The 123,358-nt window shown below is 33.1% G+C and overlaps 11 protein-coding genes and 1 long non-coding RNA gene across 22 annotated transcripts; 11 read left to right on the top strand and 1 right to left on the bottom strand.

The window, feature by feature from the left end:
• Nucleotides 1-1,599: 1,599 nt before the first annotated feature.
• LOC101254075 (uncharacterized) lies at nucleotides 1,600-4,161 on the top strand. Its single transcript, XM_004235756.5, has 8 exons — nucleotides 1,600-1,808; nucleotides 1,889-2,075; nucleotides 2,174-2,366; nucleotides 3,099-3,169; nucleotides 3,251-3,328; nucleotides 3,496-3,583; nucleotides 3,674-3,729; nucleotides 3,837-4,161. The coding sequence occupies exons 1-8, from the start codon at nucleotides 1,743-1,745 to the stop codon at nucleotides 3,905-3,907; spliced, it is 810 nt and encodes a 269-aa protein (XP_004235804.1). The 5' UTR covers nucleotides 1,600-1,742; the 3' UTR covers nucleotides 3,908-4,161.
• A 748-nt stretch (nucleotides 4,162-4,909) lies between these two features.
• Nucleotides 4,910-7,035, top strand: LOC101245748 (uncharacterized). 2 transcript variants are annotated; one of them, XM_010320356.4, is made up of 8 exons: nucleotides 4,910-5,069; nucleotides 5,146-5,293; nucleotides 5,381-5,474; nucleotides 6,012-6,082; nucleotides 6,160-6,237; nucleotides 6,416-6,503; nucleotides 6,629-6,680; nucleotides 6,797-7,035. In XM_010320356.4, exons 1-8 carry the CDS (start codon nucleotides 5,004-5,006, stop codon nucleotides 6,857-6,859), a joined length of 660 nt encoding a protein of 219 aa, XP_010318658.1. In that variant the 5' UTR covers nucleotides 4,910-5,003; the 3' UTR covers nucleotides 6,860-7,035. The 2 variants fall into 2 exon arrangements, with proteins under 2 accessions (XP_010318658.1, XP_069151478.1); XM_069295377.1 differs by having other exon boundaries at nucleotides 6,629-7,035.
• Nucleotides 7,036-7,474: 439 nt separating this feature from the next.
• Nucleotides 7,475-13,787, top strand: LOC101268084 (uncharacterized). The gene is made up of 11 exons (XM_004235717.5): nucleotides 7,475-7,962; nucleotides 8,086-8,154; nucleotides 8,340-8,435; nucleotides 8,540-8,664; nucleotides 9,122-9,317; nucleotides 10,186-10,361; nucleotides 11,060-11,189; nucleotides 11,511-11,671; nucleotides 12,348-12,424; nucleotides 13,139-13,190; nucleotides 13,492-13,787. Exons 1-11 carry the CDS (start codon nucleotides 7,672-7,674, stop codon nucleotides 13,715-13,717), a joined length of 1,599 nt encoding a protein of 532 aa, XP_004235765.1. The 5' UTR covers nucleotides 7,475-7,671; the 3' UTR covers nucleotides 13,718-13,787.
• A 2,344-nt stretch (nucleotides 13,788-16,131) lies between these two features.
• LOC101268851 (probable inactive receptor kinase At1g48480) lies at nucleotides 16,132-21,819 on the top strand. The gene is made up of 2 exons (XM_004235720.5): nucleotides 16,132-20,353; nucleotides 20,803-21,819. The coding sequence occupies exons 1-2, from the start codon at nucleotides 18,976-18,978 to the stop codon at nucleotides 21,408-21,410; spliced, it is 1,986 nt and encodes a 661-aa protein (XP_004235768.1). The 5' UTR covers nucleotides 16,132-18,975; the 3' UTR covers nucleotides 21,411-21,819.
• Nucleotides 21,820-29,751: 7,932 nt separating this feature from the next.
• LOC101249903 (uncharacterized) lies at nucleotides 29,752-57,677 on the top strand. The gene is made up of 10 exons (XM_004235742.5): nucleotides 29,752-30,117; nucleotides 35,294-35,452; nucleotides 35,529-35,591; nucleotides 35,716-35,771; nucleotides 47,760-47,853; nucleotides 48,004-48,064; nucleotides 50,102-50,183; nucleotides 55,464-55,519; nucleotides 57,225-57,288; nucleotides 57,394-57,677. The coding sequence occupies exons 2-10, from the start codon at nucleotides 35,327-35,329 to the stop codon at nucleotides 57,455-57,457; spliced, it is 666 nt and encodes a 221-aa protein (XP_004235790.1). The 5' UTR covers nucleotides 29,752-30,117; nucleotides 35,294-35,326; the 3' UTR covers nucleotides 57,458-57,677.
• On the top strand, nucleotides 42,890-46,028 carry LOC138347318 (uncharacterized). The gene is made up of 2 exons (XR_011220174.1): nucleotides 42,890-42,952; nucleotides 43,049-46,028. It is a non-coding gene; the product is annotated as an uncharacterized lncRNA (long non-coding RNA).
• A 9,069-nt stretch (nucleotides 57,678-66,746) lies between the features above and the next one.
• Nucleotides 66,747-84,505, bottom strand: LOC101262500 (probable serine/threonine protein kinase IREH1). 3 transcript variants are annotated; one of them, XR_011220175.1, is made up of 17 exons: nucleotides 83,532-84,497; nucleotides 78,274-78,344; nucleotides 78,000-78,182; nucleotides 76,532-77,908; nucleotides 75,787-75,959; nucleotides 75,417-75,660; nucleotides 74,216-74,308; nucleotides 74,002-74,142; nucleotides 73,831-73,923; nucleotides 72,057-72,261; nucleotides 71,545-71,645; nucleotides 69,781-69,869; nucleotides 68,158-68,209; nucleotides 67,993-68,049; nucleotides 67,708-67,881; nucleotides 67,545-67,622; nucleotides 66,747-67,225 (listed from the first exon to the last, which is right to left on the bottom strand). XR_011220175.1 is itself a non-coding variant. In XM_010320355.3 (17 exons), exons 1-17 carry the CDS (start codon nucleotides 84,214-84,216, stop codon nucleotides 67,142-67,144), a joined length of 3,885 nt encoding a protein of 1,294 aa, XP_010318657.1. In that variant the 5' UTR covers nucleotides 84,217-84,505; the 3' UTR covers nucleotides 66,747-67,141. The 3 variants fall into 3 exon arrangements, 2 of the variants coding, with proteins under 2 accessions (XP_010318657.1, XP_010318656.1); XM_010320355.3 differs by having other exon boundaries at nucleotides 71,545-71,630; nucleotides 83,532-84,505; XM_010320354.4 differs by having other exon boundaries at nucleotides 67,545-67,597; nucleotides 71,545-71,630.
• Nucleotides 84,506-94,742: 10,237 nt separating this feature from the next.
• LOC101244360 (protein TIFY 6B) lies at nucleotides 94,743-98,391 on the top strand. 4 transcript variants are annotated; one of them, XM_004235723.5, is made up of 7 exons: nucleotides 94,743-95,079; nucleotides 96,534-96,730; nucleotides 96,838-97,136; nucleotides 97,227-97,317; nucleotides 97,409-97,736; nucleotides 97,845-97,902; nucleotides 97,992-98,391. In XM_004235723.5, the coding sequence occupies exons 1-7, from the start codon at nucleotides 95,016-95,018 to the stop codon at nucleotides 98,125-98,127; spliced, it is 1,173 nt and encodes a 390-aa protein (XP_004235771.1). In that variant the 5' UTR covers nucleotides 94,743-95,015; the 3' UTR covers nucleotides 98,128-98,391. The 4 variants fall into 4 exon arrangements, with proteins under 4 accessions (XP_004235771.1, XP_010318655.1, XP_069151730.1 ...); XM_010320353.4 differs by having other exon boundaries at nucleotides 94,800-95,079; nucleotides 97,030-97,136; XM_069295629.1 differs by lacking the exon at nucleotides 94,743-95,079 and adding an exon at nucleotides 96,048-96,223 and having other exon boundaries at nucleotides 97,030-97,136.
• A 434-nt stretch (nucleotides 98,392-98,825) lies between these two features.
• On the top strand, nucleotides 98,826-103,241 carry LOC101266708 (TPR repeat-containing thioredoxin TDX). 2 transcript variants are annotated; one of them, XM_004235712.5, is made up of 11 exons: nucleotides 98,826-99,186; nucleotides 99,284-99,317; nucleotides 99,631-99,741; nucleotides 99,823-99,910; nucleotides 100,006-100,086; nucleotides 100,183-100,247; nucleotides 100,370-100,510; nucleotides 100,700-100,816; nucleotides 100,895-100,948; nucleotides 101,627-101,657; nucleotides 102,686-103,241. In XM_004235712.5, the coding sequence occupies exons 1-11, from the start codon at nucleotides 99,074-99,076 to the stop codon at nucleotides 103,012-103,014; spliced, it is 1,164 nt and encodes a 387-aa protein (XP_004235760.1). In that variant the 5' UTR covers nucleotides 98,826-99,073; the 3' UTR covers nucleotides 103,015-103,241. The 2 variants fall into 2 exon arrangements, with proteins under 2 accessions (XP_004235760.1, XP_004235761.1); XM_004235713.5 differs by lacking the exon at nucleotides 100,895-100,948.
• A 15-nt stretch (nucleotides 103,242-103,256) lies between these two features.
• On the top strand, nucleotides 103,257-105,141 carry LOC104646564 (uncharacterized). Its single transcript, XM_010320351.4, has 3 exons — nucleotides 103,257-104,283; nucleotides 104,414-104,444; nucleotides 104,557-105,141. The coding sequence occupies exons 1-3, from the start codon at nucleotides 103,609-103,611 to the stop codon at nucleotides 104,883-104,885; spliced, it is 1,035 nt and encodes a 344-aa protein (XP_010318653.1). The 5' UTR covers nucleotides 103,257-103,608; the 3' UTR covers nucleotides 104,886-105,141.
• Nucleotides 105,142-112,765: 7,624 nt separating this feature from the next.
• Nucleotides 112,766-116,770, top strand: LOC101247306 (geranylgeranyl transferase type-2 subunit beta 1-like). Of its 4 annotated transcripts, none has more exons than XM_069295378.1 (11): nucleotides 112,766-112,903; nucleotides 113,026-113,119; nucleotides 113,195-113,249; nucleotides 114,079-114,229; nucleotides 114,432-114,548; nucleotides 114,813-114,883; nucleotides 115,097-115,245; nucleotides 115,460-115,593; nucleotides 115,675-115,773; nucleotides 115,892-115,967; nucleotides 116,303-116,770. In XM_069295378.1, exons 4-11 carry the CDS (start codon nucleotides 114,188-114,190, stop codon nucleotides 116,395-116,397), a joined length of 783 nt encoding a protein of 260 aa, XP_069151479.1. In that variant the 5' UTR covers nucleotides 112,766-112,903; nucleotides 113,026-113,119; nucleotides 113,195-113,249; nucleotides 114,079-114,187; the 3' UTR covers nucleotides 116,398-116,770. The 4 variants fall into 4 exon arrangements, with proteins under 4 accessions (XP_069151479.1, XP_010318652.1, XP_025885965.1 ...); XM_010320350.4 differs by having other exon boundaries at nucleotides 114,817-114,883; XM_026030180.1 differs by lacking the exon at nucleotides 113,026-113,119 and having other exon boundaries at nucleotides 112,779-112,903; nucleotides 114,817-114,883.
• Nucleotides 116,771-117,130: 360 nt separating this feature from the next.
• LOC101258842 (non-specific lipid transfer protein GPI-anchored 3) lies at nucleotides 117,131-118,630 on the top strand. Its single transcript, XM_004235773.4, has 3 exons — nucleotides 117,131-117,540; nucleotides 117,919-117,966; nucleotides 118,304-118,630. The coding sequence occupies exons 1-3, from the start codon at nucleotides 117,165-117,167 to the stop codon at nucleotides 118,414-118,416; spliced, it is 537 nt and encodes a 178-aa protein (XP_004235821.3). The 5' UTR covers nucleotides 117,131-117,164; the 3' UTR covers nucleotides 118,417-118,630.
• Nucleotides 118,631-123,358: the final 4,728 nt, after the last annotated feature.

The following is a 123,358-nucleotide window of genomic DNA, read 5'->3' on the forward strand; positions in this document are numbered from 1 at the left end:
CTTGTGGGTGCGTGACATGTTATAATCAAGTGGACAGATACGGAAAATGATAAATAAATTTCTAAACTATCGTAAATAGTCTGTAATATTATTTATTATGTTTTTGAAATATTGGTGTTTTTGCCGTTAAAAAAACTAAAGAATATACGCCCTTTATACTAACGGACATGCACATGTTATAATCTTAACCATCGAACCAACATTTATTGAGTATCAAATCGACGTATTGAATTTCATTACGTGTCTCTATCTAGTCTTTTGTTAGAAATAAAGAGTATATATGTTTTAGTTTTTAACGGCAGGGACACCAAAATCCAGTTGACGGAGGGTATCTGCATACATTGGTGATTGTTCATGGGTATATTTGTCAATTTTCCATTTTAATAGTTTCACTCTTTATAAAGTTTAATAAATTATATTACTTATTAAGAAAAAAGTAACATAAATCCAATTCTATTCATGAAAATTCTATTTATGTATGTTGTTGTTTGTAAAGTAAGAGCCTAAATTTCAAATTCTATTTATGAAATTATATTTAGGTATATTGTTATTTGTGAAGTAGAAACATAAAATATTTTTTCAAGAGTGTATTTATTTTCATCAGAAGTCTCAAGTTCGATCTTGAATAAACAACAATAACATATTTAGGGGTCGTTTGGTACAAAGATGCATAATGCAGGAATTACTAATGCATGGATTAGTAATGCAGAGATTATTTTTTAGCAAGTATTTGGTTCATTATTTCCTACCTAGTCTTATGTTTGGTTTAAAACTTTAGAAAAAGTTTATTTCCTATTATACCCTTCAGTTATTGTGAGATTATGTTTCATTTAACTAGTCAAGTTAAATATTAAAAATAATATATAAAAATATTATTAATTTTGAGGTGTGATATGTCACATGGTATATTTCTAATTTTTTGTTGGTCAAATATACCTTGAACTTAACATGAATTTAAGGCTACTTAAATTGTTCAAATACGTTTAGCTTATTTAAAAAAAAAAAAAAGTTCACGTGGTCAATTGACGAACTACATTTAAAAACAAAAAATCAATCCAATATAACAACTCAAACATGGAGAAAAAAATATTAGTTTGTGAAATCATCAAATTACACGGAATAAATTTGGAGAATTAAACGAACATTTATAAATATTCTCATATAAATAAAAAAAAAAGAACATGAATTACAAAAAAAAAATAGGATAAAAAATTTGGGGATAATTTAGTCATTAGGGGTCTTATCCAAGGATTGCTAAACCTTGAATTAGCTATCCCTCCCTTTCCTAGGGATAAAATAAGACCTTGTATGAGGTATTAGTAATCCATGGATTAGGTTAAATAAAGTAACCAAACAATGTTATTGTTGAACTATATTTTAATCCATGGATTATTTTGATTAATACTTCCTACCAAACGGGTCCTTAGTGATCAGTATATACTCATACAGTAATATTTAAAAAGAATAATGCGTATATAAATTTTACCGACTTTAACTATGGAGTTATTTAAAATGATCCACTCTCAAATTTCTTTATTATTTCCAATAATCCCAAAGTGACCAATTTGTTATTTATTCTATGCATTAAATAATAATTGTGGATTCATTTGTTGGTTTATATATATCTAATATCAACGGTCGACTTGGGCATTTGAAATTCAAAATCCAAAATCTCAGCTTTCTATCAAAAGGGCCTTCAAGAAGAAGAAAACGAAGAAGCAAATCGCCATTGAAACGCCAGAATGGGAAGACTTGGAGTGAAAACTGACTATGAAGAACTCCGAAACGCTCAAATCATGGAAAACAAGGTCCTCTTCTCTCTCAATTTGAGTGTATCTAATTTCTGTCAATGTTAATTTGTTATAAAGCTGAATATCTTGGATTACAGGCGCGATTAGCCAGTCTTGGACTTCAAAAGGCTGTGGCAGAGCTCCGATCGATCAGATCTAAACCACAATCTGAGAAGAGAAAACACAACAAAGTTGACTACTTCTCAACCCCTTTGCGCCGATCTAGTCGATTGAAAGGAAACTCTTCTGAATCGAATTCAAGCGGCACTACGCCGCTAGCGAAAAGTTTGTATCTATGTCTCTTTTCTCCTTTTTTTTGTTTTGGCCCTATAAGTGTGGATTTTGAAATTAGAAATGTTTTCTTTATGGATTGTTGCTTTTAGGGAAATTGGGGCTTTTTGATGATGAAGATGATGAAGATGATATTGAGAAGAGACCAGCTAATGCACCTCTGTTGAGAGTGAAAGATGGCTTAACGCTGCGTCTTACTCCAGAAGCTTTAGCTCGGCGTTGCACAAGCAAGGACAGGGGAACGTTATATGACCCTTATTTGGGTATTTGCTGTCACTTTTGCAGGTTTTGAACACGTTCTTGAATACCCTTTTGCTTAGCATTTTTTTTTGCCTTTTATTGTGATAAATATTTTTTATAATCAAGTCACTGTTATAATCAATAGCCAGATAACCTTGTAAAAATTGTTAAGTAACCTGCTATAACAAGTTAAATATATAGACAGTATGAACAATCGATGACGCGTTAAGTATATAGCTTAAATCCTTTTGTAACTCCCAGTTTTTGATCACTTACTGTCATTTCAATAATCAAGTCACCGCTATAACCTTGAGAAAGGCTGATCTAGGGTGGACGTAGGGGTTCATCTGAACCCCTGGATTGAAAAATTACACTCTATAAATAAGGTCAAATCCAATGTTTATGGTGGTTACATAGACTGAAATGAACCCCCTCAGCATAACTAGGATTCCAAGGTTGCAAGTTCGACACTTACTCTCTGCAGTCGCGTGCCTACACTTACTTAATATCTATATATGTAATGATAGTGTAGAGAATCCTTACCTTGTTAGGTATATAGAATTAAACCTTTTGTAAATCCCAGTTTCTGGTCACTCACTGTGCAGTGAATTGAGGGACTTCCTTCAAGGCGGCTTCTTTGTTTTGTTTTGCTAGGAAGTGTGATTTTGCGCTTGAATTTACATCTGTGCCAGCTTAACTTGTCCTTACATATCATAAAAATGCAAAGGTGTCACACGAGGATCAATTAAAAATGATAATATGTGAATGTTAATGCAGGCAAAAGAAATTATGTGGTGAGGAAGACTGTAAGCGATGTGGTGATTCAGACATGGATCAACCTTGCATAGGTTAGTCTTACAAATTGTTTATTGTTTTGTGGTACTTACTAGTCTGTAAACAGAGTGATGAATATAAAATTTCATATACAGGCAAGACAGATTGTTCAAGTTGTCATTCTAGCCAAGGTGTTCTTTGCCGAGGCTGTCTTAAGGTTCGATATGGTGAAGGTGAGACAATAACTATGCATTTTAGATACTGAAGGTTATATGAAGTTACATGGTTTTGATCTTTAAGTCACTTATGTTGTACGCACTACTCTTCACTTAATGAAATTGATTTCTTCCTTTTCACTTATGAATGTCGATTAGTACTAAATATGTTCAAATTGTGCTAGAAATGGAGGATGTGAGAGCAAACAAAGAATGGATATGTCCTCATTGTACTGAAGAAAAAGGCATCAATCCATATTGGATATGTAATAGGTACGTACTGGTTTATAAAACATGACTAGCAGCTAGGTTAGTTAAGTTCATGGATTGATTTCTTGATCATGCTTATTTACATTTTTCTAGCTCATTGTGCCTAAAGAAGCGAAAGATGGCTCCAACGGGGATCGCCATATTCAGAGGTTTGTATGTTTGTCACTAGTTTACTTGAAGTTCTGTTTGCTCATATCTGTTGTTATATAGTGTTCTAATTTCTTGTCTTTTTGTTTTCCCTTGTTGGACAAAACAGCTAGAGAGATGGGATACAAATCAGTGGCACATCTGTTAATGGATCAGCTTCAGGGAGCAGTGAGGGGTTGATGATAAACAAAATTTAGTGCATTGTTAACTTCTTGTTGGTGAAGTAAAATTAGCTTCAGAATGTAAAAATGAATGTTATGAAGACCAATCACTGGTTGTGTAATGGCAAGGATCCTCATTTTGAAATTTATGCCACCCTTTCGTTTGAGGTTATAACGGAGCAAACACTTGTGAAATTACATTGAGTATGTTGTTGTCCACAACAACTTTATCCGTTTTAAAGCCTGATTCTTGTTCAGGAAATTTGTTCAAAAGTAGCCTTGGCTCTTCTTATACATCTGCAATGACCTGCTTTTTCTTCTTCGCCGCCTCCGTTTTCATCTGTTTCTTCTTCTTGCAATGTAAGTTTTAAAAAAGAATGAGATACATGTTAAAATGGAAACGGTATTGCCCAGTTTGTGATTGGGGAATTGAATGATAACATTCCTTTGAATTTATATTGTCTATCCTAATAATTTAGAAACAATTTGTTCCTTCTACATATGTTTACTCATTTCATCAAATCATTGATGAAATGAGCGTTGCGGAGATGTGGATGCTAAGATCAATATATGATCATACCAAATTAGATGATTAGAATTGACCACTTACGTAATAAGATGCAAGTAGCTCCACACATTGAGAATTAAATATGAGAAGATGGCTTGAGGTGGTTTGGACATGTTTTTGTTTTTTTTTCACCCAATATCCGAAGTCCATATTGGAAATCCGACTAAATCTGGATCGTGCACTGCATGATAACCTTTTCAACATAATTTTCTCCACACTCAAAATTCGAACCCGAGACCTTAGTTTAGGACATGCTATGTGTGGTAGAACAACAAACATCCGTGTTTTGGCATTTCAAAATAATAACTAAAAAAATCAGCCTTTATCTCCTAAGTATATATGTATAATAGAAGTATGGAGGGAAAATCACTATTGAAAACGTAATAGAAGTTCGAACCCGGAACCTCTGGTTAGGTAACAACATGCGTGTTTTGGCAATTGAAAATTTTAAAAAAGAAATAAAAAAATTCATCTTTGTCCAGGGTATATATATATAATAGAAGAAAAAGGAGGGAAAAACAGAATTGAAAAACCTAATAGGCCATCGATGGGAAGGGTAAGAGTAAAACCTAACTATGAAGAACTGCGAAAAGCTCAAATCATGGAAAATCAGGTTTCTCTTCTCTCTCCATTTTGTCTCAATGTTAAATTGCATATAGTAGCTGATTTTTCATGGGGGTATTGTACAGGCTAGGTTTGCCAGTCTTGGACTTCAAAATATCTTGGGAGTGCTTCGAACTAAACCAGAGAAGAGAAAACATAACAAAGTGGACTACTCCTCCGCCCCTTTGCGTCGTTCCAATCGATCGAAAGGAGACTCTGCACCATTATCAAAAAGTTTGTGTTTTTATGTGTATTTTGCTGTATGAAAATGTCTGTGTTTCTTTATGTATTGATTTTTGATGGAGATTGTGCCTTTTGAAGAGGAGTCTGATGACATAAAGGAGCGCCTTTATCAGGAAGCTTTGGGTCAGCGTTCCAATCGATTGAAAGTGGCAGTTTCCTGTCACTCCTGCAGGTATTACACTCCTTCTCTATTTTGCAAAACTTTTTGCCATTGATGTTGCAACTTACAGTTTTTTTATAGCTCACTGTTTGATGAATTGACTGACTGAGGTCTGAGAAAGTAAACTTTTGATATTCTGATGGCCCCTTGGCTTGCTGTTTGCTATGATCCTTTTGAGTTTGAGATTAAATGGGTTGGTTGTCTTGACCTAACGGAATGAACTTGATTACCCATCAAACTATTAGATCAAAAGGGGTCATACAATACATGTACATACAAAATCAAATTTGGAGAGTGGAATGGATGGACTCAAGCTAATAGTTTAAGAAGAATATATTAGTTTTCACATTTTTCAATAATCAAAACACAAAAGGAGAGTAGATTAGGTTGTGTTTTGCGGTTGGGTTATTTGAACCAAGTAAACTTTAGGCGGGTTTGTTTTTGACCTGCCCAAGTTTGGCCTAACTCACACATCTCTCACCATTCACCTCTAAGCTTGTGCTTGTGTGTCAATCAGTTGAAAATGATAAATTGTGAATGCTAATGCAGGCAAAAGAATTATTGTGATGAAGAAGATTGTAAACGCTGTGGTGATCTCAACATGGATCAACCTTGTTTAGGTTGGTCATACAAAGCACTTTTCCTTTCCGTACACTAATTTGCTGGCATACTGATGAGTCTAAAATTTGCCATACAGGCATGTCGGATTGTTCAATTTGTCATTCTAGCAATGGTCTTCTTTGCCGAGAATGTCTTAAGAATCGATATGGTGAAGGTTAGGCAATAGATATGCATTTTAAAGTCAAAGCATAAAGCAGTTGCCATGACTCACTAACCGTTACTCTTTTGTTCTGTTTAATTTGAGGCCTAACAATGGGAACTCTGAGAAATTGATCTTTGCTTTCTCAGTAATGAATGTCGATAAGAACTAATACCATGCAAATATGTGATAGAACTGGAGGAGGTGAGAGCTAACAAAGAATGGATATGTCCTCATTGCACTGAAGAAAAAGGCATCAAGCCGTATTGGTTCTGTAACCGGTACGTAGTGGTTATATAAAACAGGTTTAGGTGATTGTGAAGTCAACTTCTTTTGATATTGATACTGGCAAACTTCATTTGGCTTTTTCTTGCTCATGGATCAATATCTTTTCGTGTTTTTCTAGGTCATTATGCCTAAAGAAGCGAAATATAGCTCTAACTGGGAACACATTAAAGGTTTGCATGTCGTCACTAGTTTCACTTGAGGTTTTGTTCGTTCGTGTGTATCTGCTGTTTTATTAGTTTGCTCTGAGAATTTGTCTCATTTCTTGTTGGATCTTTGAACAAAATAGCTAGAAGGATGGGGTACAGATCAGTGGCACATATGTTTATGGATCAGCTTCAGGGAGCAGTGAAGGGTGGAGATGATAAGCTTTTTGGTTAATTCCAAACTTTCTGTGCGATGATAAGAGTAGAATTTGCTTTTGAATGTAAAAATGGAATGTGTTGTAATGGCATGGATCCTTGTGTCTAAACATGTTTTGTAAAAATGGAATGTGTTGCTTTTTTGATTCGATATTGAATTTTATAATTTACTTTGTTTGGTTTGATTTGGATTTTGAAAAATAATAATAATAAAAAACGAATTATATATATAAACCACTTTTGTCACTTTTTAGTTATTATCATTCATTATGTTTTGATATCTATAATTGATATACTTTTAAGTATTCATTCTATCCACTTTTATTTGTTATGTTATGTTTTTCGAAAGTCAATTAGATTAATTTTTAAAATTAAATTATATTATATTAATTTAATATTTTAAACAAAAAAATTAGATATTCAAAATTGCTTTTTACATTTTACTTGTAATTTTTAAAAAGTATATGTAAGAGATTTAATATTAATACTTCTCATATCTTTAATTATGTTTTTAATTATTTACGCAACTAAATAACCAAATATTTTTTAAAAAATCAAATCAAATTATATTTATTGTGATTCAGATTGAATTACACTGTATCAAAATCAAAAATCAAAAAACTAAATCCAAAGCTAAAGATAGGTATTATTTATTACAAGCTTGGTGGATAAAATAAAAAAGGAAAAAGAAAAAAAGTAAACCATCTTTGTCCCTTGGAGAGGGGTTCCTTTTACTACCTTGCTTCTGTTGTTCCTTCTCGGAACCAAATACCGGTCATTAACCTCTAGATTCCGGCCGGCGATGCCGGCTATCCATAACCCTAACTGGCTCTACACTGCTTCGAATATCAATACAAATTGTTCTTTCTCGACCTTCAGCTTCCCTAAAACCCTCACATTTTCAAACTCCTTATCTCATTCTCTCAAATTCGTCTCTCCTAACCCGTACTTCGTTAACCGGAAACGACGCGGCTTTGTGACTGTTAATGCAGCTGCAAAGTCTTCCAGCTCCGACCTATATTCAGTTCTTAATGTCAGTAGAAATGCAACGCTCCAAGAGATCAAAACATCTTATCGCAAGCTTGCTCGCAAGGTATACTCATCTATTTGCTTAGTTTTTTTGCCTTTGTCATTTGTAAGTTGTTATTATTGTATTATTTCTGTCTAGCGGCAACTGCTTTTTTGCTTCATAATCATTGTATTTACTTGAAAATAGTATCATCCTGATATGAACAAAGGGCCTGGAGCTGAAGAAAAATTTAAGGAGATCAGTGCTGCATATGAGGTAACTTCCACCTTCCTTTCCCTCCAAAACCTTCCTTTGGTATTTTTTTTTTGTTGGGGAATTTTATGTCGAATTGGTAACATCATGAAATTTTGCATTACACTTAGCATCCTTAGTTTGGTAAAAATTAGTTTTTGGTCTTTTTCTTTCATTGTTTTCAATTTGACTACAAAGTGTATTTTTAGGTATTATCAGATGATGAGAAAAGGTCTTCATATGACCGTTTTGGTGAGGCAGGGTTGCGAGGAGAATATGATGTGCCGGGTGGCGGTCCACAGGGGGTAAGTACTGACCTTTGTTTAATTTTTCATAATTTTTCATATATATTTCAATGTCTCTTCATGGTGACTGGTATCTGTCCTCACATGATTATCTGATCTCTTAGGTGGACCCCTTTGAAGTGTTTTCTGAGTATTTTGGCCAATCAAGTGCCTTTTTTGGAGGAAGCGGTGGATTGGGAGGCTTCAACTTTGATTTCAAGAATACTGGAAGGCAGAATCTTGATATTCGGTGAGTATCGAAGCCCATTTGCTTCTGAAACTATGTATATCTGTATATCTGATCTTGGTGATATTAGGATATGTTTCATGTAGAAAACATACTGTTTTGGGGTGATGATTGCCCATTGAGTTGTATCTTTCTCTGGGCAGTTTCTTCTTACACTCCCCCACCCAAATTGAGTATCTACCACTTCCTTGTATGTAGTAATGTCCGTTGCTGAGGAGAGTTGTAGCTCTTATATACCACCGGGTGAAGATTTGTATAAGCTTCCATGGCTTCACCTGCATCAATGAAATTTAAGCAAGAAAATTGAGGAGAAGAAAATAGAATAACTTCTCCATCAGATTTGGTTTGTTTTATGCGTGAAGTAATTAAGGCCGAGAGGAAAGAGTTTAATTTTATCTTCCTTCGTAGTCCGTCTTTTCCATTAGCTGAATATATATTGATGATTTTTCTTGTGTTTCAGTTATGACCTTGATTTGAGTTTTGAAGAGTCTATATTTGGAGGGCAGCGAGACATCGAAGTACCTTGTCTGGATGAATGTGATAGTTGTGACGGGACTGGTGCTAAATCTAGCAGTTGTGTTAAAGTCTGTTCTGACTGTGGCGGAAGAGGAGGAGTGGTGAAAACACAGAAAACGCCTTTTGGAATCATGTCTCAGGTATTTTCACATACTTGCATGAGAAATTAGTAATTGTCGAATGCCATTGTAGTCACTTCTTTTATTATTCATCTTCTTTTTATCTTACAATCTAAACAGATTTCTTGTTTGAAATGCTATTTTGTATGTGTTCTTTCCCCCAATTTTTACCTCAAAATTTGCAAGCTTGTATCTTTTGTTGATGAATGGACATGATCACATGGGTGTTTTCGCTGAGGGGATTCACTGTATGAAGACTTTTAGACTTTGTTCTATATACAGATTATTTGTTCTCTATCATTCCCTTTGTCTTAAAAGATAGTCCTACTTCCTTTTTAGCTCATTCCAAAATAGTGTCCACTTATCAAGGGACGAAAAATCCAAAATTTCCCTTTGTCCACTTATCCGAAATTCATTTGCTTTCAAGGGTATTATGATGATGCTTGAACCTAGCCTTCTTTTGGACACAAGCATCAATACCTGTCAATGCTTGTGCCCCATATTAAGATGATGTTTTCTTACTTGGCACAAAAGAGGGCTACTTTTTTGAACTTTATCACCACTGGTTTGTCAATTGTCATGACAAGTTTAGTATGACCTTTGTATTATTTCTGGATTAACGCATATCATATGAGGTTACTGTCATTCACCTATGGCAAGTAATGCACACTACTGTTTCATGATACTGGAACTTTCAAAGAAATAATTTTTCTATGATCACTAAATGGCTTATTTATTCTGCTCAATGTTTTATTTTGTTTAAGCACAAAATAAAAGTTCTCTCTGCACATCCAACCTCTGTGTTATTTTGAACAACTTGCTGCTATCTACTATTTTGGTCTTCTGGTGCTTCTTAACTTGCTTTCTAGATGCTGATTCATGTTTTCAGGTATCTACATGCTTGAAATGTGGAGGTAATGGAAAGATAATTACTGATCATTGTCGAAAATGTGGTGGCCGTGGTCAAGTACAATCAAAACGAAGTATCAAAGTGGTTGTTCCACCTGGAGTTCATGATGGAGCCACGATGCAAGTTCGAGGAGAGGGTAACATTGACAAGAAAAGGTCACAGTTAATTAATATTCCTAGTTCATGTGATTTTATGTAGAAACTTAATGCTTTGAACAAAGGTAGTCAATCCACAGTGCAGCATATGCAATTTGAATTTTTAGTTTCATTGAACAAATACATAGTATTATGACTGTAAGTAACATGCTCCTCTGAGTCTAAGTACATGTTTGATTTGCCTGCTCTGCTCAAAATGTTGCCTCTGCTGCTTGTTATTAGTTATAGATATTGGTGTTATGTGGATACTTTCTAGGCTGGGTATTCTCTTCTTTCTGATTTGCTGTTAGTGTTTTCTGCTTGATTCTGTGTTGTGAAACAAGTGCATCAGATCATGATAATGCAGCAGATATTGGTCCGAGTCACAAAATGAAGCATGTCATTGTTGCAGGTATGTAATTATTTAAGAAAAAGTAAGAAGAAGTTCAAAGGAACATGCGCTAAGGAGCTAGTTTAGTTGTTTTGTTTGCTAATATGCCCAAACTTCTTAAGGTTTTACCTCTCACCTAGGTTAGAAAGTGTGTGCAACTCAACCTTTTCTGTTCTTTCTCTTATTCTGTTCTCTTTGCAACTTTTATGATTCTTTTGGGGGGTGAGTTGGGTATTCAAATGACCTCAGAGAGATAGATGGCGAATTGCGGATATGTTTTTCTCCTTTTCACTATTATCTTCATATCTTGGCTTGGTCTTCTTTGCAGTAGTTTATCTGGTGACCTCTATTTGGTCATCCATGTTGAAGAAAAACGTGGTATTTGGAGGGATGGTCTCAACCTGTACTCAAAGTTAGATGTTGATTTTACTGAGGCCATTCTGGGGACAGTTAAGAAGGTAATAAAAGCATTGCAAAAAGAGAATTGGTTTTATCTTTCAAAAAGGCACAATTTAAAGACAATTAAATTTGAATTAATTGCTAGCAATTTTATAATTCTCCTTTCAGTCGTTCCCTATATTTGTTTCCCTGCCCCCCCCCCCCCTCCCTTTACTTCCCCCAAACAACTCCCATTAATGACATTGTATGTTTCTGGCATTTTAATTTAACTTTGAAGTGCTTGTAGATAGTTCCATGCAGGTATAATACCGACATTAGTTCTTAAAAGAATCACATCACCTCAATTATGACTTTTGGTGGTTTTTGTCGGACTCCTGCAGGTGACAACTGTAGATGGTACAAAAAATCTTCAGATTCCTCCTGGATCTCAACCTGGAGAGAAGATTAAAATGTCAAAAATGGGAGTGCCAGACATGAATAGATCTTCAGTGAGAGGAGATCATGTTTTCCTGATAACTGTTCAGATCCCGAAGAATCTCAGGTTTGAATTTGTTGGTATAAGCTTTCGGATACATCCGGATTTCAATTTGATCAGTTTCGATTGGATAAGCTGCCACTTCTGTTCCTATGTACAAGTTAAATGAGTTTTCTTTAGTGGTCTCATTGTCTTCTCCTAAAGTTATTTGCGAAAATCTCATCAACACGAGGTCTTATATGAGCCATCAATTCTTTTAAGTGATTAATCAACATAAGAACAACAATTTCGAGGTTGGCATGAAACTGCAATGTTCCCTGTGGTAAATGTGAAAAGTGGTTTAGCTTATGATACAAAATATATACCTTAGCTTCTTCCTTAAAGGATTACATTGACTAAATTTGTTTAATCTAATCAATCAGGATTTATCTTATCTGAACAAATAGGTATGAAGATGTTTTAATTTGTCAACATTCATGTTCAAAGTCTTGAATTATCAACCTTATTTTATGAAGTAACAAGGTAGTAGGGGTAAGGTCTGTGTACACCCCGACCTCTCTGGGCCCACTTGTGGAATCACAGTGGGGTATGTTGTTTTTGTAAAATACTCTGAATTTGTTAATTTTCTTGAGCAGGAGTAACATAGTTTCTCACTGAGCATCTTCACTATTTTTTGCTTTCATCTAAAATACTTTGCTGATGTATGTCTGTTCAATAATGTCTGTTCCTTCTTCTATGTCAGTGATACAGAGCGCACCTTAGTTGAGAAGTTGGCTTCACTTAGAGCAACATCCAAACATCATTCAGTCTCATCTGGCGGTATGTCTTATTCTTTCTTTCTTGTAAAGAGTCCGAAATCTTTGTTTGATTAGAGGAATAATTTCAGTCAGATAACCATATCACAAAACAGAAGAAATTTTTTTCATTCAGAGAGTGTCGAAGGCATGACAAAAGTGAATGTTACGTGAGAAACAATTATGAATACTGGTGTAAGGAGGTATGCAAAAAAGTGAACATACTAAACGTATTTTAGTACTAACAACTTCTGGTTCTAGCAAAGCCTTTAGCTCTCTCTCTCATGTAATTTACTTACACCCTCATCCAATCTTGAAAGGTAGACCGTTCTCTAAAACCCTCCCCTTAATCTTGTAGATTATTATTCTCTTCAACGAACAATCTTGTAGATAAACAGTGATGAATTATCAGAAGGAATTATGACTGGCAAGCTTGAGTCAGTGTGGTCAACCATTTGAATCTGAAAATATGGAACCATGCTAGATTGAATCCTCTAGAAATATGTCAAATGTGCCATCGAGAAGTAAACTAGCCTCATTTTTTTAACACTCATGCAATGTGCCCAAGCATGCCATCAACCCTTACCTTTTATGTCGTTAGATGCATTTAAGTTGCCAAAGTAATTTATTCCTAGTATGTCACATTACACCATGTTCATTAGGTTTTTCAGTTTTTACCTTTTAATTTTATCAAAAGGGATACCAAGAAATAATCTGGATGGGAATGTTGCTTCTGCAGGTGAAAGGGGAGGTGTTGCACGTTTGTGGAAACCGATCAAAGACTTCCTGAGGTGCATTATGTGCCGCAATCATCTCAGTTTTTAAGATTATACCAACTTATTTTTGAAAACTTAATTAGTTTCTCCTTATTACTCTGCTGATCTCATATTTATGAATCGACATACATGAAAAGAAAGAAGAAAACATAAAAGCAACTAGATGAGAATCAAGTCCAGTTGAAGCTATCGAAACTTAAGAAGGAATGTCAAAACCTATTCCACTCAAGAGTTTTATAGAACATTTTGCATACCGAAAATTTACCCTTGTCTGTATTTTTATTTGTTTGCTTATGTTCATTTGTCCACTTTGTAGGAGTGGACGATCTGGTAGAAAATTTGCATCAATTAGCACAGAGACGACAGCTTTACAGAGTTTAAACAGACGGTTACCGAGTTTTCCTCTAATTACATCACTTTCCGCTGTTTTACTTGGAATATGTATTTTAGCCTTTGTGAAAGTTTGCTACAGTAAAATTTTACTGCAGAAACGATCAGTAAAACCAAATTTTGTTCTTCACAGGGAAATTAAAGAGCAATAGTTGCGATATCGTGCTGCTTGACTCATGCAGTACATGAATTTTATAACATGTATGTTTGCTTATCCCTGTATCACTATCTCCTGTCCATTTCTTACCCCTTTTTTTTTCTTTTATACTAATCAAGGATTATGATATGTTTAACCAGTAACTAATTAATTAGTTTTTCTGATCTAGGATTTTTTTTTTCTAGTAAAAAGGGATTCCATGTATTATGTGCACTGGATGAATGTGGCCGACAGTGAATTGAAACAAAAGCTGAAGTTCCAACTAAAAAATATAAATAGTATAACCTTACTGTAAAGTTTAATCTTAACAGGTTATCCATATGATTAAAGTAAAAGTAACACAAGAAGTAATGATAATGAGAAGTGAAGAAAGGCACACACACTAGAAAAGTAACAGCTTGATACAGTTGTCTGTACAAAGGTGAGATAGTCATCTAAGGTTTGACTAATTGGAGACGGAGAACGATGATGTGTATGTTGTTTTATTCCTATTACGTAAAGATAGGATAAACTGTTTTCGATAGATCTTTAGCTCATATAAAACATGTCAAAATCAATAGGAAAGGTTTGGCTAATTTATTCCCATAATATACATTTACTTCCTTGATTAAGTGTCTTATCCTAAATTATTATCACCTAAGTCCTAAACTTCTGTTCCTCATTATTAGGTTTATTAATATCCACCTCTATCTTTGGTTGGTAACTAAGATACTTTCATCTAATCCAATAAATTTCTTTTTCCTTTTGTTACCTAAGAATTCAATTAAGTGGGATTCTTCCCATTAATATAAAAACAGTAAGTGACTCAAAAATTTTAATATTTTCAAATTTTCATTTGTAACAACTCTTTAGAAAATGTTTTATCTATTTGGTACCATATTTTCCAATTTATTCATATTTGATTGATCAAAATTTTAAAAATACTTATTTCATCTAAAAAAAAAAAAGATACTTCTCATAGAAGTACTTTCTCTACAAGTGTATTTGTTGATGCCACAGAGCTATTAATATAATTACACTTTAGTTTGTGTCAACTTTATTCACCTGCATCATGCAATTATGAAAATTTAATGTACATGGTTCATTTCTCTAATCTCTAACTATAATATAAATCATGCTGCCATCCCACCCCATCCCAAAAAAATGACATGGCCCCACCCCACCCCACCTCACTCCAACCCAAAAACAGGCCTAGAAACAAACAAAAGGTGTGCTGTTATAAGAGAGAGAGAAAAAAAAAGGGAAATGATGGATAGATACTGTCTAGCTACTACATTAATATTCTTCATTAATGTCATCAATAACAGTTGTATTCCCGGAGAGGGAAAATATACTCGCTCTATTTCATATTAATTAAATTTTTGAAATATTTTACATATTTTAAAAAAAGTTAATTAAAATTAAATTAAACATAATTTTTTTATTTTTATTCTTATTAATACTATATATAACCATTTATCAGTAAAGGCTAGTTTTGTTACAGCTGAAGATATACTTTAAAATTTTCATATTTGATTTAACTTTCTTAGTTAAGGTGAAAACTATAGTCAAATTACATAATTAGCAATCCTGATTATGTCAAAATTACAATTATATTTTGAGGCGAACAAAAAAATATAAATATAGTCTTGAATAATAGGTAATACTTCTCATTATTTATTTATTTATTTAACTTTGACTTTTTACTTGTTCATTTTTATCTATTATTTTTGATAAACTAAAAAAACAATATTTTTTTTCTTATTATATTCTTGATTTATTTAAAATCTCTTTAATAAGTAAATTAATTTTAAAATTTCATCAATTAATAGAAATAAAATAGTAAACTCACTATATGAATTATTATTATCATAATAAATGCTTCAAATAAAAGATAAACAAATAAATAATAACATAGTATTATCCTAATAGATGTTCAAGTCCAAAATAAACAATAAATAAAATAGAGAGAGTAAATAAATATAATAAATAATTTGAGACTTATTAAATATAGATGGAAATTCAATGTTTTAAAAAAATGACATGAGCAGGGTCAAGTCAACTATCCTCAAATTTTTCTTCTGTACTATATACATAAAGTTCGACACAATAATAATATAAATAATTAATCTATTTGTATAAAATAATAGAAGTAAGTAATATTTAAATATTTTCGTTATTGAATAATTAGTTTATTATCCTGCTGAGATAAGTTAGTAAAAGATGAGACAGTTGAAGAATAATGTCTCAGTTAGGTGAAGTCTTCATTAATTGCTCCCGCTAACTAACTTATTTCTATTCATTGATGACTTTTTTTAGTTCAGTATTAAAAATTTCAATATAATATGATAATTTGGTGTATATTATGTCCATTCCTAATTCAATGGACAAAGAAATTATTGTTTCTTGATTTGAAATTTAACTATATTTGAAATAATAATTAAGTTTTTATCGTTTGGGAATACTATTATTGCTATTTGATGTTGAGACAATAGAAAAAAAATAAAGTTAAGGAAAGAGAGTTTTGGATTTGGTTGGTCCTTATAATAATAAAAATGAAAATTGTGAAAGGGATTAAATATGTCACATAAAGGACTCTGATTAGAAAAAAATTAGGCATATCAGGTGTTTATGTTTAATTAATGTAATTTTTATTATCATGTGATTTAATAAGGTAAAATATATATTAATTGATTGAGATTAAGTAAAATAAATTATAAATATAAACACATAACATGCATGTATTGATTTGGTGTAAATATCAAAGTATGAATAAGTTTTACTTCATCTCTTTCCTAGCATGTCAAAGTTATTTTTCTTGCGTTATCGAATCGATTTGTTGGATGATCAATGATAATGATATGTATAATAGTTATGTCTTTTATTTTGTTAAAAAGGTTTATAGTCCTTCACTTTACAAAAGTTTAAAAAAAAAATTCTCAAATTATATTTAAAGAATCAAGATGAATCTAGTCTCATGGACAAAGAATATTTTTAATCCAAAACTCTATTTTAATAATGAAGTTATTTTCATTGTTATTTAAATTATAATATAGCGTAAGTTGAAATTGAACAAATTATGCAACGATATAGTATTTCAAAAATTCAAACTAAACATATTGAACTAGAATTTTCAAAATCTTATTGTTGTTTATATAGTGTTTTTGACATTTGATTTTCTTTAGTAATATTTTTATAGTTTTATATAATAATTTCCGTATTTTTTTTAATACCAGATTGAACATAAAATAATTAATTTATACATAATACTATATAAAAAGAATTACACATGAGAGATTAAAAAAATTATTTTTATTTTCTAATTTAGTTTAAAATTAAGGACAATTCTATTTTATATAATACATTGAATATCCCATTTTTTAAAAGAATAACTTATTTTTAAAAAAAGAACACCACAAAAAACACATGAATTTATTCTTTTTTCCTTCCACAATATTTTCTTCTATCATTTAAATAATTTATTGGCAAACAACCTTAAAAAAAGTGAGGAGAAATTAATACAAGAGAACCCCAGATCAAGAAATTCAAAGAACAGATAGTCCAAAGTTGCAGAAGCTGCTTTTTTTAATTAAAAAAATAAAATAAAGTCTTTAAAGCTTTTTATCCAATCAAGAAATTCCATGACAAAGCTGAACAACATAAAAGAAAAAAGGAAAGCTCCATAAATTATACTCGTATCGATTCATATTATATGATATACTTTTTAGTAAAATCATACCCTTTAAAAAATATTTAGGCAATTTATAAAAATAATCATGATAAAAGTGTTAGGATCGAATCCACACACTTGATAAATAAAGAACACAAGAACTCTCTAGTGAGAAATGAGAGACCTAGAGAGAGAAAGAGAGAAACCAATATTTCGTGATAATATCTTGTGAGTAAACTTCTATGGCGATTGGGTATATATATTAATTATTCAGAATATTTTTGGCTTAAACATTTTATATATGATTATACATCAAAAATTAATCAGGTTCCACAACCTAACAATAAGTGGTTTGAATATAGATCAACAAAACTTCAAATTTAACAAATTTTATTTAATAAATAATAATTTTATCTTTCGCATGATTATAGATTTTGAAGTTGAAAATTTAAAAATTTAAATTATTGAAGTTGTGAATTTTTTAAAATACTTGAATTTCTTTTTATGTTATGTGAGTGAATTTTAAAAATAGTTGTTTCTTTTTTAAATGTGGTCAAACAAATATTTAGAAATAGAATCTCGAATTTGCTCCTCAAAGATGAAACGTTAGCTTTGACTCTTAAAGATTTTTCAAAAGGTAAAAGATTCAAAGTACTCATTTTTATAGGATGTAATTTCCTTCACCCGCTCCGAAAAAGTCATTAACAAGATTTTTCTAATTATAAAAACACCACCATATATCACTATTTTAAATTTTACATGTTTTAATAAACTATGCAACTTTTGTGTTTATAGTTTTATTTAGTATTCTCTTAAAATTAAGTTTTTTAATAAATAAATAAATAAAAATTAACTTGTTTTAATTAATTAAAAATTGATCAACGAATATGAATAAACCATTTAGTTTTTCTTATGTAAATTAAATTTATACTTTCAAAGCTAATAACTTTCAAGTATAAAATAGAAAGAATAGTGTCATTTATACATTGATTTTGGTAAGTAACAATATTACTCCTTCCGTCCACTTTTAATCGTCATATTGCGCTTTCTGAAATTCAAATTGACTAATTTTCAAAGTTAAATTAGATTACATTAACTTGACATATAAACATGAAATTTAGATATTAAAATAAAATTATAATTTTTTACCATTAATGTTAGTCAAAAATTTTATAATTTGACTCTAGAAAAAGGAATATTATAATAATTAAAAATGAATAGAAAATAAAAACCATTTAATTTTTTTAGTAAGGATGATATTGGACTCCTCACTTTTTTTTTTTTTAGTAAGCATAAAACAGTCTACTTTCTTTATACTTGATTATACCTATCAACTCTGCTAGCTGTTGACCAAAATTAGAAAAATAAAAATTAAAAAATAAAAAACAGCTAGGGTTTCTTTTTTATTTATTACATTTTACACCCTGTATTTTTAATTTTATCTACTTTTTCCCCCACAATAATAAAAAAACAAACAAGAAACCAGTGTCACTTCATCCCCTTCCTAATATCAGCCAACAACAAAAGCAAAACGCTTACTACAGCAGCTTTCTTGATTTTTTTTTGTCTTTTCTTCTTTTCAATTCTTCGTTTTTCTAGTATGAATGTATAAGTTTTCAGGCAGAATGTTGGGTTTTTATCGAGCTTTTATGATGCAGAAGTTGTCAATGTTGCTGTTTTTTGTTCTTTTTTACAGTATAACGAGTTCTGCAGATCTGAACTCCGACCGGGATGCTTTACTGGCGTTACGAGCCGCTGTGGGTGGTCGGACTATGTTATGGAATGCTTCTAACACAACCCCATGTAATTGGGCTGGTGTTTTATGTGAGGATAACCGTGTTACTGTTCTACGGTTACCGGCGGCGTCACTTACCGGTGAGATTCCGGTGAATACCATTTCGAATCTTACTAAGGTTAAGACGATTAGTCTACGTTTTAACCGGCTTTCGGGTTCTCTTCCTTCTGATATTTCTAAACTTGTTGAGCTTCGTAATCTTTACCTTCAGGATAACGAATTTGTTGGTTCTGTTCCTTCTTCCTTTTTCACGCTTCATTTAATGGTTCGTCTAGATCTTTCTAATAACAATTTTTCTGGAGAAATACCATCTGGGTTTAACAATTTGACTCGTTTGAGAACACTTTTGCTTGAAAACAACCAGTTTTCTGGGTCTATTCCGGAGTTAAAGCTTTCGAAGCTTGAACAATTTGATGTCTCTGGTAATAGCTTAAACGGGTCTATTCCGAAGAGTCTCGAAGGAATGCCGGCTGGTGCTTTTGGTGGGAATTCACTTTGTGGGAAGCCGCTTGAGGTTTGTCCCGGGGAGGAGACTCAGCCTGCTATAGCTACTGGTGGGATTGAAATTGGGAATGCGCATAAGAAAAAGAAGTTGTCTGGTGGTGCGATTGCTGGCATTGTTGTTGGATCTGTACTGGGATTCGTTCTGCTGTTGTTGATTTTGTTCGTGTTGTGTAGAAAGAGGTCTGGTAACAACGCGAGGTCTGTTGATGTAGCTGCATTTAAGCATCCGGAAACAGAACTTTCTGCGGAGAAGTCCAATGTGGACGCTGAAAATGGTGGTGGTGGAAATAGTGGGTATTCAGTGGCGGCAGCTGCTGCGGCTGCAATGACGGCTACTGGAAAGGGAGGAGAGATCGGCGGAAATGGTATTAAAAAGCTGATCTTTTTCGGGTCTGATAGACCATTTGATTTGGAGGATTTGTTGAGAGCTTCAGCTGAGGTTTTAGGGAAGGGAACGTTTGGAACAGCTTACAAGGCGGTGTTGGAGATGGGCACAGTTGTAGCTGTTAAGAGATTGAAGGATGTGACCATATCTGATATGGAGTTCCGGGAGAAAATCGATCAAGTTGGACAAATGAATCATGAGAATTTGGTGCCTCTTAGGGCATATTATTACAGCAGGGAGGAAAAGCTTCTTGTCTATGACTACATGCCAATGGGTAGCTTGTCTGCACTGCTTCATGGTGAGTCAAAGTTGTACTCTTTCCTTTTAAATTGATAATTTTTTTGTTGTTGTAGGCACATATGGTACCTGAGGGCAATCTCTATTGCTTTTTCTTGTTTTAGTCTGTGGATTGGTTAGTTGGACTTGTTGCTTACTGTAGTACTGCATGCAATGCATCTTTTTGTGGGAGAACATCTAGCTGAATGAAAGATGAATGTCTTGTTTTAGTATGCCTAGTGTGACTCTTCGTATATGTGTTGCATTTTGTATGAATTTGAACGTTTCTTTTCGATGAATTCTAAAAGCACGAGTTCAATTATTGATAATTTCTTCTCATTTCTCTAGATTTGGTAAATGTTGCTTTTATAGCCTGTGAAGCTCAGAAACTTATTAAATTGCTAATAGATTGTAAGATGATTACTATAATTTTATTCGTGATATTCACTAGTAAGCTCTGTTATTTTCCAGGAAATAAGGGGGCTAGCAAGACACCACTGGATTGGAAAGTCAGGTCAGGCATTGCCCTTGGTACGGCTCGGGGCATTGAATACCTACACTCTCAAGGTTCAACTGTCCATGGGAACATTAAATCATCCAATGTTCTTCTCACCAAATCATATGATGCACGAGTGTCAGATTTTGGCCTAGCCCAGCTGGTTGGACCTCCAACTTCCCCAACTCGAGTTGCTGGATATCGTGCTCCAGAGGTAACTGACCCACGCAGAGTAACCCAAAAGGCAGATGTATATAGCTTTGGTGTATTGCTTCTTGAGCTTCTTACTGGGAAGGCACCCACTCATGCCCTCCTGAACGAGGAAGGTGTTGACTTGCCAAGATGGGTGCAGTCTATCGTTCAAGACCAATGGACTTCACAAGTTTTTGATATTGAGCTCCTCAGGTACCAAAGCGTTGAGGAAGAAATGGTGCAACTCTTGCAGCTCGCAATAGATTGCTCGACTCAATATCCCGACAACAGACCTTCTATGTCTGATGTCGTTGAGCGAATTCAAGAGCTGCGTCTCTCAAGCTTGCGGGTTACTCAAGAACAGTCTGATTCTGTCAATGAATCTGATTGAGGTGGTCCTTAGTCCTTTTACATGTGCAGCAGTACTTGAACTAAAGAAGCACCATCACCAATTTACAGAATCCCATTTAAGCATATTTAACTTTATTAATGCTTTCTGTTGGTTAGTAGGGCCTATCTTCTTTCATTTAAATTTTAACAATTTTATGCCCTTTCCTTTTTCTCAGTTCTCCATTGTAGTTGAGCTAGAGCCCTTTTCATTTTCCTTTGTGTGGGGGGGCCATTCTCTGTACCATTTGTTCTTGTTGGTTGGATAATGGTTGCTGTAATTATTACTTTCAGCCTTTACTTTGCTTTCACTTTAACCAACTTCCTTGAGAACTTAATACCTACCCTTTACATTTAGGAGGTTTGTTGTTTGCTAGTAGTAAATTAATGAAGTTCTTTTCTTTTTTGGTTTCCCACCTGGTGTTCTGTTACTGTATTGGAGCACGACTATTTAGGGGAAGCGCTCTCTACCAAGAATTGTCGTGCTTTGTTGGTGGATTAGGACCGTTTCTTTGGTTTCACGGATTGTGTACCCTCGTTTACTTCGTTTTTGATGATCTCTTGTCACTTTATCCAAGTCTTAATTTAAGTTATTAGTTGTCTTTCTTGGAAGTTGCATAATGGCATAAAGAAATAAGCCTCTTGGGGTTTAGGTACCTTTTTCTTTTATTTTGCCTCGTACTATGCATCAGTTGTTTGCATCAATTCGATAAATACATGAAATATGTCTTCACAATCATGTGCGGATAAATTTTTACCACCACCTATGTGTGCTTCTTTTGATCCTGGATTTTACCGAAGCTAGTGAGTATTTAAGGTTTCAAAGATAATTTTGTTAGTACAAAAGGTGGCAAGACTGATTTAAACTCTGATGGTACTTGAGTGATTGTGAGAGTGAAAGCGGAAGATACATGAAAAGAGGTGTCAATTAGTGACATACCTCTTCATGATTTACGAATTCGACAGAACTCAATATTTGACATCACTCTATATATATATATATTTCAAAATCTATGTTAAATTCTGAATTCGTCCCTATTTTTTATTAATGAAAAAGTGTAATAACTAGTAATTATGAAAACCCAAAAAGTTGTTTCCTCTAGTGGTCCACATATATTTTGAAGACAAAATTATTGGTAACACATTAGTAGAGTGAGCAGACACTGGAAATTTTAGTGGTCCAATCAAAATTTGTTAGCATCCAAAGCATTGAAAGGATTTTACCATATCTCTCAAAGGTCTCATCAACCTTGGATCTATTTGACATTGGGCCAATGACAAGCTCATATAACAGCCAAAAATAAAAAATAGTCAAGTAAATATATAAGAAACAAAATTGTAAAGCTAACTCATTTTAATTTATGTGACCCTCTTTTTGGTGATATTTCTATAATGTATTTGCTTGCTTTGTCCTCACTGGCATTTTGAATTGAAATTGTTGTGGAGCTGTTCTTTACCCCAGTGTGTTCATACAATTGAATGCCTAAGCATGTGCTATAACAAATAAGGTTTCTTCCCTTGAGGTGGACCACCTAACCACTTTTGAACATGTCTTTGCTCCAATCACTATTATTATACTTACTATTATCCTCGAAGGTATGGTCTACTCGTCAATAATTTAGTAAGAAATCGAAGGAAATACAATAATAATAACAAACGCAATGTAATTTCACAAGAAAAGTCCAGGGGAGGGGGGGAGGGTCTATTAGCTTTACTTGTATCTTGAGAGGGTAAATATATTGCTTCTGATAGACCCTAGACATAGTTTGAGCATTAGGCAAGAATAAAGACAGAGACCATTAGCAAAATAACTAATACGATAAGTCTAAGCAAGGGATATAAGAAGTAATACTAGAATCGAAGAACTAAATAGATAAGAGTAATACTAAACAAAATTGAGAAGGGAACTAGACACACTCAAGTAAATGTTAACTTTCTATCCTCAATTTTCGACCTCAATTATCATACTATTATTATCAAAGTTAAAACGATCTAAATTAATCAATTCTCGATTTCCATTATCATGCTATTATTATCAAAGGTACAAATACATAAATTTCAATTAAATGGGTAAGAATCAAAGAAAATTAGGTAGCAACTTTCAACAAAAATAAATTAAAAAAATAATGGATGATTTCTTTCTATGTATTTAATTCTTGATAGATAGAATCCCTTAATATATGTATAAGTGAAATGTAAAATGTATCCGACGAAATAGTCGAAATGTGCAAAGAGACACTCCCTCACCATTTCACCAGAGAATAAAAAAATGATTTCCAAATACAAACACCATACAAAGTATAAGCTATACAGCAAGATGAAATTTTTTTAGTGTAGATAGACATAAGAAAATTTTCATCCACCCTATCCTGCTTCATGTGGAATGTCACTTTAAAAGTCAATAGTGTTTATCTTTTAGTTGATTTTTCAAATGCTATTATATTTTCTTTTTCCAATTCTTAAAGTAAAAAAATTGAGGTCCAAGAAAGTACAAAGTACCAAATGATCATAATATATATGATTTTAAAAAAGATTTATCAATATGATTATAATGCTTAGGTTTTAGGTACAATGGAGCATATAATGTGATTCTATTTATTAGTATTATAACAACCTAAGCCACCTAATTAAAGGCTGTAACAAATAAAAGTTGTTAGTTAGGTTGAATCATCAGAAAAATATAACTATATATATATATGTATAAAAGCTAGATTAAATATACCATTTGTCTCATTGGCATACACACGGCGACCTTAAGTAGGACCCTAAGAGATATGTATATTACAGAGTACGATAAAAGGTTAGTAGGTAGTTGAATATTATATTTTTTGGCGATGTAGGCGTGGTGATAACTATATTAGTCATATTCATGCGGTTTATCATCTATCGTAATTATTTTTTTTGATATTTGTTACATCGCTTTGATAATTTTATGTTGTTTATCAGTTATTATTGTTTATCCTTTTTAATGTCCTACAATTCTTTTCTTATACACTTGAACTAGAAATTTTCAAGAACTGTTTATGTACTTTCATAAAGTAACAATAAAATATATCTACATTTAATTCTTTTCAAATTACATATGTTGAATAAAATCGAGTATATTATCATCGTATAAAATACATGTTATCACCACTTTTTTTTCTTTCTAATTTATGATTATTATAAGAAATCAACCTTGGCCTTTTTCTTTTTTTATTGATTCTCGGACTGCTATTAAATACTATTATTTGTTGTGATTAAAAGGTACCTAATTTTAAGTAACAAATAATATAGAGGCATGCCATCTATTTTTTATTTTATTTTGTTGGCTCTGCTCCACTTGTGATTTCAGGTTATTAGAACTAAAATCAATTACCTATAGGACAAACTCGAAGGCAACTATTTAATTGAAGAAATTTTTTTTCTGGGGTGACTAAACTATCAAATTCTATCAATTTCGAAGAAAATAAACTGTACATAAATATTCTATACTATTTGAAGATTAATATTGCCGGTTAGAAATAGCGAAGTTTAAGCATGTGGATGCTTTTTAGACTCTTACAATTCTTACTAATACTAATCTAATATTAATTTGTTTAGTACAAAATTAGAAACTTTTAAGTTTTAAGATGTTTGGGTAAACACCAAAATGCTTATGAGCATCATCAGCTTATCAAGACATTTTGTTAAAACGAAAAAGTGCATAAAAATCACTCAGACATATCATAGGCATTTTTGTATAGTTGAAGATTTTTATTCATAATTTTTTAGGTACTTTCCAATCACAATCCTTAGTCTATCTTTATCTCATATTTGTCATTGACCCTTTTAATCATCTTTTATACTTTAAAACTTATTTTGTAAACTTCGAAAAACTTTGTTTATGGCTATTGAGTGGTTAGTATTTAAAACTCAAACGATAATAAATGGACACTTTGGCTTATAGGACCCTTATCTAAAGGAAAAATAATTATCAATTTTAAATATATTTTTATTTTGTTATCATTTTTGTCAACTTTTAGAAATACTTAAAACAATTTTGTATAAAGAACTTTCAACTTAACAAAAGTGTTGTATCCAATTGAGAACTAATCAGGAATATTTATTCGCTCATTCGTTCATTACTTCTTTCGCTTTTCTTTCTGGTCCTCTCTGAAAATTTTAGGATTTTGCCGTTATTTCTTCACTACTAAAAAAAATAGTGAATACCAATCTAAAAATTATCGACCTCAAATGATGTCGGTAATTTCTGACCTCCGGAGGTCAGTATTGTTAAAAATAATAAAACTAGTTGGTTTTTAGGCAAAATAAAGAGGGAAAAAAATTCCGACCTCAAACAGTCGATATTTTTTGTGGAAAAAATTAATTACAATAAAAACCGACTTCTTTATGTCGGTATTAAATAAAGTAAATGAATAAACATATTTTATTTTCGATATTTTTATTTCATCAATATTCAAATATCAACATCATAAGGTCGATATTTTTATTTCATTCAAATACTGATATCATGAGGTCGGTATTTTTGTTTTATCCAAATACTAACATCGTGAAGTTGGTACTTTTATTTCATCCAAATTGAGGTCGGTATATTTTCTTCATCCAAATATCGACCTCATGTGGTCGGTATTTTTACTTCATTTAAATACCGACTTCATGAGATCGGTATTTATCTTTCATCTAATATTAGGTCGGTATTTTTATTTCATTCATATCCGAATACCGACATCATGAGGTCAGTATTTTTATTTCATCCAAATACTGACATCATGAAGTCGGTATTTTAATTTCATCCAATTACCGACCTCATGAAGTTGGTATTTTTCTTCATCCAAATATCGACCTCATGAGGTCGGTATTTTTACTTCATCTAAATACCGACTTCATGAGATCGGTATTTATCTTTCATCTAAATACCGACCTAATAAGGTTGGTATTTTTATTTCATCCATATCCAAATACGACATCATGAGGTCGGTATTTTTATTTCATCCATATACTAACATCATGAAGTCGGTATTTTTATTTCATTCAAATACCGACCTCATGAAGTCGGTATTTTTCTTCATCCTAATATTGGCCTCATGTGGTTGATATTTTTACTTCATCTAAATACCGACTTCATGAGATTGGTATTTATCTTTAATCTAAATACCGACCTAATGAGGTCGGTATTTTTATTTCATCCATAACCAAATACCGACATCATGAGATTGGTATTTTTATTTTATCCAAATACTTACATCATGAAGCGGTACTTTTATTTCATCCAAGTACCGACCTCATGAAGTCGGTACATTTTCTTCTTCCAAATATCAACCTCATATGGTTGGTATTTTTACTTCATCTAAATACCGATTATGAGATTGGTATTTATTTTTCATCTAAATATCGATCTAATGAGGTCGATATTTTTATTTCATCCATATCAGAATACCGACATCATGAGGTTGATATTTTTATTTCATCCAAATACTGACATCATGAAGTCGGTGTTTTTATTTCATCCAAATAACGACCTCATGAAGTCGGTATCTTTTCTTCGTCTAATTATCGCCGTCATGAGGTCGGTGATGTTATTTCAGTTAAATACCGACCTCATGAGGACGATTTTGCGTAAATTAAAAAACAAAAAATATTATAATACCGACTTCCAAAAATCGGCAAAATTAAATATCATGTAACTCAATTAGTTTTAATTTAAATATTTATATCGTGCAATTAACTTTAAATAAATCGTACTCTGATAACGGTTTTATATAAGTTAAAAAATAAACTAATATAAAATACCGACCACTCGATGTCAATATTATTTATTTAATATGATTCCTTTTATTTTTCTTAAAATTTTAATGTGATACCGACCTAATGAGATCGGTATTTTTTTATGGAAAAATAACTTATATACACACATTAACTTAACTTAATATCCATTTATCCCTACATTTTTAAAAAATTTCAAAAATCCCTTAATTCCTTCAATACATAAAATCTTTCACATACATAAATATTTCACTCCTATTTTCAATCTATATTCACGTTTCTCACGCCCCATTCTATTCCTTCATTTTATCCCTAAATTCTCTCCACTTCTTTAGCATTTACAAATTTTAAATTTATTTTGATTTTCAGTAGGTATTACTTATTATTTAACAATAATTAATATAATATTTGTAGAAGTTCACCTTTTCTATTGTTATTGTTTTTTTATTCGTCTTTTTCCTTCTTTGGTTTAATACTTGTTTTATTTTTCTTTTATTTTCAAATCACTATTGGGTTTGATATTTGCATTTGATTTCTTTATTTTTATTAATAAAACTCACCTCGTGTGTATAATTAAAATATATATATATAATACTTGTAAATTGTTCATAATTTGAGTTGGTTATGGATTCTAACAACTAATCATAATTAAAATTGATTATGATTCTTATATTACTACTAATCTTCTAATTATCTCATAATAATATTAGTTTAAATTTCACCAAAATTTCATACGGTTTAATATTTTTCTCCTTATTCTAGTGTTTTTCATAAACAAATTTCTTTCATGAATTGTGTTTGTTCATATATCTAATTGATAACTTAATTCTTTGTTATTGTGATACATTTATAGATACATATTATTTCAGATTAGGTACATCCTTTTTTTGACAACCTTATTGTATCAGATACATTAATATCAACTACAAAATCATACATTATATAAGCATACATATCTTTCAAGGCAAACAGTATGATACTCATCAATATAAATGAAATACATAGATAGTATTGTATCATGCACTATTTTTTTTAGATATGATACGTAAATTCAAATTTATACTAAATGTATCAATTACATAGCAACTATTACACTGTAATGTATCGATCTCTAATCTAACATCTTATGGGAAACAATTACTTATTTAATGTATCTAGCATAAACAATAATGATACATACATAGTAATGTATCATGCACTAACTTTTAGATATGATCGTAAATTCGAATTTATACTAAATGTATCAATTGCATAGCAATTACCACGCAATAATGTATCGATCTCAAATCTAACATTGTATGGGCAACATTTAGAGGATTTATTTAATGTATCTAATATAAATATAATACTTATAAATTTAAACAAGATACATAAATAGTAAAATGCTAAATAACAAAAATATTCATGATGTATCTTCTTGGATCTTCAATAAACTAGGAGAAGAATTTTGAATCTCAAAATTTTCAATAATTTTGAATCAAAATAGAAAGGATATTAGTTGAACTTGAAGATTCGCAAAAGAAATCGTTTGTCCAACAACAATTCCATACAATCCTTCATAACTCACCTCTTTCAAAAATTTTGACAATTTTTTTTATGAAACAGAGAGAACGACGATCAAGAAGAAGAAATTTAATCTTTTGTTTTTTTTTGGTTTGTTGCACTATAGGATTTTGAATTATTGACAATGATTTGAATGGAATAACGTAATTTATGGGATATTAATTTAATTTTCAGCCTTTTTATCCTTAATTAGTGCAACAAATAGATACTATGAAATTTTAAATTGATTTTAAACTTTTTTTTTCCTTAATAAATGCAACAGATTGATACATAATGTATCAACAATGATGTATCCGGATCCTTAATTATGTATTTGTAATGTCTAAAAATATGGTATTAATGTAATTATAAATATAATAGGGATATAAGGTAATTAAAATTTTACATTATGATATTTATGTAAGTTATACTTTTTTTATTATATCTAATTCATTTTAATAAAAGCGTCATTCGGAGGTTGGTTTCTTTAAAATATTTTTAATAATCATAATTTTTATTATTTAGCACAATACTTTGTTCAAAAGTGTAATAATTTTGTATACTTTATCATAAAAAGTTAAACTTCGTGAAAAAATTTAAAAAATAATATATAATCCATATTTAGAGAATGAAACTACGTTAATGTGAATTAGGATATAATTATACTTATATTTCTATAGTAATTTACAAATTTATTAGTCCGTACAAATCTTTCATACGTTGAGTAATTATGTATGAAATACATCATCAACGAAAGAAATATCAATGATCAATTTAAGGCGAGATTTATATATTATATTTGAAATTATATAATTAGGAGGAATATAATTTAAATTTATAAAATTAACTTGATCGACAAATTAAATTTATTAAATTAAACTTCTATTGATTTTATATATATATACTGACCTATTTAAATTATTATTTTATTTAAATAATATTGACTTTACAATGTTAATTTTTATTAAATATAAATAATTATTTTAATAAATACCAACATTTCGTCATCAATAAATTAATTATTCTATTAAATACTTTCTCTAAAAAAAAAAAAGAATAATATAAAACCCTAAGTCAAATTTTCTCTCTCATACTCACCCCCTTCACCCGCCTCTCTCTCTTTCCCTCATCTCTTCTCCCCTCGCCCCGCTTTCCTCTTCTCCTCCTCCGAACGGATCACCGGCGAGCAGCAGCCCCGGCGACTCCTCTCTCTCCCTCTCGTCTTCCTCTTCTCCTCTTCCCTAGACCCCTCTCTCTTTTCCCATCCTCTCTTCTTTCAGCGAACTCCAGGCTGCCAGCAGCTCCAACCAGCGACAGCAAGCCTGCAGCTCGGCTAGAGGGCGATAGCAACAACACCAACTGCTCAAGCTGAGGCTCAAAATCCTGTGATTTCGTACCAAACGGATCTCCTCAGATCCGTCCAGGTTTGTTTTCCCTTTTTGTTATTACCTCATAATTTTCTTAATGATGTTCATAATTTATCAACAGCTTGTTATCCCTTTTTTATTATTACCTCATAATTTTTTTTATTGATGTTCATTAGTCTTTAGGACCACCTAAAGGAACTAGTTTTCTGACTTTCTGCTTTCTGCAATGCCAATAATCCCTCAGTAAAGGAGGAAAGTGATGCATTATTTGGTTGCACTAATGGTTAGGTATCACTTAATAAATATAATTGCAGCAGCCTTTACTAAGAGTAAAAACTCCATACTATGTAATTAAAATCACGCTGAGGTGTTATTATTTCTATAGTTTTTGAGAAAATAAAGTAGATGGAAGATGTAACACTATTACTAGGAAAATATTCAAAAGCATTAATGAAGAAAAATAATAGAATGTAGGTAGGTGGTTTTACAATTTAATGTGATAGTTAAGTTCAATTGGTTAAGCATTTGTGGACATTAGAGGAAGGGGAAGCTTTAGTACTTGAGATGAGAGAGAGTGTCTGCAATGCAAGTAGAGATTCACATGACATTGCGAAATCAATGATTACTTAATGCAACAGTTCAAAAAGGTTGCGGTAGAGTGGTAAATACTATTCACTTCATTAGTAATTAGAGGCTCAAATTCGAGTACTTGGAATAAAGTTGTTACTGATAAAGAGTATTTTACCACCTAAACCAATATTGACATCCATGGAGTGGATCTTGCTATTAAAGAGTATTTTAATCCAAATTAGCCAGATAGGAAAACTAGTACCATACATGGAGTTTAGGTTAACATAATAATCTGAAAGATTCAAAAGCTTGAAATGGTATGAAATTTGCACTTTTGTACTGTTCTATCATGTTGGGCTCCATTAACAACAAAATTTCAATCTCTGAAGCCACTGATCAGTTCAGTTGTACACTTGGTACTGTTTTTTGCTCAAAATATGGACCCTTTTGTTATCACTTGACCATCCAAATTCAAATCTTAATGTATATAGTAATAAATCTTCTATATTGATCATCGTTAAATATATAATGTGAGAATTATTTCCTTGCATGTGTTATACTTTTATTATGAAAAATTGATTTTGTTTACCTTAATTAAATTGATTCTGTTTACCAATCGTTTTTGTTTTCATTTAGTTGAAGTGTCTCAATATTAGCTAATCTAGTAAATTGCAACTACTTGATAAAAAAATGAGAATCAAGATTTTTTGATTCAAAAAGTCGAAAAAATGAGAATCAAGATTTTTTGATTCAAAAAGTCGAAAAAAGTAAGTAATAAGCTAATAAAAAACGGAATTAAGTTGGTTAATAAGTTAAATTGGTGAATATATTATTGAATTAAGTTAAAACTAAACTAATTAGACTTAGAAAGTTGTTAAGTTGTTTAATAAGTTAAATTGGTGAATAAAGTGTTGGAATTAAGTTAAAACTAAACTAATTAAACCTAAAAAGTTGGTTAAGTTCTTCAAATAAGCTAATGTGATTTAGTTGGTTACGATAGTGTTGGAAATTAAGTTAAAACTAAACTAATTACACTTAGAAAGTGTTAAGTTCTTCAAATAAGCTAATGTGATTTAGTTGGTTAATATAGTGTTGAAATTAAGTTAAAACTAAACTAATTAGACTTAGAAAGTTGTTAAGTTAGTTAAAAGTTAAACTGGTAAATATAGTGTTGGAATTAAGTTAAAACTAAACTAATTAGACTTAGAAAGTTGTTGAGTTGGTTAATAAGTTAAATTGGTGAACATATTATTGGAATTAAGTTACAACTAAACTAATTAGACTTAGAAAGTTGTTAAGTTGGTTAATAAGTTAAATTGGTGAATATAGTGTTGGAATTAAGTTACAACTAAACTAATTAGACATAGAAAGTTGTTAAGTTATGTTGGTTAATAAGTTAAATTGGTGAATATAGTGTTAGAATTAAGTTAAAACTATACTAATTAGACTTAGAATGTTGTTAAGTTGTTTATAAGTTAAATTGGTGAATATAGTGTTAGAATTAAGTTAAAACTAAACTAATTAGACTTAGAAAGTTGTTATGTTGTTTAATAAGTTATATTGGTGATTATAATGTTGGAATTAAGTTAAAACTAAACTAATTAGACTTAGAAAGTTGTTAAGTTGGTTAATAAGTTAAATTGGTGAACATATTACTGGAATTAAGTTACAACTAAACTAATTAGACTTAGAAAGTCCTTAAGTTGTTTAATAAGTTAAATTGGTGAATATAGGGTTGGAATTAAGTAAAAACTAAACTAATTAGACTTAGAAAGTTGTTAAGTTGGTTAATAAGTTAAATTGGTGAATATATTATTGGAATTAAGTTAAAACTAAATTAATTAGACTTAGAAAGTTGTAAAGTTGTATAATAAGTTAAATTAGTCAATAAAGTTTTGTAATTAAGTTTAAACTAAACTAATTAGACTTAGAAAGTTGTTAAGTTCTTCAAATAAGCTAATGTGTTTTAGTTGGTTAATATAATGTTGGTATTAAGTTAAACTAAACTAATTAGACTTAGAAAGCTGTTAAGTTCTTCAAATAATTTAATGTGATTTCATTTTCTAATATAGTGTTGGAATTAAGTTAAAACTAAACTAATTAGACTTAGAAAGTTGTTAGGTTCTTCAAATAAGTTAATGTGATTTAGTTGGTTAATATAGTGTTGTAATACTAAGTTGCAACTTACTAATAAATTGTGTCAATTATAATCCAATAAATTGTAATACAACTTGATTGATTTGGAAAAAGATAATGTGAATACATATATACAAATTAACTACTTATATTAAAAAATAATAGATGTATATTGAGATTCACTATTTGTGTGTACAAACAATAATGTGACTCATACAAAAGATTGATCATTCGTTTTCAAAAAATAATAAAGGCTATTACATTTTACTGTGAACAGAAAACCATATACAGAAGTGCATTGGCATACCAAAAGTGACCACATAGTTCAAAATTATAAATAGTTGATTTTTCAATCTTTCATTAGTTAGTTCATCCCTCCAAGTAGCCCATTCATCAAATGCTTCAATTGTATTAATATATTCATGTTGATTCTCCATGTGGAATTTCATTTCCACATCTAAGGGATCAACTTCCATCTCTCTTCAAATGAAATTGTGCATCAAAAGACATGTACTAATAATTCTATCGTGAACCTTAATCGAGTACTATGAATGACTTCTAAGAATTTTTCAATGTCGTTTTAATAGTCCAAATGTTCTTTCAATAACATTACGCGCCTTAATATGCTTCATATTAAAGAGATCTTCTTGACATCGAAGTGATAAATTGTCACCCGGCCAATCCTTTAGCCAATATCTATATCCTTGATAGGAAGACACAAAACCATTTACATTTGTATATCTTCCATCACACAAATAGTAATTGCCTAAAATTGTAATCAATAATATTATTACTTTAACTATTATTCTATTTTGATGTGGTAGAAATAAAATAAGGACTTGCCTATTATTAGCTTTTAACCCATTTCTTCGTACAACATCTCGCAACGACCATGTATACATAAATAAATTTTTTGAAATTTCTATCACAAACCCCCCCAAAAATCCCAGCGAATACCCTATTCAAAGCCCAACCCCATCAAAAAAATTTCCAACGAATACAACCTTATTTACCCCAACAACATCAAACTCCATTGAAGAAACAAATTATTTTTTTAAAACTTTCCTCGAAATGAATTACGCTCACAACAATTAATAAAACCTAATTAGAAAATAGTAGCAACTACCTTAACAAATCATCAAAATCCCCCTTTTAACTAACCCCTCTTTGTAAATTAAGGTTAGAGTATAAATAGAAAGAGAGGAAATTGGGGACTGACAAAGTCTTTTAGTATTGACGAAAAGACTGAGAATTAAAAGCAAGATTCTTGTCTTGATTAATCCAAGTGAGTTTCTAAAATTTTTTCATTTTGCAATTGTTGAAACCTCAAACAATTTCGTAAAGAAGCTGAAAAGTTCATGGGTAAAGAAAGGTCATTGGCACCAGATGATAATTTGAAGACTCTTGTCATGGTAGTAGCAACCATGGCTGCTGAAGCAAGATTAAGAGTTTCAATCTTTCAATATCCCCTCCAAAGTTTGCTTTTTATGGAGCTTCTATTTATATAATAAGGTTGGACTTTGGGTCGGATATCAAATAAAATAGCAAGTGAAGCAGATCAAAAAATTAGAGATGAGTTTTTTAAAAGTTGTGCAGCGACATGGCATTCCGTCATATATATATATATATATATATTTCGATGATGAAAAGTTGGATTACCATTTAACCCCTAGACTAAATTAAACATCTTATTAATTCTATAATATTATTTTATTTTTAAAAAAATTAAGTTATTTATTAGGAAGAGAATGTGAAAGAACAAGAGTCAATTAGGATTTCTTATATTAATATAAATATCATGTGATGTTAGAAATCTACTCTTTTTTTTAATGAAAGAATAATAATAATAATAATAATAATTATTATTATTATTATTATTATTATTATTAAAAAAAAGTGAGAAGAAATTTAGGAAAAAGTTAAATTGTTGTTTTCCCAATATTAAATTAAAATGTTATAAAATATCTAATTTATTATATTAAGTTTTACAATAATATAATTGATATGTATTTGAGTATGCAGATGGATTAATTCCGTGGTACTGCCACTTATTTCAATACTCTAAAATGACTTGTCATTTTCCCACACCAATTCAATGTTTTAAAGTTCTTTTCAACTTCTAACTGTTAACTTTGTGGATTTATAAATAGTCAAATTAGTGAATCATGCTAGACTAGATCCATTAATGTTCTCCCCCTCCCCTTCTTCTAAAATCATCTTCAATGTGATTGGTAGGGTTTCATTGATATTTCTCATATGTCGATTATGAATCATTAACTTATTATTATGCTTGATTATGAATTATTTTTGGGGTGCTAATAATTTTATCACGATATACATAGTTTCTTCCTTTATAAATTGAACATAAAATGTTAGTCCACTGGACTTTCTTATGAACATTTTAATTTATTTATTGTTCTTTCTTATTTAGACTAATATATTGATTTGTTTAATCTTTTTCATTTTGTATGCATATGATGATATATATATATATATTAATTATATTTTTTAAGTTTCATAATCTCAGGGAAGAGTCCATATATCTTGTTGTAGTTACAACATGGGGATTGGCCATGGTGTTGACTCCCTCATTGTTGTATTGCTGCTGAGTTCAATGGTTTCCACTTGTGTTGCTTACCGCCCCGGTGACATCGTTCCAATGAGCAAAATGGGTCAATACCACTCTGTACGTATAACCCGTTTACTATTTCAATTTACAAGCTTTTATGTTTGATTTTTTTCTGTGGTTGATTTACTTGCAGTCGAGGACTGTTTGGCATGATATGATTGGAAAACATTGTCCCATTTTCGGGGTTAATCGGGAGGTAATTTCATTTCCTTATACATTTCTTGAGTTTGTGCTTCTGGGGTTGTAACTTTTTAGGGATTTTGCTGTTGATCTCTTTCATTTTTGTGTTATTTCATGGGGTTGAAATTTAATTGGTGTAGGTGTTGATACCGATTCCAAAACCAACTGGTTTTACTGGAGCTGATCCTTACAAGATGTGAGTTTCATGAAAGACAAAACTTCCCGCTTTTTCTTATTTTCTTGGAAATTCAATCTACTTGTTTTGCCTTAGATTTATTATGGTGGGATTCAACTTGCACATTCATGATAGTGCATCTGATATTGGAGTTTTGGTATGGGAGTGGGTTCATTTTAGTCCTTCAAATATAACTTGAGCATTTTTTATCCCTTAGCTTTTTGGTCTCCCGAACATAATCCACTTAAAAGTAATGGTGTTAAACCCATGTGACATCCACACGGCTTGTAATATATGAAACCCATCGCACAAACTCATTTTCCTATTCTAAGGGAGAGTTGTCGCACTTTACGACCATTTTGTTGTTGCCTTTAAGGGAAAATGGTTATTGTTTTCGAGTAGGACTGATAATTGTGTTCTTAGGTATTGTCTTCTGATATAAGTAGCTACTACTATATTAATCCTAATAAATGAAGAGCGCAAGAAGAAATAAAATGTGCATCAATCAAGAAAGAGGGTCCCTTATTTCTTTCCCTCATTCAAAGCCGTCCATGAGACTTTCATCTCACACGTCTCCTAAGTGATAAAAGAAATATTTTCTTCCTGTTTTGATTGCCTTCCTTGTGTATGTATAAGACCTAATTTGTTCAGTTTCTTAAAAGGATTATGTTGAGCTGCTTTAGAATTTTTCTGTTTTGGGTTAACCAAAGATGCATAGAAGATACTGCTTCAATGATAGACACCCTTGTTTTTTGTTAGGCTGATGAAGCAGTTTGTTCTTCTTTTTCACTTGTAAATATGGTTTCAGCCCAACCAAGGTGTTCTATTGATAAATATATACACATATATTTGGTCTTCATGTCAACTGGAGAAGAAGTCTTACTCTTTCCCATCAATGTACCTCAGGTACACATTTAAGCAGACAATCTTGCTTTTGGGGCAAAAACCTTATAAAGATATGGAAGGTCAGCCTTTATCTTAGCAAGTAAATTGAGATACTTGATAGGTAAACTCAAAGTCCTCGGAAGACCAACCACTAAGTCCAAGTCCGAACCTCAATAATCTGAGTCAGACCACCAGGCTTAAGATGCTTTGCCTTAACCTGCTGACAATTAGGACACTTAGCCACATATTCTGCAATGTCCTTCATGCCATCCCACCAATAAATCTGCTTAAGATCATGATACATTTTGGTGGACCCTCAATGTATGGAATATCTGGAACCATGGGCCTCTGCCACAATCCTGGTCCACAAATCATCCACATCTGGTACACACAGCCTGTCCTGGTATCTAAGTATGCCATCACCTCCCAAAGCGAAGAAATCATTCATTTTTAACAATATCGAGTCCTTCAACTCTATCAACACATGATCAAGATGCTGACCCTTCTTGACTTCAACTACCAAGGATGATTCAGAACTAGGATGAACTGAAACACCCCCACTAGTAGAGTCAACCAATCGCACACCCGGTCTGGCAGTCTGTGTACCTCTTTCACAAGCTCTTTCTTCTCATCCTCAACGTGGGCTGTACTTTCCATGCTCGTCCTGCTCAAAGCATCATCTACAACATTAGCCTTACCTGGATGTAGTGCACATTCATGTCATAATCCTTCAACAACTCCAACTATCTCCGCTGACGTAGATTCAACTCCCTCTATGTGAACACGTACTGGAGACTCTTATGGTCTGTGAACACATCAACGTGCACTCCATACAGATAATGCCTCCACAGCTTCAGTTGCAAACACCACAGCTGCCAACTCCAGGTCATGAGTGAGATAATTCTTCTCATGAACCTTGAGCTGTCTGAAAGCAAAGGGTATCAACTTACCAGCCTGCATGAGAACACAACCCAAACCAACCCTAGATGCATCACAATAAACCGTGTAACTCTCACCACACTTGGGTAGAGTAAGCACCGGGGCTGAAGTGAGTCTGTCCTTGAGCTCCTGGAAACTCTTCTCACAAGTCTCCGTCCATTCAAACTTAGCGTTCTTCATCAAAGCTGTAAGTGGGGCAACAATGGAAGAGAAGTCCTCCACGAACCTGCAATAGTAACCAACCAATCCCAGAAAGCTACGGATATCGGTGGGAGTAAGAGGTTTTGGCCAGTTCTTAACAGCTTCAGTCTTTCTAGGGCCCACCTCTACACCTTGACCGGACACAACATGACCCAGGAAGGTCATTGATCTCAACCAGAATTCACACTTGCTGAATTTGGCATACAACTGATGCTGTCTAAGTACCTGCAAGGTTAGTCTAAAATGCTGTTCATGCTCTTCCTTGGTCTTAGAGTAGATGAGAATGTCATCAATGAATACTATGACGAAAGAGTCAAGGTATTCACGGAAAACTCGGTTCATGAGATCCATAAATGCAGCAGGTGCATTCGTGAGACCAAATGACATAACCAAGAACTCATAATGACCATAACGGGTACGAAAGGCTGTCTTTGGGACATCTCCATCCCTAACCCTAAGTTGATGATACCCTGAACGAAGATTAATCTTAGAGAAAAATTTAGACCCTTGGAGCTGATCGAACAAATCATCGATTCTGGAAAGTGGATACTTATTCTTTATAGTGACTTTGTTGACAAACAACACTGGAGCACCCCAAGGGGATATGCTCGGCTGAATGAAACCCTTATCAGTGAGATCTTTTAACTGCAACTTAAACTCTTTGAGTTTTGCTGGAGCCATTCTATAAGGAGGAATCGAGATTGGTTTAGTATTAGGTTATAAGTCAATACCAAAGTCAATCTCTCGAAGGGGAGGGACTTCGGGCAAATCTTTAGGAAACACATCTAGGAATTCATTCACTACGGGCACAGAGTCTATGAAGGAATGTCATGATCTAAATCATTAACACTCACAAAATGACATAGTAACCCCTTGGACATCATTGTACCCCTCCCAGACTAACTCTTCTTCATTAGGGAAGTGAAATCTCACCACTCTACTACGACGGTCCAAGCAAGCATAATAGATGTGAAGCCAGTCCATGCCAAAAATAATATCAAGATCATGCATGGGTAACTCAATGAAGTTTGCACACAATCTTATCACTTACAACTATTGGGCAATCCTTGTATAACCTATCAATTCTTTACATTTTCTCCGAAAGGCGTACTAACCGCTATAGGATCATGCAGAACTCAGGTAGTATTTCAAAAGTAAGGGCAAGCAGAGGAGTCAAAGGAAAGCGTAGACCCTGAATCAAGTAGATCATTAATAGAAGTTGAGAATACTTGCAGCATACCAGTGACCACATCAGCAGACTTCTCCTGCTCATCCCTCTACCCTTCAGGGCATAGAATCTGTTCCTCTTGGGAGGCTCGACTGCAGCTGCACTCTGAGGGTTAGGCCTAGGCTAAGCATTACCTCCAGCCTAACCTTTGTTTTGTGGACAGTCTCTGACCATGTGTCCACTCTTACCACAACCATAGCAGGCAATAGTGCCCTGTCTGCACTCTCCACTGTGAGCTCGGCCACACTTAACACAGTTCTTCTTAGGACGCTACATCTCACCTCCGTTGCCCCTCTTAGGTTCAGGTCTGCCACCTCTCGGTGTTGTACTCCTCTGAGAGTTAGAATTCCCAGAACTCTATTGCCCCTTCTTGAATTTGGGCTGCTCACGGACGCCAAAATTATTTCTGTGGCCTCCATGGCTGGGAGCTGCCTGATCTTAAGGCCTAGGCCTCGTAACATCACGAACACCTCTCTTCTTGCGGTTGTCCTCTACCTGCGGACATGCACAATTAACCTGGAAAGGTCCATATTATTATGGAACATGCAGACCGACACTCCTCCTCCAGGTCTCCATTGATTCCCGTGAGGAACCTGCCCATCTCATCCCTGCTGTTCTAAACCAGGAAGGTAGCATACCTGAATAATTTCAACAAAGCTAAGTACTCTCCTCATTCTTGCTATTAAATATTAAGGGAAGTAATATACCTTGATAGCTTAACAAACCTTAGGGAATACTCCCTGACCGTCATAGAGCCTTGTTTAAGGTTGATGAACTCCTCAACCTTGGCCTCCCTCAACTCTCTTAGAAAGAATCTCTCCAGAAATGTTGTCTTGATAAGCTCCCATGTGACTGACACTCCACCTAAGATACGACTATCTTTCCACATCTTGCACCAAGTCTATGCAACATCCTTGAGCTGGTAGGAAGCCAGCTCAGCCTTCTCAATATCAGTGGCCCCCATAGCCACCGGGATCTTATGCATCTCGTCTACAAACTCTTGAGGATCTCTAATTTCTTAGCCCCTGTGAATATGGGAGGATTCATCCTCGTGAAATCTCGCAGTCTGTCAGTCATGCTGCGAACTGGTGGGTTCTCCCTCTGAACATCCTGCCGGTTGACTTGGGTAGTCATAGCCTGAACCTGCATCGTGATGGCCTGTGCCATCTGGGTTAGAGATGCTCTCACCTCAAATCAGAATAATAAGTCCACATCAACCATATTAAGGGCATCTCTAGCCCAGATGGCACATGCCATCACGATGTAGGCTCAGGCTATGACTGCCCAAGTAAACCGACAGGATGTTCAGAGGGAGAACCCACCTGTTTGCAGCATGGCTGACAGACTGCGTGATTTCACGAGGATGAATCCTTCTATATTCACAGGGGCTAAGACACCAGAGGATCCTCAAGAGTTTGTAGACGAGGTGCATAAGATCCCGGTGGCTATGGGGGCCACTGAATTGAGAAGGCTGAGCTGGCTTCCTACCAGCTCAAGGATGTTGCATAGACTTGGTGCAAGATGTGGAAAGAAAGCCGTATCTTAGGTGGAGTGTCAGTCACATGGGAGCTTATCAAGACAACATTTCTGGAGAGATTCTTTCCAAGAGAGTTGAGGGAGGCCAAGGTTGAGGAGTTCATCAACCTTAAACAAGGCTCTATGACGGTCAGGGAGTATTCCCTAAGGTTTGTTAAGCTATCAAGGTATGTTACTTCCCTTAATATTTAATAGCAAGAATGAGGAGAGTACTTAGCTTTGTTGAAATTATTCAGGTATGCTACCTTCCTGGTTTAGAACAACAGGGATGAGATGGGCAGGTTCTCACGGGAATCAATGGAGACCTGGAGGAGGAGTGTCGGTCTGCATGCTCCATGTTAATATGGACCTTTCCAGGTTAATTGTGCATGTCCAGCAGGTAGAGGACATTCGCAAGAAGAGAGGTGTTCGTGATGTTAGGAGGCCTAGGTCTCAAGATTAGGCAGGTTTTAGCCATGGAGGCCACAGAAACAATTTTGGCGTCCGTGAGCAGCCCAAATTCAAGAAGGGGCAACAGAGTTCTGGGAATTCTAACTCTCAGAGGAGTACAACACCGAGAGGTGGCAGACCTGAACCTAAAAGGGGCAACGGAGGTGAGATGTAGCGTCCTAAGAAGAACTGTGTTAAGTGTGGCCGAGCTCACAGTGGAGAGTGCAGACAGGGCACTATTGCCTGCTACGGTTGTAGTAAGAGTGGACACATGGTCAGAGACTGTCCACAAAACAGAGGTCAGGCTGGAGGTAATGCTTCGCCTAGGCCTAACCCTCAGACTGCAGCAGCAGTCGAGCCTCCCAAGAGGAACAGATTCTATGCCCTGAAGGGTAGAGGGATGAGCAGGAGAAGTCTGCTGATGTGGTCACTGGTATGCTGCAAGTATTCTCAACTTCTATTTATGATCTACTTGATTTGGGGTCTAGGCTTTCCTTTGTGACTCCTCTGCTTGCCCTTACTTTTGAAATATTACCTGAAGTTCTGCATGATCCTATAGTGGTTAGTACGACTTTAGGAGAAAATGTAAGAATTGATAGGTTGTACAAGGATTGCCCAATAGTTGTAAGTGGTAAGATTGTGTGCAAACTTGATTGAGTTACCCATGCATGATTTTGATATTATTCTTGGCATGGACTGGCTTCACATCTATTATGCTTGCTTGGACTGTCGTAGTAGAGTGGTGGGATTTCACTTTCCTGATGAAGAAGAGTTAGTATGGGAGGGGTACAATTCGAGTCGTCCTAATCCTTTGATTTCAAATCTTAAGGCTAATAAAATGATGTCCAAGGGGTTACTACGTCATCTTGCGAGTGTTAATGATTTAGATCATGACATTCCTTCATAGACTCCGTGCCCGTAGTGAATGTGTTCCTAGATATGTTTCCTAAAGATTTGCCTGGAGTCCCTCCCTTTCGAGAGATTGACTTTGGTATTGACTTGAACCCGATACTAAACCAATCTCGATTCTTTCTTATAGAATGGCTCCAGCAGAACTCAAAGAGTTGAAGCTGCAGCTAAAAGATCTCACTGACCCTTTTCATTCAGCCGAGCATATCCCCTTGGGGTGCTCCTGTGTTGCTAGGATGGAACCCTTAGAATGTGTATCGATTATCGGCAGCTTAACAAAGTCACTATAAAGAATAAGTATCCACTTTCCAGATTCGATGATTTGTTCGATCAGCTCCAAGGGTCTAGTTTCTTCTCTAAGATTGATTTTCGTTCAGGCCTCAGGGTATCATCAACTTAGGGTTAGGGATGGAGATGTCCCAAAGACAGCCTTTCATACCCGTTATGGTCATTATGAGTTCTTGGTTATGTCATTTGGTTTCACGAATGCACCTGCTGCATTTATGGATTTCATGAACAGAGTTTTCCGTGAATACCTCGACTCTTCCTGGGAAAGGAACCAAAAGGAAAGAAACCCATACCTTTTGATGTTGTTCAAGTGTGCAGCTGCTGCCCAGAAACTCCTCCAAACCATGCCCAAATTCTCCTCAAAGTACACGCCACTCGACGAACAACCTCCTTTTGCCTTGACGTTTTTGATTACCTTGCTTTTCTTAAAACTTTTTGTGCGTTTTTCAAGTGTGAAGGACAATTGTTATTAAACTGTTCTTAAGCTTTCTTGTTAGTCAGAGCGTGAGAGTTGAGAGACGTGGAAGAGAGTTGAGAAACGTGAGGGAGAGAGTTATTAGGATTAGGAGACTAAATTCAAGACTTAGTCAAAATAGGATTTAATTAAATTAATACAAAATCTCATTTATTTTAATCAATACGTGAAAGGACCATTATGCCCTTAAAATTTTAGATTTTTAAATAATAATTAAATCACCTTAAGTATTTATCTATTATATTTTAGGGTTGTTACAACTACACTCTCCAAGGACAACCTTATGAAAAGAGGTCGTCAAATTTGTTCCAGGTGCTCTTGTTATGAATGTGAGATTGAGAGAATAAATCATCTCTTTCTACATTGTTGAGCGACTGTGAAGTTATGACAATTTTTCATTAATTTAAGAGGTATAAGCTGGACAATGCCAAGGAGCATCAAAGAGGCTCTAGCTTGGTGGAACAGACATGGGAATCAATCGGGACTCGGGACCCGACTCGGGACACTGGGAGAGATGCATTTGGTGGACTATATGGATGGAAAGGAACCAGAGATGTTTTGAAAACAAGAGTTACTCTCTGCAAAATCTCAAGATAAGCTGTCTAGTCCTTTTCCTTTTTTGGTGTACGCACGAAATCCTCAAGAAGAAGAGGATATTCCTAGTATTTTAGATTATTTATTAAGCTTTAGGGCCCGTTTGGATGAGCTTAATAAAAGCAGCTTTTAAAAAGTACTTTTGAAAGTGCTGAAACTTATTTTTAAAATAAGCAGTTATGCGTTTGGATAAAAGTGCTGAAGTTAAAAAAAAGAGTTGTTGATGTGTTTGAAATACCCTTAAAAGCTGTTAACATAATAAAAGTTAATTAATTTATATTTTACAGCCATAAATAATTATATTTTGCTATCATTCACATATTTCTTTCTCATTACAAATTATTTATAAGAGGAATATAAACTTATTATAGATTTTAAAGATATATAATTTGAATAGATTAAAGAACGATTTAAAATTTTATTTTAGTTTCATCCATAGGTAATAATAATTGTTTATCATTCACATATTTCTTTATTATTACAAATTATTTATAAGAGGAATATAAATTTTTATTTAAGTTATATGTGCAACTTATTTTACATTTTAATAATATATAATTTGAATAGATCACTTGAAAGATTTAAGATTTATTTTGTTTTCATTCATTAGTAATAGTAATTGTCTATCATCCACACGTGAAAAGGGAAAAATAGAAGAAATAGATGTTAGGGTTATGTGGGTAATTTAGAGATTGTATAAAAATATTAAGGGCAAAAAGGTAAAAATGTGGTCAACTTAAAACAACTTATAAGCTTGAAAAAAAAAGCACCCCTACCCCAGCTTTGAACTTTTGGCTTAAAATAAGTTTTTTTTTAACTTAAAATAAGTTATTTTGAGTATTGCCAAACAGCTAAATAAGTCAAAAATCAGCTTTTAAGTCAGTTTGACCAGCTTTTAAGATGAGCCAAACAGGCTCTTAGTAGGGTCAGCTCTCCCTCGGTAATTTTATTAAAAGTATTACTCGAATACTTCTTTGAGTATCATTTTTGTTCATAATAGTTAATTCATGTTACCTTTATTAAAAAAAAAGATATAGGAAGGGATGCTAGAGTGGGAAGAGATTGACCAAGTAGAAAATTCAATATCTCCCTTGGGAGGCAGAGTAGTTTTAGTAGTGTGGTGGATTTGTTACCAACATATGTGATAGGGATATCTCTCTCATCAGTTAAGGTGGAAAGTAGGATGGATACTCTCATAAAAGAACTTTATTTGGCAAGAAACAGGAAAAAATGCATTCCACCTGGTGAATGAAAGACTATCATTATTTGGAGATAGGAAATCAGAAACTTCAGGTAGGATGTCAGAAGTCCTTTATTCAAATAGTTCAGGAGATACAATAATGACAACAAGATCTTTTAAGGAAGGTAATTACTGGTGTTGTGAGGGATCTCAATAATGTACCTAGAAGATTAATTCTCCGTATGGGGTACACCGAAATGCAGGTGGGAATGTAGAAGAGCTGTCTTCTGGGATGATACTAGATTGGACATGGTCCTCTAGAAGACCAATTTCCGGTTTTTTCCCCTAGTTGAAACAAATCCCCAGGCTAAATTAGAATTAGTGAGGGGACAACAATATTGAAATTCAAGTTTCAGAAGATTAATATATGATTGAGAAGTGGGTAGCATTGCTGAACTATCGAACTAACTTGATTAGATGCAAATCTAACTGACTGTGAAGACTCTTTGGTATGGGATGGGGGATTAGCACAAGGAATTTATTTAGTCAAATCAGCTTATCAAATTCTCGTGGGAATAGCCAGGTTGGCTGGAGATGGCTTTGGAAGCAAATTTGAATGATAGATGCACCGTCTTAGATAATATGGTTATGATCAGTGGCTGGAAAGGCTTGTCGTACGTATGAAAACCTAAGAAAGAGGGGTTATCAACTGAGTTCCAAATGTTATTAATGTACAACGGTGGCTGAAGATAATTTCCGTTTGTTCTTACACTCTGTTGTCATATCGCAACTCTGGAAAATATTCCAAGTATGGTTGAAATGAGCTGGGTGCCAAATATAACAATTGATCTTTTCAGATGTTGGTGTGGTGTAGGTAGGGGATGCTAGTGAGAAGAAATGGTATAGAATTATTCCAACATGCATTTGGTGAGTGGTTTAGAAGGAAAAAAGTTCTAGATTTTTGAGAATCAAGAAATTCCATCGAGAGAATAAACTTGAACATTTTACTCCCGCCATCCCAATTTATGTGACACTCTTTCTTTTTGATCCATTCCAAAAAAAATGTCACCTTAAGTTACCATTTTCAAAAAAAATGTCACCTTCCCTTACTTGACAACTATTTAATGGCACCATCTCCATTTTACCCTTATTGGTCCCGTTAAAGTCTTTAGTGTGATGAAAAGTCAACTAAAAGTAAGCACTATAATAACTTTAAGGGAAATCTAGTAGACATAACAAAGTTTTATCTTATTTCTTGAATTCCGTGCCCAGTTAAATTGTGACCAGTTAAATTGTGTCACATAAACTTGAATGGAAGGAGCATTACTTTTTAAATTTTGGCGTAAAAGTAACCCTGTAAATGATTTGAAACTATACTTGATATTGTTGTCCCTGTAAGTTTTGTTTAGGGGATCTCTTATAATTAACCAATCTAGGGATGCATTTTGTTTATCAATACAAACTTTATGCTGATGTTTATGTGAAAATGTTACTAATCTTAGTGTCTGGTTTAAGTTAGCTCTTTTGGAAACATAAAGGGTTGCTGCAAAGGACAATGCACCAAGAAAATAAGGCTACAACTTGGGTTTCAACAGAGGTTGAATTAAAAGATAAGTGGAGGATTGGTATTTTGTATAGTTATATGTTGGAACTTTTAGTATTTTGAGGTGAGATGTGCACTACATGGACATAAGAAAAATGGTCTAAACTGAAATTTAAGAGGGTGAGGTTACTGGTTGATTTTGTTAAGAGCTAAACTGGGAAACTACACTCTGTTAATCAAGAAGTCAATTAGGGTTTTGTAAAACAAGTCTTAGTCTTATTATGATGAAATTCCGTTAAGTTCATAATTAGATTTCGGTTAGTGTTTTTTTGCTTGCACTAGCTGGGTGATTTGCAAGATTGACCCCAAAAGGGGTGGTCATGAATTTTTGCCCTACATAATTTTATTAAAAGAAATGTTCTGCACTTAAGAAAATTTGCTTGACAGAACTTTTTTGCCATTGGACATAAGTTGCGGGATGAATTAGTTTTGCCTTTTAGACACATTTTTACAAGTCAGAGATAAGGAATCTAACCTGCTTAATTGATCACAGGTAGGGCTGGGCATGGTATGGTACATACCGAAGTATATAGTTACATAAATAACATATGCATATTATTTAAAATACTAACAATTATGCAACCTAGTATAAATATGCAAATGTTTAGAAGTTAAAACTTTGACTACTCTATTTTGATTGAAATGTAATTGATTAATAAAAGGAGTTGTTTCTACTTTATTTTGCATATATATTTCTATATGTGTAATGTGTTAATGAGCCAAGATTTCTTTACGAAGCTATGTGTCATACACTTTCCTGTATGAACTTCATCAATGTCCTTTATTGGTGCTTCCAAAAAGACAGGTTTGTGTTGGCTTTAGTGTGAGTTAGTATTTGAGCTCTATGGCTGAGTTGCGGATTCTTCACTTTCGATGCCACACCTGTGTCAGATTCTCTAACAATTCACTACCTTTGGAGAATTCAACATGCACCTGCTGACATTATTGAAGAGTCCGAGCAACATAGCTCCTTCGTTGATCATACAATCAACAAATATGACGTTTGTGCTATCTTTACATGGTTTCGGTTAGTGCTAAAAGGTTAACTGTTATGGTCCCCTGTCGTGGATCTATGTATGGGTCGCTACAAGATAAATTGTGATGTTTTCTTCCTACGACCTATGGTGCTGGTTCATTAAGATAGAATCTGCAATCTCGAGTTAATGTACTCAAAAACTTTAGAATTATTTTATGCTTAGATTTTCTTGAATTAACAACGTTTAAACATAGAACTTATAAGATAACTACCCCTAAAAACTAGGACATGACTTCCTAACATTACCTGAATAAAAAACTGCACTTCTACAACGAAATAACTACTACTAGAAGGAACAACAAATAACTTCAGTAGAAAGACATACCTACTGCTTTAAGCTGTTGGAGGACTAAGGAGTGATAACATTAACCGCTTCCTATCTTATCCACACTTGACGCCTCTGACAGTACTAAATTGTAGAGGTTATTAACTTTTTCGTAGCTCTAATAGAAGCACTTAATGATATTTCATTTTCTTTATCTACTAACATAGTCAGTTGTATTACTAATTTATTATTCCAGTGAATGTGGTGTGAGTCGACTTTGTGTGGTCTAATGTCACTTACTATCTATTTTGTAATTTGGTGATGTTACATCTCCTGTTTAATTATGCATTTATGCATTACACATTCTCATTGGTATTCTGACCATTAAAGACTCTGGAAGTGTGTGACTAATTACTACTATTATCAATAATTCATGTGCAGATCATTCCAAGTTGGAAGAGAAAAATATCACGTGCCATGGTTGTTTGTGATTAATCGGAAGAGTTCTGAGGTTCCAATGATTGATGTGCATTTGGTAAGGCCTTTATTTGAGTAGAAAGTACGTCTTAGCTCATAGATGTTTTCTCGCAATCATCTTGACCATTTATCTACCCCTTTAGCCCCTTATTTACTTCCATGTTCCCCTAGTATTGTCTGCACTGAATGGATTTTTCATTTATTACAGAGGTATTCTGGAGGTGATTTGCTTGGTGTTACTGCTAAGGTCATTGATATGCCTCATCACTGTATGTGTTCTTTCCTCTCAAGTTCGTTGTAGCATGCCAATAGTAAAGTGCAATACAATTTGCCAGTAATATAAGTAAATGCGGTCTCTTCTCTCCCCAGCTCCATCCCAAAGTACAATGATGTGTATTGAACACGTGGAAGATAATTATTAGAATGGGATGAAAAAGACCGACTTCTTTGATATGCTTGATGAAAATGCCTTACATAATATAGTATTTGGTAGATTATTTTCACTCTTATCTGATCATCTGGTTTCTTAACACGTGTCTTATTCTTGTTTATAGCAAAAATACCATATATTCTAGATAAAGTTGTTTTTTGTTTAACAAATAAGCAAAACTGAAAAGTCAAAAAAAAAGTTTGCTTCTATAACACTAGAGTACATATGGTGCACAATTTAAGTTGCTCAACTTTTGTTGACAATGCAAATGCTATCATTATAGTATTTTGACAATGCAAATGTTACCCTTCTTTTCATACCCCCAACATAGTAACTAAACTTTTCCATCTTAGTATTTGGTGGCTCCACAAGTGAGCAGAAATTTGACCTTAAGGTGCTACTCTATAGTGTGAATGTTTTTGCTTGTATCTCCTACTTACGAAAGGCTGAGTTCTTTAAGATTTAAGAAATTATTAATACAACATATATGTATGTGTGTGTGTGTGTGTGTGTATATATATATATATATATATATATATATTAAAAAGGTTTATAGCATGTTTGACCAAGCTTCTAACATCGACTTATTTTGGTAACTGTTTTCTTTGAAAAGTTCTTTTGGTGAAAAACAGTTTCTGTTGGCTAATCGATCATTCAATTTAGGAAACACTTTCGAGCAACAAGTGGTGTTGGCCAAACTTTTAAATAGTGTTTTTATGTCTATTTTTTCAAAAGTGCCTTTTCAAAAGTACTTTTGTGGAGAAACCACTTTTTTAAGTTTCTCAAAAACACCTTTTTCTTATCATAAAAGCTTGCCCAACATCTCAACTCTGAAAAAAAAGCATGTTTGGCTTTGAAGAAGCTTGGTCCAGCCGACTATCAGGATCCTTCTGGTTGTGTAATTAGAAATATGAATTAGTTTCCTTTCCTTGTTAAGATTACTTGGGGATACTTTTTAAACCCCAACATGTTTGAGGGAATAATCAAGTAATTCATTCTCGACATCTCTTATTTTCTTCATTCTTTTACATGGTGTCAGAGCTGCAAAATGTATTGCTTCAAATCCTTGTTTTATTAAAGAACGAAGATTGTTTTTTTATAAAACAAAGATCAAATAGAGGTGCACTGTGACAGGTTTCGTTAACTCAAATGACGAGTTAGCAGAGACAACAACAATTATTAGATATCTTACAAAATTACTTCATGGTTCCAGAATTGAGTATGTTTTTGGCAAACTAGGAGCATACGATATGTAAGCTCTAACTTTCAGGAGTGTTAATAATGAGCGAATTATTCATATGATATGAATAGGCAAGTTTTAGAATCGTTATCATTGTGTATATAAACATCGGAATTATTAGGAAGTACTGTCTTTCCTTTTCTGGAGTACTTGCACACTTCTTTTTCTTTTTTGGGATTACTCGTAAATAATATATAAACACCAACATATTTGGTTGGGGGAATAATCAAGTAATTTATTCTCACATCACTATCTTTTCACTTTTGTTTTGTCCTAGTCATGAGCCATTTAATCGAGAATCTTGGGTTGACGAAAATGGAAACCTTTTCCTTAAATAAGAACATATCAACTTTGTTTGTCCAAGAGAACTAAAAAGTTGCTTGTCCCCCCCCCCCCCCCCCCAATTTCTCACATAAAGATACTGAATGCAAGATGAAGAACTCCTCCAGTGGTCAACTAGTTAATAGGTTGAGGACACGCTAAAGAACTTCCATCTTCACTTCCTCATATTCTCTTTTATTGGTTGATTGCTTTATCATGATGTTCTAGCAAACTTGGTGTGCTAAACATTCTATTTTTTCCTCTCAATGATTTAGTTTTTACTGATATAATAAGATTTGATGTATTTGTGGACAGATATTGAACTTCATCCTGATATAGGCGAACACTTTTGGGATCCTCAACACTGGCCAAAGCACGTGCTTGCTAGATATACATGGTAACTTTCTCTTAAATTAATCTTCCTAGCATAGCTTGTCTTTTTGGCAACAAGTGTGAATAGCCTCTTGATAAGCTGGATGATTCTACCCTGTGATTGTTTGACAAGTATTGGAGGAATTTCTTACATCCTATTATTACTCAACAATAAGTACTATAAATGTTTAGTAGGTAAATTAACACCCAAAGAATCGTCATGTCCTGGAAGATAGGTTGTTGCAAGCTATACTTGGTATTTAGATGTCTACTTTAAAGAGGAGCACTAAGTAAGGTATTAAAATCCCTATTAAACTATAGCTTTTTTATGTACTTGTATACAATATCCAACTAGATACAATATTTGATAAAACTATCTCCTCAATTTTGGAGTATAGATGTTACTCGTGCCCAACTTGATATAAAGATATTCAACTCCATTCCCATTTAAGGCCTTAGTAAATATATCACTCAATTGTTCTCCTGTCTTAACTTAGCCAGTGGAGACCAGATTCTCCTGAATTTTCTCGCGGATTAAGTAACACACAACTTCAATATATTTAGTTCTTGCGTGATACACTAAATTATGTATAGAGCAGTCTGGTTATTACACCAATTTTTTTTCGTGATAAATGTTTCAGACTAACTTCATCTATAAGGTGATAGATCCACATTTTTCACATGTGGACTTAGCCATAGCTTTGTACTTGGATTTCACACTTGATTGAAGTACAACACTTTGCTTCTTACTCCTCCATAATACCAAGTTCCTTCCAACAAAGACACAATAGTCTGTAGTGGGTCTTCTATCAATTCTGGCTCCAGCCCAATCGAAATCTGCAAAACAAACACGAGTATTGACTAACAACACTTGCTACAAAAGTAATATTAGCTCGATTCATAGTTGAGATTATCCACCCCATAAGGCTTAGCAGATCTTTTAGCCATAGGTCTTCCCTTGCCATTAAGCCATCCAGATTAACTTTGATTGCAAAAACCCACTTGTACATCCCATTGCATTTCTCCTTTGGGTAAATGCACCAAATTCTATGTGGGATTTTCATCTAAAGCAATGTAGCCCAAGCATAGCATTATACCATCAAAAATGTTTCAAGGCTTCCTTCATTGTTTTGGACTTTAAGGTGCAAAGATAGAATCTAGAGAGGCATCACAGAACTAAATGTAGGAGATAAGTGGTCCTAAGAATACAATCAATAATAGAATTTGTGGATTTGCACTAACTTGTACTTTGCGAAGAGAAAGAGAGAGGTAAAGATTTTCTTAAGGAGGATTCAATGATGAACGGGTTGATGTAGGACATGTATCAATAGTCGGTTCTTGATCAATAGTCAATAGGAGATGTAAATACCACATAAGTTGACACCAAATATCTGTCAAGTGATAGAAAGTAACAATGGTGTCCCTTCTAAAGACAAGAATAGCCCAAGAAAACACACTTCAAGGCCTTCAGGTCCAACTTGGTAATAGATAGTCAGTCATCTCGAACATAACATGTGACTCCCTTGGCTCCACAACAAATAATGACTTGTTTGAAAGGAGAACATTGTAAGAGATTCCAAAGCAATCATGCTTAATGGCATGCAATTATTTAGAAAACAAATTGTAGAAACTATGTCAGCCCGAAAGTGTTTAGGTGCTTTTGTTTGGAACAATATTGCCTGCGTTGTCTCAAATAGATGACTATTTTTCCTCTCTATAACTCCATTTTCATAACACTCCATTTTGAGAGGCTATATCAACAACAGACGGTGGATAATCCCATTCTTAGTGGCTTGTAGCCTTGTACTCATTAGTGTTATCACTTCTTAGTAGGCGTTTGGACATGCAATATCATTATATGATTTCAAATCATGAGATGAAATCCCGATTTTCCTAAAAGCTTGATTTGAGAATTTCATATCCTGATTTCACATTTTTCAAATATAATAATTGAACCACAATTTTATATTTTGTCAAAAAAAATCCACTATTTTATATCTACATAATTTCTTGCAAGAATACCAAAAGAGTGATGAAATATTCACGAATATTAACATGAAGATCTAGTTATTAATGATATTGACCAACAAACAACTTATATTAAAGGGTAGTACATTACAATTCATGCCATTTTATTGTTTTATTGAATTAAATTTTAATCAGTAAATGTTGTCAATGAAGTGCTCAATGGTGTGGCCTAGTGGTTAATGAAGTGGTTGAGAGCCATGAGGTCTTAGGTTCAATCTCCAACGGTGACAAAAAATGTCAATTGATTCTTTTCATTACATGTTACCTGTTGCTAGTGGGAGGTGGTTGGTAATTTTCTTAAAATAGCTTTGTAATGGTGTATCATACTTTTGTTATGAATTTTTGCTTAGTCGGTAAAATTATATGAATAATTGGGGCAATTTCGATAGTTTTCACAACTTATGGGAAATTTATATTTATGAGCAAAAAATACATCTTAAAAGATTCAAATTGCATGTCCAAACAAAACTTTAACTTCATCTTGTATGATTTCATCTCACATGCTAAATGGGCCCTTAGTATGCACACAATAGTATTAAATTAGATTTTAACTTTGTATAAAAGCCACAAATGGAAAAATACTTCAGATTGGTTCCTTATAAAGTAAACCCACCTCATCCAAAAAAAGAATCATCCAAAAGGTAGCAAATATTCTACCTACCTTTGGACACAATAGGACATAGTTCCCAAACATCATAATCAACTAACTCGAAAATAACCTCATCTTGTTTGTAACCCTTGTGCTTAACGAGCTACTATGATGTTTGGCAAATTTACACAATTCACAATACAATGCAGAAACAACATGAAACTGTGGACGAAGTTTCTTCAACTAGGTTAGAAGGATGCTCTAACAGACAATGTGCTTCAAATGGAGATGTGACACTTGATCAAGTAACCAATCAAGGCACCCATTCAATAAGGATGTAGATACCGTCAGATACATCATACATGTCCTTGGCCAGTAATTTTCTTTGTCATATAAGATCTTGAAGAAAACAATAGTCGGAAAAAAAAATACAAAAGAATTTTGCAGACTCATCTACCAAAACGAAAACACCATCATTCTTATTCTTCCTCCCTTTCTCTCAAATATTTTTCTCAATCTGAAAAAAAAGAACTTCTTGCAACAGAATGAGAATATCAACAACTTCACCAAAGAGTACCCCTAACGCAGATAAAAGTATCAGCTGCAGGAGATAGACCCAGCAAAATTTCACATGGTATGACCAATCAGTAAATCAGAGAAGATTACCCAAAGGAAAAACAAAAGTCCACTCTAACGCGTCAGATAAGTAGTCAGACCCAAAGAACTTCCACTTGAGCACATCACTCAAACATCTGAGGAACAGAAAGAAAAAATGAAGCAAAAGGAACGATCTAACCAGGTCTGATCGAGAAAAAATAGGGACAGCTGGGGTTGGTTGGTCAGAGAACCTCCACAGCTTGGGCAGAAACGAAGAGGCAAACTCAGGAGTGAATCAAGGACCGAAAAAATGCCGAGTCGCGTCACCATGCACTGTCAGGCAGATTGCTGCCGCAAAAATTCTGCTGGTGCATGAGCCTCACACATATCTACTCCAGCTACCGGAGTGTTGGTTGTTGTTAGTTGTTGGTTGGTGCTTCATCCTAGTTTTGTAACAGTCACCTTCCACATCTCAATCACCAGAGATGAAGCAGCATTACCACTTCCAGCGAAGGCACATATCCAACTCCATCGAGATATTACTCACTTTCGACGATGCTCTGATGCCATTGTCTTATATACCATAACTCAACAATAATTGATATAAATACCTGTTGAGAGAATTGCAACTAATATAATAGAATCTTATTCATCTCTATAAAACCGCAACCGATAAATGTACCTGTTAAGATATGGCACCTGTGTCTAACTCAACTCCAAAAGCTAGCTCATGAGGAGAGATTTTTCCAAGTCCATATAAAGTGACCAAGTTCTCATCCCTCTACCGATATGGGACTCCTTAACACTCCTTCGCATGCCTAGACCTCAATTGGAGTGTGAAAACTTCTAAATGGGGCCTTAACATCGATGAACAGTAAATTGGGATGGGTCTGGCTCTAATACCATGTTACGATGTGGCACCTGAACCTAACTCGACCCCAAAAGCTAGCTCATGAGGAGAGGTTTGTCCAAGTCCATATAAGGATATCAAATTCCCATCCCTCTACCGATGTGGACCCCTTAACAATACTTATATACATTATCTGATTAGATACAGTCTTCTGTAATACTCTGAATTACCCACAACACTGAAAGTAGGTTCTACTTAGGATTTTCTCTTTATAGGAGAATTACTGATCTGTTGGATGATCAGTTTGTCATTTCTGTGCCCCTAAGCATGTGATTTTTCATATGCTGCATTAAAAAAATTGATATTTTTTATCAGTCCATTATAGTTGTAGCTTGGATAGTTGGTGTGTAAAGCAGGAGGATGGAAACAGTGGTTAGTGGATGATTTAGAAACTAACAGCATGGTTGTAGTACACAGGTGGTGAAAGCGAGAGCCTACTGACATGGGGAAATTAACAGTGTCATATGTCGGAAATAATAAATTAGTCTCCATTATTCTTCTTTCTGGACCTTATTGTCAAAGGTGTTCTGCAGTTTGGTGCAGTCAGACATTATCCAGGTTCTGTTGGAGGTTGTGGGCCAATAAAATGGCAGAGAATAATTAATTTTCATCAAAAACAATATACTACTACTACTACTACCTCACAATGGGAATATAAATAAGAAACTTATAATTTACAGGGATTTTGATTCCGAATACACTGATTGAGTCTCCTAATCTGACGAGAATGTGCTAATTTTTACTTTGGGTGCTTCCTGTTCTTGTGTCGCTAACCTTTCTTTTGGTGGGTTGCGTCTGTAAAAGTGTGTTTTTAACAAATGCATAAACCACACGGAAATGCTCCGTCCTTACAGCAGAGATCATACTGTGGTTGTCTTGCTTTTGCTGCTAAAGATTCCTTTTATCATGTTGTTTGAAAGATGATATGAACAACTGTGATAGGACATGTTTTGGCTTAATTAAGAGTTTCTTTTTATGCTAAGAAACTTTGGATTATTGGTGTTGATTGCTTCAATATCTGCATTATATAGTTAATATCCATTTGGCAACTTCTCTAGCTAACAAGGCAACTTATTTGATCTTTTAAATTTCTGCGAACAATTTATCTTTCAACTTTCAGTTTTACTTTTTCTTTATTCTGATTATTATTTTTGCTGACAATAAGTTTTCATTAATTTAAGGGAAGAGCAGTCGGAGATAGATGTGGCGTCGGGATTTTATGTTCTCTTTGGATCAGGTAAATTCATGCTAAGCTGAAGGGCTTCTCTCTCTCTTTTTTTTTTTTTTTTTTTTTGATAAATAAGCTGAAGGGCTTCTCTGAATTTTATAAGCTTCAATTTAATTTCTATTGAATGTAGCACTGTGTCAGAAGCTGAAGGGCATCTCTTTTTTTTTTTTTTTTTGATAAAGTAAGCTAAAGTGCTTCTTTGAATTTCATAAGCTTCAATTTAATTCTATTGAATGTAGTACTGTCTCAATTCTTGGTTCGTTACTAGCATTATGTTTCCTGACTTAATTGGTCAGACATCATTCTCGTTTGGGAACCAAGATTTGTATGTACTAGCTGTTAATCTTTAGTGAGGTATATAGAAGTTAATAGCACTTTTATTTATCAAAAACAAAAGAAGTTAATAACATCTTTTATATGTTCAATGGGCTATGGTCTTATGCATATGGGCTTGAAGTTAGATTCGTCGTCACTTAATCCTTAGGATACTGTTATGGGTATGAGTGTTAATATGACGGTCAATTACGACGCCACGTAAGTATAAGTTTCTACAATTAATTGAAGTCACTAGATTAAAGCTATAGTAATTCCTTATTAAAAAAGCTAAAATAATTAATTATTTGTAAAACACTTGATATTTTATACATAACTAACTCGTATGATAGAAAAGTGTTCTAGGACTTCATGTGAATATGTATATATGTGGGGCATAAACTAAAAATCAAACCAAATACCCAATCAACAATATTTCTTGGCCATAGGTGTAGCAAAGCACTCATGTTAGGTTGACTAGATCCAGTGCAGTTCCCATGTAGGTAGTCAAAGCATTCATTAATCTGGTTTCGCTTTTAATATTTTAGAAGTTCGATCTACGGTTCTGCTTATGGTTTTAGGGTCTCGGTATTTCGGTTAAACCGAAACACCAAACTATTTTATTATGTAATTATATATTTTATATCTTATGAGATATGAGCCCAAACCAGCAACCCTAATCCTAATCACAATTTTCCAGTTTGTGCTACTCTTGTTAATTGTTACATTTGTTTGCCTTGGCTGAACATGTTGGCCTTTAGCTTCGTTTTTAGTCCATTCCGGTTGTAATGCAGGTTTCAGAAGTTAGGTGACAATTAGTTTGCATAAGAGAAGTGGAGGCTAGACTTGAGCATAATGAAATCTTCTCAAAGAACTAGAGAAGAGCAATATGACTAATATGTTCCTTGAAAACAAAATTTTAAGAATTGAAGGACATATTACAAATAGAAATCTAGATGTTACTCGTATGAACCTTTGCTCTTTAGAGTATTTTATATGATTTTAACTTGTATACATAATTTAGTCACTTAAAAGTCAAATAGCCCATTGTTAAGCAGAAAATAGTGTCGCATACCAGGCCCATGCTGAGAATTGAATTGAAACAGAACGAGGAGAATCGACCGAACCGAACCGAACTTACTTCGGGATATGCCTTCGGGAAACTGACCAAAGTACCGAGCACCCACTCCTACACCCACACCCATTTTCAGTGCACTGAAGCTAGGTTGACCCGTCAGATAAACACCAGTGCGGCAATAATTTTGAAGGATATGAGCAACTAAGGTCTAATGAATATTTAGGGAATATTCAGTTGACACCTCAATACTTCATTATAACAGCAATTCTTCCAGTTAGGTTGTTATCCTATTTAATTAATCTATTGCGATGGATGCGCATGCAGGAGTAGTGCTTTCCTTCATCCTGGCTGTCTACACTTTGCAGTCATCTCGAGATAAGTTGGAAAAGTATGCTCTTCTTCCTCTTAGTAGCTGCTGCCTTTCTGTATCCACAAGGTAGTAGTGTTAATTGTTGGAGGCAGGCTTGTTATAACTTGTGTGTTTTCCTTGCAGGTTTGTAAGGGAGACTGTTGCTGAGACCAGCATCCCTGGCGTAGTAGTGGCAAAAGTTGAATGATAGAAGTTTTAGTTATAGATAACATTCCGATTTGAGTTTAGATGATGGAACGATCAGGTGTACAAGTTTACGACATTTGTTAGGGGAAAAATTATATAGAAGATAGATTCTGGAAGTAATGCTTGAGTTTCCCTTAGCTGTATTTGTTTTGCCAGATTTTTGATATACACATTTCATCACCAAAAGGGTGGCAGAAAAGCATTAGTTATACTTTATTCTATTTTCTATTTTGTTCTTCATTTTTGAATGAGTTGCCACCGTAGCACTCGCCGACGAAGCCATCTCTACCGGAACTCCGAGTAGCTCCACACTTGCATAAAAGCTCTCGATTCATTCATTACAAATTAGGTGTTTAGTTGAATGGTTAACACGATAGTTGTTAACTTATTATCAATGGTTTAATAGTATAGGTGTTGGTTTCGATTTTATGTTTAATTCATTTGATTTATCTATTTTGATTTTGGAATACGTTCGATCAATATCTATGATCAATACCTAATACCAATGACATAATTTTTTTTTTATTGATTTTCAGTTTTCTTTTAACTTTTGATTCATAACAATTTGGTTTTCGATTGAATTAAAAAAGAAAAACACTTGTAAAATAATGGTATTACTTCTCCAATAATTTTAATGCGGCATGATAATAATGTATTTTCAAGTAATAATTAGAAAATAGAAACAACACTAACAAACATTAAAAGGACTATATGTGCAACACCACAAATAAAAGAAGTAGACTAATAATGTAAATTGAAAGCTAATAATTAATAATTATACACTTCATAAGATATCAAACCATATACTAATTAATTACACATTTTGAAACCATCCAAACGATATAACATATTATTCCAACACACCAATTCTTTTGGTACAGTATTAGTGCATACATTGAATATCAACTTAGCAATATAATCTACTACAAAATTGTTTTTGTCTAATCTGTTGGCATCTGAAAGCGGCAAAGCGGACAGTAATGACTATTCTATCAACTCTATTGATGATTCACTAGCCGGTACCATTTCACCCATAGATGTTGATTCTTCCAACGCTAACAATAGTGATCAATCTGTAAGTCCACATCCACACATACCTCGGACTTCTTAGGAGTCATGATACTTTGCAACTTACGAGTTGCTTGTTCAAATTATAACGTGTTGTTGATCTTCAAACTCGTCCATTAACAGTTGTGATGTAGCGTGATGGAGTTTCTCATACTTTGCAACTTACGAGTTGTTTGTTCAAATTATAACGTGTTGTTGATCTTCAAACTCGTCCATTAACAATTGTGATGTAGCGTGATGGAGTTTCTCATAGATCATGGTACCGGAAAGATGATTAATAATTTGGGTCAACTTGGTTGAACTTTCCCGTATTTGACCCAGTATACGGATGTTTGATCATATACCAAAATTGTTGTACTATACTGAAATTGAAGTGAATGTTTATAGAAGAAGAAGAAACAATTGGTAACAAAAGAGTTCTTGAAGCAGTCATGGGATACAAACCCTGTTGAAACATAATTGCAATTTTTGAGAGAAGAAATCAATATTTTTTGTTACTAATGAGAGATTTAATTAGAGATCGGAGCCTAAAGGGTATAAAATATTAACAAAAATTTTACCGTTTTGGTTAGTATAAAATTTTACCGTTTTAAAATTTTTGTTAATATTGTGTACCCTTTAGGCTCTGGACTCGATTTAATTACGCCCTAACTTCAAGTGTATTTATAATATTTACCAGCAAACCTAAAAAAATTTTATTTATGGAAAAAAAACCAGTTTTGGGAAATACTCTTCAAATATTATTTGTATTTCTAGCTATTTATGAAAAATATATAGTAGAATATCTCTCTAGAGTAGTAAAGAATCTGTACATGGGATAAGGAGGTATTTGGGAAGTTGGAAGAACAAAGAAGCCAGTGTGTGAATGATAACATTTACAACAGTTGTGAAGTAAGAGATCTTCAAAGCTTTGAAACACTGTATATCATCAACATTGTTGCATAGTCAAATTTGTCAATGTGACTTTCACATCCAATAAACATTATTAACAGCATTTACAAGATAGAATCAAAGCTTTTAGCAAACAAGCTCCAAACAGTGATTGAGAAAAATAAATATCACACGCAACCAACATTGCTAATGAGGCTCTAAATTGGAAATGAAGAGTAGAAAATCAGGATTGCTAATGAAGCTAGAAATTGAGAAGACTTGCAAACAAATAAGTTTGTCATACTTATTGTAAGGGGTTCCATCTTTGAAAACTAATTACTTTCCTGCCAACAACCTTGTCGACGTCAGTCATCCAACACTTGGTCAAATTTAGGCCTTCTTCAATTAACAACACAGAATTCTAATGGAAAAAAGGTACATGTAACTATAATTTCACAAACCGCTACTAGGTGGCCGAATGATCATATAACTAGTAAATTATGGAAATCTACAAGATATTCTAGGGGGATGAAAAATCAACACTGGACGACATTTATTGTTACCTCCTTCACTTCAACCTTCTTTATAGTTCTCCTAACATCATCTAGCTCGCCCTCTAACCTAAACCTGACAATTCTAGCTATTGACTTTGACTTACTGAAAATTAAGTAACTACCTCCCCACCACCACATCTACTAGCTTCTCAATTCTACACCACCTTTGGGTACATCTCTCGAATTAATAATTGAATAATCTTGATTAGGTACTACCTTTACTGGTTGCTCCGTGATACGCTCAAACTTACTTCTCAAATAAGAAGTAAAACGGTCGTGTCAAGTAAATAACCCAACTAGTGACGTTAGGATCGTTCCCACGAGTAAAATAGTCTAGACTTAACTTCAACCTGTTATTACTATTGTTTGGTCAATGACTTCTTTGGAAAGTTAAAACAATAAAAGGGGGTTTCTATTTCTAAATGAATGAAAATAACTAACGCAATTGAAAGAGACACTTAACAGCTTTGAATGTTGGATTTTAATTAATTAATCAAAGTAAACTAGGGTTTACGTGTTCCCCACAAGTTCATAACTTGATAATTCTAACTATAACAATTCTTTCCTAATATCTTGCATGCAAAGTGATGAGTTATGTTTTTTTAAATCCTTGGTCCGGCATCTAGAAAATCTCACTCCGCACCTTGGTCCGGCTATGTGTGTTGCTATCCTAACCCTTATCTTTACCTCTTAAGCATCGTATTCGATATTTGACTAAGTTATTATCTCGTACCAATCAATACTAGCCTATTAGATAGTATACACTAAATCTATGTTGTTAATTCTTTTCCTATTATCTACCTCCTAGGTTTGGCAAGTAGCATTAAGGCGAGTTCTAACGTCGTTCATCTTTTAAAAAGACTTCTAAGCGAAAGAATTATTAATACATGCAAGACACCATTCTAGAATTGTTATTTTAGTTAGATTTTTATCTCATTATTTGCCTATGATTCCCACAACCCTAGTTATGGAGTTTAGTTACTCATAGTCATAATCACAATATTCAAATATATTAAATAAGAATTCATGTACTTACTTCAATGAAAAAGAGTAAAATCCAAAAGTTTGCTTGATTAATCACAAAAAATCACTTGCAAGAATCTCAAAGTAATCAATAATCTCACAAAAAGTCTAATGATAATCAAGAATTTAACAATAAAATATCTACTAATATGATATCTAACAATACGAAGTTTAACAATGATCCAGAGTCTAACCCCAAAAACGAGATTTTCAAATTTATAGAAAATAAAAACCTAATTAAACAAGGACTCTATTTGCTGGAAATCTGCCAAAACGGGGTAGGGTCAACAAACCTCGTGATGGATCGTCATGGTCACGACGGACCGTCATGGACTCCGTCGTCCCATACTTATGCAATTTCTTTAGCTGCTCACTTCATTACCCTCGACGGCAAGTATGACGGACTCTCATAGGCACAACGGTCTGTCGAGGGTCTTCGTTCCAAAACACTTCAACTCTTAGAATATGGGTACAGAGATTACTTCACTGAACTTCATGACGAACCTGCAGGACGGACCGTCATAGACACGACGGACCGTCACAAGCTTCGTAACCCCACACTTGTTCAGACTTCCCTATCTTCCTTCAGCAGCTGCATTACGCTGCCACCTACGGACCGTCACAAGTTTCGTAGGTGGTCTCTTCTACATTTCTTCGCTCAAAATCTCCACATTCATCTTTGGACAGATTTCCTGCAAAATAAAAGAGAAACTTATATAAACATTAGCACAAAAAGGTTTTTGGACACACTAAACTTAAGAGTTTACCCCAAAACTACCTAAAAATGGCCACCTACGATCCATAGTTGGACCCACACCTTGTGGTTAGGTTTCGTGGGTCAAGGGCCAAGTTAGAAGCTGCAGGCCATGAACCACAGACCTGCAGCAGGCCCCATAGACCCACCCATGTTATGTGGGTCTTGGTCGTGGGTCATGCCTGTAGGATGCCTAAATACGACCAAGGCAAGGGACTTTTAGATAATTTTCCTTTTAGTTAATTTGATGTAGGGTCGTTTTGTATTATTTTAATTTATTTAAATAAGTGTTTTTAAGTCATTAACTAACCATTACACCTCATTAATTCCAAGACCCAAAAATTCATAACCAACTTTCTCCCAAAATTTTCTTCTTTCCTTGAAGTTTTAGAGAGAAAACTATCATACCTTATATAAGTGTTTTCATCTATGGGTAGCCCTCACCCATAGAGCCCTTCCAAAACCCGTAATTTCAAACACCAAAATCCTTATGAGCATCACCAACTTAAGAAGACATTTTGATGAAAGGAAAAAAATGCATAAAAACCATTCAGCCATCAATTTAAATAGTAAGCATCTTTCTTTAGTTCAAAATTTTATGATTTTAGTCATAATATTTTAGGTAAACTCCATATTTTTCTTTCCAATCATAATCCTTAATTTATCTTTATTTCATATGCATCTTTCTCCCTATTATTCATTTGTCATACTTTAAAACTCATTTTGTAACTTTGTTGGGGACATTTCAACCATTAAACAAAAAAATTATGTTCATATTCAAAAGGTCATTGAGTTACGATAATAAATGCGCTCTTCGGATTATAGGACCCTTATTTAAAGTCATAAGTGAAGGTTTTTTATTTAATAATTATCATATTAAATATACAGTTTTTTTAACCATTTTTGTCAACTTTTAGCAATACTTGAACAATTTTGTTTAAGAATATTCAACTTAGCAAAAAGTGATCTAATTAGTGGAACATTTATTCGCCAATTTGCCCATTCTCTCATTCCTTCTTTCGCTTTTCTTTCTACTCCTCTCTTAAAATTTTAGGATTTTATTCTTTTTTCTTCAATTATCAGCACAAAATTCTAATGGAAGAAGGTAAATGAAAATCGCTTCAAAGAAGTCCGTGGATACTTAGTGATGTTGGCTTGTTCAAGAATATATGTTTTGGTCACTTTAATATTTTCTATGTCTAGTTGAAGCTCCTCGTTATTCTTTTTATTTGGTGCACCCCTTTTCTTAATTCTCTCTACAACACCAAGCGCTTCTTGAGTTAAATTTTCAAGACCTCTAATAAATTTCTGGATTTCTTTATTCGCCATGTCCCTATTATTTCAGGATTTCTTCTTCCGTGGATGATCAAATGTCGTGGTAATTGACTTACACCTTTCTAAATTTTTTCCTTGAAGGACATTTCTAAATGTTTGATACTCACCGAGAAAGAGAATAAGATGAGGAGTATTTATACTAGTGGATGGTGTGGGCAAGTCTTTTCTATTCCTATTAAGAGCAAACCCTTTGTAATTCCTCTCATTTTTGTTGTTCTTTGAATTTTTTTTATTGATTTCAGGCGGTAACTTACCTTTCCCAAGAAGGTAATCAGGTCTATTGTAATATTGATTCACCGTACGGATCCACTTTTCCCTCACTATAATTCCATAAACTGCGGGAATAGTCATTAGGACTAGGAGGTTGATTGATCATATAACTAGTTAATTGTGGATATCTAAAAGATATTCTAGGAGGAGAGTGCATCAAAAATAGACGACGTTTGTTGTTACTATTGTAAAGGAAAGTCTCCTAAAATGTTAACAACAAATGTCGTCTAGTTTTGATTCCTCATTGACCTAAAATATCTTGGTAGATATCTACAATTTACTAGTTATATGATAAATAGGTCACCTAGACCTAATTACCACCCCATGGATTATGGAATTGTAGAGAGGGAGAAGAGGATATGTAAGGTGAATCAATTTTACAATAGCTTGGGAAGGATAAACTATCGACTAAAATCAATAAAATATAAATGAATAACAAAAACGAGACGAAGTACAAAGGGTTTTATTTTTATAGGAATAGAAAAGATGTGCCTACACTGGCCACTAGTAGAAATACTCATCATCCTATTCACTTTCTCGATGAGTATTAAATACTTAAACATATCCATCAAGGAAGAACTTCAAAAAGGTGTATGTCAATTACCGAGGCAACTAACGATCTAAGAAAGGAAAATCCCTCGAATAAGAGGGACATGGAGACTGAAGAAATTCAGAAACTTAATAGAGGTCTTGAGAATTTACCTCAAAAAGAGCTTTATGTAGTTGCTAAGATCATTAAGAAAAGAGGCGTACCACAAAAGCAGAATAACGAGAAGCTTCAACTAGACATAAACAACATTGAAGTGATTAAAACAGGTAATCCTGAACAAAAGTTGATTTTTTCATCCTCCAATGGCTTATTCATGCAATACCCCAAAAACTAGTAGGCGAAACTTAAGACTATGTGAGAGTTTTAGAGTTTGGTGTGTGGGTTAGAATCGTAAAATCGATTCACGTACTTAAAATTAGGGTTTTAGGGGTTAAACGTTAAGGTATGACTCCCAAAGGACTAAACAAGGATCCTTGAGAAGGACCCTAAAACTTCACCCCAAAATTCCCCAAAAATGGCCACCTATGAATGACACTTACGGCCTGTAGGTGGATCCATGTCCGTGGTTGGGTGTTGTGGGTTAAGGACCAAGGTGAGAAGCTGCAGGCCATGAACCACAGACCTGCATCATGCCTTATAGACCTACCTACGGTTCGTGGGGCTTGGTCGTGGGTCATGCATGTAGGCTGCCTCAATTCGGCCTAGGTTAGGGACTTTTAGGTTCCTTTTTAGTTAATTTGATGTGGGGTAGTTTTGCATTGTTTTAATTTACTTATATAAGTGTTTTTAAGCCATCAACTAACCCTTACACCTCATATATACCAAGACCCAAATCCATTACCAACTTTTCCCCAAAACATCTCTCTAGAACTTCAATGAAGAAAAATAAGAAAGGAGAATCTATGGATAGCCTTCACCCATAAAGCCATTCCGAAACCCTTAATTTCAAAACTAGAAAACCAAAAGTTATAGTTTGACTTCAATCTCATCTATTCCTTTCAAATTTGTTTTAATTGATTGAAATGTGTTTTTTATGGATATATTTATGATTTTATACTTTTCAAGTTGAATTCCTCAATAATCCATGAATTTTCCCTGATTTCCCGGTTTGGATGTTAAAGTTTGAATTTTATCAATGCAAGTTAAATGTTACAAAATTATGAATATAACGAATTGATTTACTTGAATTATGTATTAATTTTGGAGTTTATATGGTTTTGATATTGAATTTCCTCCAAAAAAACATGAACCCCCATGTCCCCATTTTTTGACTTTGTGACATGGGTGAATTATGGTGAAATGAATATTAGGAGATTGTATTGTAGTAGTTTAGTTATTTAAATCATTTTACCATCCATATCTAATGTATTAATTCTAGATAAGTTGGTTGAATGTGATCTATAGTCCTTGAATGACAAAATATGAGAATTTGTCGTGTGTGAGACTTGTTTGTTTGCAATTAGATTGCTTTGAGAATAAAGTGAATTAGATTGCTTCGAGAGTAAAGTAAATACACTATGATCTAATTGTTGTGTTGATTGAATGATTATCTTCCTGTACACACTTAGGTTATCATATAATGTGAAAGGTTAGTTACATGTAGTGATTCTAAAGTTGGAAGGCTAGTCTCACCAATTGAATCTTGGAGGTTTTGTATGAGTTTGTTGGATGAAGTGTCAAGACACCCTTCCGTAATTATCAATTTAATTCAAGACTTAATATGAATTCAATGAAAATGATGCTTAGCACCGACTGGATAGTGATATGAGATGGAAGCCTTCACGATAGTAGAGGCGGGTTTCTAGGAATAATCTGTTAGGACAGAAGCCCTCACGTTAGTAAAAGCCAGGTTTTCTAACTATGTGTCATCATAGGTCTTTAGCTAGTGGATCCATCTAAGCTAATAGTCTGGTCCTACCTTAGGTATAGGACAACCCTTTTTCGATATGAGGTAGACACCAAATTTCATGATTAAGCTCTCATAGTCTGTGTCAGATAAACCTAATTTCCACAAGGTGAATTGTGGGATGAACTACGGCTATTCAAGAAGCACTACTTAGTGTATGTGGGGGTATGGGACTTCATCGATACATTGCACAAGTAGATTTTGATTGTAGTTATGGTAGGTTTCTCTTTTGTCATGATGCAGAAAGGTGAATGTTCATCACCCAAAAAAGGAGGAAATGGATTTGGGAGGACCAGTAAGTGAACATTCTTCAGGCGAAGAACGGCGGAAAGACGAAATGGGAAGAAGAGTTTTGATTAGAAAACCTACTCCATTGATATATATATATATATATATATATGTCTCAGTTGATTATTGGGTTGGGCTTTATTTTATTTTATTTGCTGTGTGGCGTTCCCTTGAGTTGGGCTATGCCCATATAGGTGCAAGGTAGTGTAATGTTGACTATTATAAAATCCCAAAAGTTTGATTGTTGGGCTGGACTTTATTTTGATACAACCCTTTTTGCTAAATAGAAAGTTCTTTAAACAAAATTGTTTAAGTGAGTATTGCTAAAATGGACGAAAATGATAATAAAATAAAAGTATATTTAAGAGTGGTAACTATTAAATAAAAGACCTTCACTTATGCAATTTTTTCTATTTTAAACATAACCCAAGTCATTTCAAAATCATCTTCAAACTGAGATTTTAATAATTAAAACTTCAAACATATAGATGTGGAATAGGATTTGCTAAAGTCTAACTTTAGACAAGCCAAATCAACCAATAAGAGAATCCCGGATTCCGCGAATAGCCGGAACTTGGAGGACGAACAAGAAGGTAGGCAAATTCTTGCGGAACCAATAAAAAAGAATGAGAAGCCCACTGACATTAAGAGAAAGAGAAACCAACCCAAAAATTGAGATGAGCAATCAATGTCACCTTTGCTGTTTTTTCTAGCTGTTGAGGATAACTTTTACAAGTACAATCAGAGGCCTTGATGCCAAACTAAATGAAACTTCACAGCATTAAACTTGTATGTATGACAAGAAAAAAAAACATCTTGCGGTAGTTAGTCACAAGTCTTTAAGCTACTTGTATATATCTGCAACAGGGACAACAAAAGGTTTCAACTATCTTCAGAAGCATAATACTAGTGCTACAGGATAGAACACCATTAGACAAGGACATACTTTTACAGCACATACATTTACAAGGTATACAGACATGAGATGAGGCTGGCCATTCTTTTCATTACGTCAGCACCGACAGGAAAAATCTAATCTAATATTATGGCATGCAAGTGCCCTTTGGCTATGCATTAGGATTTGTCGGTTGATCATCTTTCCAATCTTTTGAAAGCAAATCGTAATTGATTGACGCAAGCTGGGATAGATTCTGCAGGAAGAGAAGTCAACATAATTAGACCAGTTGTTGGAAGTTTGGAATGGCTCCTAGGCGGCAAAAGAGAACATCACATGTAACAAAAAATGGTAATTGGTTGATCAGGAGCTAAGAGATTTATTAGGTGACACATAGTATGACTCAGGTTCAATACCACAATGATTATGAACTGGAATAGAGAAACTCTTTACTCGTTTAGCATCTTTCCACTCCTTGTTATAACATTGAATAACTTAGTATGCCAAAATGATACCAAGTGCTACTAATGAAAAGCAAACAATCATGAATCAAGTGTGATCGAACAAGAAACTACCTTAAATGAGAAGTTACTAAAAGAGTAGTTGATGGAAGAGCCTGACTCAAATTCTGCAAGACCACCACATTCATCAACCTGTTCAGCAATGCATTGAGAAACCCACGCAACAAAAAAATCCAGATTCACAAATAAACCTTGAATACATAGATCGTAATCATACCAGTTCATCATGGCGATTACTTAAACAACTGCTACTATCACTAACACTATCATTATCGGTAGAATCCTCAAATTCACTGGCTGCGTATACACGTTCATCTGAAGGATTCCAAGAGAAGCGACTCGTGAAGTAACTTGTATCCAGCGCATTTTCTGAAGCAGGCACAAATGCAGCCTGAGAGACATACAAGCATTTGGTTCAACATTAATTAGCTTACGAGATACCTCATTTACCAATCAGCTACTATAGATAAGAGTAAAAATGAAATAGAGATTGCAGTCAAACCTTCTGTCTAGCAAGTGTGTCCCAGTTAATATCCCTAAAGAAAGGGTGCTGTTTCACCTGCATAAGAATTACATTGAATACTCGGATGAATTCCAAAGATTTCCACTTAAAAGAATGAATAGTACTATGTTCATATCTATGATACAACGGAAAAATGACTGTTACCTCTGAGGCTCCTCCGGCTCCAAGCCTCTGGTTGGGATCTTCTCTAAGTAACCTGAAATTTACAATGACAGCAGCCCGAAATTTGAGAAACAGATAGCAGATAGTTCAATGATACATCTATTGGACAGAAAAAGTCATCTTCTGTTTTATTTTTTGATTCAGTGATTTCATTTAATTTGAGAATCGTGTTGTATTTATATATTTTTAGTAAGTAGTAGTTTTCACTGTTTTTAAAAGCTTGTTCATCCTAATACAATGCACCAAGACAGACAGTTCTAGTAAAATCTGAGTAACTGCACTCGAACATTATGTTTTTTGGGGGGTCAAGTAAAATAAAACTAGATAATAGCATTGGGATGTGAAATGGGCCCAAATAGAACAGAACGGATACACCCTTCGGGGTGGCCCAGTGGTTTGGGCTTGGGACTTCATGTTGGATGACTCAAGTTCGAAACCCCCTGCCAGCGAAAGCAAGGGGTTTGCCTTTTGGGCCGAGCAAGCCTAGTGTGAGTTACCTCTCCTATGTTTGCGAGCTATTGCATAGGAACGGGGGTGTTACCCTATGAGTACCCCCAAAGGGTAGTGGCTGCTGGTTTCCCTTGTCATAAAAAAAAATAAAAATAGAATCGACTGGATACAGTGGATTCATGTAGCGAACCAAAACTTGTTTTGGATTGGCATAGTGATTCATTGCACATGCCAAATGGTAGATTCAAGACTCTAACTCATCTCATTTGTTAGAACAGATTTACTTGGCGGTTACTTGGTTTGGGTGAAAGTTATGCAGGTTTAACACCTAGGATTAATAATTCCTGGATTATTTAGTACTAGTGCTTTGCTTGGTTCATGAAATTAAAAATGTGAGATATATGGTGTATAATCCAAAACATGTGATTGGTTTGAAGGTGGGTATATGTAAATTATAAAAGGTCTAAGAGGTAATATTCTTCCCCCAACGTCGGATAAATGAAACCAGGATTACGGAATAAGATCTATATCGGTATTAGGCATTAGCTAATACCAGTGATCAAACACTGTCCAAATACAACAAAATACCGGGTGTAATCCCACAACTGGGGGTTTAGGGGTAGGATGTACACAAACTTTACCCCTACCTTTATGGATTGCAGAGGAATATTATCCTAAAATTTATATCCCGAGATTAGAATCCTGATCTCGGTAACCAAACAGACCCTTTAGTGATTCAAGTGATCACATTTATCCTTTCTGTAGTGAAATTCTTTTCCCGTCCTGAGTTAAGGAATTGTGTTTGAACACTCCGCAGAGGAAGTGTCTCCAAAAGTGAATGCACATAAAAACTTCAAGATGGAAAAGCAATTAGCTAAAAAGATTTGAAATTTGCTATAGTACCACAACCATTGACTAGCTTAAGACAATTAACGGAAATCTTTTAATATAGAACACCAGTATTTGTCGTCAAAACCAATTTAAACATCCGCAGCTCTCTGAAGTCCAGATAACTGATTACTTACTTGGAAAAAAAATTACATTTCATAATTCAAACATGCCTCGGGCCAAAAACAAGAGAAAATAGACTAAATACTCACAGTTAAGAGGGAAAATAATGTTGGGATTCATAAGAACAGCCAGAGATTCTCTTACCGGTCAATCAGATCAAATGCCTCGGGACTCATTTCCTCAGGAACTCCGGGCCAAGGTATATTACGATTGAGAATATTGTCAAATATTTTCTGAATTCAAGAAAAGGTTAATACAAAATTTAGAAGTACTTATGCAAGAACATCAGCATATATATCCAAAAAACAGAAACCCCTCAAAGAGTGCTAAGGCCAGCAATTAACTGTTTAGATCAAGTTTGATATATTTAAGCTATATTTACATTTTTATTCTATAATTAATGTCTAAATTCTTAACTGTAAATAAACAAAAATTAAAAATGTATGATTCATTAAAAGAAACAATAATCCCAATTGATGTGGCGGTGTTTCATTTGCCGCCCAAAGTTAAAGAAAGAAAGACTTTCAATCCCAACTAACATGGTGGTGTTTCATTTGTTGCACAAAGTTTAAAAAAGAAGAAATTTGAAAACTTGTGATCTAAACCAAGTCATAGACATTTGTGTGGCTACAAATTATTTCATTAAGGGTAAAAATGAGAAGTTTTAAGATTTTAAAAGGAATGACATATCATTGAGACAGAGCGAGCAAACAATAGGTAACAAATTAACGGTATTTATTTGTGAGCCAATCGTTTATTGATTTAAGAAAGAAAACTATGAAAAGGTCAAATCTGGTAAGTAAGAATATAACTTGAAGACAAACTCATAAAATCGCCGTGAGTATACCAAGGATCTATTTAGCTGACCCGACTAGTTTAAGATTGAGGCATAGTTCGTTAATTGGCAACTGACAACATGATATGGCATTTCACAATACCTACTAGGGATGTTATTAGTAATACATCCAAAAACATTTAGTAACAAAGTCCACAATATTTACAGGGACTTCCTTTTTTATCTTTTCTTTTATTTAATTAAACTTATTTAATAGAAAAAGAAAAAGAAACTCTAACACTAAACAATTGTTTTCTTTTCTACCTACTCTACCCTTCCAAACCCAGCAACCCCTATTCTTTTTCCTCCCTGGGAAACTCAATGTCCCAACCAAATGACTGGAAATAGGCTCTGCTACTAGAGCAGCCCTCTGAACTCTAAGCGATACTAAGTTAATCAGTTCTCATCATATGAAACATATTTACTCTAAAAAGCAACTTAAAGTCTGGGTGACACTCAAGACCTAGAAATCAAATCAGAAAATATGAGTCACTGTGAGCGGAAGAATGTCCCTAGTGTCACAATTGTAAAAGAAAGTGACAATCTCAGAAACATGACATTCTCTTTATAAGTGAAGATTAAGTTGTTTCTCACAAATGCACTTAGGTCCAGTTTGACTTATTCTTTTTCACCTGATTTTATTACTAACTCAGTTCTATTTAGTATAAAATTGGTTTTCACGGAGTCATTTTCTTTTTAACTATATCCACATATTTCTCTAATACAAATGGTTAGAATGAAATCAGTTATTTAAGGTACGTTAAATTTTCCAAATGAAACAAGCTGTTAATTGAGTATATTTTCCATATAAAAACAAGCATTATTTCAACCTTACAGTTCCAATTTTATCGGATGTCCCTAAAGAGACATTTTAAGTAGTCCTAATCATGCCATATTTTTTCCATAATTGACTGCTTAGGAAACATAGAAGAAAAACTCTGAACCTAATTTAACACATAAAAGAACAATAGCTAGTCATCCTGATATATAAAAATATAAAACTCATAAATGGAATATATTCATAATGTCACAAGGGAAAATAAAGAACAAAGAAAGTGTTACAAAATATTAACCTGAGGATGCTCCGCATTGAAAGGTGGCATGCCAACAATCAACTCAAAGAGGATAACACCCACAGACCACCAATCAGCAGTGAAACCTGAAAAAAATCAAGCTGCGGTAACCGCTTAACAAGAAATAGAACGGCACAAAAAAGAGAATGTTAAAAAGTCCAAATTGTTTTCTAACAGGTTCTATATAAATAATGCAACTTAAACAAAAAAATCAATACAAAGATTTGTAGATATCTAAAAAAAGCAACTATCCCCCCCCCCCCAACACCTTTTTTGGTTCTACATGAGTGTGGTAACCGGCAGAACATGCATATCAATTTTTTTATCATACAGAAGTAATTCCCCTTAACCATCAAGAAGAGACTATGTAATTACACCATAAGGGTAAGTAAGAAGGGGAAAGGTAATTTATACTGCAACAGGTTGATTGCTTCATCTGACACTTCTCGAAAGATAAATCAGCAATTCATTGTCGTTGAAGGTAGAGAACAACAAATAACAGATATACACACCATGTCCTGTTCCTAGAAGGATTTCAGGTGCCAAATAGTCTGGTGTGCCAACAGCAGAGCGTTTTCCGCGCCTCTCCTGCTGATGTTCAGGTGTCAGCAACTGAGATTCATCGTCATCCATCATGGATGTTCCACTGACTGCCGGACCAGACAGGTCATCGGTGCTATTGATTAGACCGACTTTAGAAAGCCCAAAGTCCGTCAACTGTAGAGAATACCACCATTAAAGCTGACTCATCAGCACAAAAAAAACTACATACTTGAACATAATAAACTTCAAACCAGGAAACACAAGAGAAACAGTTCTATCAACAAGCTTTGCATTTGAGCTAGCCTATTATCAAGATATACATGCAAAAGAACAGAATAATTGAACTTCAACCTCAATAAGAAAAATAACTTGCAGTTCAAGCAATTTTATCAAAAGGTGAACTGCTTTTCGAAAATGGCAAACATCTGGATATCAATTGACAATACCTGCTTACATCAGCAAAACTATGAAATTACACTTCAGTGATTTGCGCTTGAGATGGGATATGTTAACATAAGCATACTCACCCCAAGCCCCAAGCTCAAAAAGGAAACAAATGATATAGAATAATACGAGTACGGAAATACTTGATGTAACATTAATGAACTAAAGGGTATATTAATTCATTAAGACCCTCAACCACTTGTATAGTATTTATCATGTTATAATCCACTGAAGAACCTAAGGGTGTTTGGCTAAGCTGAAAGATATGTCGTTACGTAGCATTCCAGGGTAAGCTGTTACACTCACTTTGCAAATAGTCATGTTCATGGTGACCAACTATTGACAACCTATATATGCTTATCATGTTTTTTTATTGAATGACATGTTCCCCAATTTTATATTGAGAGTTGCCTTAATTTTTTTAATATTCCAAATCTGGGCATCTATTTGGTCAAGATTGAAATGCAAAATACCAAATTGATGTGACAAGCCAGGCCCAAGTTCGCTCATGAGATTCCCAATTCAACGGTAGGACTATGAATTACAGATCGACATTCACATACATCCATAACATGCTAGCAAGCTACATAGTTATGACTTATGACCGAGAAATCCTTAAAGGCAAGTTGGTACACAGTTCGGAACTTGGTAGATAATGGCTCCGCACCTTTATCCCTCTGCATATAATACCAGGCTTTGTCCACACTTATGTTCAAACTCCTGACATACGCCTAACCCAGACATTGTGTGTTGTACCCTTACCACTTAACCAAAGCCCTTGAGAACAACATGGATATCAAACATGCAGTTGCTAAAAGTAAAAGCAAGCAGTAGGATATAATAGAAATTTCTTAATACCAATAAAGTGGGCAGAGAACCACAAAAGCACAAGTATTATGCCACCCCATTCCCCAAAAAGTTGAAATCTGGAACTAACATATCTGGAATATAAGTCCAGCAAAACAGTCATATAACAACACTTTACTCAATCAATCAATTACACCTCAATCCCAAATTAGTTGTGTCCATTATATGGACTTCTATGACTATTCTGCTTCAGCATAGCCCATTCCATTAAAATACTATATAAGTAGTTTTTTAGGGTAATTCAGGGGGTTCTCAACAACTAGAAATTCTTCAACTCTCACATTTATACCTACATCAACATACAAGTCTCAACCAGCCTAGGAAACACGCCAAACTGATTTGCCTATACAGATTCTCTGTTTCCACGTGCTCTGGTCTTAGTTAAGTCCGTATTGATAGAACTTAATGAAGTAAAAAATAAGAGACTACTACCTTGATGTGACCATCATGAGCAATTAACAAATTGTCTGGCTTTAAATCACGATGAACCACTCGCAAAGAGTGCAGATATTCCAGAGCAAGCACCTGAACAGCTCAGAATCTCAAATTTATGTTTCACCATATTGTAAGCAATGTTTTTGTAAAGGAGATATAAATACTCACTACTTCAGCGACATAAACACGAGCAACATCTTCATCCAAGCAGCCAAGATTTCTCAACAATGAATACAGGTCCCCACCATTCAAGTATTCCATCACAAGGTACAAGTTCTCGCGGCAAGTAAATGAGTAAAAGAAGCGAACCTAATACATAATAAAACTAGTAAAACAGTTTATCATATCTAGAAATAAAACTTTTCTCGGTTCACATGCTCACCACAAAGGGATTGCGAACTGATATTAAAATATCCCGTTCCGCCAATATACTCTCAACGGCATTTTTGCGTATCATATCTGCCTTCTTCAAAACCTGTAGACTAAACAAGTAAGTGGGAATGCCACAAAAAAACATCGTTTAATATACACACAATTACACCTGTTCAATTAAGATATTGACTGTTAGGCAAAGAAGAAGTGGGATCGCAAAAGCAGCATACTCTATACACCAGAACCGATGGAAGGATAAGATCTTCCTCACTTTGAGTGAACAAAAATTTCATGTCTTACTAAAATAAAGTATAAAGCACAAGAATGCCATTAATCAGAAAACCAAATTCCACTGAATGAGTCAGTAACTGATGCAAGATAGCAGAATGGTTCTTATCCTAAATCTAGGTTCCACAGATCAGAGCTTCTGAGAAGTATAAGTCATATCATCAGAGAAACAACAGACATGCAGACAACATATATCCAGCAAAATACAAATGGGAAATCTCAGTTAAAAAAATTAAGAAATCACACCTCCCTGCTCTCAACATTGAAAAGATATACAGGTGCAGACAATTTTTTGATAAACAAAGAAGCACATGTATACATCATAAAGTTAATTAAGCAACTCTCCTTGCAAAGGTTGCAGGTTCAAGACCTGCATGGGCCACGCAGTGCAACTGCTTACTTTTCATCTTTTCAAATAAAAAATAAATGACTTAAGCAACTCCCCTTGAATAGCCAAAAGGAAAAAGGAAAAGAGAGGTTTTTAAATATTTTCTTAATATACTCAAATATGATTCGTTTTATTCTAAAAGTTCTGTCGTGAATCTCTTTTCTTTCATCTTCCTGAGGTTATTATGTTCCCCTAGTGATGAAGAACATCTTGCCAGTGTAACATAATCCTTCCAGAAAAATCCCCAAATTCAACATAGATTCTTCTTCTAGAGATGAACAAATACATATCAAAATAAAGTGATAATGTGGAGTTCTTGTCCAGTTTTCTTTTGGCTGGGGTTCAGGGAGACAAAGTTCTACAGGTGCTTGCTCACATGCCACATGAAAATAATCTTAAGAGCAAGGGAAAAACAATGTCCCTAAGTTGATCAACAACAAAAAGAAAAATTAAAAAGAAGAACTCCTATAGAATTTACCAGGAGGAGAGTTTATCGACAAAAGAAAAGGACTCCTACAGCAAACTGTCTGTGTACCTTAATGGCAAAGAAATCTCCGGTGGTTTTCTTTTTCGCCAAGAAAACACGGCCAAATGCCCCACGACTAATTGGCTTTATTATCTCGAAGTCATCTATAGAGGTACGGTCTTTCGAATGAATAGGGCTGGTTCTCAAGCTACGTACAACATCATCTTCCAAGGGAGCATCTTCATCAATGACGGAGCTACTGATATCAACCTTGTCATCATCAACTAGTTCACATAGTTGCAAATACTTCTCCCTGGATGACAAAAGAAAAGGTATTAATCCTTCTGTTGCAAATAGTTCCACAATTCTTATAATTTCGTCTTCTATTTTCCTCGGAAAGCACAGCGAGGAATAAATCACAAGTACGAAACTAACTTACCTTATCAGCTTTTCTATGCGGGTTGCAAATGTTTCAACCGTAAGTGCATCCCACTTTCTGCGCTCTGTCACAACTTTCAGATCTTCAAGGCAAGAGATCAAATAAGATGTAGACCGATCATCATTTAAAGGTGTGTTCGCCACACATCGAGCAATATCTGCCAGTTCATTCATCTGCACCATCAAGACGTAGAACAACAAAATGTTCAATTCAGAACTCCTAAATGAAGTTAATACCAAATATACTACACTAACACGAGCAACTGTAGGACATAACATAAATATTACTACACTGAACCTTTACACTAAAAATAGGAAATATCATTAAAACTTCCATTCAAATGAAATATGTTGCAACAAACACAAGCTTCTTAAACAACCAGGGGAGCAAATCCCAGGAATAAGCCAAAAATACCTATGTTGCTCGGACTCTTCACAAATGCCAACGGGTGCGTGACGGATTCGCCAAAAGCAATGTATTTTTGGAAAATCTGAGACGGGTGCATCATCAAAAGTGGAGAGTCCGCACAACTAAGGAAAATACAGCTCAAATTGAAAATGAATATCATATGTCCACCTCAAATAACATTTGCTAAGTGATTACATATATCAATAGACATACACACACATATACATATACATACAATTACAGGCAACCCCTGCGAGCTACAAAACAAATCCTTATACCAGTATCACCAAAAACAATGAAACTAAAAAGTATGCCGCAGATATGTACTGGCAACTACCTGAGGAAGATCATCATGCTCCGAGAAACCACCTCTACCTGCCAATAGCAGGTCTATCTGGCTAGTCCGTGGTGTCTGCAACGGGGACCTAGGAGTCATGCTGCCTGCAGATGATGTTGTCATTCCTTGATCTGACTTTGGTCCAAAGCGAGTTTTACATGACATAGTAGGTAAACCTTTAAATTCATCCATGAACACAGAGTTATCTGCTTCAGGAAAACAATCCAGCATGTCTTCTGACCCTCGGCGTGACCAATCACTAAGTTTTGGAGAGAGGGGTTCAGATTCCTCAGTCACACTAGAGTTTGATACTTTTGTGACATCTGGGCTTCCAACAATGGGCTGGAAGTCTTTCTGTGAGAATGACTCCATGAGCTTCTCAAGAGTATCTGTAATTCTAAGCAAGCGCTCATTAACACTAAGACCCTTTTGATCACAACGATCGGCAATAGCACATATTCTGGAGTGATCTTCTACATGCAAAGTGGGAACCTCATCCTCACAAATGCGGCAAATTATTGAATTTTCGTCCAAAACACTTGGTTGATCACCCCAGTATCCCCAGGAAACTTTATGCTGGTGCTTGGAAGGAATTGAAGAATGTGCATGAGAATCTTTAGCAGAAAGAAGCTCAGGATGCTTGTCAGCAGCTAGATTTACATCAGGTATTCCTCTTTTGTCCACTAATAGCTTTGAAGGTTTAATATTGCCATCAATTGTGTGCTCCTTGAGTGGAGAAGCTTCTTTGGGACTTTTTACTGCTGGAGTCGGAAATTTCTTCATCCGATCCCCTCCTCCAGGAGTCTCCAATTTTTTTGGATTTTCAGCTTGCACAACCTGAGAGTCCTTTTGATTTACAGCCTGAACTCTCTTCCACTCTAACCCATGTTGTTCCTGACTATAAGATTTTCTGGGGGCCGGCACCTTTGGGAATTGCATAGGACCAGACATCATAACATTTCTTCTAATGCCAGGAGGAATGCGTTTTTCCACAGGCTGCAACGACTGACGAAGTTGAAATACGGGTTCATCCTCAGCAAACGCACTTTCCTTATGGAATTGAAGCAATCGTGTACACCTTGTAAGTATAAAGAGCATCCTAGTATGCAGCTGCTTTAGCGTACCCATTGGAAGTTCCTGACGTCTATCATCCAACTCCTGAACAATCCCCTCACACTGAAGCCAAAATTCCCCCGGTGATGTCATTGCACATCTCCGAGCCAAAACCAACAAATCTTCAATAGTTTCTTGCCATTCTGGATGAGTTTCTGCATTTTTTTCAAGAACTCCAACCAGATCTGCAGCAAAAATGCGCAGATCAGAGTCCACTTCCTCCTTTGCTTTGTCGAACTTTGTTCTAATCATCATTAAGACTTCCTGTTAAAATTGCAGAAGAACTGGTTATAATTGAAAGCAATATGCTGATCATTTACTAAATTAAAGAAACTAGCAAAAATGATAAAATTACCTCCAAATTATTTAAACCTCGAGGCTTCCAGAATGGATAAGGCCGTACACCTTTGGAATTAAGTTCATGGGAAAAACTTTTTATATCTGACGGGGACCTTTTCCTAGGTGCACTCGTTACCCGCAGTATAGCTTGTACGCGAGGAGATTCGGACTCCTTTGGGTTTTCCCATTCATAAGATGTCTAGAAAGCACATCTTTGTTAGACTAAGGATAACGTTACAGCAACAAAAGGAATCAACTAATACAACAGGTACTCTGAGAACCCTCCTTACCTTCAATTCAGGAGTATATACATCCATGCCCCTGAGACCTCCAGAATGGCTCCAAGATGGATTGAATTGCCCTATCACAAAAATGCAATAGACAATATAAAATACTAGTCATGAACCATGGAAACTCTATGGCCAATGTTATACATGTATTGCTTAATGTGAATAAAGTATAAGATATTTTGGATCATGTAAAAGTTTCTGAACTCTAGATGATGTTCACCAGTACCCAGAGGTCTAATAACAAATTAGCTACAAATCTTTTCTTAAGTTTATTAGGTGTATTTACAACAAAATAAGTATGCCAGGGAATATTCAGCAAAAGAAAAAAGACCTTTCCCAAGTAGGAGAAAATGAAGGGAAAGAAAAAGAACATGTTGACTAGAATTTAACATATAAGGTTGTGAGGAATCTAAGAACATGCTAACAATTACTGTCATCCAAATGCATTACTGCCAATTTGCATCTTTTTTCCAGAGTTAATTTGTAACAGGATAAAGGGACACCAACGCTAATGCACCCAAAAAAAAGGAGCAGGGTAACATAAGGTTTGATTACCGCATGTAGTGAAAAAGAGGTAGTTGCAAAATATGTAATGGACTTGGAAACTTGGGAGAACCAACTGCATTTCCTTTGTCATATTAATAGTTCTTATTTCTTTCCTCAAAGTGTATCTCCACTAGTACATAATGTTATTGGTAATCCACATGACTAGAACAGTTTATTGTTGAAGCTTGATAGTATAGGATTGGCAAGCCAGCTAATGTCATGAACCTTCATTTGATTTGATCCCTGGAAGGAGTTGTCTTCGGTAGAGAGCACTTTATCTAGTTAATGCACATAGTAGACTTAGTATCCCAACTACCACATTGGAAACGGTGTACTACATACTATGTAGAATTCCGGATTCTTACAAAGCTCCTTGAATGTTCCATTTTGTATTTACCTATATTCAAATGACTTCAAATTGACAGAGGTAATATGGTAAAATTACTCTTTTATTTATTGTTACTTAAGGGGTGTACCAAGTCTAACATTGACAAGTAAAGATGACGGAAGGAGTAGACTATTTGGGCAAACTTTTATAATAGGTTTATTTATTTCATAAAAGAGAAATCCGTCTGTGACCCACCCTTTGGACCAATCAAAACATTCTGAACTCGGTGGATAATGGGTCCGCCCCTCTACCCTTCTCCACTTAAATACCGGTCTTCGCTTTGCATGGTGTGGGCAGGGGCGGACCCACCCTTTACCGTGGGGGTGCACGTATCTATCTTGAAAAACTGGTAGAAATTAAGATATAGCTAACAGTGCACCCATAAAAAACATAAAAGTGCTCTTGTGCAATTGATAGAATGTAGAAATGTCATCCTCTAGACCAGGGTTCAAATCCCACTTAGGACTATTTTTATTTTATTTTAAGCTTAGACCTTATATTTGAGTTATGTTTATGTTTAACTTAGACCTTATATTTGAGCTATGTTTATATTGGTGCACCCAAAACCTTTAAATCCTAGGTTCGCCTTTGGGTGTGGGGCTTGAACCTGCAACCTAAGCTACAAATCCTCCACCTTTTACCACTCGAGCTAGGCCTCGGGGGCCTTCATCATAGATTATTACTAATTAATTATTCTCATAAATTCCTTTCCCAGTGATATAATACAAAGTTACCAAGTTCAATAAAAAAATTATCTCTTCATTCTAAGAATCCATTTCAGCCAGTGCTTAAAAAAATTCAGAATCGCCTTCGTTTCCTCTTCTCACTCATTTCCTGCTATCTTATCAAATTAATTTTACATAATTACCTTATTTATTTATTCCCTCATTATTACTAACTAATTTTTCTTTTAAAATTCCTCTCTATTTGTTTTCTCTTATTGCTAATTAATTATTCTCCTAAAATTCATCTCATCCATCTTAATATTTGAGCGCTTTTCTCACTCCTTTCACGTGCTTAAGATGTTTTTCCTTCTTCTTTCCTATTTTCTTCATTGTCATTGGATTTTGAGTTTTTAATGTGTGCTTGAGACTTTTTTTTAGTTGAAAAAGGGGGCAGGTTTAATAGGAATTGTTATTATTCATTTCTTCATTTTATTTCTATTTTCATTGATCTTAGTAGGGATTATTGTGCTTTTGAATTCGAAGCCTTTATTTTGCTTTGCTTACAAGAAATTCAAATATCAATTATGCTTACCACTTAGCATGTCAGTTTCTAATTATTTTTGTTTTACAAGGGAAACCACAATTGCTACCCTTTGGATACACACTGGGTAAAACCCTCGCTCTAACGCAATAGTGGCAAACCACACAAAAGAGGTAACCCACGTAGCAAGCCTGGTGCGACAAGCTCGACCCAGAAGGCAAACCCCTTGCTTTCGGAGGCGAGGAGTTTTGAACTTGAGACCTCCAATATGGAAGTCTCAATCCCAAAACATTAGGCCACCCCAAAGGATATGTTAGTTTCTGAATTTTTTTCTCTTTCTTTTGGTTTCATTGATTTCGACTGTCTTTTCCTACAAATTGATTGATCTGTGTAGTTGCAGTATTTGGATTCTTATATTTTCGAAGGATATTGTTAATTGTCTTTGAATTGGCATTTTTCGAAGTAGTTGTTATTAAGATGATGTTTAACATCAGTGAAAATGGTATGCTCATGTAGTTTCTTGTGGCGATATATTGATTCCAAATTGATGTTGTCTTTGTTTTGTCCATTCAAGACATGTACTTCAATTTTGGAGAAGGCTCACACTTGATACACAAATGAGTAATGACATAACTTGAATTTAAAATTAAATATCTCGAATGACAAACATAAAGAACCAGGATTGGATGTGTACTTAGAACAGGGACATGCAATTATGAAAACATTTGAGAAGTAACTGTCAAGTATTAAAAAAAACAACGAGAACGACAGAAGTTGTCTACACCTATTAGACTTCCTAATGATCTTGATTGGGTTCATGACCAGAATTTGGCTGATTACTAATGTTCCTTTTGTTAATGAACTATTCCTCGCACTGCTTCACATTGCTAGATCACCCAGTCACACGGTGATCTCATCATCAACCATAAAAATGCAGGGCATTGCAAAATACGGAGAATCTACAAGGAAGAGGTCGTTTAGTATCGACCCAAGTGTAGTTGTATAGCTTGGACACACTCATGAAGTATGTTATCTTTTGCATGGTCTACCCCCTCAAAAATGCTCATGTTGCTCAAAAGTCAAACCGATATGAATTCTTTCAGGATCAAGCCAATAAGCATGTATCTCCACAAGTAGTCTTTGTTGGTCAAACTAGTACATTTGTTGCTTGTGGTGAAAAATTACTTTTGTCTAATAGATTCCAGTCTCTTTTCATCGTCACTTTTTTTTGAAAATGGTAATTGTTTCTATTTATGTAGAACATTAAATATCCAAGACATCAATGATCGAGACAATATCATTAGAGTAAATCTGATTACACCAAAAACACAGTGTCAAAATGCAATTCGGTTTGACTTGTTACATACTACTCAACCTATTCTCAAAAACTCTAAGGATCATCTCTTACCATATTGTCCATCAAATAGTGCCGGGACAGTTCTCCAGTTACTTGTGTCTCTACTTCTTCCCAGCTATAAAAAGCCTCTGGAATCTCCCCATGCATGGCCAGGAGATGTTTTTAAGTCTCACGAACAAATACCACAATTGGTCAAGTGACTTCGCATTGGATGATAAATGATTGACTGTTTCTGCATTTTTCCCACAGAAAAACATCCAGAGCAAAGTGTAATTCCCCTTTTCATTAAAATTCTTCTGGGTCAATATTGCTTCTTTAGCCTGCAACCACACAAAGCAAGACACCTTGTAGGGGATCTTGGCTTTCCATAGATGTCTCCATGTCCATTTGAGTAACTGCAGAGTTTGATGGTTCAGCTTTTTGTATGTTGTACGTACTTTAAAAATCCCTCTACTTTGTCTCAAGCACTGAAATTTTTTCACCGTCACTTTAGCCCATAGATTCCGAACATGTGCAAAAAGAGTTGGACAAGTTATTCCCCTATCCTCTATCACCCTAAACTATGTTCACTATGTTTCTAGCCATCCTTTTATTAGTTTTGCATCTAGTAGTGGGAGTTTGGAATGGCTTGTTTTTAGTGGATTTTGGCTTAAGTTCTTTTTAGGTGTTAGAAGCATTTGGGTAACTTACAAAGTGTTTAGGCTGAAAAAGCACCCAAAAAGGCCAAAAGCCAAAATTTGGATGTTCCTAACTTGTGGCTTTTACATTCTAACTTATAAGCCACTTTAAAAAAAAAGTCAATCCAAACACCCCCTTAGTTGTTTGACTCGTGCCCTCAATTGTGTCATAATATTCCTTGTTGATATGATTCTTTTGTCATGCAGTACTGCGGTATGGGGAAGATTATTGGTGTAGGGCGTGAATGACAAGGTCTTTACTGCCTTAACTCTATGAATTCCTCCATAACATATCCAATAACGTATCCTCCAAGCTTAATTCACGAACTTTATGGACATTCAAGTTTACCCAAGCTTAAGAAGTTGGTGCCCAATTTTTATACGTTAGATTGTGAGTCATATCAGCTTAGGAATCATATCCAAATCACATTTCCACGTATTGTTGAGAGTTATGAAGAAACTGTTTTTTCTTTCATTCACTGGGATCTTAGTAGAGCCAGCTCGACCTTAGGATTTCTCTATTCAATTAGTTTCATAACTACAATTGAAGTATATATCACTATAACTGAAATCTTGAAATTGCCAAATTTATAAAATAGATTATCATATCTACATTCTACATTTAAGCCATATTTAAAAGATAAAATTGCTACTAAATGGTAAAATAAAACGCGATTATTTCTAAATTTAGTTTCCAAATTCTTTGTTGTATCACTTGGTAATATAGATTTTATCATTTTAAAGGTATCATCTCCTTCTTTTAACAACTAGCATTGAACATTTAATCATGAGACACAACTAAAATTCCTACAAGTACAAATCTTATTCCTACTAAAATCCTTGCAAGATTACATAGTGCCTCGTTATACTTCTAAGATTTAGCAACACGGTTGGCCAATAAACATAATGATTCCCCGGCTTTGTAATGTGATTCATTATCGTAATGTAAACATGTCAATGAATCCATAGTTCAGCTAATGATCGTCTCTCTTAGTGTTCTCCACACAATTTAACTGATAGATGTCAGTATCATCATCGATATTAAACATACACAACAAATATTGTACGTGATTTTTGCTCTAACCTGCTCCAGAAGATGAGTCTCCGGCCTGCAGCCTAGATGTTCCAGGTATATGTTTGCTTCGGTCCTTCAATGCAGCACTCCCAGCAGACATACCATCTGAATTGCTAGCATTATCTATCCGACCAGCATTCTCAGCCGACCCCAATATTGACTTCATCTCATCCTTCTTCCCTAAACTCTTCTTTCCCCAGCCAGAGCTCACCTGCTCATCGCCACCTGTCTTAGACAAATTGCTAGCACCCAAAGCATTCCCTTTATCTCTACTCCCATACCCAAAAAAACTCTCCTGCGGTAACGGCCCTGATCGAGTCTTAATTTTATTCAATCCCAATGACGATGCCATTATCGGTGACAACGGAAACGAAGTAGCCCCAGCTTCCTTAGTTTCCGTCACCCCTTTTTTTTCCTTAACTTCCCCAGTACTGGGTTTCTCTGAATTCTTAATCGGAGTCGAATTCTGACTTTCTTTTCCTTTAGCATCCTTTTTCTTATCCCTAAAACTAATAAAACTTGACAATGAAGTGGGGGTACTTGGTGAATTGTCCTTTGAATTAGATTTACCTTTCTTCTTACCATCAGATCGAATTGGGGAGTTTGAACCACTGGATCTTGGACTGTTGTACGATCCATCTGGGCTAGAAGTATCCGATTTCTTCGATGAGAAAAAACGTCCTTTGAACACCATCTTTAGGGTTAAAATCACTACTTTTTCTTGTTGTTGAAGGTAGAAATCACAACTCCAGCAGCCAAAAATGCATGCCGGAAGCTGCAAGTGTTGCACTAAAGCATGAATGAATGGGAAAAAAAAGAAAAAGGAATTTAGTCAAAGAGACTGAACAGTTTTTGGTGTTTTACTGAGTGGGGCTGAATTGAAAGAAACAAGAAGAAAGGCAAAAGACACTTGTTGAGAAGTTGGGGAAAACTCCTATTTTTGTATTTGAGTTTTTTGAATTGGAATTTTCTTACAATTAAAAATAGAAAGATTCACACAAGAAAAAGAAAAAAATAATGGATATGATTTAGTGTGGATAAGGTCTAAAGTAGTCAAGTGGTTAGTTACTATGAAATATGTTTATTTATTATGATCATGACTTTTAGTACTTCAGTGTTTAATTTTAATATTTATTGTTTTGGAATATGGTTGAAAATGATATTTGTTTAGAAACAAAAGAATAATTTCTTAATCTTTTCAAAATAGTTTATTTGTTATCTAGGATAAAATTAGCCCTTTGATTCATTTTCTTTCACTAATATCCTCCATTTCTCTATCTTTTGTTTCCGACTTCATCTCTATTTCTCATTGATAATATTTAAATTTGTTTTGCTTTTTAAATTTATTTTAATATATCATATTTTTTTACCTTAAAATTTAGAATGTACCTCGTTCTTTATAAATAGATATAAAATGTCACTTAATTACTCGTAAAGTCATGAAAATTTCATTGAATTAATTCATCCATTAACTCGTCTTACAAGAATGTCGTCATCTAAGTTTATGCCACCGTTAACACTACTACACTAGCATCACATCTAATCACTGAAATATCATAGGAAGCCAACTGAAACTACTAAAATTAATAGAATATATTGAAATTCACCATTGTTGACTTGAAGCTTTGAGATCCAAAAATTGAAATCCCAAAAAGTGTTATTATATATATAGTTATTATATATATAATAACACTTTTTGGGATTTCAATTTTTGGATCTCAAAGCTTCAAGTCAACAATGGTGAATTTCAAGATATTTTTTTAATTTTAGTGATTTCAGTTGGCGCATATATATATATATATATATTCTCTTATACCCCAGTATATATTCTGTATATCATGTATATTATCAAACTTTTCCAGTTTGGGAAGAGAAGATTTGGGCCTTTCTAATTACGGGCTTCATGTACTAAAAAGGCCCAATTCAATCGAAACTAAGAAGGGAAAATTGTATATAATAGCAAACTAATAACCTAAAATAAATGGAGTAGCTAGGGTTTGATTTAATTGTGCTCCATAGCAAACGTTTGCAAAAAATTGTCAGGCGCCTCTCTCCCGAATATCTCTCTCACCATTCTCCTCCAATCTCTCGCTCGCTTCCTCACTTTTTATGCAAACACAAGTGTATAAAAATTGTTTCTAATTGTATAAAGGAGAGAAAATCGTATAAATACATAGATTTTTGTTCCCCTCTCTCTCCTGTCCAGTTTCTTTTGTCTTTATCTCTTTCTCGTTTTATACAATTTTCAAATTGTATCTAATTATCTCTTTCTCGTTTTGTACAATTTGATTGAATTGTGTATTCCTTGTCAAGTCTCTTTTGTCTTTCTCTCTTTCTCATTTTATACAAATTCAATTTGTATATAATCGTTCTATACACTTATAATAATACAATTCGTTTTATAAACTTCGTTTTTATACAGTTCTCTACCCAAGTGTTTTTCTCTTTCTTGTTTTATACACTTCGTTTTATACAATTTGCTTCAATTGTATATGTATAATGAATTATACATTTTTTATATTTGCTGTGAAACTCAATTATGCAAACTTTGCTATATAATACAAATATGAATTTTTTATTTGTTATATGTGAAAGTTGCCTGAAAGATATACATAGAATGCCTTGTACAAAATATGTTTCTCTTTTCGACTTCAACAAACTACAAAGATCGTTAAAATGTAAGATAAAATATAGTATGATTTTTTTGATTTATTAACTAAAAGATAACTAGTATGATAAAATTTTATATAATATATATATATATATATATATATATATATATATATATATATATTCTCCAAACAACGATTCAGGTTGTTACTAAACATTTCACTCTTTGATTCGTAAAAAATCAAAGGTGTTTACTTTAACCAAATAATTATAATAATCAAGCGCTTATTAATTCTTAAAGAAAAATGATTCGATGAGGGGTATTTAATGGATATTTTTGTTATACGCTTATTTTTTTTAATTAATTTACAACTTAGCATAAATAAATTATGAAAAAATTTATATATTATTTTATGTCGGATAAATATATAACTAAAATATGATTGGTTAAATTTTGTATTACTAGACACTACATAATTAATGTCCGAACTTTAAATAACTAATTTGTATATTATATTATTGAAAATATGCCATCACAGTTATAACCATCAACTATTTGCGTACAAGATAAAATGACAAAATCCTTTGTGATCGTCTCTCTCTTATAGCACATCCTTTTCTTTTTTATTTGTCCATTCAAATAAATTAAAAATTAATATATTTTTTAATATTTATCCATAAATAATTATATAAAATATTGTACTAGTAAAACTTGGATTTAAACTATTTTAGTAAAATAAATTTGTTAAATAAATAGGGATAATGTACAAGTACCCCTCAACATATATCCGAAAGCTCAAAGACACACCTATACTATACTAAAACCCTATTACCCTCCTGAACTTATTTTATTGATAATTTTTTACCTTTTTCAGCCTACGTCTTGTGAGCCCAATGCTGATTGACTTTTTTTCAAGCAAATGTCACGTAAGCCGAAAAGGAGTAGAAAATTACTTACAAAATAAATTCAGGGGATAATAAAAGGGCAACTTTCACATATAGCAAATAAAAAATTCATATTTGTATGCTACAGCAAAGTTTGCATAATTGCGCTCCATAGCAAACATAAAAACTGTATAATTCGCTATACATATACAGTTGAAGCAAATTGTATAAAACGAAGTGTATAAAACAAAAAAGAGAAAGACACTTAAGCAGAGAACTGTATAAAAACGATGTGTATAAAACGAATTGTATTATTATAAGTGTATAGAACGATTGTATACGATTTGAATTTATATAAGATGAGAAAGAGAGAAAGACAAAAGAGACTTGACAAGGAATATACAATTGAATCGAATTGTATAAAACGAGAAATAGAGAAATTAGATACAATTTTAAAATTGTATAAAACGAGAAAGAGAGAAAGACAAACGAAACTGGGCAGGGGAGTATTTTTATTGTATAATTATAAGTGTATAGGACGAAAATATATATACTTACATGTGTATATACAATTTTCTCACGCTTTATACAAACAGAAACGCAATTTATACATTTCGCTTCTGTTTGTATAAGTGAGAAAGGCGAGGGTGGCGAGCGAGATTTGGGAGAGTGGCGAGCGAGAGCTGGAAGAGGGGAGAGAGGGGAACAAAAACATATGTATTTATACAATGTTTTCTGCTTTATACAATTAGAAACAATTTTTATACATTTGTGTTTGTATAAAAAGCGAGGAAGCGAGTGAGAGATTAGAGGAGAGTGGCGAGCGAGATATTTGAGAGAGTTTGCTATTATATACAATTTTCCCATAATAAAATTTTAATATAATATAAATGTGTCTCTAAAATTTAAACATTAATTAAGGAGATAATTATACATTTTCCCAAGTAAATATTCAAAGTGCCAAATCAATAAGGAACGGAATAATGATAAAAAGAAAGGGAGGAAGCATCAATTAATTCCTTTATTAATATGTGTAAAGTTGATAAAATATTGAAGAAGTGGAGTTGTTTTGGTAGGTGTTATATAATTAATTTAATTAATTTATTCATATTTTTATAACAATAAAATTTATTAATTCCTACCGTAATAACAGCCCATGGTTTTGGACCACGTTGGTAACACCTTTTTAAATTATTTAGTACACTTTTTGTTTCTGGAAAAGCAATTGAATACAAATGGGCGTGTATTTCGAGGATACGACTTATGAATATTATGATTAAAAATCAAAATTTATTAATCTCTCCGTTTCAAAAAGAATAATCTTTTTTTTTTTAAGTATGTTTCATAAAGAATAATTTTTTTTTTAAATAATAACTATTCATGTGACATGTTCAAAATTACAAGATTAAAAATTAATTTTGTACATTTGACATAATTTTAATTTAGGATCACATGATCAAAAGTCTTTTTTATTTTCTTAAACTCCATATTAAATCAGACTAAATCATTCTTTAGGAGACCGTGGGAAAATAAATTATGCTTATTTAAATATTTTTATTATTGCAATCAAATAAGTAATTTTTAAGTAAATCAAATTACGAATAGTCAAGTTGATAATTTTATGTGTCTTATCATCGATAAGACGCAAGTAACTCATGTAGATAACTAAGTTTATAAAAATTCTTGCAAATAATTTTTTTGAATTAATAATTAAACTGGCCATTGACTCAAATATACATCTAGTGATAACTTATTTTCTTTTATAAACTAAAAAGTTAAATTAACTGAGAGAAACAAATCTCTATTCGTATATTCTTAACAACATATTTTATTGTCTTTGTATTCTTATTTCACAATAAAATTATTTTTGCTTCGTGATAACTTGTTTTCTTTTATAAACTAAAAAATTAAATTAATTGAGAGAAATAAATCTCTATTCGTAACTTCTTAACAACATCTTTTGTTGTCTTTGTAATTCTTATTTCATAATAAAATTATATTTGCTTCTTTTCAGTTTCCTATAGGAAGATATATTTTTCTATTTTAAAAACTTCAATTTCCTATTCTATGTAACTAAAATTTTGATTTCCTTATTATTCAAATACACATATTATTTAATTTAAATTGTATAACTTTAAGGACATGCTATAATTCAAAAAAAAAAAAAACCATCAACAATGTGATATATCAATACTAATTTATAAAATTATTTTAGACTTAAAAAAATCCACATGTGCTTCTGTTGAAAAGTGGTACTCTTCGTATAATTTTTTATAAAAAAAATATGGAGTAGTTATTAAATTAAAAAGTACGGAATAATTAAAAAAATATGATAATTAGGGGCCTAAACGGTAAAAACTTGCTATCAATTACGCAGGAAATGACGTATGGGCTTAAATTTGGGCCCACAATTGGTGGATCTGTGAGTGTGGGCCCATCACACAGTAGCAACGTGCATTTTAATATTGTTTCTATATTAATTAAAGTATTAAACTACCTCTCACATGCCTTCAAATACAATATACTTTGCCACCAAACAAAATTTAAAAATTATATCCGCCATTTGTCTCTATTGTTTTAACTCGACATGAAATATAAAAAGTTATTATATTCTGAATTTTGTAATTTAAATAAGAAAAATATATTGTATATACTATTATATCTAATTTTATGGACTTAATTGTGTTATATGAAAAAATTGAAAGGAAAAAAAAATTAGGACAAATAAATTATCGAAAGATCGTTTGGGATGGATGATCAATTGGTTTGGAGGTGGTTTATCCGCCCGAATGACCCAGGATTGATCTCTCTCAATGTCTTCTGAGTCGAGCATCTCGCATAGGGCTTGCTTAGTGCATTTCATATCCCCTGTAGGACTTGCCTAGTGCAGTTTACGTCCCCCTGTAGGACTTGCCTAGTGCAGTTTACGTCCTCTGTAGGACTTGTCTAGTGCCGTTTACGTCCCTTGTGTGGTTTCTAGGCTGCAGTTTACATTCCCTATGTGGTTTGTAGGTTATTACACAGTGGGTGGTTTACTCAGTGCACATAAAGTATTTATCGAAAGAGTAAAAATTATAACTTCTGTAGATTATCGCGACACGATTGATATATCTCAGTGTCGGCACCTAAAGCATCTTAACTAATATTTCCATGATTATTATTTTTTTTATTAAAAAGAAAAAAGAAAAGAATAAGAAGCTAATTTTGCTAGGAGAATCAATTTATTAGTAAAATATGTCCCATTATTGAGAATAGATAGATAGGAAATTTCCATAAGTGGGTTTGTATCTGATTTTAATATTGTTGACAAAAACAAATCTGATTACAAAAATAATATAATTCTATGCATTTGTAGTCATCTAACTACCACGATATAATATGGAGTATTAGAAAAAGTGAAGACATTTCTTATAGTTTTTATAGTAATAAAGTCTAATGAAAATTACTAAAAATTTTGCCTGAATGTTCATAATTTTAATAGACTGAACCACTGATCAAAATTAATATCGACTCAATAAAATAAACTTATTAATTAATAAGTAAAGATAATAATATAATCATATTAAATTAATTATTATATTTAATAATAAATAATACGATACGATCTCATACTAAAATAATCGTCACAAACCAGCTATTAATTTAGTGCAACTGCGATTTGTCAAAAATCCAAAATAATACTGCAAGAAGTAATTTCAAATTTATATATATATAATATAAAGCTATTTCTTAGAACTGTCAATATGGACTAGTCCATCTCATCAGGGCTAATTCATACAGACACATTTTATAAGTCAGATCGGGCTAGCCTATTTTTAGTGTGGGTTAGAAAACGGTTGTCCCAACCCACAAATATGTGGGTTACAAACTTGTCGGGTCAACACTTTTTTAAAAATTATATTTTTATAATTAATAAATTAAATTATAAATTATAATTTAAAAATATTATCATAAATATCGACAATACAATATTACATGTCACAAATAAAATTATTTATGATATTTATTAACTTTTTTTAAAGTAAAAGTATAATATCTAAATAGAAATATTAAATTAATTGTTTTGAGTTCGAGCTCTCTTTAATTTTAAATTTTAATATTATATTATATTTTTTAATTAATTTTTTTGGCGGTCGGCTCTATCGATATTTTTCAAGCCCCTCAAATAAGTATACTTGTTCAGGCCGGGTGGAAAAACTTTTTTTTTAAATGGACTTCAAAAATTTAAATATACCCTTATTAAATCCAAAATCAGATCAAATTGACCTAACTGACCTAACCCATATTGACGACTTTAATCTTTCTATTTTTAGAAGAGTCCAGCACATCTGGTAAGTCATATTCTTAAATTATTCGTAATATTAAATGGGGTTAGACTTATCTTTATTATTTTAATTTAATAATGACTTATCATTTCTACTATTTATATTATTTTACTAATATAATATGTATTTTTAAATTGTTATTAAAATCGAATCTTCTAATATCTTCTTAGCATGAAATATGAATGAGTTTAAAGCAAAATTAAGTCATGGGTGGCGTGTATTTATAAATATATGATGATTTGTATTATCTTATTATTTTAATACTTTTATTATATTATATTATATTAAATAAAAATATTGTCCATTTTCATGTGCTTAGTTGAATTCAAAATTCATGGATCTCGTTTGAATTCAAAAATTTCAAGATTCCTTACTTCCTTTCTTTTTCCATTTTAAATAATATTTTTGTAATTTAAATAAACATTGAGGAGAGTATTCAATGACAGTGCCTTTTTTTAATGGATTGGAGTATTCTACAAGAAAATAAAATAAAATATGCGATCTTTCAAGCAACCCAACTTCTTTTTTTAGTTGAAAAAAGCTTATACTCATTTTAATAATGATTTCATCATTTTTATACGATGAGCATAATTCCATATTTCTAAAACATAATATGAGCATTTGTTGCATTGACTTTTTGCCAAATCCATAGTTTGGACTTTGAAGTAAAATGTTAAGCATGTTTGATTTTTGGTATAATATATAAACATGTTTTATAATTTAACTTCAATTAGTAACTATCTTTTTAATTTTGAATTTCACAAATAATTACTTAAATTTATATAAATCCTACATGGCGTAATGCTGGATGTCACGTATGATACAAAATTGTCATGTACGGTGTCGGACGAATGTGTCAATTTGCTCAATTTTATGCAAGTTTAAGTGTCTATTTATGGACACCCAAAATTAAAAATCATAGTTATCAATTAGCGTTAAGTTAAGAGTCACGTTTATGTAGTACTCCCTCTGTCCGATAATGTTTGTCATATAGCGCTTATCGAAAGTCAATTTGACTAATTTTCAAAAGAAATTAGATCACATTAATTCAATATTTTAAACAAAAAAAAATTATATATTCTAAAACTATATGAAAAATACTATAAATTACAATTTTTTGTATATTAATATGATGAAAAAATGCATCTTAAAATATTAGCCAAAATTTTTATAATTTGACTTTATAAATAAAAATCATGATAAATAATACCAAACGAAGAAAATATATGTAAATTAATATCTTTGTATAATTATATAAATATTCTTTAAGCATTGAAATATCATATCATATCATACCATGTCCACCTCTACTAATATTGGGTGATTTAATTCTTAAAAGAAACAAAAGTAAGTTGAAACGAAAGAGTTAATTTTAAGAAGGCCGAATTGGATGGTGCCACGTGGTTCGTGTTGTAGCGAGAGCCAGCTGTTACCGAGAAACTGTACGATCCACGCTACCCAAAGATGTGAACATTAATTAATTATAATTATTATAAATGATAAGCCAAATATGAATACTTCACGTGTTTTGCTACGTGTCTTTGTAACACTCTCTCTCGTGCTGCCATTGGACAACGTGATTTTAATGACAGAGGGGTTACATTTCATCTTTTTCAACTTACGTGACACACGTAATTTATAAATATACGTAGATATTGAAATTTATGAAACTCTTTCAATTTGAATTAAGATGGTAAAAGGTGTGTTTAATTTTAATTATATATGTAGATATTGAAATTTATGGAACTCTTTCAATTTGAATTAAGATGGTAAAAGATGTGTTCAATTTTAATTAGCATTTTTGGAGATTACGAAAAAAGTATTCCGCAATAAAATATGTGAATTCATCAAATTATGTATAAATCTTATAAGGAAAGAAAAGAGGAAGGAATATAATTTTACTCACAATATTTATTAAAATTATAATTTTTTCAAATTTTATTTGTGTGATTTATATATTAAAGATTTATACGTAAATTTTTTAACAAACTTAAACGTATTAACTGTCGATTAATTGATAAAGGCGCAGAGTGTTCATGCATCTTATTTTTGTTTCAGGAGCAGAAATTTGTTTTCATTAGGCCATTATTTTTTTAAAAAAATAGTCAAAAGTAATTTAGAATTTTAAAATAATATAACTACAAGAAATAAATAATGTAATGGGAACAAAAACAATATATTTTTTTCCTGGCATACATTATTTAATTATTTTATTAAAAAATTCTCAAATTAAAGTAATCACTAAAAATTATTCGGTAGTATATGTAAAAATAGTGTGCAATAGAGTATAATAATAATGCCTACATTAGTTATACTTATATTCATTTTTTATGCATTATTTAGTTTGGTGATTAAAAATAGAATGCGTTATATAAATATTTATTTATAAAAGTATCTTTCACAATTATGATGGATAAAATATAAAAGTGTTTTGTGGGGTAATTGGATCCTTAATCATGATAATACATTTATTAAATCTCTTGCATTAGTAATATACTCAGTTACACACAATAAAGTGAGTAACTAATGTAATCATTGTTCTGACTAGAGTTTTAAAAGGCGAGGGCGTGAAGCGAGACGTTTTATACAATATGGGGCGAGGCGTAAGCCTCGAGGACATGAGACGTAAGTCTTATGGATCTACAAGGCGTAGTCACATGTATATTCAATTTTATAGTTTTATACTAATAAAATAAGCAAAAGTAAACTTTTCAATAAATTATGATTTTTATGTGTGATAAAGTGTTAATATTCAATAATGAAGAAAAAAGAATTATCATTACAAAATAATAAAAATATGATTTGAAGCAAAAGAATTTTAAAAGTACATTAGAAATGCTCGGGCATACGTTTTTACGCGCAGGACTTAATGTTCAAGACTTATGCCTCAAATTTTAGAACTTACGCTTTATGGATCTACGTTTTTAATTTACGCCTCAGAGCGTTTTTGATACAGGCCCAAAACTCGCCTGAGACTCACCCCGAAAACATTTTTGAAAACACTGATTCTTACTAATATACTTACCAAATCATTACTAAATTAAGATAAAATTAATCAAAATTATTCTTATTTTACCTCTACAATTAATTCTCGTTGGAAGCTTAAACAAATTTAAAAATTCCAGTCTTTTGTTTTTTTTTAAAGAATTCAATCAATTATTTTGACATATGCTATTAAACCTATTTTTTCTTTTTTTCACAAAATTTCTCGATGCTAATAAAATTAATTAATAATTTTATTTAAATCTCTCAAGCATTTGGTAAAATAAAAAATATTAATTAATATAATAATCGAACTATAAAACATAAAGACATATAAATTATATAATAATAAATATATAATAATAAAAATCAAAGATTTAAAACCATTGAAATAATACAACAACTATTAATAACGTTCAATCTACATGTGAATTTAACTTTGATATAAAGTGAGGGTAATCTCGAAGGAATCAACGGGGGTGATGTTATCTGATAAATAAAAAACAAAGGTGTGACTTCATTTAAAACCTTACTTATTCTATTTCCCTCACATTTCTCCTTTCACAATAAACAAACAAACAAGTTTCTGAAGCAGAGAGAGAATACAAAAAAAAAAAAAACAGAGCTATATATCTCTTTGCTACTACAATTAACAATCTTCTCAAATTCCTCAAGTTCAAACTGAAGAGAAATGGAGAGAGATTTCATGGGGTTGACTGTGAAGCAAGAAGTTCTTGAAGAACCTATAGATCCAGGTAACCATATTGTTTTTTACTTCATGTTTTTTTCCAGTTAGTTCATGATATTCATGTTTCTATGGAATATTTTTTCTGTAAATAGTATTGAAACTCATATAGGTGTTCAAGAATCGAATTGCGTCTCAATCTAAGTTAAGAGAAATTCGAGATTTTAGTTTCTGTTTTTGAAATTTAACTTTCTTTTTCTGAAACACCAAACAGAGAAAGGGTGTTTTATTATTCGTCAAAATAAACTTTTTTAATATTGCTTTATGGTAGGTTGACACCTAAAATATCATTTTTTGTGATTATCAACATTTTTAATTCCTAGATGGTGGTAATTCAGGTTAAAAAAAGGGAACAACTCTCCCTTTAGTGGCCCGTGGTTTGAGTTTGGAATTTTTACGTAGTTTAAAATTATTTTGAGTGCCCATAATTTGAGTTTGAGATTTTTACGTTGGAGGTCTCAAGTTTAAAATCTTAGCCAGCAAAAGCAAGGAGTTTGCCTTCTGAGTCAACTCTCTCTTTCCCATATAATTTGCGAGCTATTATATTAGGGTTTTACCATGTGATCATCTGAAGATTCGGATAGCAGCTACGAATTTTTCTTTGTCTAATAACTGATAGTTAAAGTGTGAAATAGTGATAGTAATAGTTTAGGTGTGTTTTAGTGCGGAGAGCGAAAGGTAGTGTGGACCACGTTGAGTGGGAATACTTCAAACAATGATTTTTTTTTAATAAGATGGAACCTATGAGGTAGGCTTTAATTTGTTTAGCGTAGTCATGCACCTTTTTGAATGCATTGTGTGAACTGGATTAGTTTATTTTATGAATGATAAATTTTTTAATTTAGATGAGTTGTAAAACCCCACAAGTCATCTTCTTTCATGATTAAAATATGGTGGGAATAGTACCAAGAACATGAATAAATTACTTTTCCTCTTCCATTAGAATAAGGTAGTGTTATTAAAGAAATCCCAACTGGTATGGTTTTTCATGTATAATATTATTTTGACTAGATGATTTCCATGTTCTTTACTTCTGCTTGCATTGGTAAATACAATATTGTATAGTATTATATATAGCACATGAGAAACTAAGCAGCTTACATTTAAATACCTTGAAGGGAAGAACATGTTCACCCCCTTTTTCAGCTGCACTGGTGAAGCACTTTTGAATTATTTATTTGTTCATATTGTCTTATTTTAAGGGAAAAAGAAGGTCTTGGTAAAAGCATAGTGTATAGATTCGTGGGTTGGCGTTTTGTCTTTCTTTTCTGAATGTATACTTCAGCAATATTTTTACTAAAGAGTTGTTTATTAATTAGGAAAGTAGTTAAATTGCATTCGTGTATTCGTACAGTTGAAAAGTTGAATTAGGTATTTCTTATACATCAGAAGCTTGTAAGTAAATATAATGTTGGATGCAACTAAGATGGTATCTTCTTCTTATCTTGTGTTGTGATCTTGCAGCACCTTTAAGAAGTTCAGCAATGCAGTGGTCATTCACGAACAACGTCACTGCTCATCCTCAATACCTTTCTTTCAAGAGTGCTCCAGAGGATAAACCGAAAATTGGTTTTGATTCTCTTGCATCAACTGGATTGGTGACTATAACCACAACTGAAGCTGTTGACTCGAGTCATCGGACATACTCTGATGTCACACAGGTTTGTTATGGATCTTCTTGACCTTTTTACTTTTATCATACCAGAGATCTTGTATAAGTACCTTCACAACTTGCTTGCTTTTCATTAGTTATTCATCTAAATGTCAGAAAAATATGATGCTTGAAAGACAAGGTGGAACACATTACACAACGACAACTTTCTCTCCTCATCACTATGATGCACACTCTATGCATCGATCTCACGGAGTCAGAGTGCTCCCACTTGCGAGCCCAACTAATCAGATTTCTGTATCTATGACTATGCCTGGTCATAAGTCTTTTATTTCTCCTGTTGGACAGAATCTGATAACTACTGTAAATCAACTCCCTGGTGCTGGAGCTCTGGTTGTTAGCCCCATTTCAGCTGTTCCGTCTAGCAGCATTGTCGTGGGCACCACTGATTTAAGGTATGTTAGCTAACATTGATATAAAATGTCTATTGAGAAAACTTGGTACTGAAGGGAGACACTGAGTTTGTTGTGGATCGTTATTGGCAGGGGTGCTCCCAAAACTCCCCCAGGTCCTGCCCAGTTGACCATCTTTTATGGTGGTTCTGTCTGTGTGTATGACAATGTTTCACCGGAAAAGGTAAATGCTCTAGACCTTTAGGTTCTCGTTGGTCTCATCAATCTATCTTATGTCGAATATCTTAGCAATTAATTCTCTGCTTTTGGATTAGGCTCAAGCTATTATGTTACTTGCTGGAAATGCACCACCTGTTACACCAAATGCAACATCTACTCTATCTCCAGTTCAGGCACCTATACCTAAGTCCTCGGCCATAGACTCTTTTGTTGTAAATCAGTGCCGTAATACAACACCTACACTTGCCAGCCCCATTTCTATAACATCCCATGGTGGCGCGCAAGCTGCCAGAGTGTCTACTACTACAAATGGAGTAACTATTATCAAATCAATAGGAGTTCTTCCATCTCCTTCTCTTAAAGCCGAGCCTTCCAAAGTTACCAGTTCTGTAGGATCTTTTCCTGCCTCCCTCGTTCCATCAGGTATATTCTCGTGCTTTCCTAACTGAATTGCTAATCACAAAGATCATTGACCAGTTTTTCACTCTTACATTATGCCAGTACAATAATTTCGACATTTGTCATTTGCAGCTGTGCCTCAGGCGCGCAAGGCATCATTGGCTCGATTCTTGGAGAAGCGCAAGGAAAGGTAATTAGGGGTTTGCTTTCATTTATTCAAGTAGTTGATTTTGTTAGTCTGGTTTCCTCTTTAAGCTTATCGTGTTCTCGAAAATCCAGGGTAATAAGTGCATCACCTTATCCTCTCAACAGCAAGCAATCCCCAGAATGTAGCACTCCTGAACTTGGAAGTAGAAGCCTCTCTATGAATTCTTCAGGCTCTTGTCCTCCCCACATAATCAGTTTGGTCAAGTAGACGATGCATTGCCAAAGGCGGCAAAATAATGTAGACACAAAATGGAAGAGTGTACTAGAAAGATTATTTTGAACTATTAAATCAACGTTCGTTTTGACCTCAAATACTTATTAAGTTTTTTCTTAGATACATTTACTCTAGGTTTGTTTTTCCTTGTAAGCATTATCTGAGCCTTTTCTCTGATGAAATTACTAGGTTTTTCATTTTTGCCAATGTAAAGAAGCTTTATTTTTCTTCAAAGTTATGTTTTTTATTCTTCTGTTACCCACTTTGTGTACTACTGTGGTATGATAGTTCTTGTAAATTCACACCATTTTGTACACAGGGATGAATTTCAAAGCCATGACAAAGTACAGATGAAATCGAGCTATCTTTCTTTTGGCATGAAGGGTCATGATGATAACGTTTTATTAGGACAAATGAGTAATTTATCCTATGTTTGATGTAAAATTTGTATTCCCAAGATCTTCAACTTTCATGTCACAAGAACTTCGTTACTCACACTATTCGTGTGCGTATAAAATAAAAAATTTAAAATATCATTTTTTAACTGATAAATATTTAAAGGATTTTTCGAAAATAATTTTTCTAATAATTTTTTATCATAAGAGCCCATATCTCATTTAAGAGGTTTCACGAGTATGTTGTTATTGTTATTAACTTGTACTATGTATTTTTTGTGGTTTTCAAATATTGCATTTTTATTTAAGAGGCATGATAAATTTTAATTTGTTCATAAAGTTTTGTTTTCAGCTAAACTTTTAAATCATATATTGATAAATAAACAATTAAATTAAAAGTAGAAAAGACAAATTTTATTTGTAGATACATAAATATTACTGTATTTTTTGAGCATTAAGAAAAAAAAGAAAAAATCCTGGGACAAAGTAGTGGAAATTGACTAAAACTAAGACACAGAGAGAAAGAGAGTAGACTGGTGAGGACGATGATGGATACTGAGAAGCTTGAAGACCTAAAGCATTTTGTGGAGCTTTGCAAAGAGAATCCTTCAATTTTACAGAATCCTTCGCTAACCTTTTTCAAGACCTTTCTCGAAAGGTACTCATTATTTTTTTTTCATAACCCTTTTAGGTTTTCCTTGATAGAACCAATAAATTGATTAATTGTTTTTCATTGTTGAATGAATTGATTACAGCTTGGGTGCTCAACTTCCTCCGTCGGTTAAATCTGTAAGCTTCCGCTAGCAATTCGCCCTTTCTGCAATTTTTTGTTTTAGTGATTGCTGAACCTAATTTTGGTATTGCCAAAGAGTTAAAATTGTGATTTAGTGTAATGTGTGCAAATGAATTTTGTGATTAGTTGATCAATGTGGGGATGGAGATTAGTTTTTATTTTGTAAGATGGAAATTGGTAGGGTCCGTTATACTTCATGATATTTGGTATTTTGAGAAATGGTGATCGTATTAGCCAAATTGAAGTTTTACAAACTTGACGTTCTGTGTGAAATGGGGAAATGTTGTTCACCGATGAATGAGTTTGCAGGAACAATGTGGAGAGGAGCATCATGATGAACTGGATGAAGACATTGTAGAGTCTGATGTTGAGTTGGATAACACTGATATTGTGGAACCTGACAATGATCCTCCACAACAGGTATGTCATGAAGGGGTTAGGTGGATGCAGCTTTGGCGTTCTTTTGTATTTAATGAGTTTTTCTTTGTTGTATAATTGCAGATGGGAGATTCTACTACTGAAGTAACAGATGAAAATCGAGATGCTGCTCAAATATCAAAAGCGAAAGCACTGGATGCAATATCTGAAGGCAAGCTAATCTTTACTTAACTGTGTAATGAAGATCCATTTTTACAATATTGATTGGGGAAGTTACACCTTATGACAACCGTAAATTTCTGGCAGGCAAGCTTGATGAAGCCATAAATCATTTAACTGAAGCTATTTTGTTGAATCCAACTTCTGCAATATTATACGCAACAAGAGGTTTGTATCTGGCCTATTTACCATCTTAATATTTGTTTTTTGGCTTTGTATCATGTCCTTCATGTGGTCTTTTGACAAATACCAATGTCTATGCAGCTAATGTCTTCATTAAGCTGAAAAAGCCCAATGCTGCAATCCGTGATGCTGATGCTGCTTTAAAGGTATTTCAGAAGTTATTTCCAGCTATGCTTACATAAGCTAGAAAGAAATTTTAGGTTCATTTATGTTTTTGAATGTATTTTTGAGTCCTAAGACTAATGATACTTGCATCATTTCATTAAAGGTCAACCCTGACTCAGCAAAAGGATACAAAGTGAGGGGTATGGCTCGAGCAATGTTGGGCTTATGGAAAGAGGCAGCTAGCGATCTTCGTGTGGCATCCATGATAGATTTTGACGAAGAGATTGCCGAGATACTTAAAAAGGTTAAATATTCAAATTTCTCCTTGTCCATTACGCCTTCTCCCTGATGTACACGAACCATCTGAATGGTTCACAAAATTTTCTACTGCATGTAGTTCAATTTTGTTGTTTTTACTTAACTTAAGAGTAAGAGAAGGAAAAAATGTCTTCAAACTTTAAAATAGAAGTTCTTTGGCCTGGAAATATGGCAGGTTGAACCTAATGCTCACAAAATTGAAGAGCACTGCCGGAAGTATCAACGGCTGCGAGAAGACAAGAGGTTGAGAAAAATTGAGCGTGACAGTCAGCAGCGTCAGGCCGAGCCAAAGGTGTTTTAAAGTGTATTGAAAGTATTTAGTCACTGACTGGCTGCTTTAGATTATTCTTGACATCAATTTGCACTACAGGCAGCTAATGAAAAGAGTAAAAAGAAAGAACAGCAATCTGAACATGAAGCTTCTGTAAGTTTTCTTGGGTATAGTTTTGTGTAACTGCTATCACACCGGTGTGATTTCCGGATGTAAGAAGTTCACAGTTTGTGATCTTCCATGAGTTTCAACCAGTGGCATCCGTTCATAATTTAGTTTGTACCTAAAGCTGACATCGGTGTTGTTTAGACATCATTTGATTGGTTATTAACTACTCATTTCCGAGCTCCAACTTCCCTGCTTAGTCCCCCACTCTAAAGGTGTAGACTTGGCAAATAAAGAGCTCAATTAACTTTTGCCTGTGGTCTTCAACTTTGTTCGTTAGCATTTTATTTTTCTGTTTGGCTTGTGCAACCTCTGTTATATCCTCCTACCTAGTTTCAGCTAGCATTCAGTTGGATCCACTTTCCTACTTTGACCCGTTACCTCATCTCTCTTTTCTTTATGGTAGGGCATGGGTGTGGGGGGTGGGGAGTAATATTATTCACAAAAAGTATGAAATTTGTTTACGTAATTTGCTACACACGGTTAACAATGATATTTTTTTGATCTTTACAAGTGGCAAAAGACGACTAGGGAATAAACCTGGATTATTGAGTTGGCCTGCTATTTAAATTTTGACTCTTCCCTTTCTGCAGCTTCTTTATTACTCTGTTTATAGATTCATTTCTTCTTATAATCAGTTATGCTTTTTTCAAAAATATGATGCAGGATCCTGACTCTGCTTCTGATTTGAATTATGGTATGATCTTCATTTTTCAAATCCACTACTCATTTATGATTTGACATTTGATGGTTGAATTGAGTGTATCTACGATTCTTTTTTTATCTGTCGTGACTGATAGTTCATTCTTGACAGTAATCCTTATGTTATTGTAGTGCCCAGCATTTGTTATTATGATAATGACTTTGGAAATATGGCATCATTCTTTTGTCAGTAGATAGTTTTATCATAATTAACATATCCATCAGTATGTTCCTGCGATTATCCAGGTCTTGTTTTACCTACGGGTATACGTTCAATGTAAGCTTAAGTGATAAGAAATTCAAAACTGATATGTACAATCCTCAACTGATGAAAAATACCTAGCATCACCGCATAGTCGTCCTTCTTCCTTGAGCTAGTCTGCTGCTATCTATGATCAGCTGTAATTTGTAAAAACTATCATATTTTATCCAGTGAACTTGTTAATGACCACCTGAAGCTATAATAAAAATTGATAGCTTAAAGCCTTAGATGCTGCTACAGAAATATATATGATGTGCAGATATTCATGTAGATATTTATGCGACATGCACCCAATTGCCTAGCGTGATGGTGTAGCTGGTTTTCTAGGTTTTATTAGGTACCTTCTGGTAATTGCCTGATAGTTTATCATATCAGTATTAAGAGGTTGGCAGTTCTCATTGTAATGGGATGAAGTGGAGAAAACTGTTGACCATTTGGGTGTTGTGGGGTGTGGGTTAGGGTTTGTTATATGATGGTATATGCTATGAGGAATGATAAATGAGGGGGAGGCTGCTGGTGGCTGTGAGATGATGTTTTGGTCAGGCTCTCGAGTATTTGGTTATATTTTGATCTTTGCTTTCCAGAACTTTGTTATGTTGATTTCTTCAAGAAAACTTGTTTTACTCTCATTTTCCTTGTGCTATTTGTCATTTGGTTTTTTATTAACACCATGATGAATAGAAGTATGTTTTATGCTTCATAATAGTAGTGCGGCTTTCATTTAAGAGGGACAAGTAAATTAACTTGTTTATTATATACAGGAAAAATTGTTGGTATCCATTCTGTGAGCGAACTAGAGACGAAGTTAAATGCTGTTTCAAAAGGATCACGTCTAGCTATCCTTTACTTCACTGCAACATGGTGTGGACCATGTCGTTTTATTTCTCCATTTTATACAAGCCTACCCGAAAAATATCCAAAAGTTGCATTTTTGAAGGCTGATATCGATGAGGCTAGAGACGTGGCTTCGAGATGGAACGTCAGTAGTGTTCCAGCTTTCTTTTTCATAAAAAATGGCAAGGAGGTCGACAAGGTTGTAGGTGCTGACAAGAATTCACTGGAAAAGAAGATCGCCCAGCATGCAGGCTAACTTTGGAAATATTATGTTGTATTGTGAATTAAATGCCTTTGCTTTGTTGAAATAAAAGGCATATTTTTTTGTTTTAACTTTCTTTCAGTGGAGAAGTGTTTTCAAGGTTTATAATTAGACTATTGTAAAATATCTGATTCAAGGAGATTTCTGTAGTTTCTTTTGATGAATCTGAATAGCTGATCTTATAAATAAAAAAATTAGGCAACTAATATTATATCTGAAAATATTTTAATTGCCGGACTCTCATGCTATTAGTTAACTGATTATAGTTAGTCGGTTACGATAGCAGTTGGTATATTTTTTTCCTGACTTGCTTAGCTGCATACAAGATATGCATGTATATATACATTCCTTCTCATTTTCTCATAGCAGAATTCTCCTTTAGTTAGTTCCTCTTTCAATTGCTAGCTATGGCTTCGATTGAGTTCTCACCATGGCTCTGAAGTTTAGTATTGTATCAGTGTGATACATGCAATCGAATTTACTTGGAGATTAGTGAAATTCAGTACGAATTACTTCTGGATCTGGTTCGATTCGTAGTTTTTGATTGATTTTTGAGTAAAGTTCATAACCAATTCGAATATTACATCTATGGCGGGTGCGGAAGATACTCTTACTACTGAGGAGACCAATACTTCTAGTGTTATAGGCATTTCTCTCTATATACATCCCTCTGATAGCCCTGGGACGGTGCTGGTTCCAGTTCAATTTGACGGAGAAAGGTATCAATCCTGGAGGATAGGAGTTATGCAAGCTTTGTCAGAGAAAAACAAATTAGGTTTCATTGATGGGAGTTGTGGAAAAGAAGATGCAATTCGTCAATGGAAGAGGTGCGATGATATGGTAAGAAGATGGATATTGAATTCCATGACTAAGGAAATCTCGGATAGTGTGGGATATGTCAATGACTCTGCGGAACTTTGGAAGGTACTGGAGGATAGGTACGATCATGATGATGGAGAAAAAATATATGAAATACAGAAAGAAATTAACAATCTCAGACAAGGAGTTTTGGATATCACTGCCTACTACACAAGGATGAACAAGTTAGGGGAAGAATTGAGCATTTTGAATCTGACAAGTCAGTGCAAAAGCTTGTGCATTAGTACTGGTGCTAAGGATATTATAAACAAAGTAGAACAGGATAGACTCTTGATCCAATTCCTCATCGGATTGAATAAAGAGTACTCCGCGGTGAGAGGCAATATCCTCACGATGAATCCACTCCCTTCCATGGCACAGGCTTTCTCCTTACTGATCCAGAATGTATGACATAATGGGATTCTTTGATCTCTACATTTTATTACTCTGTTTCTAGATCTGGATTATTGAATTGGCCTTTATTACTCTGTTTATATATTAATGAGTTGTTTCTTTTTTTCAAAATATGATGCAGGATCCTGACTCTGCTTCTGATTTGAATGATGGTATGATGGTTCGAATTCACTATTCATTAACAATATTATGATGAATAAAAGTGTGTTTTATGCTGCAAAATCCCGCATAAGCCACTGTTAGTAACTTGTTTATTGTATACAGGAAAAGTTGTTGACATCCATTCAGTGACGGAACTAGAGACGAAGTTAAATGCTGCTTCAGAAGCATCATGTCTAGCTATTCTTTACTTTACTGCTACATGGTGTGGCCCTTGTCGTTATATCTCTCCATTTTATACAAACCTACCCAGAAAATATCCAAAAGTTGCATTTCTGAAGGCTGATGTTGATGAGGCGAGAGACGCGGCTTCAAGATGGAATGTAAGTTCCGTTCCATCTTTCTTTTTCATAAAGAATGGCAAGGAGATTGACAAGGTTGTGAGTACTGATAAGAATTCACTGGAAAAGAAGATCGCCCAATATGCAGGCTAACTTGATTGTGAATCAAATGCATTTGCTTTGTAGAAACAAAACTCGTGCCATTTCGTGAGGTAGAAACTCATTTTCTTCAGCCATTTCGTTTTCTTCAAGTTCGTCGCTACAAATTGCCTTCAAATTTTTTGTCACGAACATAACAATCAATTTCTTTTTAATATGTTTTTCTTCTTTTAAATCAACTCTATTTTTTTCTCAATTCATATGATCATTTTTGAATTTTATATGAAATCTAGCAAAACAAGTTAGTGCAGGCTCCACATTGTATTTTATTTTATAAGAACTAAATGATTAGACGATTTATTTGATAACTGAAAATATTTTCCAGTTAATTTTATTTTTATTTCAAAACAATCTCTACTAAAACTTATTTTTTTTAAAAGATTTAAACAGACAACAATCAATAGAAATAAAAAAGGGACGTTGATTCAATTTATAATTCGAGAAGATAGTAGGCCGTTAGAATGGCCACTAACTTGTGGTTCTTTTTGTATTGAAAGGAAAATAAACAAAAGGAAATTCTAAAGTATTTCATTCATGTGTTGCAAATAAAATAAAACAAAACTAAAGTAATGAATAAAAATATAAGTATATTATAATTTGACTATAAAAAGGAGAAATGACTTTCTTTTTGAAAATTTAATTAAATAAAACCAATCCAACCAAAAGGTTAATCAATACAAATAAACAAAGTAAATCTACTTCTACTACTTATATATAATCTACTTAATTAAATAAAACCAATCCAAACAAAAGGTTAATCAATACAAATAAACAAAGTAAATCTACTTCTAATTCTACTACTTACATATAAGTGGCAATAAGCCCACAGCTGAAGGCCATGTGCTTATACATACGCTTGGCCTATTAGATTAGGTTTCGTATTTCAACCCCAAGGTCTGGTTCAATTTTTATTTCTGTTTTAATTTCAGCTTTTTTATTTTTGTAAATTAATTACTCTCTCCATTTACTCTTATTTGTTATGTTACATTTTTCGAAAGTCAATTTTATTAATTTTTAAAGTTAAATTAGATTACATTAATTTGATATTTTAATCAAAAAATTTAGATACTCAAAATTATATTGCAATTTTTTGCATATCAATATGATGAAAATATATATTGCAAAATGTTGGTCAAAATTTTTATGATTTAACTTTAAAAAAATGGAAAGTATGACAAATAGTGGACGGAGGGAGTATTATTTCGATAATTAAAGACCTCTACATCTACTAATTGATTTACGAGATTATCACCTTAAAATTTTGTATGTTAATTAGTAGAGATCTTTGATTAATTTCAGCTTATTTATTGATTTTAGGCTTTTGACATTTCGTATACGTAAATATATTTCTTATTCATATTTTAGTTGGTCCATCTTTACAAACCAAGAGACAATTAATATGTGTGCTTTACATGTATGGTTCCACATGATAATTAACAACATATTAACTTTTGAAATTCTATTTGTGTCATATGTATTGGGACAAGAAAAATAACATATATTATTTAAAATTACATAAAATATTATAAATTACAACAATTAATACCTTAAAGTATTTAAAATTATAGCATAATTTAATTAACTCTCTAAATTTTAATCGTGTCACATAAAATAGAATAAAAAATAACAAATACTGAATCCGTGCTAGCACGGACGCATGTGTCTAGTATATATATAAATGAAGAGATCTTTGTACTTGGGCTTCCTTGCCCAAATTCAAATAATGTTGGGCTTTTGGCCCACCTGTCATAATACTAAAGTTTGCCATAAATGGATTTGGCCCATTTTGGGGTCTTGGACCCATTTCTCTGCTAGGACCTTCTGAAAAAAAAATATGAATTAATTTTTTTAATTAAAAAACAACAACAAAATTCTGAATAAAAATTGATTTTTTTTGTTAAAGAAATTGATGACGTGGTCGAATTATAATTGGTCACGTGTCAAAAAATAATTTTGGTTTTAACCATCGCTAAAAAATAATGACATGAATGAGTTATTTCTTTAACGGTAATGACATCGTTAAAAAGTCTTTTATTTTTCTTTAATTTTTTATTTTTAATATTAATAAAAGGACTAAACCAAAATGGCTAAACCACTAACTTGGACAACTATTGAAGTTGTCGAACGACTAAAAAAGTTGTTTCGACAACTGCGACAATTGTAAGACTAAAGTATAAAATTTAAAAGTTTGGAACTATTGTGAAAACATCTTTTAACCTAATATATATTATTTGTCACTTCTACCTAATTTTTAAAACTTAAAAGGCTTTTACCTAATTGACAATCTAGTTTATCCCTTTTAAATAGACCTTTCCCCAATAGAGTAAGCTTTAACAATATTAGGCTGATGATAGTGCATTTCCATAGAACCGAAACAAATATATTAAACAAGATTAATTTTTATTACACGATAAATTAATGTCAAACTTTACAAATTCAAATAAACTAATTATTACAATAGAAAGAAAAAAAATCCTAAGCCACTAGATGATTATAGTCACGACGACATTCAGGACATGTCGTATGTGTAGTCATCCAACTATATATGCAGTCATGATCATATACATGATTGCATGAAAATACTCGTACATATTCTGTCTGTTCGAATTCACTCAAACAGACATGACACGTATTATATGTACCGAATATGATACATGACGGAATTAACTAACGATCTGTCTAACGAGTCGTAGGACGACGTAGCGTCTAAGCATATCACGCGTCTCCCATTATATAATTAGTACTATTAAAACTACTAATACTATGAATGCATCTAAAACAATTAGTTCAACACTTATTAAGAGGATTCTGCCATTTATCTTATTGGCAAAAACTGAATCACCGCATCAAATAACTATAAATATATGTTTCGCCCAAAATATATAATGTATCAATACAACGTTTTAAGATATATATATGCACGTGTATCTAGTGCACCTTACGTACATTTTATGATCTTACTTACATCTTTGTAGCTATATATAAAGTGAAAATAGAAATAAACACATATGATACTATTATAAATTGTTAAATAACCACATATTGCGGACATTTTCGTACTCCTTCTTTGAAATTTTGAAAGATTTTGTCTGTTTTAAGTGTTACGACTTACATGTAGTCATCCAACTATATATGCAGTCGTGATGATATACATGAATGTACGAAAGGACTCGTACGTATTTTGTCTGTTCGAATTCACTCAAACAGACATTACACATGCCTAATCCTATTGAATACCTTCCAGTATAAAATAAGTTAGAAACACAACTACTAAACTAGTGATCCTCATAACAAGGTATACCATATTATTTTGGCATGGTAGCCCTATGCTGGCCGTCACTCTAAGCAATAGCATAGCCACTGCAACACATAGCTGAAAATCTGTTCATGAATTAATCAAAGCAAAATTACATTGAATCAATCATTTATCTAATATAAATTAATTAGCATTATAGATCTATGACTAAATAAAAATGCATACTAATTAAAATACAATATCTTATTTATTACAATAAAACTAGAATAAAAAACATCCTAAGGTACAATACGACTATACTTAGGACATGTCATGTCCGTACTCAACCACGTATATATGCAATCACGATGGTATACATGACTACACGGGAGGACAAACCGTTCAAACTCACCCAAACAGACTCGACATGTCCCATCCGTGAAACCTATTCCTTGTTGTACCGAATAGGGTACACGAAGAAATAAACTAATGACCCTTCTAAGACGTTCAACAGTTGCGTTACGTTTGATCCTAAAACGGACCTCATAATAAACTACCAATAGAAAAACTAAAAACAATCCAAAGAACCCAACGATATAGTAGATTAAAGTTGATCTTTTGTAAAGTCAATCTGCAGCTTGACCGTTGACACAATCAATAAAACACATGGCAAGAAAAATCTGTTTCAGACAAGAAATATTATATTTTTTAAAAGAAATCGGTTACTAATTAGGGACCTACTAATTACTTTATAAATATTTGAAAATCTTTTTAAATTAAATATTTTGTTAAATAGCTTAGTTTGAATTAAAGGATTATATTTTTAGCTTTTTTTAACCTAGTCTATCTAATAAAAGTGTAAAAATATGGGTCATACACTAGTTTAGTTTCAATTTTGGGGAAATTCTTAATCACTTGGCCAAATTTGCAATCCATTTGGTCATTTATCAAATTCAAATTTATCAATATTGGATCAATTTTCACTCAAGATTTGGCCCAAAACCCTTTCCAAAACAGCTCAACTCCAAATATTAGCCCAACCCAAATTCATCAGCCCAACTACAATTATTCATCAACCCAACCTATTTCTTTTCACAAAACAGACCCAAATCCTCCGGTTCAATCGTTTCACCTAAAGTACATTATGTATTAATACGACGTTTTAAGATATATACACGTGCATCTAGTGAGCCTTACGTGCATGTTATGAGTCTTACGTACATCTTAGTAGCTACATATAAAGTAAAAATAGAAATAAACGCCTACTATTTTAAATTGTCAGATAATGGCATGTTGCGAATTTTTCAAGTGCATAAAACCTTTTAAGAACTTTGTACCCTTTCTTTGACAAATATATATTTTCATACCTTAACGACGACGACGAATATGCTTGCTTAGAGAAATGATGCTAAATTTAATAAACAAAAAGAGTAAAAGTAATAATTATTTTATATATATATATATAGATAGATAGATAGATATAGATATATTGTTATTTAGAGTATTTATTAAGTAAAAATAAAGGAGGGAATTACTGACTAAATATTTTACCTTGAAAATTTAGGCAGTGGACCAATTAAGCTAATAAATTTTGATGATATAAAACTAATATCATTCCTTTTTAGATAAAAATAAAATAAAATTAGAATAGAGTGGTTAATCTTTTGGTTATAAATAGCAAAACAAAATAAAATAAATAAAGGAATAAAAATTGAAGATCATCCGAATGTGATAGTGAATTGAATCTTAAAACTCGTTTGATTGAAAAATAAGTTATTTCATGTTTAATTATTTTGAGAAAGATTATCTTGAATAATTTCAATGTAAGATAAAAATTAACACCACAATCACAACTTAACTAATTTTAAAATAGTTAGTTATTTTGTTAATTTTTTCTCATCAGTTAAATATGGTAAACTCATTCTAATACTTAGGTTGTGTATCAATCAGTTCGATTCTGTTTTAAAGTTTATCGGTTTGACTTATTGATTATCGGCTTGTAGAGATGTTAGATCATTATAGAACAATTTAAGATATTGACTTATTGGTTATTGACTTATCGATTTTTAATCGTTTTTAGTTTAATCGGTAAAATTTAACACAAATAAATATATTGAAAATTACTTATAGAAAAAAAGTGATAAACCAAATGAATCATGCACATGAGTTTACAAATTATATCTTTTGGAGACACAGTTAAAAATAAGATAGTAACCGAAGAAGATCGAATTGAATTTGATATTTTTGAAAATGAGAAAACTGATAAATATCAAAAGAGAAATAATATTTTATAGTTGTTTAACATAATGTTACAACTTACAAAGTTACATGTAAGCTTGTTTATAAACCTTTCTTGTAATTTATGCTATATAGGGATAAAAGAAAAAAAAATAGTTTAGAGAATTCAGATATATCAAAATTAGTTTTATTTTTACATAGCAGCCTTAATTGAGTAGTTTAAAGAATTCAGAGATATCAAAATTAATTTTATTTTTATATAGCAGCCATAATTGAGTAGTTTAGAGAATTGAGATATAACAAAATTAAATGAAGGAATAATGTACTACTTCACGCAGTACAAGGTCGTGAATATATATAAAATAAAATATATATAAATAATAAATAAAAAATATTCGTTCTCCATTTTATTAGGGAGTTGAAAGAAACATTTTTTGGACCATAAATTTATCATTATTTCACATATTTTGGAATCTTTAACAACTTGTTACATATTTGTATGTGAATATTTTATCTTTTGATTATATAGAAACTAATTTTTTTTATTATATTATTAAATTCATTCTTATGTAACGATAAATGGTTTCATTTTAGAATGGATTTCGTGTTATTATTTTTTATTTTGGTTTATTATTTAATAATTCTTAATTCATATACGATACTTCTATTGTAAGTTTTATGTTTCAAATTGTTGGTGTTTGATTTTATGTAATGATGAAAAATAATAGAGTAGTATAATTTATCCAAATATTATATGTATTTATCAAAACAATATAATATAATTAGATGTGTATAATTTAGGATTTCAAAAGGATGAGAGCATTTGTAAAAAGATGAATTTAAAATATAAATTTGATTAATTTAACATTTAGACTTATCACTAATTGGTCAAACTATTAAAAGTATAGGTTTAAATAATTCTTCCATGTTTACGGTATTGAGATTGATTGTATGATATATTATCGAGCACAACTAGTTTTATCATACATATTTAGTTTTAATTATAAATAAATAAAATATAATTTGACTGGTGAAAGAATTGTAAAAGTTAAAGCAAAAAGAAAAAGTATATTAATTAAAACACCAAAAATGTTATCAATAATTATTTAGAGAGGTATTACGGATGTTTACGAAATAAATAAGATATAAGATTTAAATTTTAAACTTCATTAAGGAGTTACCACACATCATTATCACACTATATGATCCTTCGATCATCGGTTCACACATTTATATTTATTTTAAGAAGAAATCATGAGTTTATATGAATCCAGAAAGCCTCCTAGATATATCATATTAATTAATGAATGGTTAGATCTTGAGAATAATTTAGTGCATAAGTAATTAATACAGAGTATAGATTAAAAATCAATAATTATCTTATCTTAATAGATTAAAAGTGACTAGCAAAAAGTAAAAAAAAAATACTTTTAAAATAAAAAAAATGTAAACAAAGAAAGTAATAAATAAATTTAAAAATAAATAACAAAGAAAACAAAGAAGAGAACATAACATAAATCGCCCACACAAATGCGTTTTCTTTGTTTGCTTTCAACATTTACTTTTAGGTAGCAAAGATTTATTTTTTGTTTTTAATTGAAAATATGTTTGCCATTTTTTATATTTACTTAAAATTCGTTTGATTGAGAAATTAGTTATCTCGAATTATTATCACAAATTTCGTGTGGGATAAAAATTAACATTACAATCCGAGAATAACAAATTTTGAAACAGTAACTTATTTGATAATTTTATCCTTATTAAACATGGAATAAACTCGTACTAACATTAATCTCGAAGCTAATTTTTTCTAATTCTTCGTGAAATCAAACGAGTTCTTAAATTTTACTCGATCCAAATTAATTACGTTGTTGCTAGCAAATACCACTATTTTTGGTTTTGGATCTTCCAAATCATTCCCGCAGGAGATCCTGACCCATTTTTTTCTGATCCTTCGAGTTCGACAAATTGACCCATTAAAAAACCTTTGATAGAGAGTAGAGTCATAACTAACTTTATAAATGTATTTTAGTGTAGGTAACACGAAAATAGTTAGTACTAAAATAAAAATACGAAAATTAATTATCTAATAAAAAAATCAAGCTATCTTTTATTTATTACTTATAATAATATATCCTTCAATTAACCTACCAAAAATAATATATCCTTCAACTAACGGACAAAAAAATAAAAATTCATCATTTTATCGCTAGACAATAAAATTTGTTGATAATTCTATTTAACGCTAAAGTAATAACATATTTCGATTAGTTATTAAGAGCAAATTAATTAACAACGGAATAGCAACAGAATTTCTAACTAATTTCAATTTAAAATAAAGGAGATTTTACGTACCATTAAGTGTTACATAAAATAAAAATATTTGAGTATTAATTTTTAAGAAATTAAAAAGACCAAAACTGCTCATAAGTTGCAAAAATATGGTGCGTTAGTTTCCTCACTCAAAAGATGAGGGACTAATCGCTTTCTTCTCGTTCTCTCTTTCACATTCAAACTCGTCGAATCCAATTTGTAACAGGTAATTTCTCTGTCAAAATTCTGTTTTCCAGTTCTTTGTTCTTCTTAATTCTTTTGATCAGCTGTTTGTATCAATTATTATTCAGTTCCATGCTGATTTTTGGAAAAATCTCTTCACTGTAGTTGTTCAAAATCTCAATCGAAGTGAAAATTACTTGTTGATTTGCCATAATAATCGACTTGGTTCGAATATACTGCAGAAGTTTGGTTTTGGGAGGTTTGTGTTATATGGATGAAAATAGGTCTTTTTCTCTCCTTTGATAATTTGAGTTCTGAGTCATGATGACTGCAGAATGGAGGAGCTGCTGGTGGGGAAGCATGTTAAGTACATTATAACAGTTGAGAAGGTACTCATTTGTTACATGTCTACTAATTTTCCTCTGTCTCTATGATTTGATATGTATAAATCTGTGCTTAGGTGGTTGTTCCACCCTCATCCAATTTGTTGCTCATATAGCTGTGTCTCCGTTTAATACTTTGAACAAGTTAAATAGGATTTTCCTGTAGGGAGATACTTGTGAAGCTAGGGAAGTACATTTGGATAATTAGAGGACAGTTGTGAAGGAGACATAGTATGGTTTGTAGGTATTAGCTATTATCGTGATGCTGATTCTGCCCTACTTGTTAAAGTATGATGGATCCTTCTTAAGCATCATAGTATCATTTGTGTTAGAGTACTCCAGACTAGTATTTTAGGAACTTTCAGCATTTGGATTGTCTCAATTGTCAAGTTCAACATTATGGTTGTCATATTTCGAACGATATCATATCCGGCCTAAAAGAAGTTGACTATGGAGTTGTTTGGAATGGATCTGGTTTCCTCCTTTTGGTCTGGTATAGCTTGGAACTTTGTGATATGATTGACTTTGGGATTGATAGATGACATTTAATCCCTCACAGTTAACGACACCCTTGATACCTGAGAACGGTGGCATTTCACCTGTAATATATATTTGTTTGAGTGGGTATACTTAGACTAGCATTTCTGTTGTGACTTCGTGCAAATGCCCCGTATATTCTCCTCATATTCTTACGGTTGCGAGATGATACATTAGTACGTATTATTCATGGAATTTAAGTACTTGATGGAGTTCCTTTCTTTTCCGCCACCCACTAAGGCACTTCTCTTGTTACTCTATGGTATGCTTTCTCTAATACGTTCCTGTATACCTTCAGAGGAAAGATGATTTTGAATCTGTGGTGATGGAGCATTTGAGATTAAATGGGGCATACTGGGGATTGACAACTCTGGATATCATGGGCAAGCTTGGTGCAGTGGAGCAAGATGAAGTTATTTCATGGGTCATGCAGTGCCAACATGAATCTGGTTGGTGTCTCACACTTCGTTCTTGCTTCTCACAATGATTTTTTTTGTCAGTATTTCCAAATATTGCAGCTATACTATGACTGCTGCTTTTTTAATGGATATTGCTTTTCTCTTTTCTTTTTTCCTATAGAGGTAGTTACTATCATGTTTTGATCTACTTGATCTGGATGTAGGCTTACTTCTCGATTTGTCTAATATGCAGGTGGATTTGGTGGTAATATTGGACATGATCCGCATGTTCTGTATACACTTAGTGCTATTCAAGTCTTGGCATTATTTGATAAAATACATGTCCTTGACATTGATAAGGTGTCAAATTGTATCCTACTTCATGTCACATTTTACAATTGTCTTTGAGGTACTGTGTACATATCCTTTCGATCTATGTATTGCATCCGTGAACTTTGCTGCAATGCTAACATTTAGAGGGTGTGCAATGTTAACCTCACAAAACCAAAACATGTGGTTAAGTTAACATCAAGAGTACTCATGTCTCATCACAACAGTGACATTCTCGATATTGGCAATTGGAAGTACTATTAAGAAATTTGGGTGTGACGAAGTGGTGGACTTAACATTTCAGCTAGATATTGCAGGTCTGCAAAATGAAGATGGATCATTTTCTGGTGATATATGGGGTGAAGTTGATACACGGTAGCTGCTTCTTACTTTGTTTGCTACTATAAATTTCAGATCCTTTATTTGGTTTCTCGTTTTTATATTTACTTATACTGCCAAGGATTAAGCCATATATCTTTTTCCGTCAAAAAAGAAAAGGTATATCTTTAGATACATGTGTTTTTCTTTTGGAACATAATATCCTCCTTTTGGGAATTGAAAGTATAATGACCTAAATATATTGTGCAGTTTCTCTTACATTGCTATCCTTTCACTCGCATTGCTGCACCGGTTAGATAAGGTTGATGTTGGAAAAGCAGTGAAATATATCTTAAGTTGCAAGAATGTGGATGGTGGATTTGGATGCACACCGGGAGCAGAATCTCATGCGGGGCAAAGTATGTCACATATAAAAAACATGCATTTTATCCTACTACTAATGGCTTCTAACTGAATGACAAGTCAGAGTGTTGATGTACTTTAGCGTTGGCCCTTTTTTGGTTTTCAACCTGTTTGTTCTACTTAGCATCCATATTTCCGGCTGTCTTCTTCTTATTTGAGTTGTGTATTGCTGCGTTACTGAAAGCAATTTCGACTATGCTACCATTGCAGTTTTCTGTTGCGTGGCAGCTCTCGCAATTACAGGGTCTCTACATCATGTTGATAAGGACCTCCTTGGTTGGTGGTTATGTGAAAGACAAGTCAAATCTGGGGGACTAAATGGTCGCCCAGAGAAGCTTCCTGATGTTTGTTACTCTTGCTACATTGGAATTTTTATCGACAGGTCAGCTTTGTGTTTTACTGAGGGTCATGTTGTTGCTTCTCAGGTATGCTACTCTTGGTGGGTTCTTTCCAGCTTAATTATGATCGACAGGGTTCATTGGATTGACAAGGGAAAGCTTGTAAAATTTATTTTGGACTGTCAGGTTACATTCGAATATAACAATTCCCTTCACTTGAAGCTTGGCATTGAATACTATATCTTTTTGTAGTTGTCCAACATTTTTGTAATGCCTGAGTTATATTCCCCTTTCACGAATGTAGGACAAGGAGAATGGTGGAATTTCAGATAGGCCAGATGATGCAGTTGATGTCTTCCATACTTACTTTGGAGTTGCTGGTAAGGGACATATGACATTTTTGTATTGTGAAATAGCTAATGTGTATTTCTCTTACGATCCATATGGCTGTTAAGAAGGATCTATCATCTGAATTGTGTTGTCTCCATTGGTGTCGCTATCAAATATGATCTCTCTTGGCCTTCCTAATATGTTGTGAATTGAATTGATTAAACTTTATCATGTATGAAACTAGAAGCAAATTTTGAAGGATGTTCCTGGAATCATTTTCTAAGCTCTACTGCAGTTGTTTTTTCTATTGTTGATGACGATTTAGATTGACCTTTAACAACCCAAGTGTTTAAACTTATTCGTCTGATTTTCTTCTGCAACCCAGGACTTTCACTTCTTGAGTATCCAGGAATAAAGCCGATAGATCCTGCTTATGCCTTGCCTGTTGATGTTGTAAACCGAGTTATGCTTGGCAGATAATCTCTGGGTTTTTGCTCCATTCTAGCTAATAACAGCATTCTCTTGATATGAGATTAGCAGAAACAGTTTCCCTTGATGACAGGCGGATTGCGTTACCAATGCTGCAACATTTTTTCATCATAACGGCTCTTTCAGGAAGAAACAAACCTAAAGCAGGGATCCAGGATTTTAACTTTATGGGTTTAGCCTTTGTAGTTTTCAGCATAACTCATTATAATTCTTAAGTTACATTTTCAGATTTGATATCTGTTGGTATTTTTAGTGATTTTTCGTTTATATATACTACATCTTGTTGCAAGCAGCAACAGTGTAATAATTGTACCAACTTTTACCATGTTAAACTAAAATCAGTGCATTATATTCTTTTCGTGTTTGTGGCATGGTCATTATTTAGCTTGAAATTACATACATTTATACATGTGTTTAATATAAGCTTTTATTTCTTAAATCATAACTACGTGATATTAATCGACCGCACCGCAGGTCTTAATAAGTAAAAAAGGTTTTAGTAATTTAATGTAGGGACTTGGTCACCATCAATAATAACGAAAATCATGGAATGTTTTAGACACACACGGATAGCACAGAGAATAGATTCAAAAAAATAGAAAAGCAGTTAATTGAATGATTATGTTTTTTGTTTTTGTAAGTGCCTGAAAATACGGTTTCAAAGAAAACCGTTACCTTACATTTTAACATTTGTCCTATAAATATTGGACATTTGCAATTCCTCATATTGATCTCATACATTCCAAGAGAAGTAACCCATGATGGCATATCTCAAATCATGTATTGTTTTGTCGATTTTGTTATGTTTTTTGATGGGTTTTTCTCATGGAATTCATCTTGATAAAAGTACGATCCTGGCGCTTTTAGCTAGTGGTGTTGGTAGTGGTAGTGTTTCTGCAATGCCATGCGTGCAAAAACTAATGCCATGTCAACCAGCATTTGCAGCACACATGAAAACTCCTCCAGCAACATGCTGTACGCCATTGAAAGAAATGATATCAAATGATGCACAATGCCTTTGCACTGTTTTTGCCAATTCTGATGTAATGAAAAGTATGAATGTAACTCAAGATGAAGCGTTGAGTTTTGCAAAAGCTTGTGGTGCTAAACCTGATCTTTCCCTTTGCAAAAAAGGTACGCTCTATCAATTCATTATATGTATATATATGCTATGCGATTTATATCTCCTGTATGAGTAGAATGGAAAAAAAAAAGACGGAAAACATTTATCTTAATTTTTGATGTCAACTAATTAAATGGACGGAGGGAGAATTATAATAGATTTTTTTAGCAATTTAAGATAATGTGGATAAAAGATTCATTTTTAAAAAAAAATCCAAAATGGAGTAGTTTATGTTGCTAATATATGCCTTGTGAGATAATATATCTTATTTTTGAAGTTTGAAATTTTTAAAAAGCTTAAATATTCTTTGAGCATCTGATAATTAGTCTAATAATTAATTTTCTTGTAATTAACCTAATTAGTATTTGTTTTTATGTGCATAAATATAGCCCATGGTGAAGCTTCAGCTCCATCTCCCAATACTTCACAAACTAACGGTAAGTATATTTTAATGTTTTTTCACACTTTTTCGTATTCAATTCTAGCTATTTCTACGCCTTCTAATCGACCCATAGTAAGTTGGTTGACATTTCAATGAATTATATTCACACTTCGTATAATCAATAATTTTATTAATTTATCTCTATACATTCTATTTGGACATTCATCTTAGCGTTGACACTTCTACCTTTGTATATGTATATATTAGTGTAATTTAATCAAGTGTACTGTAAACCTAACACATTAACAGTTTCGATAATTCTATTTAATCTCCTAAGTCATACAGACTCTTATTATATATCTGACATATATAATATCGTTTTATTTTTTCAGATTCGAGTTCCACTAACAACACTGCAAGTCCACCACCAGCAAACACAGCTAGTGTAACATCCAAATTTGGAGGATTTGTTGCTGTTGCATCTCTTATGAGTTTAGTGATATAATGTTGTTAGCATTTTTAAGGATTAATCATTACTTTGCTTAATAGGCAAATACAATATCTCGATTATTTCAAATTTTTTTAGTTTACATCACCAAATTTATTTTTTCTCTAAGTATTAATGCTGAGATGTGTGATGTTTAGTAGTAATTGTGTTTTCATTTGTTCTTGTTATAATTTGATATCAACACTTTTATATGAATTATTATTTCTTTTCAGTATTGATCTTATCATTATGGAGTACTAAATCAACATGACGATATTTGAGAGCTAGTTAAAAGATTAACCGTTGCAATAATGGAAATCACCTTATTTAGGGTGCCGTTTGGTCATGCGATATGAATTCGTCATGATATTATAATATGAGATCATGAGATAAAGTTGAAACAAATTCGTTAGAGGTAAGGAAGGGACCATAGAAATGTTCTTCACGCTAGAGTTGTGGATTCGAAGTCTTCTCTCTTTTAAAAGAGAATTTAGAACCTCCAAACTCTTAATCCTGACTTCACCTCTATGTTTATTGAAAAAATAATTAAAATAATCCTTAATGTATTTCGTATTCTCTTTTAAAATAGAATTTAGAATCCCTAAACTTTAAATCCTGACTTCACCTCTACGTTTATTGAGAAAATGATTAAAATAGTACTTAATGTATTTCGTAATAGTATAGGATCTAATAGCCTTCACTTAATTTTTAATGACAAAAAACAATAATGTTGATATCAAGTGCTGCTACCTATGCCTCTACTTAAGTAGAAAGTAGAATAAGAGTATATTTGTTTTTGTACATTTTTTTTATTTGTTAAAATGACATCCAAAAGATCCAATTCCATAGTCATTTTATTTTTCCTTTTCATTATAAACTTCTCCATAGTTGATTCATGAAATAAAATTCGTGCACGTCACCCTATAAAACTTCAATTTCTTACTTCCATAACATATATATAATTTATAATACTGAATGTCAAAAAGATAACTTTTCTTTTTCACCTCAAACAATTCTAGAGTAAGATAACGATAATAACTATGCATCAATCAAGAAATAATCTAGAATCGACTAGATAAAGTCATTACTGTCTAAGTCTCTTCAATAATTTACATATAATTGAATTAATTCTACCACCTCATCAATTTATAAAAAAGATTGATATTTTGTGGTGGGAGGGGAAAATTTTGCAACATTGGCTGGTCAAAACTATTTTGGAGATTTAGTTATATTTGATGATCCAATTACTTTGGATAATTAATAATATATATTCATTCAAATAAAGTTGGAAGAGTCGTTGGATCATAAATAAATTTGAAATAAACTAATGTCTAAATTTAATTTCAAAAATTGATGAGTTAATTCTTTACTAATAGGAAATATTTAGAAGCTTAATATTATGATTCAAACATCTACCACTATTATTTGCCTTGGCATGTTTAATGATCCCAAACTATTTAATTAAAACAATAGCTAGCTCCGCTAATTTTGAATTATGATATCATAAATCCTAAAGTATACTCTTTTTTTTCTCAACTTGCTTCTTACTTAAATTAATAATGAAATGTTTTTTCTAAATTTAATAAAAAAATAATATAGATGTTCGTCTGCAACGAGGGTAATCGAGAGCTATGACAAGATTGTCATGCTTGAAGATGCTAATTGATATTCAACAACAAGAACTGAGGAACGTAAATGGTATTTCTCCGATTATTAATTGTCATATTTTTCATTTTTAGAGTCGAATTATAAAATTTTTGACTATTTCACAATATATTTTTTCATCATATTGAAATACAAAAAATTACAATATATAACATTTTTCGTATAGTTTTTGAATATCTAAAATTTTTATTTATAATATCAAATTAATATTATCTAATTTAACACTAAAAATTAGTCAAATTGACTCTCGAAAAGCACAACACTACAAATAAAAGTGAATAGAAAAAGTAAATGATTAAGACTTAAAAATTGTGACTTTCATGACTGAAAATATACCTACAAGAGCAGTACACGAAAGAACCGATGAACTTCTAGGGGGAAAGCTTTTGAAGAGGCAATGCACATGATATTTTAGACAAATATCTCGCATCAGAATGAGACAGAAAAATGAAGAGAATATACACTCTATCCCACAATATTATTCGCATGTTTACTTTTGAAAAATCGAACCACATGAATTTCAACTCCCATTTCAATAATTACTGTTTCATCCGTCAACACCTAATTTTAGTCCTCCGTTATATACATTAATCACCGAACTTTTTTAAATTTTAAATGGTTTAAAATAATTAGTTTTTATATTTAAAAAATCAAATTATTTTATTTACAAGTTATTTTAAAGTAATTTTGTCATTTTTTAAAATAACTTTTAGATAATATATATGGTTTTATATAATTATGTAAGTAAATAGTACATTTTATAAATACTATAAAAACGTCTCAAATTTTTATATTTTGTTTCACTCAAATATTTTATTAAATTAATGTAGTTGGTTAATAGTTTATACTCCCACCCCAAATTACTTGTCTATATTTCTTCTTTTGGTCATCTTTAATTACTTAATCCATATTAAAATAGGATATGTTTTTTATCTTATACTCTTGAATCAAGAAACTCAATGCAATGGTGTATCTACCGCCTACGTCTCAAGCACTGCGTCCTCACTGTCTCCAGCACTGGCGTCTCTCTGGCGCATCGTCACTATCTCCAATATCAGCTTCTTTTTTATCTTTAAGCGTCCTTTCTTTCTCCAGTACCGCCGTCCTCATCGGCGTTGTCTCTCTATCCACCACTAACGTCCTCTCTGTATCCAACATCGACGTCCTCTCTCTATCCGCCACCGACGTCCTCTCTCCATCCACCACCGACGTCCTCTTTCTCTTTAGCAGTCACCCCAATAGCTACCATAATAAGTTTATTGTTTATTGTATCAATAGTTATAGATCAAGTGGTTAAGTTTGTTTGTGTTAATTGTCAAATGGGATTTGCTTCTTTAGGGACCTTGTGTCACACTTCTTTAGGGATCTTGTGTCACGGACTTAGAGTCTTACTAATGTTCCGTACGCGCTTGACAACTTATTCACGATTCTTTCACGATCTTGTAAGCTCAAATAAGCCCTTTAAAGCTACATCGCTAAGAAAATGCAAAGAAAAACTTAGAAAGAATAGAGCTTTTGGAAGAAGACTTTTGTATGGTAGGAAATGAAGGTCCTTCTATTTATACTACAACCTAGGGCTAAAGTGTAATTTAAAATTACTTTACAAGTCCCTAAAGTACTTATACTTTGGTCCCTCTCCAGAATTTTGTACATATTCTAAGATATTCTAAGGCTTTCTTGAAATATCTATGGGTTTCTAGATTTCTCCATAAGCCTCCTCAGAATCTTCCGTCTCTATCCGGTTGCAAAACTTGACTGAAAAGATGGCGAGACATGACACTTTGACTTCTCATATCAACATATGTCACACGCCCCAATTCGAAAAGATGATTAACTTTGAGTGAACATATGTAGCATATTTTCCGTTGCGACTGATTAGCTAGAGCATGAGGGGACCTAGAAGAGGACTGGAAGAAACCAGAAGAAATATTTTTTGTTGTTTTTTAATTCAGTATTTCTATGAAATATGAAGATTCTACGGTTTCTATAAATAATAGTCATTTCTATAAAATATGAAGTTTCTTAAACTTCATATATGATAAGAAAATCATGATAAAATCCTAACAATTATCTCTAAAATTCATCACACATGCGATTGTAGCTAATGATAGTCACGAAACAAAGGGAATAATACCCAATGTTACTAACAGAGAGTAAGGAAAAGATCATCATTCAAAAAATAGCTAGGGAAGTAAGTAACACTACCTTCTTAGAACGAATGAACGAAAGCAAGGAAAAATATATGCATTTTCAGCCTTTTTGGGATCCTCATATACATAATACATCGTCATGGTCTCTCTCATGCGGATTTAGGATTTCCATTAAGGGAGTTCGAAAAAAAGAAAATAGTGGTTTGAACTCTTAAATCATTAAGTCAACCTCTAATCTTATATTTAGGAAGTTCAAAATCAATATATAAACATAAAAATTCTTAAAAATACCTTAAATATACAATGTAATTTTTTGACGAGGAGGTTCGAGTGAACCCCTCGGCATACTCTAAGACCGCCCCTGATAACCATGTAGATCAAAAACTTTTGTAGCTAGCTTTCTCAACCACAATCGAATGTCAATCGTTGTTTGTCTAATATCCTAGAATTGGGACATCATAGATAACAACAACTTTACTTTCTCCTCTAACATATCCATTTATCCCATCAGCTCCTTCAGTGACCTCCTGTTGCTTGGGCTTTTCAAACATGTCAAGATCAAGACCATTGGTTTTAAGAATAAGCTCGAAATTCTTGAATTCATGTAAGAAGTCAAGATCAAGATAAGTTCAACTTTAAATTCATCGAAGATTTAATAATAAGCTTTAAAACTCTCGAATCCAAAATCAAGTTCAAGACAAATTCAAGATCAAGTTCAAGAGTCCTTAAATTTATATTTAAAAAGACGAATTCAGAAGAATTACAGAGATTATAACACTCGCACGTTTCAATAAATATGATTGTTGTGATATTTTTTTAATACATGATTATTATTTTTCTCGACGCAAATTTTATTATCTATAAATACGTAGCCCCAATCTGGGCCTCTAAATAAAATGACATCGGGTTTAGCAAAATGATTTTTTATAAGTAGTTTATCTTTTATAGCCCAAATTAATGAATTCAGATTTTAATCAAATTCATATCGAGGAGGACTTAATTTACTCAATTCTATTAAAGGAAAAAAAACAACATGATATGACAAACTTTGCTACATATTTAAGGTATATAGATACAGCCTACAGTATGTTTATTTATTTATTATGGGTTTATTTAGATATTGAATAGCAAATATGCTACTACGC

Source organism: Solanum lycopersicum, chromosome 3 (assembly GCF_036512215.1).
Source record: "Solanum lycopersicum chromosome 3, SLM_r2.1".
NCBI classification, from domain to species: Eukaryota; Viridiplantae; Streptophyta; class Magnoliopsida; order Solanales; family Solanaceae; genus Solanum; species Solanum lycopersicum.

Excerpts from the sequence above, each read along its gene's own strand:
- LOC101254075 (XM_004235756.5), top strand. The coding sequence starts at position 1,743 with ATGGGAAGACTTGGAGTGAAAACTGACTATGAAGAACTCCGAAACGCT. Across the intron at positions 2,367-3,098 it reads ATTTGCTGTCACTTTTGCAG|GCAAAAGAAATTATGTGGTG; the intron begins GTTTTGAACACG and ends ATGTTAATGCAG. Across the intron at positions 3,730-3,836 it reads GGGGATCGCCATATTCAGAG|CTAGAGAGATGGGATACAAA; the intron begins GTTTGTATGTTT and ends TGGACAAAACAG.
- LOC101245748 (XM_069295377.1), top strand. The coding sequence starts at position 5,004 with ATGGGAAGGGTAAGAGTAAAACCTAACTATGAAGAACTGCGAAAAGCT. Across the intron at positions 5,294-5,380 it reads CTCTGCACCATTATCAAAAA|AGGAGTCTGATGACATAAAG; the intron begins GTTTGTGTTTTT and ends TGCCTTTTGAAG. Across the intron at positions 5,475-6,011 it reads GTTTCCTGTCACTCCTGCAG|GCAAAAGAATTATTGTGATG; the intron begins GTATTACACTCC and ends ATGCTAATGCAG.
- LOC101268084 (XM_004235717.5), top strand. The coding sequence starts at position 7,672 with ATGCCGGCTATCCATAACCCTAACTGGCTCTACACTGCTTCGAATATC. Across the intron at positions 9,318-10,185 it reads CTTTTGGAATCATGTCTCAG|GTATCTACATGCTTGAAATG; the intron begins GTATTTTCACAT and ends TCATGTTTTCAG. Across the intron at positions 10,362-11,059 it reads GGTAACATTGACAAGAAAAG|TAGTTTATCTGGTGACCTCT; the intron begins GTCACAGTTAAT and ends TCTTCTTTGCAG.
- LOC101268851 (XM_004235720.5), top strand. The coding sequence starts at position 18,976 with ATGTATAAGTTTTCAGGCAGAATGTTGGGTTTTTATCGAGCTTTTATG. Across the intron at positions 20,354-20,802 it reads CTTGTCTGCACTGCTTCATG|GAAATAAGGGGGCTAGCAAG; the intron begins GTGAGTCAAAGT and ends GTTATTTTCCAG.
- LOC101249903 (XM_004235742.5), top strand. The coding sequence starts at position 35,327 with ATGGGGATTGGCCATGGTGTTGACTCCCTCATTGTTGTATTGCTGCTG. Across the intron at positions 47,854-48,003 it reads CAATGATTGATGTGCATTTG|AGGTATTCTGGAGGTGATTT; the intron begins GTAAGGCCTTTA and ends CATTTATTACAG. Across the intron at positions 57,289-57,393 it reads TCTCGAGATAAGTTGGAAAA|GTTTGTAAGGGAGACTGTTG; the intron begins GTATGCTCTTCT and ends TTTTCCTTGCAG.
- LOC101262500 (XM_010320354.4), bottom strand. The coding sequence starts at position 84,216 with ATGGTGTTCAAAGGACGTTTTTTCTCATCGAAGAAATCGGATACTTCT. Across the intron at positions 75,661-75,786 it reads CGCATAGAAAAGCTGATAAG|GGAGAAGTATTTGCAACTAT; the intron begins GTAAGTTAGTTT and ends TTTGTCATCCAG. Across the intron at positions 74,309-75,416 it reads GAGATTTCTTTGCCATTAAG|GTTTTGAAGAAGGCAGATAT; the intron begins GTACACAGACAG and ends TTTAGTCTACAG.
- LOC101244360 (XM_004235723.5), top strand. The coding sequence starts at position 95,016 with ATGGAGAGAGATTTCATGGGGTTGACTGTGAAGCAAGAAGTTCTTGAA. Across the intron at positions 96,731-96,837 it reads CATACTCTGATGTCACACAG|AAAAATATGATGCTTGAAAG; the intron begins GTTTGTTATGGA and ends TCTAAATGTCAG. Across the intron at positions 97,737-97,844 it reads TGCCTCCCTCGTTCCATCAG|CTGTGCCTCAGGCGCGCAAG; the intron begins GTATATTCTCGT and ends TGTCATTTGCAG.
- LOC101266708 (XM_004235712.5), top strand. The coding sequence starts at position 99,074 with ATGATGGATACTGAGAAGCTTGAAGACCTAAAGCATTTTGTGGAGCTT. Across the intron at positions 99,187-99,283 it reads TTCAAGACCTTTCTCGAAAG|CTTGGGTGCTCAACTTCCTC; the intron begins GTACTCATTATT and ends AATTGATTACAG. Across the intron at positions 100,949-101,626 it reads AATCTGAACATGAAGCTTCT|GATCCTGACTCTGCTTCTGA; the intron begins GTAAGTTTTCTT and ends AATATGATGCAG.
- LOC104646564 (XM_010320351.4), top strand. The coding sequence starts at position 103,609 with ATGGCGGGTGCGGAAGATACTCTTACTACTGAGGAGACCAATACTTCT. Across the intron at positions 104,284-104,413 it reads TCTCCTTACTGATCCAGAAT|GATCCTGACTCTGCTTCTGA; the intron begins GTATGACATAAT and ends AATATGATGCAG. Across the intron at positions 104,445-104,556 it reads TGCTTCTGATTTGAATGATG|GAAAAGTTGTTGACATCCAT; the intron begins GTATGATGGTTC and ends TATTGTATACAG.
- LOC101247306 (XM_010320350.4), top strand. The coding sequence starts at position 113,196 with ATGGAGGAGCTGCTGGTGGGGAAGCATGTTAAGTACATTATAACAGTT. Across the intron at positions 114,230-114,431 it reads GCAGTGCCAACATGAATCTG|GTGGATTTGGTGGTAATATT; the intron begins GTTGGTGTCTCA and ends TCTAATATGCAG. Across the intron at positions 115,774-115,891 it reads AATTTATTTTGGACTGTCAG|GACAAGGAGAATGGTGGAAT; the intron begins GTTACATTCGAA and ends TCACGAATGTAG.
- LOC101258842 (XM_004235773.4), top strand. The coding sequence starts at position 117,165 with ATGATGGCATATCTCAAATCATGTATTGTTTTGTCGATTTTGTTATGT. Across the intron at positions 117,541-117,918 it reads TCTTTCCCTTTGCAAAAAAG|CCCATGGTGAAGCTTCAGCT; the intron begins GTACGCTCTATC and ends GCATAAATATAG. Across the intron at positions 117,967-118,303 it reads CAATACTTCACAAACTAACG|ATTCGAGTTCCACTAACAAC; the intron begins GTAAGTATATTT and ends TTATTTTTTCAG.